Here is a 144,179-nt window from a genome sequence, read left to right as displayed (position 1 = left end):
TCGACTGTTTCCCCGCAGACAGCGTTGCCTTTTCATTCATAATGAGCAACAACTGCAAAACAACCTACAGAGGAATCGCACCGCAGAGGGAGCTTAATTAAGAAATAATTCACTCGCATTCTCAATTAATTGAACTGTTTGAAGTGGTGTGATAGTTTCACGCTGACAAGCTATACCTTAAGACAGCAGGCGCCTCACGCAGATCTGTTGAAATGTGGAAAAAGACACATTTATTTTCCAGGGGCTGGATGGAAAAAAAAACATAGAATAAATTGCTTGAAATTGGAAATCTAACGCGATTTGAGATGCTAAGAGAGAACATCTCTCTTCTGATGCTTGATAGACTGGATGAGCCTGGGAGGGGAAATGGCAAGTCAATTCTCTCTGTGCAAGTGTGTGTGTAAGTGTGTGTGTGTGTGTGTGTAGTGTGTGTGTGTGTGTGTGTGTGTGTGTGTGTGTGTGTGTGTGTGTTTTGAGCAAATTTCAAGTATAATTTGCAGAATTATGGCAAAGAACCAACATGAGGAAATGAGCCATTAATTTTCAAGTTTAGCATGTCAACGCCCACATACTGTACTTCAAACATCTCCCTCCTACACAGCCAGGGAAGAATGCAGGGAATCTACTGATGGCATAGATCTGTTGTGACAGCTAATGTGAGTGGTGTTTAGCTGCTACCGCTGAGCGTTCCTCAACCTCCACTCCAATAGAAGCTCCACTTAGCTTCCGCCTGCGAAGAGGAATATTTGAAATTCCAGAGTTGTACGCATGAAAGCGAATAGAAATGATGCCCCTAATGTATATGAATGGGAGCCGTGACGTTCAGGTATTTCACGCCGCATGCCCCGACAGAGGCTGAAGTGAATAAGTCGTCAGCTGGCATTGAAATTCATATTGTACCCCCGGCTGGAGCAGAGCCCATTTTCTCCACAGTGCGCTCGCCATGAGCCGTACAATAGTCAGGGAGACATCTAATGAGACGGGAGAGAAAAATATGAAGAGGAAAATCCTTAAACTCCAGGAGTTGGCATATTCAATGGCCGGTCTCTAAATTCAATGAGTAAAAAGTCTTTGTTGGAGCTTCAGGGCCGGCGGGGAGGAGAGAACAAAAGGCAGGAAGGAAGAAGAAGAGATTGAGCGAGTGACTGAGATGGGCTGTGACAATGTCAGCTTTGGTCTGGTCGGCCTGCACAGACGATGAGAGAATATGAGGGCAGTTATAGAAGCAGGGAGGGAGGAGGAGGAGGAGGAGGAGGAGGAGACAGACGGTCCCTGAAGGTTGCAGGTTCACATCTTGATCTGGGAAACTTCTCCGCTCTCCTTCACATTTAGGTGTTCGGACCTTCCCTCTTGACTCAGCAGGGCTCTCCGGCTCATGTACGGAGCAGCTTCCCAGACTTTGCCTTTGATCTACTGGCACTGCTGCATCTGCAGTTTGACCTTTGGGTCCCAACTCTCCATCTGGTTGGGGTTTTTTTTGTCCAACGTCAATCGGGGCTGCTAAAAAAGAAAAAACTTTGCAAAAAGTCTGTGAATGGCACAAGATTGTTTTTTTTTTTTTTTTTTTAATTTGATGTACTTCACTTAATGGCCTTCAATTTATTCCCTGTGTAAGTGCTATTGAAGCTCCGGGAGTGTTTTCATTTCAACTACACATTAAAGCAGCTGATTTTGGCCGATGAGCTTGTGTCTGGTGCTAATCAGGGAGTAATCAACCTGCAGTTTTTTTTAGCGTGAATAAATGAAAAACTTTTTTTGGGGGGGGTTTCAGAAGAACCTCTTCATAACCTTAATCCACTTAATATTTTAACTTTAACCTCAGAGTGGCCCCTTTCTCAAGGAGATGACAGTGCAGCCCTGTTAGTGCTTTCAGCAATTAAACTGAACAACTGTTCTGCACACATGTACACGTCCTTATTGATAATCCTGCCTACAAACCAGCTGTAACCGCTGTAATCAAAAAACTTACACACAAACATACAGAAAATCTGCAGCGGATAGCGTCATTTTAATCTCCACTTGACATTTACTTGTGCATTTTATCAAACAGCTGTTTGTAGGCAGAGATCAACTTCCTATGCCTGTGCATGGCTAATTAGTGGTAATTCGCACACATGAAAACAATCTGAGCGCTGTTTGTTTGATGTCTAGCTGCTGATATTTAAGTTGTTTCCAAGCAGCAGCAGCAGCAGCATCCCTGATTCTGTTGCCTGGTGGGTTTCTGCTCTGGTGTCACTGTTTGTCTCTCATCGTGTCCGGCGACACACTGCCCCCTAGTGGAGAAACCCTGCACCCGTCAGTCCTGATCACCAATTTGTTAAAGTGACGTTAATGAAGCCAAACAACTGGATGTGCTGAGCTAAAAGAGCCAATTTAAGAAAACTGAATGTGTTATTTTCAAGAGCTTATATGTACTGAAGGCATTTATACAAACTATATGAAGTACTTGAAGTAGACAAGTTGTCAAAGAGTTAAAGAGCTACTTTGAGTCAGCAGTATTAAAAAATCAAAGATCCCTTCCGGACGTGTTGTAAGACAAATAAAAACGCTCTGCTTTGAATAATAATTTGTGTCAGATACATTTGTTTTTTTTCCACTAAAATAAAGTTTGATAACATGGTCATGAATTTTCAGCTGCTTTTGTCAACATTTGCAAGTTTTTTGAAAAAACAAAAATCAGTAAACTTGTTTGTGTACTCACTTATTGATATTATTTACTCAATTAATTTGAGAAATATTTGATTGATTGAAATATTTATTCAAACGTAGTTAGGAATAAGCGAAAAACCTTCTTACCTTGATGTCATTATCATTGAAATGATGGCAATTTGTGTATTTGCTGGTCTGACTACACTATTAAATAGACTATTTATCTATAACTTTTATCTTTTGTTTTTCTGATGCAGATATGAAGCTTTATATGTAATGTGTTTTCTTTTGCTTAAATAATGGTTTACAGTTTTAGACAGATGTCTGGCATGATTTTTTTTATTGAATTGGTTTGGTTTTAAGTTGTGTTCGGGCTGGAAACTGTCAATCTGATCTGGCAGCCCCGGCCGCTTGTACATGGGGCGTCCCCTCTTCCAGATGAGCTTCACAAAACCATCTTGTGTGTCTAAACAAGTTAAGCTCAGATTTAAGAGGAGACTTTCTACCTTCAGCAGATGAATGTGGAAACAGCCTTCTAGTGTCAAACACTTCACATCCATCATTCTGCACAGTGAAGGTCAAACATCCGGCTGAAGTGACGATAAGAAAAACACATTTTCCATGGACAGCCACTTTGAGGGTAGAGGATTTATGTGTATTAGCCAAACCCTGCTCAGAAAAAATGTCATCTTTGGAAAGAACCAACTTATAAACAAGAAATAAAAGTATATTCTCAATATAAAGTGTGCTATTTAGAACCCTACATCCACATGAGAGTGTCTGATTCTAAACCCGAGGGCATTAATCTGCTGCTGTAATAACTACTTTCCCCGCAAAGGCGCAGTTGGACTCAGAGTCTACAGGTGGATGCTGGGTTGGAGGTTAGGATGATGAAAAGCTGAATGAAGAGCAGAAGCAGAACCAAGTGATGTCTTAGCTCTCAGGTGAGCGACGTCGGAGAACTGACAGTTTAAGTACACCACCTCCAAGGAAAGCGATGCGCTGGATATATCTCACGGTGGACCGGAGTAGACTGCATGAAGCAGATAGATGGTGAAGAACATATCCCACTTAAATCGGAAACCCTCTATTTGGGTGACCTGCCTTCAAAATATGTTACCTCTGGAGTCAAGATACTTATTCTAAGTGCTGCTGGCAGAAAGGCCATTACCAGTGGAGTTTTTAAGAGGAAGAAAAAATATTGGGGAAACAACTACTTTGCATAGACGCTAAACCAGAAATTTACATAATTTGACAATTTCACATAATGATCTATTTTACATTTCCCAGAGGAGTGATGGGCTGAAAACCAGAAACATCTTCAAGTGATGATTGACATTGACAAATGTTTGAAAGTACTGGAAAGATGGATCTTGTGCATCATGCCTGTAATACTGTCATTTGTTGAATGTAAATTCATAACAAATATCATCAAGCTACTCCCCAATGTTCTGGCTCTATTTGCCACGTTTTGCTTTGATGCTGTGTCATTTAATGTTCATAGCTGTATCTTTATCTTAATCTTATTCATGTTTGTATTGAAAGTTATTTGATTTTGTATTAACTATAATTCGTCCATTGATTATTTTTTGTTGCAACTCTTTGAAAAGAAGATATAAAACAAAAAATGTATACCATTATTCATACATCAACACACCCACCCCACACATATAAAAAGTAAAAGCAGGGTTGTCCAAGTACTTTTGGAAGTGCAATATAGAATAAAGTAATAAAGCCAGGCTTGTCTTTTGTCTAAAGTCTTTTTTAAAGGTGCTTAATTCCAAATTCTGACCATATTTATTGCCTCCACACGGCTCTCAACATGGCAGCGGCTGAGTCGGTGGCTAGCAGCTAACAGTGCTAACAACACTGATAGTGCAAACTACATCAAAAGTGCTGACAGAGCTAACAGTGCTAACCTAACATCTGGCTATTTCAACAACAAAACAACCTGAGCGCGTTAACGTCGCCCTCTGCTGGTCTAACGTTAGAACGCTCTGATTCAGTTGTTTTCTTCAGTTCGCAGGTGTTTTTTTATCCATCCGACGCCGAGTTTGTGTTTTACTTTTATTCCCCCATGAGACACACACACAACCTTTAAATCCTTCCCTTGTGTGTTCTATCATATTTAATGTGTGATCCCCGGGGCCTCGTTTTTTGGGGGAAACGCACCGCGTGTCCTTGATTGCAGAGTACACAAGTTTCAAAGAATACGCCTTGGGTGAAGCTAAAAATTTGTTTTATTTATTTTTTTTATACAGAAAAAAATAAAAAAGGAGAAGATCAAAGCAATTGATGTTGGCATCCAGACAGATTTTTTTTCAAACAGCTCTGGTTTATGGGATTTTGGCTGCCAGCAGGAAAAAAAATAAAAACGGGGAGGTGTTTACGTGGCCTGGAGGAGGAGCAGAAGAGTCTGTCTTCACGGGGGGCCACAGTCGGAGGTACAGATGTTCACAAGGTACAGGATTACATGTTGTTTGTTGAGTCTGGATGTTTCTGTTGTAGCTCCTCATATCTCCTACATATCTTCCATTTTGTTTTTTTTATAATATTTAATGTCACTTCCTGCCTTTTTTATTGTTCTAAATGTCTCAACAACGATGACATTTTTGGTTCAAAATGACATTAAAAAGGTCTGACTCTGATCTTTCTTCGCCGTTTGTTGCTAAGCGCTGAATCATACTTTGTACCGCGCAAAAACAAACGGCGGTTTCCTCCCACTCTTCGGGAACAAAAGGTGCATTAGAAGTCACGGTGAGAACACACAGCACTCTCAGATTCATTTACACGCTCAGATTTCAGAAAAAGAAGAGGTGAAGTCTGGTTCCTCAAGGTCACACTGTGACATTTAAAGTACGGTGAATCAGATAAATGGCCCGTCTCTGATGTTGACGTGTAGGTTTTTAACTAGCCTCTTCAGCTGCACTCTCTAATCTGCCACATTTTTTCCTTTTCCACTCTTCAATTTGACAAACAGGATTTGAACTGAAGCCTCCCACACAGTAAACAGTCAACAGTGAGCTGCAAGTGGCTGAGGGAGATATTTACCTCTCCATGTGTTTGCCACCTCATGCAATCACAAACCAGCAGCTGCCGGTGTCCGGAGAGACAGCAGTAACCGAGCTCAACCAGCTCTGCATCACTTGGCCATGTAAGCGGCCACTTCCTTCTCCAGACTCTGGGCGAAGCGGTGGTTGAGGAAGAGGAGCTGCCCGTGAGGAAGCAGGCGGCTGAGCAGAGCATCGATGCGGTTGCTCCTCAGAAGGACCTGGAGGGAAAGCGTTGTTAGTGACGACGCCATAAAGACTCTTTTTTTTAAAACGATAGTATTTAGTTACAGATGATATAAAAAAAAAAAAAAACTGTGCTGCTGTGTTTTTTACATTTCCATAGATTATAAAGAGCGTTTTGGTTAGCGATGCTCACCATGGCAACAGTTATGTGGAGGTAAAGGGTGCAGACACTCTGCTACACAAAGGTTTCATTTGAATACAATATCATTAAATCTGAACCTGTCAAATACATCACACAGTCCAGCAAATGTTACTCAAACAGGAGTGAATTGGGTTTTTTTTAGTGTGGGACTACTTTCAGCAGCGGATTAATACACATTTAGCGATGTTGGATTGAGTCAAAATGAACTACAGTGTCACCCGGAGCAACAATGCGGCTCATTGATGTGTTTTTGAGCTCCCAGAGGAAAACCATATATTAGGCTTTTGACTACTCTTCATTGCTGGTTTTGGTCTTTTCATGGGATGTGTTGAATATCACCAGACTTCACCTTTAAGAACAAACAGAAAGTCGCTTCATATTGTTGAATTGAAGTACAGTTAAGCTACGAATGAACTTGTTTGTAGCCACGATCATGTTTTTGTTTAATGTTGGCCATTTGAATGTGTCAGCAAGTCAAACCACTGCCTGAAGATCTCAACAACTAGTGCTGAAGATGGCTTCTACGTTTGAAAGTTAAAGGTAACTTCTGGGATAATTATATTTCTCAGCCGAAGCACACTGCTTGATGATACTACACATCGTTGCAACAACCTTCCCAACCCCCAGCTGGATTTTAGAAGCCTTTAGTTTTGTGAAAACAGAAATATAGTGATCTTCACAGTGTTTTCACCCGCAGAGGTTCTGCCAAATGGCTGGATTCCATTTAAAAAGAAAAAGTTGGTAACACACAAAGCTAGTTATTTTAATATCTAAATGTGCTCAAGAATTCACAAAAATGAAAAAACGACAAATGAAGAAAAGCATAATTTCAATGACATTTGAATATCACAATGCCAGTAACGACACATCGTCATGTCGAGACAAACGTGTTTTGCATCTGTTACCTGGCTAACATTCCCTCAAAATGAAAAAACATGCGCCGTGTTATGTTTTGATTCATAATTCAGGAAGTGATGGGTGAGGGTATGCAGGGTATTTATTTTGGCAATTACAGCTGTCAGAAGCAAAAAACATGTTTACAGCACAGCTTATTTTAGTACTTTGTCCTTTCGATTTTTTTTAACAATCAAACGTGGGTCTTCAGTAAAAAGGTAATTTACATAGAAAACGAATGTGAAAGGGAAATGATGGAAATGATGGATCCTGTGGACCAGTAGACTTTTCAAACTTGGACTTAATTGACATTGAGACTGTTAAAAAACCCTGAAACTGTATTTTATAAAACAGTAAAAGGAAAAATGTCCCTCTTGTTGATGATTTAGCAGATATAAGTACAGTGGTCTGAGTGCACACTCATTCAGCCTCATTACACCTTTTTTGGGTATTAAAAATGACTCAAAGGTTTTCTCCTTGAGGCCATTTGGAGCTGCCGTAACATAAAGCTGACATGTGCTCATTTATCAGTTTGATACCGAGTCTAAAAGTGTTCCTGAATGTGCAGCACACACTGGTTCCCCGTGTCTGTTTGGTGTTCGGTGCTCACCTCGCTGCCCTGCCCCAGCATGTGCAGGGTCTCCAGGCAGTGTCGGGTCAGGTTGCGCAGCGTTCCCTCGGCCAGCAGGAGGTTCTCGTGGGGCTCGCAGACCAGCGTGAAGCCCAGACTCTGGACGCCCATCCACAGAGCGCTCATCTCCTCAGAGAAGGGGTCTCCGGCCCTCAAACGCACCACGCCGCTGTCGGCCTCCTGCAGGGCGAGCGCCTCCTCGCCGGGGACCGCCTCCACCAGCAGCCGACCCGAAGCATCCCGGGACAGAGAGACGGCGCTCCGGACCTGCCTGAGTCACAGAGGAATAAGAAAATATAGAAAACAAGCTCTTAACTAGAATTATGAATCATCTTAATCACAATTAACATTAGAATTGATCCTTTTTGTGCATTTTTTAAACCATTTTCTTTGTGTTTAGAGTTTTAAATCAACACAATACCAATCCTAAATTATTAAAATCTAATATGATATAAAATTACGTCTGAAAATCTGCAAAAAAAACAGAGGTTTTTGATTTACAGTGATATGAAATAAAGGAAAACAAGAAAACACTATATTTGAGAACTTAATTCAGCCATATTGGATGAAGCTTCTCCGCCCAGTTGTCTACTTTTGATCTCACACAGAGCAGTATTTTATCATTAATAACTGAGTATACATGAATAACTCAGTACAACTGAGGTCTTTTATAGTATGCTTGTTTTTCCTTCATGCTTGAAAACGAGTATCAATAATACACAAGTAAAGTATGCCATTGTTGTCATTACTTGACACTGAGCAGTGTAACAGTACAGTCATTCCTCAACACCACACACAGAGTGAGCGTTTCTCTTCGTGACGGCAATAATCAGTAGTTACAGGCTGTCATGTGGGAGAGCAGACAACGACACAAACACTGTGTGAAATAAATCCTCATTTGCTGAAAACCAATTAGGCAAATGCAAAGGAAGATTGACAGCCTCCACTGGCACTCGTTGATGATTTTGACATTGTGTGCAATCAGGGAATCAGCAGGATGCAGAAAAGAAGTGGATGCAGTAAAAATGGAAAACAGGAAGAGGGTGCTGTTCTTCTTGGAGTCAAGGTATCTCAATATGAGACTATAATCACAGAAACACAGCCACAAATAAGTGAAATACCTGAACAGCAACATCAGGAAGAATAACGGATAATGTAAAAGACACAGGGAGCACATGGATTTATGGGAAATGTGGTTCTTAATTTAAAGAAACAAGAGCATTAAAACCAAATGGTCCCATCCAAATAACCAATAACCTGTCTGTGTGAGAAAGTGAAAGAGACTGGAAGTGATTTTAGGATCAGATCTCATTAGGAAACTTTACAATTGCATGAATTTGGTTAGTTTAAATAAGGCAATAAACACAGTTATGCATTGCACACATTGAAAGTTTGTATTTCCTGTCATCTTAATACATTTTGACTTCACATACAGTACCAGTCAAAAGTTTGGACACACCTTCTCATTCAATGGTTTTTCTTTATTTTTATATATATATTTTTTCTACATTGTAGATTAATATTGAAGACATCCAAACTATGAAGGAACACATATGAATTATGTGGTAAACAAACAAATGCTCAACAAACCAGAATATGTTTTATATTTTACATTCTTCAAAGTAGTTGAATGAGAAGGTGTGTCCAAACTTTTGACTGGTACTGAACATCTTGACTTCTTCTAAGTATTTGGCTGCTGATTGGTGAGTCAGTCTGTTAATGCATCAGTCCAACTACACTGTTGAATAATGCAGTAAACGCAGTGGTAGAATGTAACTAAGTACCTTTACTAAAGTACTGTATTAAAGAGGTTTATCAGGAAAAAAACACATTAACCCTTTCATGCATGAATTATGACAACCTCAGTCAGGATTAGTGTTTTTATTGCTCTTTAGGCATGAAAAACAAGATTTCGAACTTTAGTTTTTACATGTCCATTCAGGTGGACAGCATGCGTTTTTATTTTCAACTGAAGAAATATGTATTTAACAAACAAATGAATAAAATATATAAAGATGTGAAAACTACAAAATAATATATGTATATACAAAGAAAATGTGTAAAAATAAATAAATAAGCACCCAGGGCACAAAGCCACAAGACACTGCATGTCATGCAGCATCATGGCATCTGTTTGCATTATTTGCTTCAGTGGTTTCCAGAGCCAAACCTGATCTCAGGGGGAGCCTTGGATGTGCAACTATGCCATCAAAATCCATGCATATACAAGAAAACAACATTTGAATAGCTGTCTTCTGTAGTGACCTCTATGCATGAAAATCCTGAATGAGGTTATATTATATTTGTTATATTATATTATATTATTTTACATTATATATTATATTGTATTATATTATATATATTATATTGTATTATATTATATTATTTTACATTATATCATATTATATTATATTATATTTATGTTATGTTATATTATAATATTTTACATTATATTATATTATTTTATTATATTACTTATATTATATGATATTATATTATATTATATTATTATATTATATATATTATTTATATTATATTATATTATATATTATATTATATATTATATTATATTATTTTACATTATATTATATTATATTATATTATATTATATTATATATTATATTATTATATTATATTATATTATATTATATTATATTATATATTATTTTTACATTATATGATTATTTACATTATATTATATTGTATTATATTTATATTATATTAATATTTTACATTATATGATATTATATTATTTATACTATATTATATTATATTATGTTATATTATATTGTTATAGTATACTATATTATACTATATATTATATTATATTATATCCTATATATATATATTATATGATATTATATTATATTATATGATATTATATTATTTTACATTATATTATATTATATTATTTTACATTATATTATATTACATTATTATATTATATTATATTATATTTATATTATATTATATTATATATATACTTATATTATATTATATATTATATTATTTTACATTATATGACATTATATTATATTATTACATTATATTACATTATATTATATTTATATTATTATTATCATTATATTATATTATATTATGATATATATTATATTATATTATATTACATTATATTATATTATATATTATATTATATTGTATTATGTTATATTATACTATTATATTATATTATTTATATATATTATATTTATATTATATTTATATTACATTATATTATGTTATATTATATTATATTATATATTATATTATTATTAATATTATATTATTTTATTATATTATATTATACATATTATTTTACATTATATTATATTATATATATATTATATTATTTTACATTATATTATATTATATTATATTATATTATATTATATTATATTATATTATATATATATTATATTATATTATATTATATTATATTATATTATATTATATTATATTATATTATATTATATTATATTATATTATACCCACCTCGCCACCACAGCGACCTTCTCCTTCTGCAGCAGTCTCCTCTCCTCCGGGCTGAGTCCTCCGTCCTGGTCGGTCAACAGGCCCTCATCCGGACCGAAGACCCGGGAGTAGAGCACCCGAGCCTCCCCAGCACCGAGCGCACTGAGCGGACAGACGGTGTGGATGAGGAAGCATCGGACCATGCTGTCACATGTGGTCTCAAAGCACCAAAAACACTGTTACGTCTCAGGAACACTGTTTACTAAGCATTGTGATGACGCGACTGAGTCCTCACTTCCGCGTTGGTCAGCTGACCGCTCTTAGTAACTGTTGCTATGCGTTGTTTGAACCACCAGATGACGCGATGAGTCCTCACTTCCGCGTTGGTCAGCTGACCGCTCTTGGTAACCGTTGCTATGCGTTGTTTGAACCACCAGATGACGCTCGCAGTATATTATGTTATATTATATTATATTATATTATATTATATTATATATTATATTATATTATATTATATTATATTATATTATATTATATTATATTATATTATATTATATTATATTACATCACATTTCATTACATTATATTATATTAAATACTATTATGTTATGTTATATTATAATATTTTACATTATATTATATTACATTATATTATATTATATTATATTATATTATGTTATATTAAATACTATTATATTATGTTATATTATATTACATTATTATATTATATTATATTAAATACTATTATGTTATGTTATGTTATATTATAATAATTTACATTATATTATATTACATTACATTATATTATGTTATATATATTATATTTATATTATATTATATTATATTATATTATATTATATTATGTTATGTTATATATTATATTATATTATATTATGTTATGTTATATTTATATTATATTATATTATATTATATTATATTATATTATATTATATTATATTATATTATATTATATTATATTATATTTAAACCTAGACTAATACATTAAGGGTGAAGCAACATATTAAGTAATAGTAAGGAAAATAAGACCTCTACCAGATGTTTAGGAAGGTGAAGATAGGATTTAGGTCTGCAACTATCTGCTTGATTAATCGATTCCCTTTTTAGTCTAAAATGACCGAAAACGGTGAAAAAACAAACACAAAACATAAAGATATTCAATATATTATCATAGAATAAATGAAGAAAAATGTGTCTTTTGTCATTTTTTCTTTAAAAATGTCCCCCAAAGAAATCCCAAAGATCTGATCAAATCAGATCAACCTCAACTGAATTTGAGGAAACCGAAAGCCTGAAACTGATAAGACTTTGTTAAAGTGTAGAGTCGTGTAGTAGAAAGATAAAAACAGTTCTGAGAGGCAGAGGGAGGCTGCAGAGAGGTTGAGTGAGGGATCAGACCAAAGACTGTTTTTCGGGGGTCTCAGCAGACAAACAGAGGCAGCTGTTAATCCAACAGCTGCTGCTGGTCACGCTTCTTTACTCTGAGAGGCCCTGCTCAGCGTGTATATGTGTGTGTGTGTGTGTGTGTGTGTGTGTGTGTGTGTGTGTGTGTGTGTGTGTGTGTGTGTGTGTGTGTGTGTGTGTGTGTGTGTGTGTGTGTGTGTGTGTTTGAAGAGGTGACAGCGGGGTAAAGAAAAGAAAGAAAACACTCACTCTACTGTCCTGTTAACCTCCTCACCCTCTGCCCTGCACAGATCAGCTGCTGAGACTGAAACACGCTGTAACAAGACCTGAGGATGTGAGGGTTCTTGTTGTTTTATGGGATTTTTATATTTCTGAGGATTAAAATGTTCCTTTTCTGACATTCTGCTCTGCTTGTGTCATTTTTTACAGCTGTTAGATGAGAGCAGCACATGAGTGCATAAGGTTGAATGTCAATGTCTGTTTGTACACCACTTCACTTGAATATCTCAGAAACAAATGGATGAATTGCCATTTAATTAAAAACATTCATGGTCCCCAGCAGATCAACCTGAATTACTTTGTTCCTCTGACTTTCATCTCGTGCCACTAGCAGATCAAAACCTCTAAAACGAGTCCTCAGCATTGAATTAACAGATTTCCTGGAGGGCCATCAGAGCTTCTCCAAGACTAATGAAGGCTTAAATTGAACCTCCAAGGAGTCCGGTTTAATTGAAATTAATGTTGTCTGTCTTGTTCCAAGATTTCAATTTAGCGTTGAAATACTGTGCCTTCAAATCTACTAGATACGTTTTTTTAATCTTTTTACTCTTTAGCGCCACAATGAGGGTGACATTTTTTACATCTTTGCCTTGACACATGTTCCCGACTTCATCAGGGGTTTGATTTACAATCTGACCAGGAAGCCTACACTTAGTTCAGTCTTGCTGTGTGAAGCTTTTCATCAGAAAAGGTGTGGACGAGAAGCTTTTCTGCTACACCCACGCTGTGTGTAATAATTAACCCAGAGTGCTTTGTAGGTGAGTGAATGAGCGGGATCCCTGCAGGTAAATGATCAGCCACAATCAGTGTGAAAATGCAAAGTGAAAGTGAAGCCAGATTTACAGAACTTTAGATTTAAACTGCAGCATGGAGGACGTGCAGCTGCCACCGTGTGAAAAAAGTTTATGTAAGTTTCAATGTTTCTGAGTCACAGTTCCCTCTGCTGAAACAAACCAGCTGAATAAGAACAACAACAGGATGTGGGCGATGGGTGGGGGACCAATGACAGCAAGGCCCGCTGGTTTGAAATAAAAGAAGCCAAAGACAACAACATGCGAATACAATATCTTTTTTGCACTCTCAGCGGGGGGGGGTACAAACATCCTGAGCTTATGGTGAAATCATATCAGCCTGCAGAGGATGTGCAGAGAGCAGAAAAAAAATGCTTCTAATCCTTGATTCTAAAGATTAACCACCGTAAAAACCACGACCTCACCCTTCCTTTGAAACCACAGTGTTATGCTCCGTGTTTCACCGCCCTCGCCCAGGTTGTTAGGACCTTGTTTCACAGGTCTGTTTGTCAGTTTACTGTCAATGTCAATGGGTCACAGCAAACACAGGTTTAAAGGTGTGACACTCTTTGATTTGAGCCCTGTAGCCGCCTGCAGGACCCCGGGGTGGGGGCATGAAACAGGACAGGCCTAGGGGCAAAAGAGATGGAGCCACAAAGGAGACTTGTTGATGGGAAGGGTGGGGTAGTTTTTAGAGGCAACTCTGCAGGGGGTGTTGTAGCTGTAATGACGGATGGACAGATGGATTTGTATTTCACTACAGGGAGAACAGGCCCCTAATGCTAACCATCATCTACACCACATACAAACCCTTTATGCTACAAGTCAAAGCATGAAGCAAGCAGAATGACTCAACATTGGGGGAAGATTAGGTTTAGATGAATAACAGAAACTATTTCCATCTCTGTATGGAAGGTATGAACCAGCATGCAGAAAACCTAGCTTAGCATAGAGACTGGAAACAGGAAAACAACTAGCCTGGCTCTGCACAAAAGCAACAACATCAGCATCTCTAATTAACACATTATATCTTGTTTATTTAATCCAAAGAAAATCTAAATTGTCCTCCTGTTTCCCGACTTGAAGCTAAGCTAAGTTTATTGCAGCTAACTGTAGCTTTATATGAGATTGGCATCAATCTTCTCGTCTAACTCTCAGCAAGAAACATAGAAGTGTATTTCCCGAAATGTCAAACTGTTCCTTTAACTTAAATCACATTTATAAGACAGCTACAGATTTAATAAAGTCAAATGTAAGAGATTTTACAAGAATAAGAAGTCCTTTAACTAATAAACTGAACAAAGACTAAACAGTTTGTCTGTTTGGTTTAGGAGCTTAACCTCCATACAATCTTTGAGTTTTATTTTAAATATGATTTCAGATTAACTGACAAAATAAACATTCCCAAAACCAGCAAGTCAGGAAAAAGCACACATTAACAATCCTTTGTAATCTTTGTGGAGCCTCCAGCTCCTAATTGGATGGGTCCAGCTGTAAAATCTGGCTCCTTTTTCTTTTTAGAGACCTGCCAAGGACTCATTTACATTTTAAAAACCAACTGTTGAAGTGGAAAATGAAGCTAGTCTCTCAAGGGTCTTGCAAGTGTCGCATTATGTATGGCTCGTGTAAAGGTGCGAGGCCCCTTTAAACTTCAGCAACTGGCCGTTTAATTGTCTTGCTCAGACAAAGGCGGCTGCTTGATATGAATGGAAAAAAGGCCCGTTGACAAATACATGTTAAGATCACGGGGCTCTCTACCATCCTTCTATTCAGCCAGCACTTATTTAGAAGGTTAAGGGAAGAGTTAAAGCATCTTCAGTTGAGTTGCACAACACAACCAACAGACACTTGTTTCAGCTACAAACTGTTGGCTGTGGATTTGTCTTTAAATCTGTGGAATGCAAACAAAAGGCTCGCCCTCCCCTTCACATACTGCACGGCCGATGGGAAACGGCCTGATTTCAAACTTTGGTAAAGTGCCAGAAGGGAGGGAGTCGTGCTTTTACGAGCTCTCCGTCAGATCGGTCACGTGGTTACAGCATGTGGTGGCTTTGACTTTTTCCCTCTCTGTCAGGACACGTCCGAGGGAACGGCTGTCTGCCAGGCGCCGTCCCCACAAAGCCACCCCCCCCACCCTCCCTCCGCATACAGGAATGTGTGTATGTATGCATGGGCACGTGCTGCAGCAAAGAGGCCACTCCGAAGGTCGGCCAGAGAGGGAGAATTTGAAAAAACAGGAACTGCTGTGGCTTTGTGTGTGTGTGTGTGTGTGTCCTCGCCAAGCAGAGTTTGACGTCTAAACAAAACGGCAGATGTGCTATTCATAGAGTTCAAAAGTGGAAAGTCTAGTTTGTGTTGAGTGAATCCTGCTCTCTGAGGGCCTGTTAACAGGTTTACAACCTTGAATCAAACCCAGAGGTGCCTTAAATCTGGATCGTGGACTGATATGTAAAGATGGGCTACAACTAACAAGCACTTTCATCTCTGCAGTTTGTTTTATTTATTTACTGCATAAACAAGGAACTTTCTGTTCATCAACTTACCATTTTAACCCATTTAAAAAGGCCTGCTTCACTAGTCCTAGCAGAATAAACTTTCAAAGTAAGCAGTACATTGAGATTTCACTCAATCAGTTGCTACCAGACAGGTGTATTGATTCTTTATGTACATTTACACATACAGCAACTGTTAGGAATTGCATTTGCAGCATTTTTAGCAAAAAGCCAGCAAGCTTCAGACATTTTGTTCCATTGTGGAAAACTGAAAGCAATGTGCGACGATCATGTTTAGTTATTGTGACAAACTGTAGTGCATATTTAGCATCAAAAGGAGTAATATGAAAACACAGCCCTGGGTTTACGCTGCAGTTATCCAATTAACTCAATAAACTCATTTTGTGCCCCTGATATGAAGAAATGTGTTAGTAGCACAAATATGAAAAGCTTAAAAGGATTAAAAAAAAACCTGGTCAGATTTGCAACAGTCAAATTAGTGTGGGCTGCTTCTGTTAAGACACTTAACATTTGAGGAATCAAAGTAAGCTTTAGCACAAAAACACATTTGGATCCCTGAAGCAATGCATTGTATGAAATAGCCATTCATGTATCTGAATGGAGACTTTGCATCTTTGTTTCACGAGAGTGAACATTTCTAAAAGGATAGAAATCACAGCATAAGAACACATTTCTGACGATTAAAATGAAAAGATCCTCCACATCACATTTAAACACACACTGGGTCTTTATTTCAGCAGCTCCCCACAAGCCTGCACCAAAATATTCAAACCACCCCATTCATTATAAACTGACATCATTAGCTCTGCAGAGGGGAAGACATGTTGTCTCTGGGGGAAAAAAAAAGAAAGAAATCAAAAGCAAATACAAAGAAAGATCAAAACTCCTCTCACACTTGCTGACCTGCAGCATCAGAAAAATCTCACTGCAAAGTAAACAGGTAGAATGTTTTTGCTTTGGTATCTTCCGAGTGAAAAAAAAGGTTACCATGTATTGCAACTGATCAGGAAGGAGGGACAAAAAGCTCTGCATTCACTTTAGACTGTACAAGTTGTCATTAAAACAGCTAATTTGCATTTTGGGGACACCTAGAGAAAGGCATTCTTTCAACAAATCAATGTCTAAATGGGGGTAAACACAATTTATTAAAAAATATATATAAAAGCAGTATCAAAAAGAAAAAAAGCACCTCACCATTTCAAGGTATTTAAATTAAGTGCTTACATTAAAGGTGGGACATGACACAAAATAAAAGTAATCCAGTGAGGAGACTGAAGGACAAACTTCAGACTGGCAGTGTGGTTTTGTGTTATTGCATTCTGGCAGTGATTCGTGCGGCAAACGCCAGCATAATATCAAAGGTAAAACAGGCAGTAGGTCCAAGTGGTTTTTAAAAACGATCACATTGCGTCTCAATTAAATCTGTTCACTGCACCTCGGCGTCAAGCGTTCATCGGGTCTTTCCCCTCTTCAAATTTGCATAAATAACTAACTTTGCTATAGTTAAATGAAACTTTTAGGGACTTCATAAAATCCCAAAAGGTATTTCCTCGTTGGTGGGGTGAGGCCTCGGGCTCTGAGGGGAGTTCAGGGGGAGGCAGTGTGTTTTAGAGGCATTAAAGGAGGACCAGGAGGAGGCGCTCAGAGCTTCTTCAGTCGGCTGTACATGTCTCTCTTGCTGCGCTCCCCGGCCCAGGTGCGACTCTTCAGGCGAAACTTCCTCAGGTCCTCCTTGAAGTCCTCGTGGTGCATGGGTCGGTAGGACTGAGGTTCACACTGCGCCTGCACGGGAGAGAGAAAGAGACAAGTTCAAAGCACTGAATGCGGGAGAATTGCACATCAAATGTACGATGAGGAAGGGTGGCTGGAGGCCATTAAATAAAACACTTGACATGTGACCAAAGCATCTCAAGTCAAGGTCCCCTTCAAGCTTTCTCAGAACTTGAAAGAAGATAAAAAAAAATGCTAAGAAAAAGCTTGTAAGTTGACCTTGACATGATCTTATTTTGTTATATACACCAAACCCCTTTAAAAAACATCCCAAAACATTAAAATCCTCATCTGTCAATCACACATGATCGTGACAAAATCAAATACCAAACAGGAAGACGTGATTCTTGCCTTTGCTCTTGCTTATAATCTTTTGCTTCTTTAGCTGTTGCACATCATGTGTTGATGCATGAAGAAAATACGTCTTTATGATGAACTCAAACAGCTCTCAACTCAACCAGCAAAGGGTCGCCCTAATTTCATCGCCACCAATTGTTGATCCAAACCAATTCAATTCTGTGAAACATATAGAAATCTCCCGTACATCTAGCTGGTTGGTGAGAATGATTTGTCGACAACAAAGTTCAACGACTCCTGTCGAAGCTCGAGCGGCAGACAAAGCGTCCGTCTGCTTGAAGAGGAACCTGAAGCGGAACGTACCTGGAAGTGAGGGAAGAAGTCTTTGTATCCGCCCTTGAGGATGTAGAGCTCGGGGTAGTGGAGGTTTGGATACTCGTTGACGGCGCGATCTCGCTCCCTGACGAAGCGGCACATCCGAGGGCCGCGCTCCGACGAGAACTCGCAGTGGAAGATGATGACGACGCGTTTTTCCGGGCAGGACGGGACGATGGGCGTCTTCAGGAGGAAGTCCTCCACCTGGTCCTCCTGGTGCAGGTTCAGGGCGCCCTGAGGCGACAAAGACAAACACTCCATTAACTAAAAAGTACAGGAACTGACAGACATTCATGCAGAAACACATTTAACTTGACTGACTTGCAGTGAAAAAGCTTTTTAAAAACAAATATGTTGGAGATTCTCTCTCACCTTGATGTGTCCCCCGTCAAACTCGTAGGGGTAGCGGCAGTCCATGACGATGACTTGCTCGACTAGATTGTTAAAATGGCTGGAGAGAGCTGCCACCATCTGAAAACCACAAAAAAAAACCACACAATTTAATTTCAAAATATGGCAGCAACGAACGCTAACAAAACACTAGATATATTTGTTACGTTAGCTCTGAGTGCCTCTACTCACCGTGTGTGGTGTAATGTACTTGAGGTCTTGATGTTTGCCGTCCACGGTGGGTAGCACAAAAGGCTGAAAGACAAAAAAGGAAACTGGATTAGACGAGTCATTTCCCCCACAGTGAAGTTTCCCACAGTGAAACTGCTCCTCCGGGATGGGTTAAATGCAGTAGCTTCCTTAAAGGATTGACCTTGGTGAAATCTCCTATTAGCTCGGTGGAACCGTCCTCCCCGTCCAGCAGCTTCTCGATGTCGGTCTGGCAGAAGGACTTGGACCTCTGGAGCAGCGAGCAGCCCTGGAAGGAAGACGAGGGGGAGATTTAAGGAGGCGGTCAAGGAGAAAATTGGGAAATTTGAGAATGGTGTGCAAAAGGTTGTGACAAAAGCCATTCGGCAGATGTTTCAGAGGCCTTTTTCTCCACCTTCACTGAAGGAGGCAACAGATTGGTTTCTACCCTGCAGACTCAAGCTTGAGCTTTTGTCAAAAATGATCGCTTTGTGCATTTTAAAAAGGCGATCAAACGAGATCTAGCATCACACGCAAAAACTTTAGAACAGCACGGCTAAGATGTGAGTGCCTGGAGTCCTGATCAATACTGGATATTTGGCTACACTAATGTTTACAGGCAAGATAAACAAATACCTGAATGAAATGAGAAGCATGTGGAGTGGGACGGTGACACTTCCTCGAAAAATGAAGACCTCGCTTCCTGTTGCCAATATGATAACACAGGTGGAATAGATAAACTGATCCATCATGCCACCAGGCAGTGATGAGGACTCACCAGTCTTGGGGATTCAGGGTTTTGTTCCACAAGGGTGACATGTGTTCCCGCCACGCTGCGTCGCCTCTTCACCCGGACCGGCGTGTTTTCGTCTCCGGGGCAGTCGGGGCGCTTGATGGAGGGACGGGACGGGAGCGGGCTGGGCATGGAGGGGGAGCGGAACAGGTTGCGTGGCCGACAGCGAATCACCGGCTGAAGGGAGACAAAAAAAAATAATAATCAAAATCAAAAATCTGTACATATTTCGTCAGCTTAATAAATACAGTATGATCAACACTTTTAGCCCAATAAGACTTTGGCATTCTTTTTGAATTTTGCTTCTAGACTAATGCAATGAGAAACAGCATAAAGCAAGGAGTGTGTTGCTGCTGAAGTGTCACTAGTTATTCACGTTTAGATAAAGTGAGGAAAGAGCTTTCGATCCCGAGAAGAAGAACTTACCGAGTCTTCTCCTGAACTGTCGGTCACCAGCGGGGCAGTGAGCAAGCTGGCCATTCCCATCGGCATCCCAGAGTCGTTCTGCAGGCGACAAATAGTTAGTGAACTGTGTGGAATTCAGAACATCACACTTCTATTTCAGAGGAAAGGAGTCATTCAGATAATCAGATTTATTATTGGCAGACAATCTGTGCAGAAATCTATCCAACTAAAACATAATTTCCATGCATGCGTGCGTGCGCGACTGGTCCTCACCTCCATGTTGTCATCCAGAACCTCCAGGAAGCCGTCGTCCTCGTCGTCGTTTGGGAGGAGGTGGGGGAGGAACCCCTCAGGAACATGGGGCTGGAGTCGAAGAAGTCGAGCTGCTGGATTGGAGGAGGCGACGAAAACTGGACGACAGAAAAGATGAGGCGTGTTAGCATCTGGCTGGTCGCAGGAGTGGTGCACAAATTTGAACGCTCATTCATCACACGTTCAAGTACCATGAGGGCCGGAGCGGAGCTGGGACGGCGGGCGAACGCGTCCCTGGCCTGACTGCCGTTGAAGGAGCGCACCCGACTACGTGACACCGGCTTGGTTGGTTTCTTGAATTCAAAGCCCTCCTGAGAAAAAGAAAGAAAATGTTTTTTCAAGAGTGAATCCATGCTCAACTTCTTAAGAAGCATTCTCACAGCACAACAAACCCTTTAACAACATGACCAAATCAATGGCTAATAATCTGTGGATAAACTACAGATATTTATTATCTGTACGCACCATAAGCAAAAATATCTTCTCCTGCGTTTGGGTTAATCTCCCTTTAAAAACACCTAACATAGATATCAAAATGATTCTAATAATAACTTTGAGTGTCCAATCCCAAGGATTTGGCCAAAATTTTTAAGACAAATACAATGCCTTCACCATGGCAACAAATCAGTTTTCTGAGCTTTATTTAAATTCTATGGTTGCTTCTGTATCTATGACGTGTCACAGCAGAGACTTGCTCACTGACCTCCGGCATGTTCTCCTTGTTGTCGCGTTGAGAAGCGGAGAAGGAGGCCGTCATGTGGGAGGGTTGTTGGCCGAATATTCCGTAGCGGTGGGAATCTGTTTCCTGTCCCTTCTGAGACGGACTGTAACTCTGGAGCTGGAGCTGATGGGGGGGGAAGAGAAGAGGGATCCAAGTCAAGAGAGGCTCAGGAACTCTAAACAAGTAGTCCTGTAGTAGGTTTACACTGGACGATGTTTCAAACTTATTAAATAAATAAAACATGTGAGGCTTAAAGCCAGTTGGGATTCTTTTTAAACTCCCTTTTGTGTGTTTTATGATCTTACTAAAACTCCTCTAGAGGAATATTTTGAGACGGGAATATTAGTGCTTCATGGAAGATTGACGGCTAAATGAACACAACAAGAGGCCAAATTCTGACAGCATCTGTTAGCCAAAAGTTTTGACAAATTAAAATAAAACACATGACAAATCTACTTACTGGCAATGAGTTGATTCTTCTAATTGGCATCCTCCTATAATGATAGAAGACAGAGGAAGGAATTGTTGTGAATAAAAATACTCCTTAGAGAGCAATACTGTTCAAATAAGGAGAGGCAATAACTATACCAGTTAATTATTTATAAGGTAATAAAGCAACTTACTCGTTTATAACTCTGCTCGACTGTTGAATGGCCTTTTCAAATCTGTAACGACAACATGACAAATCATTCAACTTTTGTTCAAAAGGTGGATAATATAAAAGAAGTTTAAACTATTATTGTACAAGAAAGTAAAATTAGGCAACAACTAATGATTAATAATTTTGAAAATGGCATAACAATTTCTAGGAGCACAATTTAATGGCTTTAAAAATGCTTGTTTTGTAATCCTTACATTTTAAAAGTAAAAAAATGATGACAATTACTTTTCTGTCTACGATTTCAACCCCAACTAAAAAGTAACTTGTCTTTATAAAAAAAAACAGAGGAGGAAAGAGGCAGGAAGGCCTTCATGGCAGTTGAAGAACACTATGTGCTCTTAAACAACAAAAGATAAAAGAATCTGTTGGAACGGTTGGACGAGAGGAAGTTGGTTGAATGCATAGAGGCAAGAGGTGGTCTCTGCATTGGAGTAATGCCCACCTGTATGCAAAATGAGTCGAGAGCTCAGTGTGAGGGAGGGGGAGGGAGGGAGGGCAGGAGAAGTGATGCAGAGATCAGCTAATCTACCATATGCCTCCTGGAGCCAACGCCGCCAACCCCTTTTCTGCAAGAGCCTTTTGTTTGTTGATGAGAGAGCGTGTCCCATTCAATGCAGACCGGGAGATGGGGGGTAGTTGTTCTCTGGGGTGCCCTCATTTCTATGGCCCTGACGCAAAGAAAAAACTCCCCCCCCCTATTCCTATTGATATAACATTGCATAGGAAGAGTGTGCCAAAACCCAGAGGGGGTGGGCTGTCATTAAACCCAAGCGCGGGGCCATGTCCTCCCCCAACCTGGAGGAGAAAAAAACCTCCTAGCAACCGAGCAGCTGTAAGGTGAATGAGGTCTTGAGGACCAAAATGCTGCTGTAGAGGAAGTCTCACATCAGACAGCGGCAGATGTCTGCAGAGACTCACCCAGCTCAGAATCAAGATGATGGGGGGCCACCCAAGATTAGCAGACCGAGGATATGCTGACAAACTGGTCGAGATAACAAGGTGGACCTGCATGCTCCAAGCAAACGTAAAGCTTGTTGCTCCATCGTTTAAATAAATGTCTTTTAGGTCACGTTCTATTGTCAATAGGTGGTAATGTTGGTTGAGCCTTTGGCCCACTGATGAAAGTATTGTAATACTTATTATTTATACATTTGGAAAAGTAAAAAAAGTGCGTCTGTGGTGACATTCACAGGAAAAACAGAAACTACCATTAACCAGGACTTAAATCTGAAGGATTGCCATTTTAAAGAAAGTTAAGATCACATGTCTTTATCAGTTAATCTTCTTAGTAAGAAAAAAAAAAAAAAAAAATTGAGTGAAGCAGTCGTCTGAAAGCCAACGGTAGAAACAATAATCCTACAGACGAGCCATAGTGGTGGGTCAGCTGAGCCCCAAGCACAGGGTGGAGGTTGGTGGGGGAGGTGGTGTTTGGGTGAGCGGAGGGGCACCGCTCACAGGCTGATTGATTAGAACAGACATGACGAGGACAGTGAGACTTACGTGTCCTCCATTTCGACAGTATCCACGGGGCTGGGGGGATCCATGCCGAGGCCTGAAGGAAGAGATTTGTGTCACAGATCAATATATAAGCATCAGGTGGTTAAAGTGGCATCAAGACCAGATGAATACCGATGGATTAGAACCGCTCACTTAAACAGTTTAATAGCAACGTAACAGTAAAATTTGGATCTGATTAAACACTTAAGAACTGGTGCAACTGCCTCGTTAGCGCTGCAATTAACAGTTATTTTTATTAATGATAAATCTACCTTTAATGATAGTGGGAGAAAAAAAAGGGTCCTAAAGCTCATGGGGACATTTTTAAATAGCTTCACATAACAAAAGATGGATTTATTTAGTTAATCGTGTAGGACAAAGAAAAGGAGCAAATCCTCATAATTGAGAAGTCGCAAACAAGGTCATATTTTCATTTTTTTGCTTTCAACCATTGACAATAATCACATGCCAACAGCTACAGGACATGACTGATAGGAGATGCAATAGATTTGCATTAAGGCCTTGGGCATGAATTCTAACAGCATCAATTAGCACAGACAATAGGGTTTTGTTTTTTTAAGGAGGGCTCACCAGCATCAGATGAGACGTCAGAAGCAAAGGAGGGAATCTTCTCAAGGGGAGCAGGCTTTCTCCTTTTGGGGGTATCACATAGGCTGAGAGGAGGAAAAGACATTTAAACAATATACATGTTAGGAATAAATAAAGGTTTATCCATGTAAAAAAACATGGAAGTCAGTGATGTGGACATTAAAACAATACACATGTTAGGATTAAATAAAGGTTTATCCATGCAAAGAAACATGGTGATGTAGACATTAAAACAATACATGTTAGGAATAAATAAAGGTTTATCCATGCAAAAAAAACACATGTAAGTCAGTGATGTGTACAAAATAAAAATAAATATACAAAAAATAAAAACTCTTAAAAATAAATAAAAAAACAGCTGCATTTAAAGTATACAAATAGATATACCAAGTAAAATGCATTAATAATAATAATACCTTCCAAGTCCAGCCCAGTTGTTCAGGTCCAGGGCCAGGTTGGTGACCGGGGACAGCACGGTGGCGGGTCCGGGGGAGAAGAGGCCAAAGTCGGCCATAGAGAACTGGGAAAGCCCGGGGATCGCGTCGGGCCTCCGCTTCAAAACGCTACTTCCGGGACTGCTGCAGCCGGACACATCCCCCGACTCCATGGTTGGATTTAGTTTAAACTTCGGGGCTGGGATAATCAAAAGTGTTTAGTTTCTGCATGTAGCTAAAGCCTCATAGTTGTTGTTGCGTGTCAGAGAGCTGCAGCAACAGCGTCCTCCCTCCCTGACAGCCACAGGTTTCTGAGAAGAAGGAAGACAAAAGTCCGCAGCGGCTCGTATTTATGTTCAAAATAGAAGCGGCGGCGCGGCAATGCGTCAGCCAATCAGCGTCGTTGTTTCATCCGCTGGACCAATCAGAGCGCAGAACGAGGCTCCGCTGTTGTCCTTCTCACCGGATGTGGGAGAGGAAAGGCGGATGTGACGCAATCCTTTAAAAAGTTCATCTTTTTCTGCTCAGATGTCTTTTGTTCTCCACTTTTTTTTATTTATTTTTTATATATATTGATGAATGCATTTAAATTGCATATGTATATTTTTTTTTTTTTTTTTTTTTATTTTTTTTATTTTTTATTTTTTAAATTTTTTATTTTTTTAATTGATATATATACCTGCTTACATATATATATTTATTGGTAATTATTCTTAGTTTTTGGACATTAAAACACACATGAGAGCTGAAATCTATATTGTTGCTTATTATTGCCTAACTATTACAGTAGATAGATAGATAGATAGATAGATAGATAGATAGATAGATAGATAGATAGATAGATAGATAGATAGATAGATGATCCATTTTTTAAAATATCAATGAATGCATTTAAATTGCATATGTATATTTAGTCTTTTATTTATTTATTTAATTGATATATATAAAAACATATATATTTATTGGTAATTATTCTTACTTTTTGGACATTAAAACACACATGAGAGCTGAAATCTATATTGTTGCATAGATAGATAGATAGATAGATAGATAGATAGATAGATAGATAGATAGATAGATAGATTGATGTATAGATAGATGTATTGATAGATAGATAGATAGATAGATAGATAGATAGATAGATAGATAGATAGATAGATAGATAGATAGATAGATAGATAGATAGATAGATAGATAGATGTATAGATAGATAGATAGATATAGATGATAGATGTATAGATGTATAGATAGATAGATAGATAGATAGATAGATAGATAGATAGATAGATAGATAGATAGATAGATAGATAGATAGATAGATAGATAGATAGATAGATAGATAGATAGATTTATTTTCAACATTTTGGTAAAGCACATTGTCACTGACGTGCATGCATACCAGTAACAGCGGCCAAGCTCATACGCCTCCCACACAAAGTGACTCAGACAGATCGGTCTTCCACTGATGACTACTTCCTCTTTTGCAGTTTCTCTCCCTTTCTTGCGCACGTTCTTCTTCTTTCTTAAATCCTGTCAAAGCATGGAACATGTGTTTATATAAGGAAGCAAACTCAGCTGTTTAGTTTCAGTGTATTTGTGGTTATGTTTTTGTATTTTACTGCTTGTCTCTTCTGGATTAGACTCTGATGTATTGCTGTGTCACCACAGGTTTCCTCTTGAAAGGTTAAAGCACTGGTAACTCTGCAAACTGGGGCTCTGCAAACACATAATTGTTGACTAACAAACACACCGCTGCCTGTAACTAGTTCAACCAGACAGATATGACCAGTAAAAACACCTCAGTATTCTGCCTGAGGCTTATGCAGTGTTCGTGTTTGTGCTTCTGCAACTCTGCGTTTCATTGTTAAATTCTTCCACCAGAAGTCCAGGTTTCTCATGCACAGTTTTGGTCGTATTTACAATGCTAAATGTGCAGTTATATGTCACTCAGAATCTGATAGCTTATCAGGCAGGCAGCACCTATTTTACCACAACAACAGTGCTTTCGTATTCCAACGGGAAGGTCTTTCAGTATCAATTCTAGAAGACCTGGAGCTGTGATCACGGGGGTGTACCGACCTTTGGCTTGTGGAGGAACCACCTTTCTCTGCTACAGTCTTTGTTCGGATAAAGTATCTGTGTGATTTGCATCGCTGATGTAAATGAAGTTTAATGAACTTCCCTGGAGAGGTACGAGCACAGGGCCCGGGACTCCTGGGCTCCACACCCCACATCTGACAAGGAGAGACAAGAGGGGGGGAGAGAGAGACACAGTCTCATCCTGAATAAAACCTCCGTAAACCTCCCGACACCTTCTGTTCCCACCAAACCAGCACCTACTGACGCCCAACTGCCAACCGATTTCCTCTTTACACAACATCACACCAACAGACACAAATACCAAGGCGGCAAGAGTCACAATCTATTGATGCAACGACGCTACTGGAGCTACAATAAAATACTGAACTAATATCAAAGATTATTGACTCAGCGTTTGATCACTTAGACTCTCTTTCATGCATTTCAAAAATCACATTATTCTAAATCTTGTATTTCTTAATTCACAGTCTAATTATTATGCTTTATTATTTATAAAGGCAGTCATTTGATAACTCTGGCAGAGGTGGAACTAAGCTGATTAATAGTTGATCTACAGAAAATTAATCTGCAACAATTTCAATAATGGAATACTATTGTTTTTAAGCAAAAATGAAAGAAATTCTCTGACTCCAGTTTCTCCAATGTGCAGATTTGCTGATTTGCATTGTTTTATATAATAGAACCAGAATATCTTTGGACTGTTGGTCGGACAAAACCACATCTGAAGTTGTAGTTTGGACTAATTTCTCACCCTGTTGAAACGGCATCCCTAAATATCTACTACCACTAATGGTACTAATGATATCATTGCTTTAACTCTTGACTGATTTCTGAATTGTCGTGTCTGAAACTCTTTGCTTGGCCCTTGACTCCCTTGTAAAAAAATGTTTCCATCCTCAATGGCTGACTGGAACCAGAAACACATAAAAAAAAATCTAAAACTGCGTATAAATTGCTCAAAACTGTGTCAGCAAGAATATATATATATCTTTTTTAAGAGCTAGAACGTCCTTCCTTAAAAATAAGGGAGACCAATAGTTTAACCCAACAACCATCAAACAGAAAGCGAGTAGAATCAATATGACCTTTTAAACGTTTGTAAATGCTGCAATAAAAAGTGCTCTAAAGTTTATTACTGCAGTTCATTATTGTTAGAGATAATCTGTATTCTATCTGTATTCATCAGGCAGTTAAACACAGTGTGTGTGTGTGGATATCTGCAGGTAGATTGTTGTGTAAGAGGTAACCTGTAATTTGGAAACTTCTTCCCCACCGATGGCCTCAATACTCAACAATCTGAGCTGCTTTCAAACCCTCCATTTACAGTTGTGAGTAGCTTCAAGGGAGGGAGGGTTTTACACACACACACACACACACACACACACACACACACACACACACACACACACACACACACACACACACACACACACACACACACACACACACACACACACACACACGCACACACACACTAGCTTCCCACTATGGTTTTGTAGGTGTGGCTTTGTAGTCTCAAGGTGGCCTTTCTTCGAATGCAGAAGCTGCAAATGTTTTGCGCAAATTTTAAACTGAATTAGTCTACTTTCTCGCCAGAAATAACAAGAATCCAGGGTTTTGCATCAGATTTATTCTTGTTGTCAACATAGCTTTCTTCAGACCCTCATGTGACATCAACACTCCGCTAATGTTTCTGCAACCCCTAATGTGTAAGTAGTAACAATTTCCTTACTTTCTGTAAAGGAAGCAACACCAAAATGTAAAAATACTAGTGAAAGACCTACATTCAAATGATTGAATAAACATAAAGAAGTATTATCAGCTAAAAGTACTTAAATGCTCAAAAAAGTAAGTACTTGCTGCAGTGTAATCTACACAAATGAGGAATCAAACCATAATATTAAACAGTTTAAAACCTCCCAGGAGATAAATATAGAATATTTCAAATGCATAAAGTAAAACAAATTAAGTTTATATATATTTATATATTTAAATTGAGTAATTATTTAACAAGAAACCTGGGAGGGTGTTTAATCTCTTAAAATTTGTCATACTTTAGAAACTGATGGTACATTTTGGGATGTAAAATCTCTCAGAAACACAAGTACAAGTACCTCAAAGTTGTGCTTAAATACAGTATTTGAGTAAAAGTACTTTCCACCACTTGGTAAGGGAGGGACAACTCACAGACAACCTAAAACTCTCAGTGCAGGCCTCTGATGTGAGAACGGTCAACGAGCAGCTGAGTGGACATTTACTCTCTGGTTTGCATTTGTCTCATCTGTAAATGTGGTTCAGCAGCATTAACATTCACACTAGTTCAAACAGGCCGATGACTCAGACTCAGACTCGGCTCCATTATACGGAGCACCCAGACTGAAACAGACCTCCACCAGTTGATGATGACGCACCACGCTCTGGTTAATTAACATGGTGGGCTGCTCACGTGAAAAATGTCTCCCTACTTCATTCCACAGCAGCTTGTTATCATGTGTTCTCTCTCCCAGCTATCTGTGACCTTTTTGTCTACCACAAGAGGAAGTTACTGTGACCATTATATTTTATACCAACACAAATATTACATGATCAGTTTTACAATATTATGACAAAATCTTTCAAACGCACTCTCCAAAAAGTTGTCTTTTCTTTATTTTCCCGCCATAGTTCCATCATGTGTAACCCCTTAGGAGCTCTGGTTTCACTAAATTAAAGCGCAAACAAAACTACTGCTGTTTCTCACAACAATGAAAGTTTGTCCTTGAAGGTCAAGGGAGTAAATAAATACTAAGGAAGCCCAGATAAAAGACCAGCCAAAACATCAAAAGTTCTCCAACATAAATCAATATGGAGTCGAAACTAAGAAGTTTCAATATACAGTTAGATAGAGGTATTGCAGTAACTTTAGATTGAGCTAGTTTCAGTTCTTCATTTCAACTCAACCGCCTGTAAAACCACAACTTATTGTTTTTTTCTATTTCTGTTTGTTTACATTCAATCTGATAATTCATGCTAAATGTTTTCCCGCTGGTTCTGGTCTTTTTGCTAAGCTAAGCTAAGCTAAGCGCTGCATGCCGTAGCTCTACATTTAGCTTACAGACATGAGAGTGGTATCGATCTTCTCATCTAACTCTTGGCAAGAAGGAGAATAACTTCTACATAACTTCACCTGTTACTACAGTCCAAAGAATAAAACTACCTAAACATCCTGACCCAGCTGTTTTTTTGCCTTATCACAGGGTTTCTGGTTTCCTGCGGGCAGACTTTTCTGATAAGAGGCTTTTCAAGATAAGCACGTGAAAACTGAGCCGATGCAGATATGTTGCCAAAACATTGAGTTTCTTGTCAGTGAAGTATCTGGGTTTCATTTGGGTACTTAGACTCCGATTTAGACGGGAAATACACAATTTACCTGACCCATTTTAGGCATTTGGCTTGAGGAATCTTGTTGGAAATATTGCATTTTTGCTGTTGTTTAGCAGGTTTAATGTGTAACCACGCAGACTTTTCTTGCTCTATACCTCCTCACTCCTTTCACAGAGGAATGAAGGCCTGTTTGCATGGAGACGCTCAGTCAGTCAGCCACTGTTTCCCCCCCGACCACCTCCCTGGTGTCCATCCATACCATTGTTCCCTCTTATTGTCCCCACTAGTGTCAATGCAGACTCTCCCCTGACAAAGGTCACCCCTCCACCGGTCAACCACTGACCCTTCCCCACACACACACACACACACACACACACACACACACACACACACACACACACACACACACACACACACACACACACACACACACACACACACACACACACACACACACAGGCTCAGATCGAGGACGAAGGAGCAGACATCTGCCGGCGGAGGAGGCCCGGCCACCGACAGATGGACAACCGCACAGAGGGAGAAGGCTCGAGCCTCTGGCCAGGAATTCTGGAGGGAAAGGGAAGACAAAAGATGAGGAGGGGACGAAGACGGGAGGCTGTGCTGGATGTATGTGGGGGTCAAAGAAGGGGTCAGAAGGGAGGAGGAGGAGGAGGAGGAGGAGGAGGAGGAGGAGGAGGAGGAGATGTATAGAGTTCAGTGGCCCGTTCTGACAAGGCTTTGAGTTTATTTTTAATGTGATGAGGTGATAATTGAGAAGCATCAAAAAGTACTACAGCTGGATATAAAAAAAACTGTTCAGTACTAAAAGTTGGCTTTGAATGCATTTTCTTCTTTACATATTCATAAACAGATAATATCTAAATCAAAATGTCATTTTGCTAAATTGCTCTCTTTTGAGATATTTTTTGAGGCAAGTTTGACTTAAGTTGACTTACATTTGCTGAATCACAGAGATTGAAGCTCTACAGATAGTTTAATTGTCTCATTTCTGTTCAAATGTGTCTCCGCCCTGCTCGCTCACTCAGCGGTACATTTACAAATGTGAGACAGTTGTTTGGTGCATTTGTGTTGAGCGGCTTGTTAAGTGTCCGTCTGTTGATTCCTGCTGCAGCAAGCTGAAAAAAACAAAACAGGCTCATTGTGAGAATTTGTGAGTGAATACACTCGACTGTTTAGAGCCTTTAATTAGCTGATCTTAATCTATGCAGCTCTGTGTGTCGGGGGCTCAAACTCTGAGGGACGAAGGAACTATAAATACCACCGTCATCAGTCACAGTTTAAGTTACAGTTTTATGATCAGGAGCTCCTCGAACAGCCTTTATGTTTATTACTTAATATGATGAGATTTATGATGAATAACTGTGATATGAACTTTTCTTTTTACATTTAAACAATAGTACAAACTCTTGTATTTAGCATTTATAACAGCTTATAATGTAATCATGAGTGCATATGAGGCTATTATTAAGTGTTAATGTATCTAATGTATTTGTCAACCATCATAATTCCTCCTTTGTATAAACGGTGTATGAATAGTTAATGCAGTATAACAAAATTAATCATATTTAATAACGTATGAACAAACATGAAGAAAGTGTGTGTTATTAAATAGTCTGATTCAGGTTTAAAATTGTTCCACGCTCATGATTTGCTTCATTCTTGATCTTGAAATAATAAATTCTTAACTCAAGATCCACTTACAAGGTTTTCTTCCAGAGCTTTCAGCAGCATCTCATGGCAGTTGTTGTAGTTTTATCTGTTGTCTTGGAGAGAAAAGAAAAAGAAACCAAATAAATACTTTATCAATAAATGTAATAAACAAAAACAATATCGTACCTGCTTTACATTTTGTTTATATCTCAGTTAAAGCCCTTCCTTCTTTCACTATCCCGTCTTTAAACATCGTTATGCACTTTTGCATAATCTGTTTTGTTGTACTTGTATATAATGACAAAAATCAAATCATATATAATCTTTAAGAGGTTAAAGTTAAAATGTTTTGTTTAAGATAAGTTATTCTACAAGTTTGATAAATCATTTTGTCGTGACTTCACTTTATTGTACAAAAGCATTCTGGTGGAACAGTTTTTTTGGTCATTAAGTAAAAAAAACGTGCGCTTTAATTACATATTATTTATTAAATAATAACAATAATGTCCAGTGAGATTAGTTTTAAGATTTAATTGAAAGAAACTTCAAACTTTTCACGAAAATCAAATGCTCTATAACATGTTTTAAGTTGGCAACTAAGACTTGCTTCACATTTAGTTTGATGTTTGCAGTTTAACGTGTGATACACTGACTTTAAGTCATTCTCACTCTATTATATCCGCCTGCTCCTCATATGTTAATGATTTTTGTGATCGTTTTACTGATGAAATAATAGAAAAGATTGATATCCTGTCCAGAAAGACGCCCTTGTGGCAGTGACACTTCCCCCTTTGTCTGACTGCTAATAAGAGTGACGGGCACACGTGTCTGCGTGTCTGCGTGTGTGTGTGTGTGTGTGCATGTGTTACATACGTCTTGAATATTGTATGGAAAGCAGTTGGCAGCGGTTGGGCGGCCCATCTGCCAGAGGCTGAGCCGGGGCCTCATTTAAAAAAAGGATCAGACAGAGAGTTATTAATCATAGATGAGGTCAGGGATTAAAAGTTAAAAGGTTCAACAAGTATCAAAGGTAACGTTATTAAATGTTCATAAACTGAACAATTAGCAGCCCCTGAATATAATGTCCCCACTGATTGATTCTTTATTAATGCTGGATTAATTGGGGGGGAGGGGTCATTCTTCCCTGCAGGGGTTAAACATCCTGTTCAGAGGACAGTCAGCCATCATTTTATGCTTTACAGCCAATTTGTAAAAAAGGTCCATCAGCGGAGCATTTAAGGTCAGAGAACGTTTCCTCAGGGCATTTAGATGAAGATAATTAAATGAGTTAGCTACTATCAAACATGACCTCATCATCATATTTCACAGTGCATCCATCGCCTGAAACGCTGCACCACCTAGTTGTCCTTTTAGCATCTTTAGATGGGATGAACAACTTTGATAAAAATGTCTAAAGGTCATCAAACATCCCAAATGTTTAATGTGTTTTTTTTATCTCAGAGGTTGTCTGTGTCAAAGTGGAAAATCTGACAGTTTTCTCTTGTTCTATGATTCTGGTAATCTGTGTGCCTGGTTAATTAAAATCCTCCTTAAATTGATTTATGTCCTTAAAGAACAGACCAATGAATAAAATAACATTTTGCACAATTTCTTCACAGCCATCCATTCATAGTGCCCCACATGAAGGGCAGCAAAATATTATAAAATGTATAACTTTTTAGTATTTTTCACTAATACTGTTACTTCAAAACATTACAAAAAGGCCACAACAACCAAGCAACATAGCCAGAGATTGTGCCGTAATCTCTGGGTTGCCTGCAGTCACTCAGATGGAAGCCGATGTCAGTTACTTCCATCTTTAAAGAGCAATGTACGACATTTTGAGCATTAATATAGAAGCAAACAACTAGTAGCTATGTAAAGATAGTGATTGTTAGAGTTCATTTCATTTGAGACTCACAGTAATTATTTAAAGTGAAATTCATGTTTCACCCAAATCCATTCACAAAGTCCTAGATATTGTAACCTCGTCTGGCAAGTTTGTAAGACAAATACATTCACAACGCAAAGTAAATGCATTTTGATATTTGATCTTCTTTTGAGGGAATTCATCACTAATACATCAATATCACAGACGTTATTCAATCCACTCATGTATATATAGTGTGTGACACCAGAGAGAGCCTTGCTATTTTTTTAATTTGTAGCATGGTGTCACCTGCTGGTGTATTGTGGGACTGCAGGTTGGGTACAATTAAAAAAAATGGGACTACAATAAATTCTGGACTACAAATGTTTTTGGGGGTAAGAACCCCATCCAGAGGAGTCTTAAAGAATTACACAGATATTTAAAGATGATTATGTGGTCATGAATGACTAGCAAGAGGCTCATAGGTCCATTATAAAACCACATTATTTTACTTTATAAAAGCAACCAGTTACATTATATATTAAATAAAAATAAAACATTAAATATTATAAAATGATAAAAATCCATTTTAAGCAGTAATGTAAGTTTCCTTCACCAGGATAGACCTATAAATATAACGTAATGTGAAGTTATTAGTTCTATAGGAGCAAGGTGGTAAAGCATTTAAGATATACAGCAATATGCATCATCAAGAATGTAAGTGCTGAAATAAAAAACTTGGGATAAATATAGTTAATATAAAATAATAATAATAAAATCTGTATTAACATATAATCTGTAACTGTCAATATAAATCCTACCTGTGAAAATACAGTATAAAGGCATCTTCACATGTACATCCATTCAGTATTTATTTATTTATTTGCACTATTTTTATTATTTAAAACTAATGAAGCACTTGACTTGTATATGGACGTTTCATTTAAATTGTATTGTTGGCCACTGGTGCGTTTTATATATATTTATATACTACTTATATATACACCTATTGTTTCACTACTTGTAAACATGGCAGTCCTGTCTTTACCTTAATTTGTCCAGCTTTGTTGTCCTTGTTTCTAGCTGTTAATACATGTACATGGTACAGAAAACTAAGTTAAATGTCTTGTATGTCTGCACAGGCATGGCCAATAAAGCTGATTGATGTTGTTCTATATAGTGAACACATGAGGGCAGTGTTATCTTCTCCTTGTCCTTACATGACAAGGGATTTAAATCAAAAAAATCAAAAAAAAAAATCAGTGTTATTGAAATGTGTTGTGTGTCAGATTAATCAAATAATAGCAGTATAAAAGTATGTTAAAGTGAAAGTGATGAGATTTTGAACATTCATTTGTCCTTTTTGACAGCAGATTTTCAAACATGTCAAAGGAAGGAAAATTGTAACTAATGATGAATATCATCAATGTTAAAAATGTCTTTTCATCATGTTTACTCCAGACATTTCTGCTAATATCTTGATCTTGAACTCAAAAATATAGTGTTATCTGTGTATTTATATGTATATTTGTTGATATATAAATGGAAAAGGTTTTTTTTCTTCTGTTTACTTGTTTTATTTGAATCATTTTACGTTTGCTTTTTGCAAAGATCTTTGCAATTGTTGATTTTCATAAATTCTATATAAATAAACTTTATTATTATTATAATTTTGGTCAATTGGAAATGTGTAAGCATCTCTGGATAAAGCAATAACAATGTGACTTATTTCTTGTTCAGGTTTTACCTCCCTCGTCCACCAGATGTCCCCAGATGTTCATCAGATGTTCATCAGCTCTCTGGTCTACCTGTCAGTGTGTGTGGTCTTGTTTGAAGTGTTCAGTCAGCTCCTGTAAAAATCCACTAAATTAGCCACAGTGTCCCTCTCTTGTTGCATAAGTTAAAGGACGAGGAAGGGAGGTGTAATGTGCCTATAGGTGGGCTGACTCCCAACACTCAGAGTCCATCACGGCCCGGCATTGTGAGCGTATCTGTCTTTGTTTGGGGTTTCTCTATGGAGACCGCTGCTTTGATCTGCTGTTCAGCTCAGAGTTACGTGGACGGACACAATAGACAACAACCTGAGGTGTGATGACAGTAAACCTCCATCACTGCAGAGAGGAGTGAACGCTGAAACACAGGCCTCTCTATCTGCTGTCTATGCAAAGAAAACTCTTAAGATACTTAAAGAGAAGCAGCAGAAAATGAAAAACATACAGGACAAATAAAGTAACACTTTACAGCTACAATAGAAATGTAAAGAAATGTGTTGGACCACCAGTAAAATGAAAGCAGGAATAAGCGTGCATTAAAAGGTATTCTTATACATTTTGAACACCTAAAACTAAGTTGTGGTTTTCAAATGCCTTTGAACGCTGCTTTACATCCTATTGTTTAAAGGATACATCTTCTTTCCAAAAAATATATACCCAATACAGAACATTTTAGGGTAAGGCTGGAGATATTTCATAGTTTTATAGATGTTATCAAATCTAGAGAAAAGACCAAATCAGGACAGAATGTACCAACAAGTAGTTTCTGTTTGACTCAGCCCCACATACACTGTCCTTCTGTCCCAAATACTCACTAGACAGCTTAGTATCATTGCAGGACTTTTAATTGTCAGGAAATTTGATATATTGGTTTTGAGTGCATAGACACAAATGACCTGGTTGGGCTTCAAATAGCTAAGCACAGTTAGATTAAGGCAACAATACCACAACAACACTGCAACACCAGTCTCGAGGGTTGAAAGTCCTAAAGCCGTGTGTTGTTGGACTCATCCACCTGTCGTCATGCCAACCATAAGTGGTCTTTGTAAATATTTAATACCACGTCACTAGCTCTCGCCGTTGCACCGTCACATAGATGCCTTTAAAGGCCACTTAGTGCAGACAGCAGTTGGTCTAATTCCTGACCTGAGGTGCGACGTCACAACAAAACACAGACGATGAACACTTTCTGGGGACGCGTTCCAACAAGAAACGGCACCTTCAGGCCTCTGTTGTCAGACCAAACAGAAGCATTTAGATGATTTGCATACTAGGACATAAATAACTGACGACCCCAGAGGAATCATATACAGTGTATATATGTGTATATTATACTCCAGGAGTACATTATAACCGCTCTGTCCCTCTTGTTTATAATAACATAGAAACCGTTAAACTAAGACAGATTCAGTCTCCACCACCTGCAGCTGAGAACCATTACATATACTATTATAAATATCTCAGCCTAGGACATTTTTTCATTATTTTCATTTGTTTGATGGATTTCTGAGATAATTCAATGGGTTTTGAGTAGCCTAGGAAGTAAAAACATTTAGAGTATTTCATTATTTATCTGAAAAAGTAAATATAACTATATTGGAGACATGTGATTTCCCTTTGAGAAGTGCGACACGTTACAAGATAAATTGATGCCATTTCAAGTTATAACACGATATAACAAATATTCTGTTTTGTACTCATTATTTGTTGCTAAACATATGAAGATCTAAAGTAACTGTAGTCATATATTTCATAAGGTATTATCTATAACGGTAATATAATTATAGACACAAGCTAATCTATTGTGAATATCATATATTTCCATGGTCATTTATGATATCTACAGCTGGTTTGAGATAATTTAAATATGGTAGGGGTTCAACCACAGTGTCCAAACTCATTTACTACAAAAAAGTAAAACATTTTGAGACAATTTTCAGTATCAAAAAGGCGTCTCATCTGGAATATACTGCAAAGAAAAAGAGATGAAACGATAAGTCTATTGATCAATTAACAGAAAATGTGTCTAGCAAATCTCACAAGCTAGATTTGCAGCTTTGGTTTTGGACTGCTGGTTGGACAAAACAATCTGAAAGTATTTGAAGACGCCATTTTGGGCTCTCGGACACTGTGGTCCTTTTAGATTTATGACCTTTAATAGAGAGATTAATCACTATTTGCAGCCGTACAAAAACTAACGAGTCTCACAGAAACTACTCTCTCCATCTCTGAGTGAAAACATCCATTAAACCCCCGTTACAGAGCAGACTGAGGCTGAGAACCACGGTCAGGTTGAATATGCAGGTTTGTCATCATTTTCCTATAAAAGGCCTGAGGAGGTGGGTGTGTGTGTGGGGGGTCGAGGAAGTGTGGCAGTAATATAAGCAAACAGAGAATGTGAAGAGAGGAAATGGCCTGTCCTCATAATCACAGCCCAGGAGCAGCAGTGCATTCAGCTCGCAGCGCCGGGTGCTCGGCCGCTCTCTGTCTCCTTTCAATGCAGCAGAGTCCTGCGAGCAGCGCTTTATGGACAAGCCCTGACACCCACAGGAAGTGTAAACAGAGGTCAAGTGTTAAAGTCCAACCCGCCAATTCTCACCTCCATTAAAGGGGGTTGAAGGGGTGGAGGGGGTGGGGTCTCCACAGAGCCCTCAAAGCACCTGGGAAGAGGCCCCTTTAAAACACGACAATGATTGGTTTCATAAAGAAGCTCTACAAATCAGCAAACATGTGAAATGTCCACAGGACATTTACATTTTATGCATTTATCATGGAACTAGCGGCCATGTTTCCTTGACTACAGTGGTGAAAAAAAAAACTAAACATATCATTTAAGAATGAAATAACTACCATGTGAGAAAGTAGAAACTTTCTACAAAATCGACAAAATGGATTAATTAAATCCCTCTGAAGTCACCACCTGACCTTTGACTTCTTCTGACAGTTTTAGGTTTTACAGTGAACATATGTCCGTTTAAAAAAACTAAATGAACTCCTGCAAAAGGCTAAGAATCAAACCATAAACTGTCTCCTTCACATGTTATTGAATGTCCATATTAGAGAAATGCAAAAAAGACCAAGTTTATAAGAAAAGGTAACGTAAAGACAACATTTTTTTTTATTATTTTGAACTTTGTTAGACTTTACTGGCTTTCTTTATTCAGAGTTAAATGGAAATACTGAAACCAATACATCTGTAAGGTACATATAGAGCTACAAGTGCAAAACGGCTTTGTGAAAAAGAACGTCTCCCGTTTGTATCTTCCTCCCACCTGTGCACCTTGCTCTCTGCGCTCAGCACCAAAATACCACACAAATCCAATTTCAACGTCAGGGAAAATACCGCCCGGCTCTGTCACAAAGTCACAGAATCCACCTAAAGCTCATTCATTTACACAACATATCTGGTTTAATCCATACAAAGACCAAAGGGTAAAAACAACAGGTTGTGGTTAGGCTAACTGGCTGTAGCTTTATGTTCCTCATGCATGAGAGTGACATTGATCTTCTCACCTAAACTCAGCAGAAAAGTATATTCCACAAATTAATAAACAAGTTTAAATGTCAAGATTATGACCCTACTGGCTCTTCAACTGGCAAAAGGTTTGAAACGTTGCCTTTCATTCCAGTTTGTAGATACTTGACTGTTATTTCATCCCTGCACCTGACCTAAATATAAGATTTTATGTAGATCCTTCAGAATCTAAACTTCCAGCAATCCTCTCTGTTAGCTGAGAGACAGCAATATATCAGTCTGACATAATAGAACAAGCTGCGTTAGACGTTGGACAACTTTTGTCCACGGCTATGCTAGCAGCTCTGTGAGGCTGCTACAACATGCTAATATGCAGATGATTAGCTGGTATCATTTTCTCCATGTTCACCATTTTAGTTTAGCATGTTAGCATGCTAACAGTTTGCCAATTAGCAAACAATACAGCTGAGGATAATGGGAATGTCATTAGCTTTGCTGGTATTTGGTCATCAAGTTATTAAAAGGCTGTCATGTGTCTCCCTATCTGAACAAAACTGAAGATGATCTTTACCAAATTACATATACAACTTTCTTTATGAACCCTATTTAGAAAGTAAAGATATTCTGATGTCAAAAATGATCTATTTCAGTTCATTTTACTGCATAAAAATGGCCTTTACTTCAGGTATCTGTTTCTCATTAGCTCAGTTGTACTATAATGGCTGTATGGAGTGTCAGACAGGTCTAATACACACGTCCTCCATTCCCAGGATGAGACCGCCATGACAGTCAACAGATACCGTTCAGGGAGAAAGTTAATCCCTCATTAAATTGGTAATGACATGGATGGCCTTTTTCTGTGAGTGGATGGAGGACTCTCTGGCCTAAGTGGTCGCCATTAAGCCCCGAGGAGAGCAGCTCGTACAGTAGCACTTCACAGCGCTGGTGTCAATGCTAATGCTAATGGCCGCTTAGCTGGAGAGCCGAGCAGCGGTTGACTGGAGGTCCTCCCTTCTGCCACACGTGTAAATGAAAAACACACATAATCTGCATAGTGCCGCTGCATCAATGCTGGAATTAGTCAGTTCATTTCACATTTTAACCATTTAGCTGATGGTGTTAATGTAACCCATTTTAAGGAGAGAGAGAGAGAGAGAGAGAGAGAGAGAGAGAGAGAGAGAGAGAGAGAGAGAGAGAGAGGCCGAGAGGTTTAGGCCATGGACCTTTTCCATGACTGATAGGATACAAATTCCCACTTTTATCACTATTTCTATATCTGTATAGTGGAATTACTCATATTCAGCCACAGTACATGACACTTAGTGTTAACGAGGAGTGAATTATTAAATGGCAGCCTGCTTTAAAAAGAGCTCTATCAACATGGATTTTGAGTTAAAATGAGGACTTGATTGCTATGAGATTGGACTTTTATGAGGCTTGAAATTAAACGTATTAAAATCCCAAATTTTGGTTTGGTGTCATCCAGAATGTACTGTCAATTAACTAAGAGAGTACCAGCCAGGCTTTGTGCATGCCTCACATCTTGAATTGTCTTGAATTTAATTGTTGAACATATGCATTGAAATATTCTGGTCTCGGGTCTATAAAATATGCAATTTACACAGTTTGTTATCAGTGCAACGGTCAGCATTCAAAGACCATGGAGGAGAGTTTGACAAGATTTAAGACTTGACTTGGACTTGCCTCAAAAGATTAAAATCTCAATTTATATATTTGAATTAACATTGGGATTTTAAAATATAATCTAAAAACAAAATTACAGTCTTTTAACATCAATATGAACAGATATACCTTATATTATTATTATAAGTATGCTTTTTAAAGGATTCAGTTTAACTTTTGCAGACATGTGCGCATGTTCACACATGTTTTAGACCATTGGTGTACCATCAACAGTTACCCAGACAGAAGGGTCATTAGTGAGTAATCAATGTGAATTACAGTGAAAGTCGAGTGAACCCTGCACTTGTTTATTCTTAATTGGAAAAGTGCTCTATTGCTCTATTCTTATCTATATCGGAGAGAATAAATGTCAGTTTTTTTGTCATTTGTCATTTTTCTTTTGCCACATTTATTCACCTGCATCAAGTGTAACACCTTTAAAGAAAATCAAAAGTTGAATTAAATAAGACAGGTAGTTTGAGGAGCCTCAAGTTTCAGAGCAGGTGTTTCAGTTGCAACTTTACATCAAATCATGATGTAAATGTCATGATGAAGATGCGAGGATACTGGGACGGAGGATGTTGTTTGCTGCACAGATTGTAAAGCTCTCTGAGGCAAATTTGTGATTTCGGGCTATACAAAATAAATTGAATTAAACTGAACATGAGGCTCCTCATGCTTCTAAAAAACGACACAACCACACACATATGAGCCCACAGCAGAGCCTGAATGTGTATTGGAGCCAGACGGAGCATACCTGGCCTTTTTTTACTGGACTCCCATTCATAGTCAAGGTGAGGGCCGAGGCCCAGCAGGTCCCAGTAATGAGCCCTTCAGGACCGTCGTCCTGTGAACGGCTTCATAAACTCATTAGCGATGGATGTGCGTGGACAGGAAAGGCACAGATTACAGTGCCTGTTAAATGTGTCGTCCAGGTGAGAAAACGATCCCCTTTCACCTCAATAATAATAATGATGACAGTGTTTCTCCACGCTTTTGTCTCATTCAATCACGTGTGAGCTGAGCTGGAAGGTGAGACAGAACAGAGTTTCTCCTCTCTGATGTCACTTATCTGTCATATGTCATAACTCATATATTAATAACGTTTGCAGCATCCATTGTTAAGAGATCCAGACTTTGATCTTTAGAACACCTCACAACCGCTGCATTTGGAATTCTCTCTAGATACGAGCAGAAGGTTAAACCTCTTCCTTTATATATGCAGAAAAGAGTTTAGACACATATTTTTGGGGAAACATTTGGTATAGATAAAGTTCAACAACTGAAAGTAATACTAATATCAGCTGTTCCTAAATACAACTTTTAAGGGCCTCTTTCCATTTTATGCTCCTGTTGTCTTCTACTCCAACACATTTCAGAGGGAAATATTGTACTTTTGACTATATTTAAACACAGTTTTAGTAACTTGTTAAAATGTTCTTTGAAAAGTGAATAAAATATACTCTCCATTCCTACGTGAAGTAATGAGCTCAGAACCATACATCTACAACATGATAACTTGTTAACGCATCAGTACGATCCAATAAAATAATATACATAACAATCAAAACAATGCAAAGGCCATCCTGCACAAGGGGTACTTTTATTTTTTGAAACTTTGAGCCTGTTGTTCTTTTTTACATAAAATCTTGATGCAGGACATGTAACAAAGTATTTTATTGCTTTTACTGAAGCAAATGGAAACAAAATTGAAATATTTCCAACATTATGCAGGTGAAATAAGAATCTAAAACGATAACGTCATTTTTCTTCTAAAGGGAATGCTTGACATTAAACGACAACTACCAAATCAGGTATTAGTTGACCTTAAATATCATGAACAACTCGACTGTCATAGAGCTTTTAAGTTGTTTAATAAACATATATTTCTGTGTCATTAATATCCAACACATGCCAAACACCTTAATCTACAAAGGCAACATATTCTAGTATGCAAACGAGTATGTGACCTTTTAATATATAGAATTGGATGTTTTTGCATGGCTTTAAAACTGTAGTTTTGTTTGTATACCAAGATGCTTAAGGAGAATATTTGAATGTAACATCTATAACCTTTGGTCTTTCTGAGTTAAGCTCCCAGAAGTGACCACACATCCTAATAAGTGACCACTTTGCCTTTTGCAGCCAGCAGCAGATACTGAATGAAGTGCTGATGAGCAGTTTCAAGCTGTTGGCTGAAGGATGGCCCATAGAGCCATTAGAGAGCAGCTCCTGCAGCCTCTTTCTCCTCTCAGGCCATGACTATGAAAAGAGGACTCTCTGGGACAATGGTCCGTGTATTCCTTGTCTGGCTCCAATACACAAGGAGGACATGTTGCCTTCACTGCAGCATCATTAGAGGACACACGGGGTTCACTGCCGATATCATGAAAAAGACATGTCAGGATATGCAGGCCGAAGATTGGAGGAGCACCTAGCTGCAAATGGCCATAAGATTTTCCTCTTTAGTCTTTTTAACTTGACGCAGCAATTAGGGTTTCAATTAAATGATTATTCTCATTATGGATTAATCGTTTAGTATATAAAATGTTTTTAAAATTGTGACCATAACATGTTCCCAGAGCTCAAAATGAGGCATTCAAATGTCTTGTTTTATCCAACAAACAGTGAAAAGTCAAATATATTCTGTTTGCATTCACAGAAAAACAGGTGAATATTCAGTTAGCTTTTTGGCCTTTTTTTACTTAAATAATCGAAAAATCAACAGGACAGTTTAGCTTTATATTCAGTCTGAGGCTTAACTTTTTCTTTTTTGTTATTTCCACTTGTTAAGATTAGTTTCACTTATTTTCTAAACTTGCTTCACTGAATAAAAAAAAAAATTCTCTCTTCTCAAGCTGGTTTGACTCAGAAACATCTGAGAGCTTCATTTAACTCGTCATTTAACCTGAAGCTTTCATGTTAACTTGGCGTTTCAACACTAAATGTGAATTGAGTGATCTGTGAGGACAGAGGTTTTCTGCAGTGCACGCCAGCAAACACTGCTCATGGGGTGGGTGGTCCGGTCGGAGGGGCATCAGAAGAAGCATCCTTATTGTTCAGGGCCAGGTTGACAAAGTCTGTGTTTGCTCTCTTCATTAGACATTCTAGTGTCAGTGAAAGAGGATAAATAAAACGCTCCGAGGTCAAAGGGAAGGAGAGGTGCACCTCGGTGTTTAAATGTGTTTTAACAGTTACTTAAGGCTCTGCGGAGCCTCTCTGCCACCTCCAAATGATGGAAATGAGGCTGGGAGGTTTGCAGAGCTGCCAATAATCCCAGTTGAAAGAGGAGGATGTCTTTGTGCTGCGGTGGTGTAAGAAAGCAAATCACTTCCTTTAAAGAAGCAGCTTCATCTTCAAACCTTTAATGAGAAAACCGACCGGTTAAAATGCTTTTTCACAATAAAGGTCACTTGAGTTGCAATAATGAGACTGGCTTTCATTTCATTTCAGTTATGTTTACAGACAAAGTGAATCCACCCTCAGGTTTAAAGGCTTTACACCAACTTTATCTGCCTTCCCCTAAGGTCTTGGTAATTTAGATTTCTTGTGTTTTGGGTGGTTGTTCAGTTTTCTTAGATTTCATTATGATTAAATTAATTAATTAATTTAAATTCTTATTTTATTTTTTGTTTGTTTTTAGCGTTTTATTATTATATTTGATTATTGTGATTGTTCTACCCTGTGCAGCACCTTGAGGTTTCTTTGTATTTTAAAGTGTGCTATATAAATAAAATCCATTATTATTATTATTATTAACTTTCTTCAGCAGACACAGTAATTTCACCAAAAATAAGCTTAAAATACATTTTTTACACAAACGTGTTGGTAACATTTGTATTAATGATGTTTGACGTTGGATTCATAAGATTTTTATAAATAAATCTGATATTTTATAATATATATATATCACTTCAAACATATTAAAGTCTTGTGCACTAGAATAACATAAGCAGGCACGTGAATCAATACATATTTATTTATCTTCTAATGAACTATGTGGAACTTGTGTTTGGGTGGTTGTTCAGTTTTAATATAATATATTTTAATATATATTCTTAGATTTTATTATGATTAAATTAATCAATTTATTTAAATTCTTATTTTATTTTTTGTTTGTTTTTAGCGTTTTATTATTATATTTGATTATTGTGATTGTTCTACCCTGTGCAGCACCTTGAGGTTTCTTTGTATTTTAAAGTGTGCTATATAAATAAAATCCATTATTATTATTATTATTATATAATAATAATAATGAATTTTATTTGTAATTATATTGGGATTGTTTTTAGGAATGAACCATAAAGCAGGTAGGTTTTTAGGCCTTTTTTAAAAGTGTCCAGTCTGACATTGTTTTAGGAATGAACCATAGCAGAGGCCTTTCCCAGTCTGACATTCAAAGCATGGGATGGATGGATGGATCAACCTGTGGATTAACGATCTGCCTGAGATTAGTGCAGTTTGATAAGAAAAAAAAAAACCCCCAAAACCCAGCAGCACCACCCTGTCTCCACACCCGACCCGACACATCTGACGCCTCCATTACGCACTGCTGTCAGAAAACACACTCTGGAAAACAGAGCTCATTCATTTTTACACAGGAGAAAAGATTATGGGCTGTTTACATACAGGAGTGACTGGTTGAGACAAACTTAAGTCTTGATTATCCCTAAATTATGAGCGAGTTAAAAAAGTTTGGAAGATGTATAAAGAAGAGTCCAACACAGTGGATTCTCTGTAATTGTGCAGCTGGAAGTCGGCCTCCAATTGTGAAGCGACTTGTTAGGCTTCTTAAAGCATCTGTCGGAAGGCCAGAACTTAAAAGGCTCCAAAATAGGATGATTTGGTGACATCAAGGCTTTTCCCAGCGGTAATGATTACATTTGGACTTAAGATCCATGCAAGAATTTGTAGCCCAGTAAATCTCCAGAGCCCCCTGCTGCCCCCACCACTCTTCAAAAGCCTTGTCATTCAAAGGGTTAGGATGTTTGACAATCCCAGCTTGTACTACTCCACCAATTAATTGGATACGTTGTCGGGATGTTCGTTTCTCTCATCTGCTACTTAGAAAGACAAAGGGCCGGTGGGGGGGGCTGTTGACACCTCTGTGTCCGGCAGGAGTATAAAAGAGGAGCCTCTGCAGGAGGAGCAGCATCCACTCTCCTGCTGCACCCGGAGGAACTGTGTCTTCTGCAAAGACTCCAACATCTTACTTTCACTTATTTTTAAACATATATCATCTGTCAGAATGCAGGTGCCAAACAAACCAATGGGAGCTTATGGATACTCCGTGCGTAATTACGCACCGGCATCGCCATACCCGCAGTACCAGGGGAGCCACTGCGCCTCCATTATGAAGCCTCCCAGTGGGAAATCTTTCACCATCGATGCTTTGCTCGCCAAGCCGGAGGTACCAACCAGCTGCAGGGGGAGTCCCACTCCATGTGGAGAGAAATACCAACCAGGACTCCCACTTATGCCTCTCTCAGGCTTACCTATGTCTGCAGCACCTTATGTCTACTCTCCAAACATGATGCACTCTGGATACTCAGTCTACTGCTGCCCACCTTTCACCTACCAGACTTCATGTCGTGGAGCATTTTACGCACAAGGTAAATAGAGTTTTTCCTTCACAATAACTTGAACTATCAGAGTGGGATCTAAATGTGAACATGGAACTGTGTGTAAACGTGACAGTGTGATTGAATGCATCATCTTGTTTCTTTGCAGCTACCATGTCCAAGGTGAACGCAGGGCTGCACTCCTTCAAAACTAAAGGTGGGAAGTCCAAAAGGATGCGCACCAGCTTCACCAGCGAGCAGCTCTCCCGGCTGGAGAAGGAGTTTGCTCGGCAGCAGTACATGGTGGGGTCCGAGCGGTTCCTCCTGGCTTCAGCCCTGCAGCTCACTGAAGCTCAGGTAAGAAACGGAAACCAACTTGAATTTGAGTGTAGCCTCAGAAACATATTGTATTTAAACTCGTCTCTTTCTGCAATGTTTCTTAACATACATGTTTTCTTTCTCTCTCCAGGTCAAAGTCTGGTTCCAGAACCGACGCATCAAGTGGCGCAAACAGAGTCTGGAGCAGCAGCAGGCCAAGCTGGCCAAACTGGGCCTGGCCGCTCCACTAAAGAGTCCTGGATCTCAAGGCCACGGGGATGAAGGAGATGAGGATGAGGAGTTCTCTGACCTGGACGTGGACGTGTCTGATGACTCTGCTGAGCACTGTTGAGCCCTGTTGAACACCTGTGGACTGTTTGAGACTTTTTGTACATACTGCTGAGAAAGGAGGCCTGTGTCTCCAACTACGGATATTTAATAGATGTATAGTTATATATTTAAATGTTGTTGCTCTTTGATACGCTCACTTCACCTGTTCAGTTTTTGTACTTTTTAATGACAAATTCAGAAATATATTTTATGAAATTAACTCCGACGTTGTCTTGTTTGTTCATTCTTAAGTGTGAGAGGTCAAAGGTCACATTTTGTTTTGCAAGAAATCAGAAATCCTAATTTATTATTTGCACATGTGAAACAGCTGAGCTAAGGGGACATTTTAAAAACCCTGACATCCATTTTTTTCCCAATCAGCTTCTGCTGAGACGAGACATTTTATATTAAAACACAATATTCTACAGAAGTTGGAATAGTTTCACATATTTCACATAAGAGGTTTCTGTTTTTCTCTGTGCTCTTGTTACTGGTTTCACTGGTTTCACTGGGCTCAGCTGGGTAAATGAAACCATGCACTTCTGTCCACCAATCAGGATTGAGCAACAAAACAGTTCTGGGTTTGTTTAGCAACCATCAAAACAAATCAAATCCCTGGGGCAGATTAACTCAGTTTTTAAATGTTAAACTTTTAATTCATTAAATCTAAAAATGCGCTTTTTCAAATTTTAAATCTGACTGCGGCTCATTTAGTCTTATTTCACCTCAATTTAGTGCTTTAATGTTTAGGAAACATGCTCAAATAAGAAGATCTGAAACCTGGATTTGAGGGGCTTTGAAAAAAATATTAGAGACCAATGCTCATAGTTTCAATAGCTGATGATGTAAGGCTGATTTTAACCAACTATACATTTACATTCCAAGAGCACGTGAGCAATTTTATCAGGAGAGCAGTTTAATTGTTAAAGTAAACCAAAAGCATGAGCTGTGATAAGATTCTGCTCACTAAAGAATCGGAGGAGAACTTCATTTAAACGATAATAACTGTCATAGTTAACGTGACGGTTTATAAATCTGCACGTGCGTCAGAAACTGATTAACCCCGAGAGAGAAACCCGTTCTCCTCTCTAATGTATCCCAATCAAACCGTCATCCTGCCCTTTGACCTCCTCTTATTGCTCCTCTCGTCCCACTCTGCCCCCGGTTCGTAAAGACACGGTGAGGCATTTCCTCCCCGGTTTGATCTAAGTTGGAGTCTGGGACGGACTCGGGTTCCCCTCTGGTTTGAGCTAAGCAAATAAATAACCAGCTCGGGGATTATGTGAGGATATCTGTAACCCGGGGTGGTAGGGGTCAGTCTGTCTCGGGGCTGGAGAGCTGGCTCTCACTGGTTAATCTGTTTAAACGGTCACTACGCCTGTTCCCACTGCCTCTCAACAGACGGGGCTCACACATGCCCTCCCAAACCCCCGGCAGGTGTCCTGTCTCCGCTCCATTCAGACTCCTTGTCCTTTCCCTTCCAGGTGGAAAAGGGACTCAGGCTGTCTGCTGAGGCCGGCCTGGCAGACATGAGGGATGAAACACGAGGGAGGACAGCGTGCAGAAAGGATTGGGATGTAGCAAATGAGTCCATCAGAGCAGCTAATTGCGCTGGTCGACCTGAAAGTCCCGTCCTGTGGAGAACTCCGTCACATTAAACAAAGACATCTGAGCTCTGGGTCCATCTCTGTAATCCTCACAGCTGTTTCACAATAAGTTAGTACGTGAGTTACTTTGTGTTTAGAAATGAACCATCGCTGACTTTTGGCTTCCAGCAAACTACTTTACTAAGCGCGTAGATTTAAGATATAGATTTAGATATCCGTCTCATATCCACTGTCCTTTGACAATAGAGTGCTGCATGGATGACTTTAATTTGTAGGCCAACCCTGGCGGTTAGCATCGCCCTGGTTCTTTTGTCAAAAAAACAATGCATTATTTTAGAAAAACAATCTCTGACGTTTTGTTCAGAAAGTTCATTTTCACAGATGAACTCCACTTTTATGATTTTTGACAACCTCATCTCTCATCTTCACCATAACATTAGGCCAGTTAGCTAAAAGCTAAGTGTGAATATATTAATAACGAGGCTGTAAAGTCAGACAAGTCAGCGTGATGATGTCTCGTCGTCTCCTTTAGGCAATTGTTAACAACCGCCTTTTATAAAGACACGTTAAAGGTTCAAAATTAACAGGAATCTACCAAAAAAAACATTTAAAAAAAAAACCCTGACTTCAAGATGAATGCTGACTCATTCCTGGGTTTTAGGATTCATTCCTGCAGCACTCTATGCTAGACCAATTTAAAATAATTCACAGAAACTTAAAGTGCATAAACATTATTATAAATATCGACATTCTATAATCAACTAGCCTCAGTAACAGTTGGGTTTTGAACATATCCACCTATCAAATAAAGTAATAAGCTATAAGTGACTAGTGGAAATGGAGGACCAATCAATACTCCAGATGCCCGAAACACACAGGCCACTGTGTTGCTAGCTTTCACTTTGAATAAATCCTATAATTTGAGTTTCTGTCATGCTTATCATGTTTGTTTCTCAGGATTCAGCACTCATCTACATCAGTGGCTCACAACCCTGTGATGCCTTGGCTCAGATATAACGGCCTTTAGTGTGGACATGAGTTGTGAGCAGTTCAACCAAAACCAACAATGAAAGCATTCTTTCACCTTTGGTTTACACAAAGTTAGTTCTTTCTTTTGTCTTATTTAGTGACCTGTTAAGACACTTATCTTAGGACACCTTTACCATATCAAAATGACTATGCCATAGAAGTGTTTAACTTTGTATAAATAAAAAAAATTGAAAGCACTAACGATAGAATTGAAACGAATCGATTCCTGATTCCGGCCCTTTTAACAATCAGCCTATAAGCACATACACAATTACTTTTTTTACATATTTTATATATCTGTTACACAGTGTGGCAAAGAAACTCCATACGCTTCTTTTCTCTGTTTCACTGTTTCTGTATTTACTGCTCTCTCAGTATACTGTATATGACAGAGTGTAGCATGTTGTTGCTGAATCTACCTCCTCACCTTTCTTTTGCTCTATTTCATGAATGCAGTTATTTCCTGTGCAGAATGTGTTTCTCCTGTAACCAGCTGGGCACAAATCCCCTCTATCAAAAACCAAGTTACAAGAAAATCAGATCGGAAATTGAGCAGAAAGATGAAGTACTTTTCCAGTAATGCGTTACATTCTGAACTAATAGCGTCTTGTATCGTCGGTGTACATTGGACACGTTCGCAGGCCTCTTCTATGTAAACACATCAAAGACATGAGAGACAAATGTAACCCCAGCACGCCACAAACGCATGCAGCAGAGTAGCCGTGAGAGGGAGAAGGCGGCTGGTGACAGTATCAAAGAGAGAAGTTTAATAAACGCTAACAGAGCTGATCTCTTTCTCTGGTCCGCCCCCACCCCCACCCCCGCCCGGCTGAAGGAGCAGAATTTGTGTAAAAACCCCAGAGAGCCGTTTCTGATGTGATCAACTCCCCCTCCTCTCCGCCGTCTCCACAGCCCAACGTAATCCCATTGAGGGGAAGAAAGAAGCAGTCAGAGGCCTGGGAAAGCCTTGGGATGGGTGTGTGTGTGTGTGTGTGTGTGTGTGTGTGTGTGTGTGGGGGGGGGGGGGCGTCCCAATTAGCACAGGGCACCTTAACGGCTGGAAACAAGCCAACGCTGGCTGGGTTTCTTAAGACTCTCGACGCTGAAGCTGCTTATGAAAGGAAACTGTTACATCTTCATTGGCCTCTTGACTTGTTGCTTTTATTGCTTCGGCTACAGTTTGTCTTGGTGACGGAGACTAAAGGTATTTCATGTTCATCCGCACTATCAGAATACATTGTGTCTTTACTAGGTCATACTGCATTTTCTAGAGCTGAAGCAATTAGATGAGGGCCGAAAACATTGTGATGACTGGATTAATTGATTCTCTGAGAGAAAAGACGACACAAATGCCGGTTTCAGCCTCTTGAATGTGAGGATTTCAAGCTCTTCTTTGAACAATATGATGTTCATTTGAATACAATTCAGATCAGAAGTGTCGGTCGAACAAAACTATCCATTTGAAGACGTCACCTTGGCACCTTGGGACATTGTGAAAGGCCTTTTTCATAGTTTACTGGCTTTTTACAAATCATAGAATTTGCCAGATTCATTAATTATGGGAAATAATTCAGTTGCAGCCAAAGTATTTTCAATGATGTTGTTTCATAACTGTTGTATGAAGATACGTTGAGTACACTTAAACCATCCTGATAACCTCATAAACAGTGCAGAATACAAACAGCCTTAATAATGTACTATTGTAATGTAATGATAATGTTATTTTCATGATTGAATTGTCCAATTATAATGTCCCCAATATCATTTCCCAGAATCTACAGTGACACATTCAAACTGCTTCTCTTGTCTGACCAACAGTTGAAAACCCAAAGATGTTCAGTTTATTATTATATGATAAAGTAACTCAACAAATCCTCATATCTGAGAATGTTTGCCATTTGTTCTTGAAAAAATAACTAAATAGTTTCAGCTCTAAACAAATGAGAACGTTTTTAGTTTTTCTGAATGAAAGATATATTCCTTGAATACTAAAGATAGACGAGAACGTGTTTAGCTCTTTATCAGTAAGTCTTAATATCATTATTAGCATTAATTATTTCTTTCTGCCTTTCAAATACCTTTAAAAACATTTCTCCTCCCTAGATTTAAATGACCTTGGTCACATGACTCCTGTGAGAAGGTGTGAAAGTTCTCATGGAGAGCAATAACCTGCAGCTCCAATAGGAGAGTGCACTTCATTTGAATAAGGCGCGTTTTAGGGCAGGGGATTGTAAAAGAAAAACAGAAAAAAAATCCTTCTTTACATTTTATTTGCCCTCTACTCCATCTAATAGTCATTAGCTTTCATTACAAGCCTTTGAAGTGGAGGCCGTCCTTTGTGTGGAGGTGAAAGGGCCGCTGACCGCAGAGCTCCTCAGCATCATGTGGACTCGTTTTCTCCCAGGAAACAAGTTCCTGTTCACATCGACAGAGAACCCCATGAGGAGAACATAAAGGCCGGAGAGAACCAGGGGAACCAGGGGAACCAGGGAACCAGGAGAACCAGGAGAACCAGGGGAACCAGGGGAACCAGGGAACCAGGGGTCTCCAAACGCGTCATGGATCCACCGTGCGTCTTTTACGCACACCAACACATGGATACAATAGAAAAACGAAAGTGTTGCATAGGATCTCTATTATATTTCAGCACAAAAGTCTCTCTTTGATACTTATATCTGCTTATCAATGATAATAAATCCTAAAAAATCCTAAGAAATCGCTGCAATATTCATTCCAGGAGCCTGTTAATGTCTTAAAGCACATTTGTGATATTGTAATCATATTATTTGTGATATTGTAATCATATTATTTGTGATATTGTAATCATATTATTTGTGATATTGTAATCATATTATTTGTGATATTGGAATCATATTATTTGTGATATTGTAATCATATTATTTGTGATATTGTAATCATATTATTTGTGATATTGGAATCATATTATTTGTGATATTGTAATCATATTATTTGTGATATTGTAATCATATTATTTGTGATATTGGAATCATATTATTTGTGATATTGTAATCATATTATTTATCATATAGCAATGACACAATGTTCCTGTACTCATATGTTAGACTCTGGAGGTTATTTTGCTGCAGAAGTTCTAACATGTGCATTCTTTACTTTATCATAAAGGCTCAGGTTAATTAATAGTTCATTGTCATAAGTTTAAATAATCTTGCATCCAGATATAAAAGCCTTCTCTCCATATGAAGGCCGTGTTGAGGGGGTGTTTGTTCATGCTGAGCAGGCTGCAGGGTGGAGCAGCAGTGTGGAGCAGCAGTGTGGAGCAGCAGGCCCACTGGCCCAGGACAGGTGGCTGAACGACGCCACTTCTCGTACAGGTGGCACAAACGCAGCCACATGCTACTTCTCCCATCTCGTTATAACGGGGTGAAAATTTCCAAGTATTTAAGTGGGACAGATTAGCTGAACACACAAAGCTAATGCGAAACAAAATGGCCAATTAGTTTATTAATGAACGAGGGAGAGGTGAGAGGGAAACCCAGAGCCTCAGCTGGTTCCCTCTTCATCATGGAGGAGGAAGAGGAGGAAGAGGAGGAGGCCTGAAGATGATCTGAGGCCAGAGTTTAATAGTGTGATAATCATGCCAGCCATACATCAAATACAATAATGAAGGAGTTTATTTTATAATAAAGGAATGAGTAGAATTTAATCATGATTTAAATGATTATTTTTCAGCAGTTTTCTTCATTATTTCTATTTTCTGAAAAGCTTAATTTGTGTATTTGGTTCTGCTGAAGTCTTTCATTTTCTTCTGATCCTCTTCTGACTGAATAAAAACAGAGGTGATGATATTTGGTCTCTGTTTGACATTACTGACCACTGAAACGTCATTATCAGCATATTGTGATGTCCATTAAATCCAAATACTACTTTTGCAAACTACTTATTGTTGAATCTTACCAGCTACAGGTGAGCACACCTTTCTGTAACTTTGCAAGCTCAGTGTTCTGGCAGTTTTGGTTTATTTTTTTAGGGTTTAAGGTTGAGTTGTTCCCAAAAAGTTCACATGGGGCCTTTTACAATATACATAATGTTCATTAATGAGTCTTGTATTAACGTCTAAAGTTTTAAACTTAAGTCTAATCAGGGTAATATTCCTCATGTTCCACTGTAACAGCTGGGAGAGGAACCTCTGGGAACTGGAACTAAACTGAAAACCCACAGAGGTCAAAGTTGACCTCTGAAGGAAACCTTTAATCCTATAAACATGCTCTGACTTCCTTAAACCACTGGAGGGCAGCATCGGTCTAAAAACACCAACAACACCACCACCACCACCACCACCACCACCACTGTGAACTGGGTTTGGTAGACTGGTGAGTGATCTCCCAACTCTTTGGAACTAAAGTGACAGACAGTTAATGGAGCAAAATATATCAATTTTCTACAAAAAAAATGCCCTAATTGAAAGGTTTTATTTAGTCAAAGGCATCTAAGTTAGACTTTTAAGGTAAAAGTGTCAAGTTAAGTGTCAAGTGTCAGGTTTTAATGAACTTTATCACAGTTTATTACGAGTTTTCTATGAGATTATAAACATTTCTAAACATAATTATACGTATAACTCTGGTAACACAGATCTACAACTTACAGAGAGAACAGTACGGTTAAAATTCACTTTTACTATAACTATGTTACTGCAATTTTCTTGAGTGCATTAGCAAAAAACATATTTTTCTCAATCCTGAATAATCAGTTAAGACACCATAAGAAGAGCATCTTGTTTTGGCCACTAGAGGGCAGCACTTATATTACAATTGAGCCATCTGTCTGCATAGTGGCTCTTCCTCTTTGTCCCTCTATTTCCAATAAAAAACAACTTTGTGGATATTTGAAACAGATAATTAACCAGTAGAACGAATATATTATAAAATATATTAATATAAAGATATATAGTTTTATGTGCCATGTTTTGACAATGGTGTGATTGAAGAGTTATATTGATTAGAGGAAACTTTAATGACGTTTTAAGACTTTTTTTTTTACAATAGATGTTGGTTTATTGAGCTCAGGTCAAAGTCATTTGTAACTTTTGTATGTTACACTTTTTATATTTTTTTAAAGTTGTTGAAAGAGTCAGCAGAAATCTATTCTTGACACAGGGCAGTATCGACAGAGTGGATAATCCTGGTATAATAAAGGTCATTCAAATTTTAGAATTTGCATATAAATGTGTTTGTGTGTTTTTTTACATGCAAGTACCATAAATGTGTGTCTGTGTGCCAAAGTTCTCAGTCAGATTACTTTACATTAAGCTTTTAAATGATAGTTGTTGGATTAAAACCATATTTCTTTCTATTGTTCACCACATAATAGAAAGTGGTGGTTCAGTGTCTCTCCCTGACTACATCTCCCACAATGATAAGAAACAATCTTTGTGAATTTACAGTTTTAAACTCGTCTATCACATAACAATCGTGGCACTTTGCTTCACTGTTGAACACCTAAAACAAACTTAAAGCTCAAACCCAGCCCTTCTCTTCATGTCTTTGATGTTAATTATTCTCTCTCTCTGTTTACTTTATTGGCCAATGTGTAACATGCTACAACTTCTGTAGTAATCCCATAATTAATATATAATCTGAACACATTATGACAAAGGATATGAAATAAGGATGAAGGTCTCAGCACGACACTAGTAGTCACACATGCACTAAAATGTTAAACTAAACTGGAGGAATTTCCCTGTAAAACGTATTTCCTCTGAGGTTTCCCATCACAGGTAGACCGCCCTGCTTTGTTTCTGTTAATGCGGAGCGATCTGAGCATCTATTAACCAGCAGTGATCCGGCTCAGTGCTCACAAGGCCCTCAGGGGGTCTGCAACAAGTCCCTGCTGGAGCACTGTAAAGAAGCTTTAAGTATACAATAAATAGACATGTTTATTATATGAGAGTTGTTTTTAACAGTATTCATATATTCTTAATAATTATGGTCACTGAAGGATTTATAATGTGACCAATACAGTTATAATAGTTTCTGTCTGTATGTATAATATTTCAGTTACTGTGGATTCTTTACTGTTTTTTTATTGCTCATTTGCTTATTTATAATACTTTATAATACTATCCTCTATGCTGCTGCAATCCTGTAAATGTCCCTAATGGACTAATGAAGGATTATCTTCTTTTATAACAGGATTATCTTATTTTATAACAGTTATAATAGTTTCTGTCTGTATATATAATATTTCAGTTACTGTGGATTCTTTACTGGTTTTTTTTTATTGCTCATTTGTTTATTTATAATACTTATTTTGTCTCTTGTTTGCACTATCCTCTCTGCTGCTGTGATCCTAATAAATGATTATCTTATCTTATCTTATGACATGTAACCAAACACAATTATTTCAAATATAAAATGTAGATTAAATGAGTATATTTGCAAAATATCTACATGCAACAGTTATTTTTTTATGTGTAACATTTTCAATTCGGTATCATAATCGACATAAAGAAGCATTTTTTTTTTATTATGAATGATTCACAGGCCGGTTATATTCAACTAATAATAGAACATATTTCCAGTGAAAAGTATGGAGGAGTTCATGGCTTCACCCAGTAGATAAATACAGATTCATATCAGCCATACAAACACAAACTCTGGAGCTTTTCCCCAGAACAACCCGCCGTCTTTAGGAGCCTTTAGCTCTAAACACCTAATCAACAACTTGTTTAACTCATCATTTCCATCGGTAATGATTTTCTAATGCAACCTCCGAACAAACGAGCGTATTAAGAGGAGAATGATTAACCTGGTTAGTGCACCGTGGAGGAGGAGGAGGAGGAAGAGAGCCTCCTCCTCCTCCTCCTCCTCCTCCTCCTCCTCCTCCTCACTGCCGAGGTCTCTGCAACAACAGCAGAGATGTGATGTTCATGTGTAAAGCTGAAAACAACTGAAACTCATCTCAAAACAACACAAGTATGCCAACAATTATTATCTTTTCTTAAATGAATGCATTAGAAAAGCCTAAAAGGAAAGTTTTCTTTTCCTTCATTTTACTCCAAAAGTATAATCTGAATATCATATTTTAAATAATGTAGCAATTAAGTGGATAAAATGAACAATGGAGGCATATTATAGAACATTATTACTAATTTTAAGCATTGGTATTTTTATTATTATTATTATTTATATTATTTATTATTCTATCTTTATTTTGTTTCTATCTTTATTTTGTTGTATAGTATGTGTATTTATTGTCTGTGTAGTTGTATAGTATGTGTATTTATTGTCTGTGTAGTTGTATAGTATGTGTATTTATTGTCTGTGTAGTTGTATAGTATTTATTGTCTGTGTAGTTGTATAGTATGTATGTATTTATTGTCTGTGTAGTTGTATAGTATGTGTATTTATTGTCTGTGTAGTTGTATAGTATGTGTATTTATTGTCTGTGTAGTTGTATAGTATGTGTATTTATTGTCTGTGTAGTTGTATAGTATGTGTATTTATTGTCTGTGTAGTTGTATAGTATGTGTATTTATTGTCTGTGTAGTTGTATAGTATGTGTATTTATTGTCTGTGTAGTTGTATAGTATGTGTATTTATTGTCTGTGTAGTTGTATAGTATGTGTATTTATTGTCTGTGTAGTTGTATAGTATGTGTATTTATTGTCTGTGTAGTTGTATAGTATGTGTATTTATTGTCTGTGTAGTTGAGCTGCTGCAACACTTGAATTTCCCCCATGGGGATCAATAAAGGAATATAATAATTATTTTTTCATTATTATATTGAAGGTCATTCATAGCATCAGCTTCTTTATTAATTGAAATATTATTTTGTATTGTGTTCGTTGTTGTCTTTATTTTGAAACAGACCACGTTCAACATGTTGCATAATGCAAACACTGCAAGCAAAAAATAAAATGACAAATGAATCATTACAAAGGATTAAATAAAGGTGACCAAATATGCTCTATGATAAGAAAATATAAAGAAATTCTTTGCTTGTTGATGCATGAAGATTAAAGATATATTTCAGTTTGCACTTCTACCTGCATGTGAATGTGGTTGAGCAGACATGTTGTTCTGCACCATCATCAATGACTAATCCCGCTGAGTTAGGACTGTGAACTAGTGGAACAACGTGAAGTATCTGACCTTTGCGACCTGTCAACGCTTCTTCCACATAGAAAGGCCACGTTGAGCACAGATTTAACACTATGATGAGAGTTCAAACACGTCTAAACGTTATTATAACAACTAAAACCATTAAAAAACACCAGTCAGTGGTTTACATTTGGGAGCAGTTTGTTTGAGTGTATCATGAACCAATCAGTAACTGTTTATGAATTCTTTATGGACTGGAAGAGTCAAAAGCATTTCCATTCAGTGTTGTTTTTCCCATCCATCCAAAGATGCACTTTATGGTAAACATCTTGTAAACAAGCTTTGTAAAAGTGTTTCAATTCAAACCAGATTTCTTTTTAGTTTAGGAGGTATGATTTAAATGTTGTTTCATATTTATTCTCATTATTATCTACCCCAAGATCTTCCTTGTTGCCAGTGTTTAATGAAAAAACCACTAATGTAAAAAAAAAAAAAAAAAAAGAAGGAATTTGACAAATTGTATTTCTGGTAAATGTTATTATTATGGCAATATTATTATTATATTATCTTTATTATAAGGCTATTAACTGAGTTTATCTGAAACACAGGTAAACTCATGTTGATTATTTGTTAAATGAAACCAATACTGCAGGAATATTTCCAGTTCAGCCGAATTTTTCTGTGTTAATTTTTCTTTTTCTGTGTTAATGAAATCTTAAGTAAAGAGGTAAAAAATGAAACACCAAAGTATGGTTTACATTGTGTACTACCTTGTCATTTGCAAGTGCCTTCATCATTTCAAGTGTTGATTGTAGAAATAAATGTTATGTGCTGGAGAGAGACAACAAGTGGACCTTTCTCCTCTCCTCCATCTCCTCCATCATGTCCCTGAAGGAAAACCTGAGATATTAAGGTTCTGAACAGGACACACAATGAGCCATTAATTGGAGCCACACATGTTTTCTCAGCGTGTCTCTGTAACCAAGCTGCCCGGTGCTGTGTGATCTCTGAAGCAGGCACTTGAGGAGACCTATTGGCAGATGCTCTGGTCCAATCAGCTGCCTCCATTCACCGCATTGAAGTGAGCTGGAGGCGCGTTTGGTGCGCACTTGTGCACAGAAACCCTCTCTGAGACACAGACTGCATGGATCCGGGACATGTGCAGCATTGTTGAGTTTTGCAGCATGGTCATGGTGCATCTCTGAGAGGGAAGGTTGTTGGGTTTTTTTCCAAGAAAAGGAGGACAGGGAGGAGGTTTTTGGTTTTGGGTTCCCATTTCTGCAAAGAGAAGATGTTTTCTTCTGCAGGTAAGCGTTGCTTCACCATAGAGTCCCTGGTGGCCAAAGAGAACCCTCTGGTGGAGGATCCCATCAGGCCGACGGCTCTGAGTTACTCCAACCCGGCCACGGATGCCTTAATGAACACTTACCAGGCTCCTCAGGCCAGGAGCCTCTACCAGGGCCCGGACCTGGTGTTCCCGGAGACCCACCCGTCCCTCACGGTGGCTCCTCACCAGCACCACCTCCAGCACCAGCACTTCTTTGCACCGCAGCACCGAGACCCTCTCAACTTCTACCCCTGGGTCCTGCGGAACCGGTTTTTCGGGCACAGATTTCAAGGTAGGCCTCAGTGGAGTGGTGGCCATGCTCAGAAGATTTCTGTATTTACCTGTACATTATAATCCAATATAAACTGCCTGAATAATCAGAATAAATGCTGATTTAATTATTCATATAATGGTTGAAAAACAAAGGTTTGCATGATTCAAAAAGACATTTAGTGTGCTTAAATGTTGTGATGGAATGATATATATACTTGTACATTATAATCCAATATAAACTGTTTTCATGTTTGGAATAATGTATGCCTGAATAATCAGAATAAATGCTGATTTAATTATTAAATAATTAAATCAGTACTGGACCTGGTAGACGTAAATAATAATAATAATAATAATAATAATAATAATAATAATAATAATAACATAAATAATAATAATAATAATATAAATAATAATAACAATGGTTGAAAAACAAAGGTTTGCATGATTCAAAAATACATTTAGTGTGCTTAAATGTTGTGATGAATAAGAATAAATGCTGATTTAATTATTAAATAATTAAATCAGTACTGGACCTGGTAGACGTAATAATAATAATAATAATAATAACAATAACATAAATAATAATAATATAATAATAATATAATAATAATAATATAAATAATAATAATAACAATGGTTGAAAAACAAAGGTTTGCATGATTCAAAAAGACATTTAGTGTGCTTAAATGATATATATATATATATTGTACCTGGCTGTGGACAGTGGACGTATTTCTCAGTGTAACACTGGATGCAGCAGCATGTCGGTCTCCTCTCATTGCCTGCAGCTCTGCTCTCACAAAGCTTCAGCCGGGAGAAGATAAGCTCTGATGGAGATTTATTTATTATTTTATTTTTTTTCAATACAAGAAAACTCGCCTTAGGTTAGGCAGCCAGGCTGTAGAGACACAATTGATAAAACCCAGGATAATAATTTAAATATAATGAAAATTGAAAGGTAAAATCCTGCCAGGCCTGCAGTGATTCATGTACCAGACAAATCAATTATTACCCAATAAAAGCATCTTTATTAATATAATTTACCTTTATATTGTATGAGGCTATTTTTATTTCACATCGCTTTTTATGGCATACAGGTCGGGACAAAATATATATATTGTACAATGAAGAAAGAATGATGCAAATTCATAAAGTGCCCATAATTTATAACAATAACTTATATAGCCTTTTTCCACACTGGCAATATGATTTAAACACAACACAGGCTAAATTATTAGTATTTCTCATAATGACCTCTGTTTGGACATATTTGGGATACAAGAGCACACAAAAAAATATATATATAATAATTAGTATATAATGAAAACATTAAAATAAAAGTTAGATATCAACAGACAACAAAAACTCCTTTGTTATATTCCGAAATTAGTTTTTTTTACCTTAAAATTATTACACCTGCCTAACAAAATGGCTATCACGTTGAAAGCTAATTTAGTTGTCAGTTCATTAACCACAATAATCATAACAATTATCACAATGTAAAATGTTATCTAATTTGCAGTATTTTTTTGTCAAATTAATTAAATTAGTAGAATATAATTGTGTATCGTATATTATTTCTGTGATATTTTGTTTGTTATACAAGTATAAAAACTAGAACCGAGTTGTGAGTCATTTAAGTTCAGTCGTTTATAAAAACTACAACAAACAAAAACTGTAACTGTAGTTATTAGCTCTACATAATGTTTTTATTAGGCTTATTTAGCATTTGTAACTATTTTTCAAAGGTTCTCTGTCTCCATATGTCCAAGTGAGTTTATATGCATTTAAGAACTTATTTAAAATGCATTATTTAATACACAAAATAAAGAAGTAAAAAAGGAACTTTTGATGAAAACCATAATAGTCGCTTTGTTAAAACCACTAATGTAAAAAAAAGAAGAAAAGGAATTTGACAAATTGTATTTCTGGTAAATGTTATTATTATGGCAATATTATTATTATATTATCTTTATTATAAGGCTATTAACTACTACATCTACAACTAGGCTATATGTACTGGACCTGGTAGACATAATAATAATAATAATAATAATAATAATAATAATAATAATAATAATAATAATAATATAATAATATTAATAATAATAATATAAATAATAATAATAATAATAATAATAATAATAATAATAATAATATTAATAATACTAATGATGTATTTATAATTAGATTTAAAGGTTTTCTTGCCCTCTGACGACCACAGCACCAGTCACATGTTTCTGATGGTCTCAGGTGTCCACACACCTGTAGATAATAGATAATAGATAATAGATAATAGATAATAGATAATAGATAATAGATAATAGATCATAACTTACCTGTCAGACCTCAGCTCACGGCCCTGTTGTTCCAGGTGCCGACGTGTCCCAGGACAGCCTGCTCCTCCACGGGCCCTTCGCCAGGAAGCCCAAACGCATCCGGACGGCCTTCTCCCCGTCGCAGCTCCTCCGCCTGGAGAGGGCCTTCGAGAAGAACCACTACGTGGTGGGAGCCGAGAGGAAGCAGCTGGCCAACAGCCTGAGCTTATCCGAAACACAGGTAGACAACCATAAGAACTCATTTAATCTGTCTGATACACAGAATAAAGAAATGTTATTATTATGGCAATATTATTATTATATTATCTTTATTATAAGGCTATTAACTGAGTTTATCTGAAACACAGGTAGACAATCCTAAAGAACTTATTTAATCTGTCTAATACACAAAATAAAGAAATGTTATTATTATGGCAATATTATTATATTATCTTTATTATGAGGCTATTAACTTTTATCTGAAACACAGGTGAAAACTTTCTGGTAAATGTTATTATTATGGCAATATTATTATTATATTATTATAAGGCTATTAACTGAGTTTATCTGAAACACAGGTAAACAATACTTTAAGAACTTATTTAATCTGTCTAATACACAAAATAAAGAAGGAAAAAAGGAACTTTTGATGAAAAATTATAGTATTAAAACCACTAATGTAAAAAAAATGACAAATTGTATTTCTGGTAAATGTCATTATTATGGCAATGTTATTATTATATTATCTTTATTATAAGGCTATTAACTGAGTTTATCTGAAACACAGGTAAACAATCATTTAAGAACTTATTTAAAATGCATTATTTTGCAGTTTGTCTAATACACAAAATAAAGAAGTAAAAAAGGAACTTTTGATGAAAAGCATTATAGTTGCTTTGTTAAAACCACTAATGTAAATAATTTGACAAATTGTATTTCTGGTAAATGTCATTATTATGGCAATATTATTATTATATTATCTTTATTATAAGGCTATTAACTGAGTTTATCTGAAACACAGGTAAACTCATGTTGATTATTTGTTAAATGAAACCAATACTGCAGGAATATTTCCAGTTCAGCCGAATTTTCTGTGTTAATTTTTCTTTTTCTGTGTTAATGAAATCTTAAGTAAAGAGGTAAAAAATGAAACACCAAAGTATGGTTTACATTGTGTACTACCTTGTCATTTGCAAGTGCCTTCATCATTTCAAGTGTTGATTGTAGAAAGAAATGTTAAATGTAAAATAAACACACATTCAGACTGCTGTATTTATATGTCAAACATATGTTAAATAATTGGTGGGTTATTAAAAATGTATTTCGAATATTTTATGTTTAGGATAAATAAAGAAGAATTATACCCAAACAGTTAAATACAGTGGGAAACAGTGGGAAAGTGAAAATTAACATTTTTAAATAGCCTGTAGTTAATTCCTGATACTGCAAATTAAAACAGTTACAGCCTTATAATCATAACTTTACATTAATTGTATTTAAGTGAATGATTAGAACTGTTAATATCTAGTTTTTTAATAATTTTAAATAATTTTTCAGTGGAGGCACAGTGGTTATAATTATAGGTCAGTTGTTATTTACAAATAAGGAATTATCTAAATGTAGGTTATTAAGTTGCAAAATGTGAGAGTCGACTACAACGTTAATGGCAGAGGAAATGATAAATTAACAGTGTGAAATTATTTTTGCATTGGCTATGGCTGTATTGTATCTTTTTATTGAAATCAAAACTTTTCATTAAATCTGTGCAATCAAATTTAAATAAAAAAATAAATAACATGAAACATGGACGCAGCTTAGTCAGTTAAAGCGTCTCTTAAAAAGGTGTTTAATTCATGCATGCTGCAGGATAAAGGAGTGTAAATGTTATTGATGGTTATGTTTAATGGGTCCACATTATCTGGGTGTCAATTAGGCCTAATAGGCAATAAAAAGAGAGGTTTCCTGAGTCAGCGATATGGATAAATGCTGCTTGCAAGTTTTGTGTCAGTCAATAAGAGGTCTTCAATTAAGCACCAATTGCATTATGCAAATTATAATGACAGTGAACTGAATGTTAAGTATCTAGATCTGTTCTGAAAGTCGCTGCCTCCTCGATGACCACGATGAACAAATGAACAAAAACACTCCCAACCAGCTCTTGGGACCAGCACAGTGTACTGTGGCTCTTTTAGTGACAACAATTTCTCGATTTTGTAATTAGCCTGAAGCCGAGAAAGAGTCAAGAATGCTATTTAAAACAATGCATCCTGGTCTGGTATATGTTGCATAGCTCATATTCCAAGGTCATGCTATAGCAACACGTATGTGCATTGATGCCATGCTCAGTTATGAACGCAAAGATAAGATGTTGTTTTGTTTTTAACCCAGAATCATTTTCAGAGAGCATTCTGGGAGCAATTTGCAAACAGGGATGCTGGGGTGAGATGATGCAGGAGGGAACATTCAAAAGCATGGAGTATCAGTTAGGTTGGGAAAAAAAGGCAGATTGAGACTTTGGTTGATTAAATAAACAGAGTTTTAATGTAATGGTAGAAAGTGAAGATAACCAGTAAAGCCTACAGTGGTTTGCAGGGGGTTTATTTAATCACATTTTTTGGGGAAAAAAACACACCTGAAAATAATATTTACATTGTTTTAAACAGAATAAAATAAATGTAGCATGGATTTTTGTATTTTATTTTGATTTGGTGAGTGCCAAACCAACAGACAGACATTTGACTTTATCATAGTAGGAGAATAACAGGTAAAACTGAAATAATTAGTAGACATATGTTTAGGTTTTGAACGTTAAATCAGGAGAGAAAACTCAAAGCATTTGAAGATGTTCAAAGACATGTTTTAGACCAAGTGATTTATAAATGAATTAAGAAAATACTGAGCAGAGATAATGAAAATAATCTTAAATTGCTGTCTCTTTCTAAAAAAAAACCATGAATGCTGGCTCCCTTACATTTTGATTAAAACAACAATTTAGAACTAAAGTCAAAACGACCACCTTGAGAAAGGTCTGCTTCCTATTGTTTGTATTTAAATCAGTGCCTCTCTGAAATGACACTACAGTCTTCCTAACAAAGAGCATCATCATCATCATCATCATCATCATCATCATCATCATTAACCCTTGTTTATTTACCTGTCCAGGTGAAGGTGTGGTTCCAGAACAGGCGGACCAAGTACAAGCGACAGAAGCTGGAGGAGGAGGGACCAGACAGCCAGCAGAAGAAGAAGGGAAACCACCACATCAACAGATGGCGCATGGCCACCAAGCAGCCCAGCTCCGAGGACATAGACGTCACCTCAGAGGACTGAAACCCTCCGACAACGCTGCCCCGAAACCAAGCATCAGAGGACCAACACTATTTATTATGTAATATTATTAAGTATACCTAGAACACATTAGAGGAAGGACTTTAATATGTGATCGCCGCACTTCTCCTCACTGAGGTGCTACACTGGAAAGAAGAAAGAAAACAAGTTATTTAATGACATGCGGATGAGGAGAGATCCGACCAAACGTGAAGAGAAACAACGTCAACCTCCATCATAGTCTGTTTTTTTTTTTAAATATTGTACAGAGGCCATGTTTAAAAGGTTGTTTTCAACAGAAGCTATTTGTTTCATTAAATCTGTTTTTACCACCTGCTTAGGTCATTAACACCTCACCGCTCACTGCACCACCTGCGTACCATGTTAATCGAAATGTCTCCTCAAAGACGAGAAGATGTTGTCGCACCACTTTGACTCCACCCAGTGGGTCGGTTGAACAGGCGGGGGACTGGCCAGAGGAGCAAAAACAGGAAATGAACAATGTGTCAAAGTTTGCAGCATGATTTTTTTTTTTAATTTCCACTTATGACTTGACACCCATTCCGTCGCTCTGCTGTGCTTCCTAAAAGAAGATTTCGGCTCAAAGAAGGAGATTCGCGGCCAGATGTGCATGACTCTGGGACAGACGAGAAGCTGCAGGGACCTCTGGGCTCCGGGGTTAGGAGTTGTGCCACATAAATAAAAGCGAGTTCCCCAGCTTTGTGCTTCAGCGTGGGGTGATAAATGACCTCTCCACTCCTTGAATGTCTGCAGATTTCATGAAGAGCCGTGTGTAGTACAAAACCATATATGAGAACATACTTTTCAAGCCGAATGTGTAATTAAACAGAAGATGTTTTAGAAATAAATAAAAAAAACTATTTCTCTGATGAGAAATGTCAGACTTTTGTGTAGTTCAGGTGTCAATTTGTACATCGCGTCAACCAGTCTGCAGGGGTTTTTCATCACAACCAGCCATTACAGCTGCAGGGTTCACTCATTAGTTTCCTCCTCTGCGGCTGGAGGTGCATGTGCAAATCAGTGTGAAACATGCTGCTGCCGTGTTTGATTGGAAGGAAAAAAAACCTGCAGACGCTGAGGCCTCCATGGCACATTAAAGAGCTCAACCGTCCATGTTCAGGTGCTTTTATGCTTTGAACTACAGCTAAACGATATCCCTACATCCGAAAAGTATAAATATGTCTCATGACACCCCTCTCTTAGGTTGGGAACCCAGAGGTGTCAGGAATGTAGCAGGACAGTTGCACAGGTGTCAGGTGTGTTACCTTTTGGCTGGTATTTCCTCTGAATTCCAGCAGAAGAGGGACACAGCAAGAGATTCCCATCCAGAGGGTGAAACCTCCTCCTATTGTGCGGTGTCTCTTTCACCAAACCGCCTCAGTAATCACCTGTCAAAAGAAACGGAAGGAATCTCCTCCTAATGACCCCGAGGCTTTAGGCTTGAGCCCTGACGTCTGACCCTGACGTCTTGTTTTGTAAGCCAAGAAACAGAGAGACAGCGAGGAACAGGGGGGAGGTAAAATGTAGTCTCACCTTTTTTTTTTTTTTTTCAAACACCTGCAGTAGAAAAAGGGGCCGCTTTGTTTTGGGTTTCCAGGATATCCTATACTCACTGCAGGTGCAAATACACAGTAAAAGAGATTCCCTTTTGTCCAAATAAACAGCATCAAAAGGTAAGAGGTACAGTAGCTCACTCTTTCTTCTTGTCAAGCAGGTGTGCTTAAGGCCCATCACAGCCTCGGTTAGGTAAAAGGTCAGCACGATTAACCAGAGCTGCACCTCTCATTTGTCTGTTAGGAAAACAATTAAGGGGAAACTCACGGCCGTGTCCCTGAACGCTGCGTCTCCCGTCGCCTGAGTCAGCAGAGAGAGGAGAGTTCAGGGATCCACCGCGAAAAACAACAAGAGTCTCTCCTGAGGAGCAGAGTGCTGCGAGGCGGGGGGAGGAGGCGCCGCATCCCTGCTGCCGCTGCCGCAAAGGTGTCAGAGAGCTGAGCTGAAAGACAACCAGCGATTTGATCGTTACTGTTTGATTACCTGTTTTTCTGCGGGATGAGAAAGAAGCCTCCTTATTTTTTTTTTCCACTCAGCTAACTCTACAAATTGCACGTGTTTTTTTTTTATTGTTGGTTATACAAATTGCACGTCGAGCGATAAATCATGCAGCGTAGTCTGAGTTGACACACTGCATCGGTGGTTTCAGTCAGGCGGCACACTGAATTACAAATCACAACCTCATTAGAGAAAAAGAAAGACATTCTAAATCATCTTCAAAATGACTGACAAAACAGTTGGGTCCTGCTCTCTATGGACTGTGACTGAAATTACCTAATTTGGGGTATTTGCATACGATTCTGACACGTGCAATTAAACTGAAGTGTGCTAGAGATCAGATTTTTTTTTTTTTTAAATGTCCCCAAAAAATATAAAATAATATGAGTGTCTTTTTTGTCTGAGACATTTTTTTTAAGTTATGACAGAAATATAGGGACCCATACATCAAAACAATGAAAAAAAAAACATTAACAAAATTGGTATTTGTTGGTATCAGAGCTAAACTCACAATGGATTATTATCTGAAACGTAGTCTGTGAAAAAAGACATAACATAACATTCCATGAAATACTCAACATTAAAGACATTCTTCAGGCAGAAACAAATGCGATGCTGATTACAACAGAAGAAAACCCTGAAGGTTTTGTTTGTATTGGTCTCACCCGGGTTGTGTGCCACAGCTTACTCCCAGCATCCTCCACTGATCCTGCATGTGTCTTCTTGTCAAATCACCGCGCTGCGTTGCCTCGCAAACACACTAATCACACAAATCAGGACAAAAGATAACACTCGAAGACAGGAAGTTTATATAAACGAAGTGCAAATATGTACACAAAGCAGCATTTTCACAATGTCGCTTTAAGAAAACATGTCTAGGATAAAAGTTTTATTATTTTAGGTTAAGACTTCAAACTAAAATATTTGTGTGGATATGAAGTGTTCCCTTTGTTTGATTAAAAAAGAATGGAGTTTTTAAAAAAGAGGACATGTACTTCTAAAATCTGATGAATCCTTTAACATTGCAATCAAAGTAAAACCAACTGTCATCGTTTTATTGAATGACAGTGGCTGATTCCAGTGAGAGGGAGCCAAAGCAAATATTGGGATTAGTTACTTAATTATTAGGTTTTCAATACAAAACACAACATAGTGTCATTTGATGATTTCAAAGGAGACAGAGATTGGTTATGAAACGTTATAGAGTGCACAGTTCTGAGTTTAAAAGGAATGTTTTGGCCATAGAGGCACTATGACAAAATCAGACAGAGTATATTTCAAATGGGGGAGGTGACATTTCCATTTGGCTGAATTTCTGCATCCATTAAATCAGAGGTTCACAACCTGGAGACAGGTTTATCTAGTGTGTTGCAAGATGATTGTCCAGGTCAGAAAGAGGAGAAAAAAAAACTCTTTGATGAACAAAATCATGTTTATTTTTCAGATTTTTCTTTCTTGTGTAATATTGTAGCTTTACCCTTCAAGGCCTCATGTAGACATGCAGCATATGATATTAGGTTGTTGGTTTGGATGTTGCTTTATATTAAAAGGGTTCGCAAGAGAAGGTTGGGAACAAAAAAGCTTTACAAAAATACATTTCAGTCATTTATCCTGATTTCATTCACAGTATTTATTTACAGTTCAGACCACAACTACAATCATGCTCGGTTTAAGGGAAGACACCTCAGCTTTTATGCACTGATGAATTTTGAGAGTTTGGGCTATTTTGTTGTCTTTGAGACTAGTGAAGAGAAAATATCCCAAATATACATGTTGGTGTTTATTTTACTACTTTGTCTATTTGCGTCTGCAGATTTTTCCTAAATTCACCAAAAGTTACCATAAAATAATGGCTCATTTGCATATTTAAAAATACATTTCTGAAAGATTGTAATACAAAAAAACAATTGTCTTAATCAAAGTAATCAACTCTGGAAGTTCAATAGTGATATCTACTAGATATAAGGTTTTACCATATTCCCATGTAGTGAATTCATGTACTTTTACGATACATATAACCCATATCTTTTTTTTTCATATTCTGGTGCATGTAAGTGCTACTGAGGTGGAGATTTCTGGCTCAAACTTTTCCAGTTTCATTCCTATCTATAAGGTTTTCGTTCTTATTTCATTCATAGACTGATTCATACAGAATTTAATTCTTAAAATAATTGCGATAATGGATTTTTTTTAAGCTGAGAGAATTCTCTGATTTATCAAAAATAAAAATATCCCAAATTCCCTCTGTAAAAACCTTTGACTCTTATCTATGAACAACGTGAAACAGGAATTTTGAACCTGGCTTCATCCAATGTTCACATTTTTGGTCTGGAACTGTATAAAAATTTGCACATATTTTATAAGAAGATGCATTTTTTGCATATTTAAGACAAAGAAGAAAACATGTAATGTAATGTCAAAAAAGAATTGCATTAATGCAATAGTGTCTCCCCTTAATCCACTTCATGTTTGTTCATATTAAGCTTATTGCCTGTTCATTGTGAAACAGAAATTAATGACACCATTTTTCTTTTGAAATGTGGCTCAGTTATTGGTATTATCTTCTTGATAAGTGTCCATGTTATAACAGTGATAATACTTTCGGAGGTGTCAATATGATTTTTTTCCTATATTGCAATATGTCATCATGCGTATTTAACAAGCAATTTTTTCTTGGCGTAAACAACACGTATTCCGCCCTTCTCTGTAAACGTATGCTAACTGTTCACAGCCAAGTTTACCATGATTCAGTCTCTGGCAGCTTCATGGTGGTTTGAACCACGATGAGCGGCGGGTCCCGTCTTCGTGTGTCGGGGCTGCAGAGATCACTCACAGGCCTTTATTGTACGTCACAATCTTACAATCTGTTGCCATGGCGATCTCCGGCTCGAGCTCATTCACACTGATCTGTGGGAATCAAAGCAGAACAAAAAGGTCAACAGTGCAAATAGAAGCACTTGTCACAAGCTGTCAGATATAAAATGTTAACATACTGAATGCACACGCTGTAGATTCATCCGTAAACGTCTACAAAGACGCTGCTTAAAGATTTGAAACAGTTTCCATTTGTAGCTAAATAATTCTTAAAGGCTTTAAATGTTCTGTATTTACTACTAATGTGCAAAAAGAGCCAATTTGGCAGATGAAGGTCTAATTTGAGGATTGCGTCTCCTAATATTTGAACCAGAGACAGATGGCTGCTTGAGTTGGAGGCAGAATCCTAATCAGACATCTTGGTAGGTGTGAAATGGGGAAGTGGGACAAATTGAGTAGGCAGGGGGTCCAAGGGGAGCAGTGCATTCATGTTGCTTTTTAGGGATTTTTCATTTTTTTTTTCACCTGCTATCTTTTGCGAAAGTGCAAAAAGGACTTGTGAGAGAAAAACAGGCCTCTCTGCGGAGCGGGAGGCAGCTTTTCACAGGACTGTTGGCGACACATATGTCTGAAGTTTTCTGCCATATGGCTGTCTGAGCTATTTCCAGTGGTAATTAAATCCTAAACATTTTAAAGCCAGAGCTGGTTGGCGTGTGTCAGCGAGTCATTTGGCAGAGGGAAGACAAAGAGAGAGAAAGATGGAGTTGAAAAAACTAAAGCACTCCATAGTCATTTCACGAGTAGAATGACATTCTGAGGCGATAAAGGCCAAAGTAAGATCTCAGCCTGCGATCCTGGAGGCATCAATGAAGGAAGACTCTGGGCAGATCATGACAGAGCAGGTTAAGTCTCAGAGGACGACGCCTCATTAGGAGAGAGCCTCTGTGTGTCACCATCATACAAACAGAGCTAAATGTTTTGCTCTGATCATTAACAATTGATAAATCACAATCTATATACTATTATATTACATCTATACACAGTGAAGGAAAGCTTTCACATTTAAAATGATTGGCATTTATCTCAAATTAAATACCAAACTCTCTTCTCTGTTCATGCAAAGTTTGACTCAACAAACAACATTTGAATCAGCGGCAAAGGCTTTTGTAACTATATAAAACCATTTATGTTTACAGTTCAATCTCTGCTTTTGTAGCCAATAAATAGCAACAGCTTTTTTATTTGTAATGACTGAAAGAAGGGCTCAATAGTTGACATAATAGCCAAATAAAATGTATTTATTTATTTTTCGTAGATCAACTTCAGTCAAAGCCACGCTAGAAGGCCCACTATAATGTACTTTCACATAATCTTTTATGGTATCTTAGATGAAAGTCTTTTTTTGGGAGGACGTACCTGGGACATCTGTGGGAAGAGACTGATGGCGAGAGGCAGAGCCAGGCCGAAGGCGGCGAGGCACACCAGACTGTGGACGGGCAGCACGAGCCTGGGACGTCTCTGCAGGAGAGGAAGCCTGGAGGGAGACGGAGGAGGAGGAGGAGGTCTTAACCTTACGGGTAACGTACAGATGGGTGGTGTTGTTGTGGTGTCACTGGTGATAGAATGCATCTTACACAAAGATATTATGCAGATTTTTAATGCTTTTTTTTTTTTTAAATGCTAAAACACAGTTAACAGGAATACAACACCGGCAATTCTACCGATTTGTCAAAATCTATATCAGGCACTTCCTGGCAGAAAACATCCAACAACAGGAAGTGACAAATCAAGGCAACGTTTACCCTCCATTTAAGCCAAAATGAAGAAATATCAACCAAAATCAAAGTCAGGATTTCATTCATTTTGCAGATAAACAGATTTTTATGTCACAGCAACATGAAATCCTGCATAACAGACACAACCCCTGATATCTTCATTATTCATCAACCCGTGGTCAGAACGATGGAACATTATGAAGTGTGAATGGTTGTAAGAGAAAGAAAGTTTTGATCAGAAAAGACTTTGAGAACATTTAGAATTCTACAAGGCCATTTGTTGTTGTGTAAACTTAAATAATCCCTCACGAATGTATTGAAACGTTTTTTAAAAAAAACAAAAACGTATCACCATCAATTACAAAAGCTTTTTAAAGGACGTTTAAAAGACCCATCTCCAAAAATATATTTTCTCGTCTCAGCCCATATTCCTCCTCCCTCCTCGCTGCCCTCCGTTGGATAATCCCCTCTTCTGTGAGCGGGACAGTGAACTCAGCAGGAGCTTGAGAAAGAGCCGCTCCATCTCTCCTCCACCAGCACCGCCTCTCCGCCTAACGAGGAGAGCTACTGCCTAATGAGGGAGCTCATTAACACATATGGCTTCTATGGTTTAATTAGGCTACGCACACGCACACACACACACACACACGCACACGCACACGCACACGCACACACACTTAAGAGATACTTAAGGCTGGGTTACAAAGAGAAAAGTCAATGAGAGAAAAGTTGTGAGGTTTGAGAGTGATGATGGACTGTTTGGGACCAAGTTTGAAAACCTTCAAATCAGGTGAAAAACTTGATATTATCCAAAATTATTGACACAATTATGCACAATATTGACTGAGTTTTAATGCACTGAATAACCTGGCTGCTGGCCATATTCTGGCTGAGGTCTAACCCGGGTTTAACTGTTTACATGAACCTCTGACCCCCCCGTCGCCACGAGAAGATCAATTAATGGAATATTCCTGTTGACTTGAGTTTCTGCCAAAAACAGATACAACACTACGTTACCGTAGAGACCGTAACAAAACACTACATTTATACATATAAAAAGCACTAGCAGTCCTACGCTGCAATGTTTTTTCCTGACTAAAAAGGAATTATTAGTGATTATATACAGTTGCATTTGCATGAAGGCCACGAATTAATAAGAATCAAATATGGTGCTTTCTGAATATTATTCCCACCTTTTTTTAAGTTACTTTCTAGTCACGCAGAGCCAGCTGTACTGCGTATACAGAGGTTTGTTTAGAGGAAAAAACAAACAGTAAAGCACGTTTTCTGATTTCGACACTAAACAAACACCTCGTGAAGGAGGTGGGGGTGATGATGAACATGAGAATGCAGCGGAAATAAATAACAGACAGGAGGGCGTTTCTTTGTCAGCAGCGGAAGCGGCTACTGTTGAAAATCGTAATTCTTTTTTCAACAGTTAACAGTGCAAGAGTTCAGCACATTTTCACTTATGTGCTTATGAAACATTAAAGTTACCGTGTGCAATATCCGGCCACTTGCTTTCACGAGTTGGTACTGTTTTATTTGTATGTTGTGCACAGAGTCGCGGTCACACATGGCAAAGAGATACACTTTTCCTGAAGAAGGTTTCATGCTATTCCACTAAAGGGAAGTAAAACACAATGTGACGTATTAATGCGCCAGCTAAAAGCAAGGAAGAAGAAAACTGCAAGTTATCAAACAGTGTTCTAAACGATGCAGAATTAAAAATACTCAAATCTTTGCATATGATTCATGACGCATAATGCACATAACACATTACACAAAATTGAGGTCTACTTTTTTTTGGGTAATTGTGTTTTTGCATTTAAGTGATGAAGCGCCTTGATGTGCTTCAAAACAAACATTCCCAAGTTGTTGTTTTTATCTCTAAACAGTTTCTCTATCAAGTTTCCAGAAAACATACGATATCACATTATTTATTGTAATCCTGACATAAAACAACATCACATGTTCACCTTTATTTCCCTATTGTGTAAACCCCGGGAGGCTGAAACAGAGATATTTTTCCTTGCTCTCCTTCTGTAGCTTTTTCAGTATGATCTCATCCCCAAATCCTTCTACCTGGGTATTCACGCTGAACTGATTCTCAGTGAAGGAGGGCCTAAATGAAGCTTAAGACTCACAAAAACAAATAAAAGTTTTGAATGTACGTATCGGTCTGCACCCTCTAACAGCTAAAGAAGCACACGGAGGACAGAACCTGCTGTCACTGCCTTGAATCTGCTCTCAGCAGAGTAATCCATCATGGAGGGGCCTCGCAGGGAGCCGTCTCTGGCCCCTTGTTCTCGCTCTATTGAGAGCCAGTGAAGCCGACATAGAGGATAGCTGAGCACAACCAGCCTGCAACCACCAGTCCACCTCGCACTCCCCATGCTCGCTCTCTACACTCCCCCTCTGTCTCTCTCCGTCTCTCTCTCTCTCCCGTTCAGTCATGCAGCTGCCAGGAATCCCAAACACACCTGGGCAGCCGGCACCCCTGCCTGCTCGGAGCGGTCGGGACAAGTGCTGTCAAGTGACTTACAAAGATGGCCGCATTCCTCTGCACACCGCAGGAACATTCAGGGCCATCGATCACAGGACGTCCGTATAAACACATCGCATCATTAAGACATCATTACAGTCATATCACCAAACACCGGATCTCTGTGGTGAGGGGGGAGGAGGTTCATTTAATGCAATAGCAGTAAAATGAAGGAATCTGAGTCTCTGTTTTCTCTATTTAATTAGGGGTAATTATAATGTCTAATTAATCTAACTTGTATTATACCAGAACACCACTTACATTACAGTATTAATTAACATTTCTCACTAAGGCAATACTCCTCTCTAGAGAGTCTTTGTCTCTTTTTCCTGTGAACATATGCTTTAGCCCACATCAAGTGACGCATTTATTTGGAACAGGCAGAAGTCACAACAGCTGAATGGATAAAGAAAATGGCGCCACCTACAGAAACTCAATCAGCAGAAAGAAATAAACAAGTTACAGAAGACATCTATCTGAGGACAAAAAGTCTTTATGAATAGAAGCAGGAGAAGCTCATCTTTAAGTTTATTTTTCCTGTTGGTTTTAAGTTAAAGTCTAAATTGAGTGTCACTATTTTATGTTGTCTCTGTGGCAATAGAGGCTGCAAAACTCCACAGCAATGACCACTTTAAAGTGACACTATAACAACAAACTAATGATTATTACGCTGAAGTATAACTCTTGGGATATTCTATATTTTTTATTATTGTGAATACATCTCATTCAAAGACCAAATACCACCAACTTCAGTCTTTAAAATACAGCGGACAGGAGTATTGAAACCCAGGCTGCATATTAGAGTAAACCTTGTAGAGCGCATTTTTAAAACATAATTCAAATTTAATTAAAATGTGAAATTAAAAGTCTTAATCTGGTTGCCGCCTATCACGAATGCTTTGCTTCCCACAAACCGTCTTAATATATATATTTATTAATGGGAGCCAAACAAGCTCATTACTTTTGAAAGAACTGACCAGTTCATGAGAGATAAAAAATAAATAATGCATTCTCTTACTTTTCCAGCGCAGCCATGATGATGGGAGGGAGCATCAGTATCGGCATGGGTAACACCACTCTGGTCAGAGCTGTTTCTTGCAGTGCCTGTCACAAACAAAGAGACATTTTGTAAACGAACAAAGCTGCAGCTCAAGATTTCACATCAGATTAAAAAAATAAAAATAAATCAACGTACATGCCTGGCAGCCACTTTCGACGTTCCCACCACGTTCCCGTTGTCGTCGAGCACGCTGATGCCCTCCGACAGCTCAGAGTGTCTCATGAGCACCACGTTGCAGACGTTTGCACTCGCTGTAGGAAGGCGAGAGTGTTTTTTAAAAAATGTAAGTGAAGAGTCTCACCTCTAGGAATTTGACGTATTTTATTAGTTCACAAATGAGCAAATTGTCTGTCACGTTGCGGCTGGGGTTAAATCCTGTAAATTTCCCCCGCTGTGGGTCTAATGAAGGATTATCTCATTTTAAGATCAGGCAGCCTGTGCAGTGCCGTTGGAGCAGTAAGATGTTCAGTTCGTTGCTCAAAGGCACTGCGGTAGGCACTGCAAGAATGAGGGCTTAACAGTCGAATCATAAGACTGGTTGAACAGGAATTTTAGTATTTTTTCACCTGTAAATATTTTCTGAATTTCATAATCCAAACATCACACATTTGGATTCGCTGCATTGATTCAATAATTATTCGAAGATGAAGACAAAGTGTGCAATATTTTGAGTTGACAAAATACTTTATAATGTGAAAACGGGTTCGACAGTTTAAAGAGGTTGTGATGTTGAGATCACAAAGTAGGACACATTCGCAGCACACATTCATGTTTTCCTCAGGATATTTAATAACCTTTATGTATCACTATCTTCAGGTAAAATCTTATTTTTTTTGTCCAATATGTTGGTTTATGACCAAATACCTTTCAAACAAATGGGTTAAGTGTGAATTAGCAAATGTTAGCATGCGAACTAGCTGGTGATAATGGTCAACATCATAGCGCTAGGAATGTTACATATTTTCCTGATCAAATTGGCTTTGAAGCAAACAGGTGCGAGGTTCATTAACATCAGGCAGCGCAAAGTGAGGTGTTGGTATTTTGATGGAAAATGAGTCCCAGACTTTTCGCTGAGAAAAGACGTCTCAATGCGTTTTCACATCATTGCAGAAAATAAGCCCGACCAAACATTGTTTCAGTATTTAAATAAGTTATTTTACACCTATAAATGTCTTTGCGTGTCCTTCTGGAAGAACATTTCTCATTGTAAAACCTACATCACTGCCATGTCATGTCATGTTTGTCGTAATCCACAAAACTGAACGCTACCCCTCTGTGTGTGTGTGTGTGTGTGTGTGTGTGTGTGTGTGTGTGTGTGTGTGTGTGTGTGTGTGTGTGTGTGTGTGTGTCAGTCAAATCAGCAATAAACACCGTGACCAAGGTGACTGATGGGTCAACAAACAGCAGTTGTTAACAGCAGTGTTTGTCACCTTATGATTTATTCACGAAAGCCAAAGTGAACCCAAATGTATGTTAATATAGATGGACCTTTCTCCTTGACTCTAATAGGAATAAGAAAAACTCATTTTAGAGAGTTTAGTGGTGGCGCCGCGAGCCTTTTTAATTTAAGACAACAGCGTTCTGAGTTATCTTTACGGACGGCTGCAGGGCTCGCAGGTCGCTTTGTGAGGGGAATTCAATTGACTGAGCAAATAGCTCTTTTTACCTACAAGGGATTTTTTTTTTTTTTTTTTCTGCAGACCAATTAATAGAGGGACAGATAGTGGGATTTTAGCAAAGAATAACAAAAACTACAGCAAACAGATAACAAAAAAAAAAAGGATTGTCACTCAATTAATAAAGGCATCAAAGTAATTATAAATTTGAATAAATTATTGCAAAGTCTGTACAGTTCAATGCTTAAATATCTGGCTGTAATTTGTAATTATTTTAAATAATAACATTTATATACATTCTAATTGTCATTTAATTAACTTGTGGAATATCGTGAATGCATTTAAGAACTTTTCACATAATTACAGAAATATTAATAATAATTAAATCATTAGAAATATCTTCAAACAACAACAAATTATCCCCATAAATGTCTGGCGGCATGTCTTTCCCTGCAGTTAAGGTCTTCATAATCTAATTGAATGACAGGCCGCTGCTTGATTAGGTTATTACAAATAAATCTAGCCTTAAGTAAGCAAACAAAATGAAGCGGGTGAAAATTCAAACAGCACTTTACTTCCGCTCGCTTCAATTAGCCATTTTAATTACCTTATATATGGCCCTACCAAAACATCAACAGCAACAACAATGAACAAACATAAATCAGGTAAATGAGGCCTTGACATAGACGCCACTTTAGGGGTAATTATCCAATTTGTTTGCGGCAGCAGAGTTCTAACAAGCAGCCAATTACCAGGCAAAGGCTGCGCTGTAGAAACCTGTTGATTTAATTAAAAGAACCGCCATGGAAAGAGAGGGGGAGGGGGGGGGGGGGGCAGGCAAACAATTTAATTATGAGCCAGCAGCATTCTGGGACACGGGTCTATACCCTTGGGTGTGCGTTTGCGGGAGAGTGGCATGGAAATCAGCTTTGTGGCTTCACACACGTCTGACAAAGGGAGCTCACAACACGCCTCAAACCCTGCAGAGAGGACAACCGGAGCGGGAGGAACAGAGGAGGCATAGCGCTGGCTGTGGTCGGCTCATACGGCGAGTTAGGATGATCACGGAACAGGTTTAGAAAAGGTACACACTATGTTAATCAACAGTTCATTCTACATCTGAAGATTTATATTAGGTCTCTTGTTTTCTTTAATTTTGTACTTTATGAAAACAGAAAGAGCAGCAAGTTAACAGGAATGTTTTTTTTTTTTAATTACTTGTACAGCACTTGGTCCCATGACGTTTGGGGTCGATAGCAGTGGTCCCCAGAGAATGATCTCAAACAAAAAGGTGATGCCCTGACTTTGCATCAGGCCACTCCAACACCTTCTGAAAAATATGAATGACTAAATGATTTACTATAAACACAGCCTCTTAAACAACAGCCTGCTCCACAAACGGTGTGTTTGTTGGTATGCTGCTAACAAGCAAACACGACCATAATAAAGGTTTCATCTCCTTTGAGACAATCTTAACACAAGGGACACTTTTTAAGGGTTTTGCTCATTTTGCTGTTGAAGGTTCTGAGTTTGGCAAATAACTAGTAAATGGACCAAAATGTAAGATTAATTTTGTTACACACAATAGCTGTTTGTGTAATATCATGTTAACCCCAAGTTGTTAAAATAATAACATTGGGATTTTAACATACTGGCATGCTGAACAGTATATGATAAATGTTATTGTGCTCCCAAACGAATTATGCATATTAAGACTCTAAATACAGCAAGATAACTAAGCTTGTTACTGTACTGCCAACATTACCATGCTAAGTAAAACATGTCAAAATATCTGCATGCTGGCATCCAATAGCTCACATGCCAACCTACAGGAAAGGCTATAGCGAACTGAAGCATACTAATGCATTTTGAGCTTCAGGTATGAACTGATAACAACAATAAAAAAAAACTGACTTATTTTCAATTTTTTTATAATTGAAAAAAACAAATCATGTATTGACAGACAGCTTAAACCAGCCACCATTGAGTTGTTGTTTTTTTTTAAGCATTGAGAAACTCTCCTACGCCGGCCATTGAGTTTCACACTGTGAACTCAACTTATACTAATTTAGTTTAAAAGGCCGTCTTGGTAAAGAGCTGTGTTTAATCCCCGTCCGTCCCCTTAAGTGAGCTCTTTGAACTTACCCACTGCTGGGAAGGGGATGAACCTCTGCACCAAAAGCCTGGTAGTGGGGCTGAAGCCACTGGCTTTCTTGATTAACACGTTCAACCCGACCTGAAGGAAAACCAGACGCACATGATACATCACCCACTGGCTGTGTGTTATGAAGACAATCATCACACAAATGGATTTACTATTTGACTGAATGGTCTTTCAGCACAGAAAAACAAAAGAAACAAGCAAACTTTGTGTCAGAAATGGTACGATTGAGAAGATAAACAATTATACACAGTACTGTATTTTAACACACTGGAGAGCTGTAGTCAAAAAGCTATGCTCTCAGATAACACGCCACCATGCTCCCTCAGCCTCCAGCCCGGCGGGGGGTCGTCACCAGAGCGGACGTTTAATTGGAGAGCTCCAGCCCCACCCCACCTCCCCGCCCGTCGTTCCGCCCTCCAGGCACCCCGTGATTTTTTTTTTTCCCTGTGCTTGTTGACGTTGTCAAGCCTGAGGGCAGCAGCCGGATGAGCGCCCAGCGGGACCAGTAATTGGCTCGGTTTGAGCCCTGTGTCCACACTAAGGGCTGTGTCAGGCAGGTGTGTGAACGTGTGTTATAGTCTTTTGATATTTGAGTCTTTGATGACAAAAAAGGTAAGAAAAAAGGTTCCACTGATAAGGGTATTGTGATGGCTGGTATTCGAAGGTTTTGTGCTTGAATTTGGCCATTTTCCTGTCAAATAAATCAAAACTATTTGGCGTTTCACCTAAATATGTATTCCTGTCAGGGTAAACAACAATTAAATCATTAAACTCTGCACTGAAGCCCAGATTAATTACATGTTTATTAGGTAGGCGAGGTGATTGGGGGAACCTTTGGCACAGATCACAACTAAACAAACAAGTCTGCAAACACAACACAGTTTAATTGAAGGGCTGACAAGAAATCATATTGTCTTTACTCTGTTATCCTGGTAAAGGGAATTCATCTTTAACTAAGTGTAGTGTGCGTTTTGTCTCTTTTTTGGCAAATGAACTACACTCAAGATACGAGTGTCGGGAGATTGAGAGAAAGGGAGTCTGTAACCATAACCATAACCATATGTGTATCACTAACATTATATCAATATTTCATTTTTAAATATCACGATTATACCGGTATATCGAGACACCCCTAATTGCAGGTTTCACAGACTCTTAATGTGGTTCAACTTGCAGTCATCAGTCAATGTCAACTCAATATCAACATTATGCTGATGTATCGGCCTTTCCCTGGTTAAAAGATAATATGGATCAATAAATGACTCAGCTATTGTTGTGCGATGACAGAGGCATTATGGGAACTCACAGCAATGGAGACTGCGCTGGTCACTGCTCCGAGGTATCCTTGGAAGAATTTTGAAGCTGGAGCAGGCTAAAGTGAAAAGTAGGTAAAAATTACAATATGAACACATTTTTATGCAGCTCTGTTTATATACAGTATGTATGCGTCAACATGGGACCGTGTATCTTTACTAGTACGGTACCTTGGAGGCGTTACGGTTGCTGTAGTTCACACAGGCATTGTGACTCTGGTTTAACCACTGCAAAAGGAGAGGAAGTCAAAGAAAAGGATCTTGTTAGTAAATGTGATTATAGCTGCTACATTTAGCATTTCGAACATTGATATGTCGCTGTGGGATTAATTAGTTTACGCAAATGGGACTATGGAGGTTCTTGACCAAAAAAAACATATAAAGAATAAAACATTTAAAGTTTTTGCTCATAAAGCGGCACAAAAATCAATTTCATGCCCACCACCCCATTCCTCAGCTTTCCACTAAATATTCCAGTGAGTCCATATGTGGATCAAATATTTAAGCTTAAACTTAGTTTCCTAGCTTTTTCCCCTGAGTTCTCAACTGTATCTCGCTGCCGTCTTAAGTGTATAGAGCAGCCAAAAGTTCTGGAAAAAGCCAGAAGGTGATCCTTGAGTTGAATTATTTTGTTGCATTACTGTAGAAATAGGATGATGGTTTGGACAATGACAGTCTTTGTATCACACCGGCAGTATAACTATTAGTTTCTTTAAAAAGGGCCAGTGAGTAGCATTTCGGGGGATCTATTATCACACACAATATTTGTGAATTTGTTTTCATTGGCGTAGAATCCTAAACTTTTATTTAAATTGATAAACATCAAACACACTCAAGTGGATGAAAAGTGGATATTATTATCAACAATTATTATTATTATTATAATTGCATCAATGTTAATCCATTGCTTTCTCATGTGGCTTTAATTTCAGAATGCTCATTTTGTTGCCATTGTTGTCACTTTGGCATCTTACTTTTTCAACCTGTCACTTCACTGGTTTTACAACATCCTGCCAGAACTGCGCCACAAAGATTGTCTGGCTGGTGAATACTGGAACAGTTACAGAAATGTTTACTCATGTGTATTTTATTTTGTAATGTAATGAATTCATTACATGAAACTTAAAAGATGTATTGATAATATCATGTCACTTAGTTTTACAGGTCAAGAAGTAGGTATTTACCTGCCAGAAGATCGTTGACACCAATGTTTGATTTGGTAGAAGGAGGCCAACAACCTGCACAAAGATACAATTACAAAATCAGAGATAGACTGTTAATAACAAAAGATATGTTGGAGGGACTGTCTTAGTGTAAAACAATATATTCATGAAAGCGTACAGTAAATGTTTATATGTGGATAAAATTCTATGAAGCTTTCTACATTTTAGAGTAATAACAAAGAAATGTCGACTGGATTTGCATTACTGAAATGTTTGCAAAAAAAGTCTTACCACTGGTGTGCCAAACGGGATAAAACCTGTTAAAAAAAAGAGTCAGTATTCTCACTGTTCACCATCTTACATTCAGAACTGTTTGCTTTAAGTTTGACGTTTTCTTCCGCCAGATATAAGATCTTTAAAAACAGCTTAACTAGTGTAAGACATGTAAGTCGGAGCAATAAGACTCTGCAGCTAATTCCCATTTGTCTGACATATACAGAGCGTGGGTCCTGACATATTAGTCTCCATCTCCTCCCTCATTGGTTCTCTCTCCCACCCTCTCTGTGACACTTCAAAGTCGCCTTGCAGGAAAAAGGTGCTTTGAGAGCGGACCAAAATACACGTTTGCTTCCTCAAAAAAACCTTGAGAACTTCTCCGTCACCGTGGGAGAGAGGTTTTAATCAGCGCCCAGCTGAGTGTGACCTTTTTTCAGGCCTGAGACAACCTGAAGAGCCCCGTTGAGCCGTGACAGTTCCCAGAGTGAACGACGCCTCCATGTTGGACCGCATAACGAGCCCCTAGATCCCACTCCTCCCCGAGGCTTCCACACCAAGCTACTGTACCTGACATTCGAAAGGGCATGAGGATCTTCTCCCCCGTGTCAGGGTGGATGATGGCCTGTAATAAGAGCGTAATGATTAATATCAGACGATAATGAGCACTGATTTGGGTTAGATCAGTTCAAATTTATTACGATGGAAGTTTGAACTTACTTATTTGATCATTGTTCCCAGAATGTGAGGATTTGGACATTGGGCAACTTTCTAAAACAGTCTCCAGTTCTTTGAGTGTATTTGGTCATAAACCAAAGTATTAATGTGTATGATATTGTCCCTCTTGACCTATATAATTATTACAATATTTCAACAAGCTTTAAACATTTCTTAACACCAACAGAGGCCTTTTTAGTGTATCTAAACATTCAAAGAGTATACAAATATTTGTGCAATTACAGTTCCTTCTAATCGAGTGAATTTATTGTCAGGGCTTGAAAGGAACATTTGCCAGGTTGCTTTTCCGTTTTATTGACAACAGTGATGGAAATAATATCAAACTAATCTTTCAACGTCACAAACAAATGTGCAAATGGATTCAACTGACAAAGAACCCGATGAACCTGAACAAAAAAAATAGAAAATTTCATCCTTGAGCTGAACGGAAAAAAGCTTTTATTTTTTTAAGTTAAAAAAGCTAAAGCCATAAAGAGTACAGAACTCAATTTCGTACTCTGTTTAAAGACAGTTCAATTAAAAACATAATAAATTAAAATCATTAAGTTTTACGTAGATGAGTCATAAAAAACAACTTTATAGCTGTTGCTGGTTACATGTTACTCTAAATCATTTTCTGTTGGTTTGACCAACTGCACCTGCAGTTCAGTGACTGTCAGACTTCATGCAACTTGCTTCACCGTCTTTGTCATTTCTTTACATTGTAACTTCACCATTAAAGCTTTTAATGTTCAGTTTTTTTTGTCAAATCTGCTGTATGTTTGGTAAACTTTACTACAAATATACGTAAATATACAAATAATACAAATACTGTCTTGCATAAGCACACTTCAATACGCTGACAGTAGAAGCCAAGAATCAAGTCACCCCTCGTCATGTAAACAGCTACGTTTTCGGATCAAATTTAAAGAATGGTATTAGTTTTGTTGGCCAATCCACTGACACCATAACAACCAAGGATGAGAGGTGATTTTGCTCAAAGTTTTCCATGTGTATGTTAGTGATAGAGACAGAGACAAAAGTGAATGATTTAGAAAGAAACGTCTTACCTGCTTTATTTTTTGAGCTTGCCATAGCTGTAGAGACAAAAAAACAACAACACAATTTTAATTTGTAAGCACTTAACAGTACTGATATATCTCTAAAAGGTTAGCTCATGTCTGTTTTTTAACACAAGTAATGTAGAGACTTAAGCCTCATTCATTTATTGGTCTATGTAACAGGGACAGCGTACATGTAAACTGTTCTCATCATTTGGCAGCCTATAAAGGACATTTTGGCCTTTTTTTTAAAGCTACACCTCCCTTGCTATCCTTGCTTTTCTAATTTCTAAATACTTCACAAACACCTGGTTCTTTAACCCTTCTGTTAACCAATCAACACACCATTAACAATGTCAATGTCAACTCAAGCTTTGGTGTCTTTACCTGAGCATCTGTCACTCCTGGAGGCAGAGTTCCTCGTTTGAAGCGGTCGAGCAGCTCCACAGACTCCTGCAGCCGCTTCTGATTTGACCAAACAGATAAAAGTCAGTAAAATGTTAAGTTAAGATGAGTTAGGTTAGGTTAGGTTAGGTTAGGTTAGGTTAGGTTAGGTTAGGTTAGGTGAGGGAGATCTTTCCTTGAGGCTTAGAAGTGTTTTTTATATTCCACTATTTAAGCTACACGGCTCAATGCATGATAACCGTGTTATACTAAAACTTTCATGCTGATTTTCAGTTGACAAATGAGTTTCCTAAAGGGTAATGAGCAGCTTACTGTGGTGTGATCACTGTCTAATGCTGAGCAAAATACAAGATCATGTGGCCCAATTTGTTCTAATGAGCTTGCCAGCTTGCCTGCATTTGTGTGCGTTAGTGTTAGGTGTGCACTTTTGCCTGTGCGCACATGAGGTTGTGTGTGTGTGTGTGTGATAATATGCAAAATCATGGCCATCCTTGTTCCATTGTCATCATTAGGGGCAAGTTAGGGCTGTGCCTGGCCCAGCAGGGTGCAAGCTGTGCCTGTGTGTGTGTGTGTGTGTGTGTGTGTGTGTGTGTGTGTGTGTGTGTGTGTGTGTGTGTGTGTGTGTGTGTGTGTGTGTGTGTGTGTGTGTGTGTGTGTGTGTGTGTGTGTGTGTGTGAGAGTGTGTGTGAGCGTACACACTCTCCACCCCTCACAGCTGCCCCACATGTCCACACCTCATCACATCCCAGGAGCCGCTGCCGCTATTACTGTCACCAAAGAGCCCGCTAACAGCTTCATTACCCAGAGCACCAGAGCACTGATGACTCCATGAACAAAATAACCAAAACACAACAAAGACCTGAGAAGGTGGCGTCCGTGGATTTGTTCCCCGTTACAGAGAATGCCCAAGTATGTTAATAAATTAGTCATGTTAAAATTATTTTCAAAACAAAGTCAAGGGCATGTAAGAACAGTAATTACCAAGTCAGATTCAATGCCTTTTAGGTGCCCTCCCATTCATTTCTCAACAGTAAATATTGGCTCTGTTTTGTTTCATGAATCATTATTGTGCTGCAATTTTTGCACCGACTCTTAATTTTTTCTCACCTCAATGGACTTGGCAAGGTCTAGGTTAAATAAAGGTCTAATAGAAATGTTAAAACTAGACTGAATCTCTGCCTGTTACCTCACTATAACACAACAAATACTTATATGCGACATTACAGAACCCTATTTGGTTATTCAGTTGTTTCTAGTACTTTTCCTTTGTTCTATCACTGCTAATTCTGTCCAATCAGACAGACATCTACTGCATGTCTTACTGTCCTGGATGACAAACCCCTCCTCTATTCTGTGCTCCTATTTCTGTTTTTATATCTGAGGACAGAGGGGGCTGTATGATGTACAGATTGTTTAGTAATCTGAGACAAACTTGTGACAAAAAAAAAAAAAAACTTCACAAAATCAAGAGTCATACTCCCAAAGATTGCGGTTAGATTGAAGCTATTTCTTTACAATCTCTCAAATGCAAAACAAAAGATAGCTTTATATCAAAAAAGCAGTAGTCTGATAAAGTTAAAGTCCAGGGGACCAAAAACATTACTGTTATATTCTCATTACATCCTGACAGCAAAATCAAACGCTCTGAAAAGAAAAGGTAAACACTAACATTCATAATGATCGTTGGCCACTTTCTCGCTGGATTTCGTAACTTTTTGAGCTAATGCTGCTGGCTCCTTACATTGGAAAAGAGTTGACAACTCTTGGCTGGATTTTACTGATGAATCATTTTTTATTCTAGAGTTTACTTCTAGTTTCTCAACATTACCAACCTAGCTTTAAGACAGGCACATAGTCCTTCTCAGCTCGATAGGAACTTTCTCATTTAAACACGGATTAAAATATGGTTCAATTTAGCATTCATCAGAATTTGTAACAGTAGAATCTGTACCTCTGTCACGAAGAGTGTGCTGGGGTCAATCACATCCAGGAAGTGCCTGAACCGACCAAAAAATGTGTTCTAAGAGAAGGAGAAGAAAATACATCATACAAACAATATCTTACATGCCGCATTTATTTTAAAAAAGGTCCATTACCTAAACATCATTACCAGCAAGACATAACCAAAAGATATTTGTTACAAATTGTGCAAAAAGTTTACGTTTTCAAAGTGTAAACATTGGAATACCTGAGTCGGGATGAGGAAATTTGGAAAATCTTTCTATCTACTATACAATTAAAATAAAATTCTCAAATATAGGCAGCCGTATCTGATTCTGGATTGAGTCTTCAAGCAGAGAGAGGTAAACAGATTCCAGCTGTCACCCAGTAAACAGTGATATCACAGCGTGCCAGCTGTTTTAACACACCAGGTGGAGCACCCTCATTAATACTTCAGACAAACTGTTTCCTATCTGCATCTTTTCGGGGACCCAAATCCACTCACACCATTTGCAATTAACTTCTATAATGAATGTGCCAGAAATACCTTTCGATCATTTATTCATAACTGAGCATAAGGAATAATTTCGGAGATGCAAAAAAAACACCACGCAACACTGAGAGGCACCCAGCGTCCCTCCCTAACTTGAGTTTAATTACACTTACTGCTAATTTGGACGAAAATCTGGTATCTGACTCACTGCTGTGCCTTGTGACATCCTGAACATATGGATGGTTGGTAAAAACACGGCATGGGGGAATAGATTTTTTTTTAAATCTGTTAAATTGAATTATTTACCAGTGCCAGTCCCAACTTGACCAGTTTGAGCAAACACTGGTGAACAGTGGAAAAGAAGGGGCGCCTTTTATCTGTGCTCCAGGGCTCACAGCAGCCTCATTGTTGTTACACTGTGACCTGTCAGATTATGTAACCTGATAAAGACCTCATCTTGATGTTATTAATATTCATTGGTCATCCTACATCCTAAATAAATACAACATTTGAAAGTGATATTGATCACTCTCATGTACATTATTTTTGGTCTGATATTTGTGCTTTAATTTTAAATCATATCCTTGAAGAAAGTGTTTTATGTTTGAACATGTGTTTCATTTAAAAGTCTATGCCATGAATATAACCAAGCACAATTTCATATTTTTCATATTTCAAGAAGAAACATATAATATATATAGTAACAATTCTCACTTTAAACAATGCAAATACTGTTTAACCTGCAAAGGTATGTAGCTCCAACATTCTATCATTATCTATCATTAGCTAGATTAATGATTATTAAGTATTTAAAGTATTTAAAATCAAAGGGTTATTTAAAAATTGGACTTTCATGAAGTTAATTCAAAGGGTTAGAAATAATTTTCTAAGCAAACATTTCAACATTTCATAACAGGAAAAGCACAGAGACACTTAATGGTACCGACACATTGTTTGTGTTGACAATTTCACTTTTGCTTTTCCTACTATTACATGACAAAATGTCTGCCCTGAATAACATGAATTTGAAAAAGTTCTCATAAACTGATGGAATAAATCATTAAGTTTAACATAGAGATGAACATTAGACAATCACCAAATTTGGAGAAATGTAGTGGAATAAAAAGCACAAGATTTGGATTTTGAGATATAGTGGAGCAGAAGGATAAAGTACAGTACAAATACTTCACATTTGCACTTAAGTACAGTAAAAGTTACTGAAGTAGTTGCATGTTATGTGTAGCTGCTCACATAACATACTGTATGTTTGTTGAATCCTCCATTTTGACAGCCTTTAGTCACCTAAAACCCCGTTCACTGCTGAACCTCCACCTAACAGCTGACCAAGATGCTAAAATACAGAACAAAGTGCACTTTTAAAGAGTTACACTACTAGTTTAATCTAAATAAAATGAACATACTCTCTTTTCTCAGGCAGGAATTCCTCAAACTTTCTAGTAAACACTGTTAATGATAATGTTGACATGTTGAAAAAGACAAACTAGGGCTTTAAAGTCGAATACAGTCTGTTAATGAAGAGACAAACTATTAAATATCCCCAATATGAACTGTAACAGGTAACATATGTACTGCTGCCTGGTGCTTGAAGTGCACATAGGAAGTAAACACAGTGTTCCTGTGACAAACTTTAATATAAAATGTATAAAAGTACCTGATTGAAACGAGACTTGCCATGCTGGAAGGCCACATACTCAGACATGCTGCTGCAAAAACACACCAGGAAGAACCAACACTTTAGGAAGCTGCCAGCTGTTCAGTGACCGCGTTGCATCAAGGGTAATGTAGTTCTTCCAGGGCTGTGTTGCTCGTTTGAACCTTGAACCTTTGTTTAGAGGACTACACTTCCCAGGAGAGCACGCTTTGTTTACAGTGCTTTAACAGAAGGAAGTGAAGGGGTGGAAGTGTATGATGTTGTTGGTGGAAGCACTGGAGGAAGATGTTTGGGTTTAAAGAGAATAACATAGCCCTCTAGTGGTGGTTTATTAATAAAGTCAGGAGTTAAATGATCTGCAGCATGGAAAATCATGATAGAGTTATAGTATGGTGGACTGCCTGTGATCATTTAAGTTCATTTATTTGGAAATTATGTATTTCTCCTTGGAATAAGGGGGCTAACATACTTTGACTTCACAACAGATACAGTACCAGTCAAAAGTTTAAACACACCTTCTCATTCAATGGTTTTTCTACATTGTAGATTAATATTGAAGACATCCAAACTATGAAGGAACACATATGGAATTATGTGGTAAACAAACAAATGCTCAACAAACCAGAATATGTTTTATATTTTAGATTCTTCAAAGTAGTTGAATGAGAAGGTGTGAACAAACTTTTGACTGGTACTGTATGTTTGGAAGTATATTCTAGTTCCCTTACTTTCAGAATTAACAGTGTATTTAGCCTTACATAAAGCACACATGCATTAACCCTATTCTTTGTGGGAATCACAGTATTTCTCACATAGTCAGTATTGTGACAGTTCAGCCTGTGAGAGCTTCAGATTCATTCAATAAATAGTTCAACTTTACTGCAGTTACATCACTTAAAAAATGAGAAAAGTTTTCAGTATTAATTACAGTCTTCATAAGTTATATTAGATGATAGAAAACCAGCTACAAAACTGGTTAAAGGTTGCAGCTTCCATTACATTAAAGTGTTCCGTTTGGTTATCATTTTATCAAATTAGTTTTTGTTAAGATGTAGAATACAAATGTAAGTAACAGAAGTCTGTACATCTGTCTTTTGCTAATACTAATAATGAAAAAAAAAGCTGAATAAAACTAGGTATTTTACCACCTTGGAAGCAGATATAAAACTGTATTATCAGAAAACACACCCTAAATGCAAACATCAAAATCCACTGTAAACAAAGAAATACTACAATCAGCCCTGTGAATAGAAACACACACAAAGAAAGATTTACAACCAAACATACGGTGAGCAAGAAACACAAAATATTCTTTATTAAATATACAAAATTTGTGAAACAGAATTGCATCACGGATTGTAAACTTTCCAATCTCACATACTACCTTAAGCACATTCCACCGGCTACATACTCAAGGACAAAATACAAACAGTTTTAAACCAAATGAAAATGGAAGACATGGAAGACGACGCTTATTCTTGCGCTTCATCGGTGCTGAGTCACATTTATTATGTCTCTACAGTCATCTATGCACTTGATATTGCGATCGCACTGCCGAACAGAGATGACAAGACGGTTTTGTATGCTTCAAGCTCACTGGCAAATCATCAATGTGGCGTCGAAGTAGGCCAAGTGCTTAAATCACAGAGCGATTAGAAAGTGCAGTATGGTGTAAAGTAGATCTAACTATACCAATATCAACAGACAGGTACAGTAAAGTTATGTTCTGACGATTAAGTAGTGCAAGAACATCCACAAACGCTGTTAAAGGTGGCATCATATCAGAATACTTTATGGTGTATCGATCTGCTCCATAGATTAAGTATCAAGGCTTTTTTTTTTTGGCATTTCACAGGAAATCACTGTTACTGCTCATGTTCGATTGGTATGCATAAAATTCAGTTTTGTGCAGTGATCTAAACAATATCAAAACAAAGCAGAAGTAAAAAAAAAAAGAAGAAAAAAGTGAGCTCTCAGTGAACAGATGGCTTTTCTTCTTCATAACCTGCCTCCAGCCCCGACAAGTAAAATGAAGTGCTAGATTCTTGACAAACGTCAAAACAAAACAAAAATAAGGCAGCATTTGGCATTTCAACACGGCATATATATGCTGTAAAATGCGGTATATATCCCTTTGTAACACCTGAAAGCAGCAGCGATATGCGGATGTGACACAAGGACACGGAGGGAGGGGGAGGGAGGGGGGAGTCAAGAAGCGGCATGTTAGCAGGCATTTTCTCAGCAGTGGTGCTGTGTTGATAACACACACGTAGGAAGGCAGAAGCATGTTATCAGTGGAGCTGTGACGGCTGATCTCGATACTGAGTGATACTGTCTTCACCTGATAACACATACCCATACATACAAGAATCAGTTAGCTTATGTGGCTGAGCATTGTGGGTAATTTCAAGACATGCCCAAAGAACAGAAAGAAGGAAGAAAAAAAAAAAGGGACGGAGCAAGCAAAAGATAAACAGCACTTATCGTGCGTTTGAAATAAAACCATTCACTTGCTGGCTAAGAACACTTTTGAACATTCAGAAGCTACGATCAGTTCCCAGTGATGTGAACTCTCGCACCGCTCATTTGGATTGCAGTTTCAAAAACGAGTCAGAGCACTTGATATTCATTTGGGAACATTTGTGGAGTGTCAATCCAAAACAAGATAAACACCACGAGGAAGAAGTGAAACCAATCACTGAGGTGTGAGTCATTAAAGTACATTACTGTACTAGAAACATCCTGGTGGCTTGACATGAATTTGTTTCATTAACCAAATATTGTTTATGCTATAAAATAATGAGACTATTACTAGTACTTGAAGATTATCAATTTATTTCCTTCCTTCTAAAGCAGCCACTGGTTTCAGTTCATATTAGGAATATCTTTACAGTTATTTGCTTTCTTGCTGAGAGTTAGACAAGATGATCGATATGCCCCTCAAATCTATAATCCAAGGATGGATCAATGAGCCAGGAGGCAATTCGCTTAGCTTAGCATTCAAACTGAAAACAGGAGGGGGAACAGTTAGCCTGGCTCTGTCCAAAGTTAAAATACTTTGATGATAGACATGCACTCAGTTGTTCCTGGAGTTCTTTGACTTCCATGTCTTACTGTCACCATGAGGTTGCAACTCAAACCAGCGGAGACTCCAGGAAGCCACTGTGCTAGGCCAGAAAACGACGACTTGTCCTTTTTACTTTTCTGTTGGTGCATTCAATTATTGTTCTGCCTTCTTTTGAACTTTGCAGAGAGCCAGGCTAGCTGTTTTCCCTCTATATTTACAGTGCAGACACAATACTGGTGTTGATCTTCTCATCTAACTCTTGGAACAAACAAGCATACTTCCCAAAATGTGGAACTGTTCCTTTAAGCATGAAAAACAACTTGCAGAAACTTGAAACTTACTCAAGATCAACTGCAGTGGACATTTTGTAACCTTTATTTACTATATATTGTCAGTGATGTGTCACTATTGTGAAATACAGTAGTTTTGAGCAGGGCCTGTTTCGAAATCTTATAGTAGAGCTGAAATAATTACTCAATAGATCAAGTAGTCAATTGAGGGTTTTGATAATCTATTAATTGTTTAAACCAGTTTTTCAAAATGCAAACATTTGATAATTCCATCGATTTTCTTGACCAAATGATCGAATAATCAAGAAAATAATCTGCAGATTAATTGAAAATGAAAATAACAAAAGTTTCAGACCGACAAGCTTGTGACAGCAATGTCTTCTGGTAACTAAACCCCTTCGACTGCTCTCTGCATGACTACCTTCATAACACAACTATGAAATAGAAGCAAATGTTTCAAGTCTCTGCAAGTTGAGTTTCATGCTGCATTGAAATTAAGATGAACCAATGGCTGCCTCAAAGGTATAAAATCAATCTAAACCTGATGGTATGCTACAGAAATGGCCAGCATTGATTTAAAGTATGCAATTTGTAGTTAATGGTCCAAAACATGCAAAACCACCAGTCGTTCCCTCTCCTTCCCCTACAGAACCGCATCACTTGAAAAACGGTGCGAGGAGTTAGTTTGATGTTCAGTGTTGTGGACTGAAACTCTACCATTTCTCTCTTTTTCGTGATAAAAGGTGATAGAAGTGAGGTGAGGTGAAGAGGAGGAAATCACTGTTTCTACAATCAGGATCCGTAAATGGAAGCAATCTCAAAACCCAACCGGCTGTGTGAACCTGAAAACAACCTGAGGACCCGCTACATTCAGAACCGCCCCGAAACCAAAGCCTTCAACGTGGCCGCGCTCCAGCACAGTTAAGCATGCCGGCTGGAAAAAAACATCTCCTCGACATCTCTCTCAGTGCCAACGTATTTGTATCAAAAAGGACAGCATAGCAGTGAAAAGACTAAAGAGCTGTTGTGGAGGACGGAGTGGACGGAGGCTCGAAACCCCCTTTTCCCCTTCTCTCTCTCCGTCACTTTAACTTGGAGCGCACTTGCAGGAGAGTGGGCTTCTGCTCCATGATGCGCACCAGCAGCGTGTCAATGTAGTCCTCCAGGTCTTTGACCTGCGGCTTCAGCTTCCTCAGCTCCACCTCCCGCTTAGCCAGCACAAGTTTCTGACGCTCAAACTCCACCTTCTGCCTCTCCAGCTCCGCCTCCCGCTTCACCAGCAGGGCCACCAGTTCACGGTGGTTCAGGTGGTAGTACGAGCCGGCTCCCTCCGTCACAGACTGAAGACAGACAGGAAGAGGAAACAATGTGTAACAAAGATAAGAACAGTGTCTTGTTTCTTCATTTGATTTCCTGTTGTTAAGATTTAGTTTGTCTCTTTCAGCCATGGTGAAGTTTGCCGCTCATGCTAATTTATTCCAAAGAATTCAGAAATTGAATCCCATGTAACTCTCTGTGCTCTAAAGGATGTATACCAAGAAAGAGGGTTCCAACAGTAAATGCAAAATCACTTTTCCTTAATTTATTCAGGGAAGAGAAACAGGGCCATTGGCTTCTTTAACCTTTAGACCATCTTTGTCTTGTTTTTAGCACCTGAAACAGATCTGTTTTATCTATAATTGCAAATAAAATAACAGTATTTAGATCATGTAAGTACATTTAGTAAAATAATAATATAATTCCAACCAAGATGCAGGACTTCAAAACACTATTTTTCCCCTTTTTTTCCCAAATCACCTGCTAGCCAGCTGCTGGATTCTAACAAATTCTCATCCCTTTTATTTAATGTGGTGATTTACTGCATCCTCACTGAGGGAAATAATGATATTATCAAACTGAAATCAAACTTTTAATCTGCATAAAATATCTAGAACTTAAATTAAGAGTACACATTTTGAAGATAGGGTTATGTTCATGATTATTAAATATCCAGACACAAACACATAGTTCCTGTTGTTTGCCTCCATCAGGCAGTATTTTTCTTATTATACTACAATAACAAACTGTACCTTCTTCCTCTCCGTCTCCTGCTCGCTGAGCTGGCTGCTCCTCCCCGGGTGGATGGTGGACTTGAGCTTCTCCAGCACTGACCGGCCCTCCGTCCGCTTCTCCTCAGCCAGTATGGCAGTATTCAGGGGCTTCACAGGGTGGGGGCTGGAGGGGACAAATAGCAAATAGTATACCGTCAGACATCCCTCCTCTGTGGCCTTCAGGTTTTACATACTAGACTCATACTGGAGGTCCAAAGCTCTCTGAGATTTATGGTGAAAAAAGCAAACTATCTTTCAGCCCAAGTGCCTCAAATTATCTTCTAAAATGAAGAGGACTTGAATTTACATTTTTTCCCTTCCTTCCATGTTTTAATTTTGAAAAATACCATAGAGGAAGTATGTGATTTTCAGAGTAAAATCTTTTAAATGGCTGTTACACAGTTTTAGCTAAAAATAAAACTCATCATGCGTGTGGCTCTGGGTGACAGAATGCTTGTTTTGATAAATGCACAAAATAATACTTTTAATGTTACTTACAATCAGTGCTTCTTAGCATTTAAATGTATTAAAATACCACCAAACTACAAGCATGTTTTGTCATTAATTAGGTCCAAACTCAGGTGTTATTCTTTTAGAGATAGATTCCCAACCTCGGGAAGTTTCAGGGGACCCCGAGATAAATCTGAGGGGTCTCAAGATGATTAAACTGGATAGAAATACATATATTTTTGCTACAAAAAATAGATGTTAACCTTTTCTGACTTTTCTCACGTTTTTTCTTTGTGAAACACTGGTTTCGTTCACTTCATCAGGCCAAAAAAAATAATCTTTCAATTGACACACAACCCATCCCCTAGTTTCCAGGCAGACAAAATAAATAGTAAAACAACATTCCCTTATAGGCAATTTAAGTTTTTTCATTACACAGAATCATCTTACCCACTGTCTCACTATTAAAATGATTAAATAAAATTGAATCAGTTTGTCTCCTGGACAGTTTCACTGACAAACAACCAGAAACCAGCTCTTTGTTCAGGTCAACTTGAAGGATTTTCTCAAACTACATCATTACAATAACACAGGAAAGACAGTTTCCTGTGTCAGTGACCTACATTTTTTACAAAGAAATCAATCATCTATCAGACCACTTAATTACTTACTGCAGTGACTTGCACTCACTGAACCCCAATCTTTGTGACATATATCTATCTTTAGCCCAGGTAATGTAGATATAGCAATTAATGGAGCACAAATAATTGCCCTCTGGACCTCCAGGCAGACAATCAACCCTTTTGAAATCCCCAGAAAGAGTCAGAGGAGGTTAGGCATGTGTAAGAGCCCTCATTAAAAGGAAATACTGGTGAAAATTGAAAGACTTAATTGCATGCATTGGTGCAATCAAACATGTAGAATAGTGTTAAATGTGTTATTACCCCGAGGTGAAAAGGAAATGCTATCAGTGACACAACAACACCTTCTTTGCCTGCTTTCTGGTCGAGATTTTGGCAAACGGTGTGGCTGTGTGAGAACACTAGTTGGCCCTGTTGGGAGGGTTTGTTAGTGAGTGTGTGTGTGGGTGTGGGTGTGTATGTAAGTGTATATGTGTGTGTGTGTTGGGAGGGAGGGGCTGTGTGGTAGGATTCAGGGCAAAATAATAACTGCTAATTGGCCCGAGGCTCTGTTTCCCTTCCCGATACCACAGAGCCAGGATACACACAAGACACCTGCAGTCCTGTTAACACCAGTATATACTGTTTGTGTGTGTGTGTGTGTGTGTGTGTGTGTGTGTGTGTGTGTGTGTGTGTGTGTGTGTGTGTGTGTGTGTGTGTGTGTCTTAACAAAGTGATAAAAAAGAGAAGGTCACACCACAAAGGAGAATCCCCTCGAGAGTCTGCGGCACAGAAGAAAAAGCAGGCGGAAGCAGAGCGGCAGACCAAAGAGACCACAGGATAGAAATTTCTGGAAGTGCGGGAAAAAGTGCTTCCTCTCCACCTTTTTTTTTTGTCACCGAAGCACTGAGCATGTGCAACCTCACCTGGTCTGCTGATTGGCTGCCTGCTGCTGCTGTTGAGGCGGCGGTGGCGGCGTCTCCTGAAGCATTGGCTTTGGCGCACCAGCTATCGCCGCGCTGGGTGGCGAACTCGCTGTAGCGTTGGCAAAAGGAGGGGGGGAACAGAGCGCTAGAGGGGAGCTACTGCTTTGAGGAGTTAGACAGGGAGCAAAGGAGGTCAGAGAGGGGAGGTGAGGGCCAGGAGGAGCCGAGGAGGACTCCTGTATCGCACCGGGGTCGCTCCCAAAGGAGGGCATGAGGAGGAGTTCCTCAAAGGCTGGTGCCAGTGTGCCTTCAGACTGGGAGCGCTGGAGCGTAGCACTTTGTGCCTGAGGGCTTTCCGACGGGACGTCACCTGAGACGACATGCTGACTTTCCACACCTCTTTCAGTGAGATTTATCAGATCACAGATCATGAAAGAGTCCGCCGACGCCGCAGGGAGTAAACCGAAGCCATCCGCTATCATGAAACTCGACTCAAGAGCTGCTGTCTTCTGCCCAGCTCCACAGTCGGATCCTCCAGATTGGTCGGTCTGGTTCATTTCTTCGTCACGTGGCTTGCATGCATTGCTGGGATCTTCTTGGCCCGAAGCATCCTCAGCAGGTGTCCGAATGTCGCTTGGCTCGTTGCAGATCGTCGAATTTGCAGAGTGAAGCGTCGAGTTTGTCTCCGAGCCGCTGAAGCACGTCTGAGACTCGCACGTTTGGTAATCCTGCGAGTCGGTGCTGACATAAAGGCTCTGGAAGAAGCTACTGCTAGAGCTCTGATCGGACGCCCGGGCGTTCAACAGCGTGTCGTCAAACTCTTGGCTGGGACCGTTGGCGATGTGACTGGTGTTGAGGAAGTCGCCAAAGAGCCCGAATGGTATCGGAGAACGCTGGCTGGCATCCTGCTCTCCTAAACCAGTGCTCTCAATGGGCGAGTCAGACGAACTCCACCTCACGTCAGGGGAGGAGGTTATGATGTGTAGGGATGGGTGTGTGGAGTAGAGTTTATCATCTGGAGTCGTAGAAGTCGTCCCATCCGTAGTGTTGATTACAGATACAGAGGAATCATTTAACACTGTTGAGAAATCTTCACCATTTCTGTTGTCAGACTGTAAAGATTCTTTGGCGTTTGGCTGTAGTTCTGATAACAAGTCAGTGCTTGAAAAGTTTGGTGGCTGAGTAACAGCGTCCTCACTTGCATTGATGACAGGCTGCTGATGTGTAAGCAATGGGGACTGCTGTGCAGATGACCCCTCTAAAGCGTTTAAACCTGCCTCTTCGTCACCATCATTGTGCTGAATTACAGTGTGCTGAGCTTCACCGACTAAAGACAGATCAGTGGACCTGTCGGTGATGTCATCTTCGGATTTTGAGGGCTCTAACTGCTTTACGACAGATGAATCAAAGGATTCCTGAAAGCCGAGGATGTTGCTTTCAAGGTTCTGTGCCTCGGCTTCCTCAGAGGAGGATGCAGAGAGTTTGTCTGAATGAGACGAGAGGCAGGAGAGGAAATCGTCTTCTGCTTCTGAACTTCCGATACCCGAGGAACCGGGATCTGGGGAGCTGCTGTTGAGCTTTACAAACGGGGAGTGACAGGGGGCTGGATGCACGTTAGTGTCGGTTAAATCATTAGCGTTAGTAGCACTGTTAGCTTGATTAGTTTCAGCTAGAGTATCTAGATTTGGTGAGTTACTCAAAGCGATGTTGTCGCTCTCAAAGCTTGCGTGCTCCGGGATTGTCTCGAGGAATTGTGCAAAAGTGTCGAGATGATATGTGCTGGTCGCCTGGCCGATGGCTTTTTGTGCATCCAATGCGGATCCTGTGCAAGGTTGACGATGTAGTGCGTCGTTCGCTTTAGTGTTTGGATCTGTGATGGGTAGTGTTTCTCCTTTATTATTGCAGTGTTCCAGTGGATGGTCACCGACAGTGTTTTGCTGTGTTTTGCAGTCTGCGGTCAGATCCTCAGGAGACTGCAGCCTGCCAGCTGCAAACGCTTCAAAGGATTCATCCCACTCTGAATCCGGGTCCAGCTCTCCGGCACACATAAAAGGGCTCGGCGACGTCATGCTTAAAGGTTTCTCCCCTTCAACGGGAGCCAGAGATAGGGGTCGTTCTCCAGCTTTGGCCATCGCTTCGCTTTTTGCTACTGTACCGGTGATGGCGTCCTCTAAGGGAGGTGTGTCGTGAGTCAGGGAGGGGTTACCGGCCTGTGGAAAGAGTTGAGCTATAGGGGGCCGGGAACTGGAGAGATAGGGCAAAGGAGGCAGCGAAGGATTTAGGGGTTTAGCGGTTAGCATGTCGTCATAGAAAGGGTTGTGCTGGAGGAGAGAGAAGAAAGGGTTGCAGGAGGATATGGGAGGGGGTGTGGTCTGTGAGTGGGAGAAAGGGTTAGAGTGATGCAGCGGGGACACCAGAGGGTCGGGATCTACGGGGGGACCCGGGTGGTGGTGACTGGGTGGTGGGTGGGGGTCAGTGCTGAGCTCTAGTTTAGGTGACACCACCAGGCTGTGAAAGGAAGGGCACACAGTCCTCTTGATTAGTGTGGATGGTTCGCACAGCTCAACCTCAGACCTGCAGGAGGATTTCTGTCTCAAGTCACATCTTAATCATACATTTTTTTACAGACTCACTTGTGTTAAACCCTTTAAACCCTGTTTTAATTCATGATCTGGCACTTTTGTTGCTTCATTGTCTGGAAAACACCTTCAAACCTGCAGTAATTTTGGCCACTTGAGGGCAGTGCAATAAGCTGTGAACTATCTTTTCATCACCTTTTATAGCGAACATTCACCCTTCTTTCTGATCTGTTTCTTTTTGTCTCTACCAACTAATGAGGGTAATATCAGCAGTTAAATGCTCCACTATCTTCACCAGCTAGTCTCTATTGGTGTCTGTCTGCTGTTTGGTGTTTTACCACTGAAAACAGATGCCTTTGATGAGCGCAGAGAGACTGAACTACATAGTAAGGTTGCAGGCTGGAAAACCAAAACAATGAGCTGAAAGACACTAAAGCGAGTGTGAAGGAGTCAATAACAAGCTGTGGGTTCATCACTACTAGTGACCGCTTCACATTACAAGTAGTCATTTAATCTGTCGTTACTATAAAATATTTTTTTTTTTTGTGCAACTTTAAAGCCTCTATGTATGAAACATTTTTTTATTTTGTCAGACAACGATGTTGCTGAGATGAACGGGCTGAAATCAACACCTAAACTAAATTCATTTTCACCAGGATTTTCTATTTAAACTAAATCTTGCTGTCAGAATAACTGGAAAGATCTTAAAATCCTATGAAAACTTCACATAGTGGTTTAACAGAAACTGTTGTGCAAACTTTAATAATAAAAAATTGCATTCTAATTGTTTCAACTAACCAAACCAAACAATTAAAACAGAAACTGGCACCAATCCACATTCAAAACACCCATCTCTGTGCCTCTCTTGTGTGTTTTCATTGGCCCATGACGTAAAATGTGCAGGAAAAGTTGATGCAGCTGTGTGTAATGATTACTTAGTGCTGCTGGTGCCAACTTGGCAATTCTCCCCAAGGATACAAAGGCATGTGGGTGTGTAGGCAGAAAGGTATCGAGTGTACTACGCTCCAGAATAGCTGACCTCGCCTCCATCAGCAGCCGCTTATCAGGCCAATACTTTATTTACGCTCAGTGTTGTTGTTTTTTAACATTACGATACCTCCTGTTCTTTGGTCATGGTCAGGTAAATTGATAAAAAAAATTAAAAGAAGCCGTTATAGGGTTCTTATAGACCTGAATTAAAGATGACTTTTATATAAGACAGACTGCAGGAGCGATGCACTCAACACGGCAGTGAGCAGCACATAGGAGACAGTACAGCACAGCAGATAAATTACACACTAAAGAATGTGCTTGTGTTAGAAGTGGAAATCAAATTAAATGGGGGTTTTCTTTCCTCCCTTCTCTCTGCCCCCCCACACACACACACACACACACACACATTACAAGCTCATTGACAAAAACACACACACATAAAAATCTGTAAGAGAACAAATATTGTTCCAGCTCGCATCGTCATCTTTTTTCCGATGAAATTGACAACATCACTGAACCGTGCAGCGAGGCTTCAGCCTGATGGAGTTAGTTCCACCAGAGCGGCTCCCCTCCTCCATCTGCATTGCAGATACCTGCTGTAACCAGAGACTGAGACCAGGAGCTGAGGAGGGCAGCGTGCAGAGCCGGAGGCGACTCCCAGCACAACCATGCCGGTGCACAGGAAGTTCAACGTAAACAACTACTCTGATGTAGCTGCTGATGATATTGAAATTTAACCCTCTTCTGTTTACTACAATTTAACATTTTGTTAGTTTTATTATAGATTATTTACTTGAACCTTTAAACACTTTGATATCATATAGTAAATACTACCCTTTAAAGTAATATCGCAACATTTTGTGGAGCAGGCTTATCTTTGGAGAGAGAAAAGAGAAGATCGATACCATCCTCATGTCTGTGTGTTAAATATCTGGAGCAAGGACGCCGTTAGCTTAGCATAAAGACTGGAACCGGGCACATATTCAGCACATAACTCCCTCTAAGACTACAAATTATTACATTTCTGTTAGTGTTGGGGATTCTTTATGTAATTAACCAAATCCATGCTAAGTAATTGGTGTTGGTGGGCACTTAGTGACTCTGTACTTCAACATGAGTGGTATCGATCTTTTCATCTAACCCTCAGAAAGACAGCAAACAAGCATCAGTGAGTGGTGATTCAATTGTATGGACATTTTTGAGGAGCTTTGTCATTTGTTGTTGTATTGTTCTGCAATATATCATTATGGTTCTTGTAACAAATACAGATTTCTGTTTTTAATTGTGAGCATCAAAGATTTATTTACTCTTATTATTGTTTAATTTTCATAAATGTAGTTTAGTTTACTGCTGCTAATATATTTGCCTACATTGGAAACATTATTTTTAATGCTCCTGTTTTTGCCGAATAAAACCAAAGAGTCACCTGCAATCAAACTCCTCAGTTTTTGACTTGTGATGCAAAGAAATCTAAACGGTGCAGCCACTTGTCTCCTGATTCAATCCAAATTCATCATCTGTTTGATGTTGTAACATATCAGTGTGTGTTAAGTCTTCTCTAACACAGTGTGTAGCTCACCTGGGTTTGCTGTGCGAGTCCTTTGATCCGAACCATCCCTTGTGTTTCTCCTCGGCGGCGGCGGAGGCCTGTTCAGACTCATCCTTGGACTGACTCTGCCGTTTCCCCGCAGACTCGCTCCTCCCCTGGGAAGACAAGTTCCTCCTCTGCTTCTTCCCCTGGCTTTCCGACTCCACCGTGGAGGAGGAGGAGGAGGCTGATTTGGGCGGAGCCGCCTGTCCCGACTGCTCCTCCTCGTCGCCCAGCATGGGGCCGCTCTTCTCCAGGGCCGCCGCTATGGCTGCCTTCTCCTCCTCGCAGGGCTTGTCAAAGGACCAGCGACGCCCGTCTCCCACAGAGCCTATGAGGAGGTCATTGTCAGGCCTGAGGTTCTGCAGAGACACGGAGAGAGGCAAAGACTTCTGCCGAGGTGCCAGGCCTGAAGAATCTGCAGGTTTTCCTGAGCCCGCGTCCAAGGGCTGGACGTTGTAAGCATGGCTTCCGTTAACGCACACAGTGAGCTGAGGCACTGCGATGCTGATCTCACCGTCATCATCATCACCAAACTCGCATATGAGGGAGGACGACTTGTGCTCTGCAGAAACAAGATCAGAGGGAGAAATAAGACGTTAATACTTTCATTTGTAGGTAACTTAATGGGGGATAAAACCTTGTAACAGCTTAGACTGACATATGTTTGACAGCTAGATGGATTAGAATCACCAGCAGACATACAATAGAATAATAAATGGTCTCCAGTTTAATGCAAACTGTTGCTCTGGGCTTCACAGTGCAACATCTCTCCATTTAACGTAGACGGCACTCAAGGGAGCACCTGCCTCCATAAAGTCTACGCAAAATACATGTGGGATTTTCACTTGAAGTTAATTAATCATTTGCAAACACATTATTAACTAGTTTCAAAAGAGGAGATGCACATATATTTTAGTATGTTAGCCTAATATAGCAACACTGTGGCGTGAATAATACAGACAATCACAGCATTTCCTCCATTTTAATAAGTCATTATATTCACTTAAGGTGAAATTATTGTTTTTTTTACATCTATACTTTTTAGAAATAAAATATATTCTTAAGTGTCTAAGGTCTCAAACTATAATTTATTCTAAACTAAATATGTTAAAATATGCTAATTAACAGAGACAGGTGGCCACACAACCTCTCCATAAACCTTTAATAAGATAAGATAATAAAAGGAGAAAGTATTTGTAGCATCTTCCTGTTTTGTTATCACCTCTCCTGTAGCAAGTACAGACTAGAAAAATTCAGTTTCACAGTCCTTCCTTTTTAGACATACTACAAGTGACAAGCAACTTTATAAAAGAGAACAAAACCAATGTCTCTGAAACTACTTAGACAGTTCTCACACACCCAGTGAGCTAGAGGGGAAGAGTTTTAAAGGAAGTGGTTTATTTTGCAAAATTTGACATCACTTTTACATAAATTACACTTAAACTATTTATCGATTACACAATTTATAGAAAAATCATCTTTTTAAATCATTTTCATCAAGATTAGTGGAATAAATGCCAAATATCTTCTGATTCCAGGCTCTAAAATGCTTTTCCTCATCATACATCATCATAACCTGAATATTTTGGTGGTTTATACATTTGTCAAACAAGACAAACCCTTTTAGATGTCTCATTGGACTGTAGAAAGTAAAGATGGGCTTTTTTTTGACATTTTATTGACTAACGATTACTTGATTAATAAAAATACCGGTTGTTTTTGTAGTTAAAGATTGCATGAGGGGAACCTGAATTGTGAATATGAAGATAATTTGAATTTCTAATGAGTATAATGGTCACATGTTCTTCATTAAATGTAAAGGTGCATCTCTACCGGTGAGTCTCACCTGGGCTGTTGTCCACCGTCAGGTTGCTGCTGTTGCTGGGTGAGTTGGAGAGGTCGGACACCACCACGCTGATGCCGGCGGTGGGGCTCAGGCTCCCTCCCCGTGACGACGACTCGCTGCTCTCGGAGCCCAGTGACGTGCTGGAACGAGTGTCCGACGACTTCCTCAGCTTCCCCCTCAGGAAGAAGGTCCTCATCTTGCTCCGCCGGGCCTCCCCTCCCTCGTCGTCCTCGTAGTCCTCCTCCCCGCCTCCATCACTCGGCAGCCGCTGCCTAATCCGTTGGAGAGACCCGTAACCCGTTGGCAGGCCGGCCGACGCCGAGTCCTCCTCGCTGGACCTCGTCTTGCTCTTGATGCGCTCCTTGAGCTTGCCGAAGGTTGAGGCGCCCTTCTCCTTCATGACGAGGTCGTGCATGCTGGCTGTCAGGTTGTTTCTGGTGAACTGGACGGTGACCTGGATGTCTCCTCGTTCCTTCTCCTTTTTCCCCGTCTTGGAGTTGAGCTTGTACCACCTGCAACAGAGAGGAGAATACTCATGATTAACAGGAAAACACTATGTTTGTATCATTTAGCAGTAAAACAATTAGTCATTTAATCAATTAGTTGGACAAGAGAAAATCAATTAATTGTGGAGGTCATTTATCAAGCACAGAAATGCAGAAGAGTTGGCGGTTCCAGCTTCTGAAATATGATATATATATCTTCTGCTTTATTCTATTTAATATCATTGTACTTTACTAATGTCAACCGTTGGTCGGATCATACCATTTTAAACCACCCCTTACGGCTCTGTGATGGACATTTTTCATTCTTTTCAGACATTTTTTACAGCTTAAATGATCAATGAATTCATCAAAAACAGTCATAAATTGATCACTTGTACATATAGTTGTTAGAGGAGCTTGTGCCTCGTGTAGGCAGAGTCCTTGGTGGCGACCTGGGTTAAAAATCGACCAGCGGCCCTTTACTGGGTGTCTTCCTGTTTCTCGCCACCATTTCCTCTCATTCTACAGCTGCTCTATTATAGGAAATAAAAGCCCTAAACAATAATCTAAAAAGGAAATATTCTGCAGTGTCAGCCCCAGGTTCTTCCTTTCAAAATCAATCTGGTTTCTGTACACGTTTCTTGCACATGATGGAGTTAGATTAGATACTTTGGGTACCTAGTTCCAGAGGTTAAAGGTCACAGTTGGAGCACTTGTACAGTTTGGATCAACTTAAAACTCTCCCGACTAAATCATCAGTAAAAAAGATTAACAGCTGCGTTAGAAAATATTTGGTTCTTTGATAAAAGAAAAAAGCCTGTGTACAAAAAAACATTGAGTCTCAAGGTTGCATTTCAGCAAAAGACATTCCATCACCAAGCTCAAATTAGTGTTACATGAGGCGCTAACGGCGGGAGAAAGCTTAAGGTTACAGTGTTAGAAAGAACTCTGCATCAGGAATCAAATCAGTTTTAAATTCTGGGTGAATTTTGGAGCAAATTCTGTCGTGTTTTGTTCCACAACGAGGGACAAAACATCTCAGAAACAAAGTTTGTGACCACCAGGATCATTGTATTACTGAAAGAGAGTCCTGTGTTCACCACTTCACAGCTCTATAATGACTAAATGGACTAGCACATTAGATTCCTCAGTGCAATAATCGTTAAATTATAATAAAAAAGCAAGTGTTAATTAGGATTCAGTGTGGAAAATAGCATTACAATACAAAAAGTACACATATTTCTACATTTTGCACACTAATTGTAAAGTGTAGCCGACAAAAACACTTCACTGAGTCATTAGTTAGTTCAGCGTTGAGTGAGGGCATGAAATAATGTGAATGAGTGTATTGTTATGATGAAATGGGGTTAAACTGTCCTCACACAGAATGAGAGTGTGTCTGTGTGTCCTATTAACACCACAAGGCTGCGTGTGGCCAGACATCCCACTATACCTCGGCGGTTATAAGCAAGAACAATGAAGAAGAAACAAAGCTCGTTTCTGATTTAACTGTCAGTGTCCTATATAAATAGGACAACAAAAACAGATTGCTCCAACTGTGAACCTCCTTTACTGGACGGACACAGAGGAGCAGTTCTTAGAAACGCTGGTGGGTGTGAGTGCGCCAACGTGTTCACCACGCCGTGACTCATGGGAAAGTCTCATCTGCTCTGTTGTGACCGGTTCGAAAAAAGATAATATGACTGAGAAGAATTCCCCTAGTTGACACGTGTTTTTGACTCTTGGCTGCTGCCAGAGGGGAGTTATCAGAGAAGGGAGCAAGACCGAAAACTGGGCCTGAAACCAAGACCTGGTTTTATTTTCTTTTCACTTCCTGTGCTGCTGGGCTATTTTCACCTCACACCACGACCACAGTGTCTTTCTCTATTGTTCAGAAATATGCTCTATGAGGTTGAGTGACATACCTGCCCACATTTCACAATACTTTTCTGCATAGTTCCGTATGTAGGTTAAACAGAATATCTGGACTCCAAACTGAAGGATTAGTTTACTGTACAGTCATTTTATCTGATTGTAGAAGTGAAAAACTATTTAATATATAAAAAGACAAAAATGCATGCTTTAGCGTACAAATGCCAACATCTTTACCAAACACAAATTGTGGCTGAAAAACAGTTTCAAATAAAACATTTAACAACTGTGTCTTAAATGCAATTAAATGTAGCTCACTTTGTAATCACTTTAAGTGGAGGTGAAATACTGACAAGCAAGTGATTTCTGCCTAAATGCACAAACATAAAACAGGATGTCAGAGGATTTAGAAGAGTTAAAGTAACCTAAATTCTGCTTCTTAAACAACTACAATTCTCACGCCCTGTTGAGTCAACAAGAAAATCTAAATGTCATGAAATGGAAAGTCAAATGTACAAAATCTGAAGAAATTAGGTTTAAACTTCAAAGACGAGACATAAAAGCAGCTACATGAAAGAAAACTAGAGACTGAAGCAAACCCACTGATGTAAGTAGCATCTGAGAAAGGAACCTAACACATTTTACTGCACAGACAGAAAACCAGAGAGCTTTTAATTTCCCCCCACAAAAAACAAGATTTCCTCTTTTTCTTTTCTGTAAACCTTCAGTGTGACTCTGCAGAAACTCAGCGAGGCCTTAAATTAACACAAGACACAACCCAAACTCTTCTGAATAAAAGCGGTAGACGGTTGTACCGAACTCAGTGGCCCGTTCAGGCAAAAATGTGGTTTTAAAAAAGGATGCTGTGAATTAATTTGTTTTTGGCTGCTAATATTTGTTTTGATCACTGTCATACTAAAAGTTTTCCATTTATCCTCCACAGTTTAACTATGAAAGTGTAAAAAAAACAGCAGTGAAAGAAAAAAACGACATTAAAACAAACAAAAAAACTACAAAACTTGCAAAAAAAACTAAAATGAATGAAATCCTTTCACTCTACACTGCAAATACTGTGCCAAACAAGACTGTTAACAACTGTTCTTATTCAGCATTTCAGCATGTTAGCATGCCAACTTTAGGATGTTGTCATAATCACAGTTAGCATGTTAGCATTTAATATTTAGCAGTAGAGTGGGGCTGGGCAATGAGGAATAATTATCAAGATATTAATGATTTATTTTGTTTGATATCAAAATGATGTAGATGTGGGAAACATTTTTAAATATTAAACTGATGTTGAAAGTATGAGCTGTATTCAAAACAATGATAATAATGTGTCAATAAAAACTTTACAGCTTGCTCAGAATCATTATTTAAAGAAATGTGCGATAACATGATATTAAAATATGAACACTGAATGTATGCCTAGCCTGTTAGCAAATATTAGCATGTAAACATAGGGGTCAAACTTTTAGCTGAACACTACATGCTAATATACATGGTTAGCATATTGTTATCATAAGCATGCTGCACCATGTTTGGCATTAAAATTAAATTACAGCCTGAAAAGAATTAAATTTAAATAAAATGGACTACTGGATAAAAAAGTCATTAAGATTCATCCTGTGGGGATCATGAATGTCTGTACCTGTCCTCTAATGACTTATAAACAAATGTTAATTCACCCATCACAAAAACATTACGTAGAATTTAAAATGAATGAAAAACATATAAGCGAAATAACCAAAACGTTAAATATTCTTAAGTAAATGTGGTCTGAGAAAGCGATCTGACCACCTGATATTTATTAAAAGCCCATTAGCATCACATTCTTCCAAACACATTGCCTCTATTTCAAGATCCTGTTCGATTCTAACACGTATGTAGGGAAAGAGATCTCTTCTCTAGCAAAAAAACATTGGTGTAATTGTAGGCTGCCTGACAAAAACACACACAAGTCCTATAATCACCATCATCATCACCTTGACCTCAAGTTCAGCCCTGAAAACACAGTAACACCCAAGACGACTGCCAGTGAAAACAATTAGCAGACAAAACACTCAGAGACACAAATAGCAAATAGGTGGAGTTCTGACCACAGAGCAGAGAGAGGAATGCAGATGCTTTTTAAAGCCCAACAGGAAAAACAAACATTACATCTCACATAAATAGACAACAATGGAGGAGAAATGTTAAGTATGTTAACTAGTCCACATTTCATTCATAGGCTTTAAAAATGCTACGTAATAAGTGGCACTCCCATGAAGCTGTGGTGTTTGTTGTTGCATAAAAATCTATTTAACAGAGGCTCAATTCTTCTAATGTACTTTAATTTGGAGCATTTCATCAAATCCGATCCTGTTGTAAACAAAGTGTCCTCTTTTTTTTTTTAGGTTTGCAGGGATCAAAACAACCCAAAGAGTTTTCCAGCAGGCTCTCTGCTCTAATAAACCAGTGCTTCTACCTCACATGCCTTTTAAGTGTGGACTCCAGTTTCACATCCAACAATAGTATCCGTCCTCCTCCTGACTCTGCAGCCAACTCCCTGCAGCCAAGGTGGGGTTCAAATTCCAACTACAGGACCAGAACGCTTTAGGTTTTTCTTTTGCAGACTTACAGTTACTACTACTACTACAACATCCAACATGCAGGGATTGTAATTTAAGGCACTGTTCATGAGGAAAGTCTCTCTTTGCATCTACGTTTCTTTTCCTCATGGAGCACATTTTTGATTTATGTGCACTTGCATAGATTAGATATGGTATTTATCTTACTTAGGCTGACTGACTTACATTAAAAGAGCAGCAGAGAAAAACATTTGCATGCTGACTTTGCATTTTCATTACACAAACTATATATAGATTTTTTTTTTTTTCCGAAGACGATGCAAATTACAAGTGGGCTATTTATGTACATGCACCTGTGCCTGTGGGTCATGTGACTCGTGAGAAAGCCTGACAACAACAGATGTAAAGTAAGTAACATGAGGCCTAAATACAGAAACTGCAACACAGACAAAAAAAAACAGCAGCCTACATTTTGAAGCCCACGTACTCAGGCAGAGAACAATCTGTTACTGAAGAGGACCTGGTTTCCACACAGTATAGTTCAACAATGCCGCTGTGCTGATATTGGAAATATTTTTGGGTTAAAAACTGTCCACTAAAGGAGCGTTTGAGAATCCCAGTGCCAAAAAAAGCTTCATGTACAAATGTTCTGCCTGTGTTTTGGAATTTCAGCACAGATTTTCATTTTTTCATAAACATTCCAGAGCTGCAGAGCATGACTGCGTATCTGCTTCCCCATCTTCCAAAACAGGAAATCAAAACACTCCACCCCATCCCAGCATGACACCATCTCCTCATCGGATAAGAGCATTTCTCCCTAAGTTTCCGTCTTATTCCAGGCCTTCGTCTGTGGAACAAGTCGATCCCCAGAAAACCGCCCTTCAAGGCAGGACAGGGCTGGAATTACAAGACAAGTAGGCTATCAACCTATTTTATCCAGCGTGTCCTCGGTCTCTGTGGGACTCTGTGAGCTTGGGTGGTATCAGAGCCAAGCAGAACAGACTCTCTGAAATAAAACTGGTGCCAAGGGGCACAGGATCTGTGTCAACTGTTGGATTTAGAGGCGCACATTACTCACCAAACATATTGTTATTTAAGGTTATTTCCCCCTCAGATACTTTCCTCTCAGAGGAGTCAGAGTGGCTTTTACAAGAACAGAGAGAGCTTGATGCTGCACCACACTGCAACTCAAGAAAACACAAGCAAATGTAGGAAACATCTTCACCACTGTGAAACATACTTCACATTTAGAAATCAAAATGATTGTGGCTCAGTTAGCTTTTTCTCAGTCAGGTTGGTCTCATCCAGCATTCGTAGCTATGACTATGAAAAATGAATGTGCTGTAATTCGTAGATATCCCACAAAATCCATTCGCACGTAATCCATGTAATCATGAACAAGGAACTACAGAAATTGCAAAAACCACACGCAGAGGAGGTGGGTTGTGTTCGTATCCTGTGTGAAATGCGAAGTCAGCGTTGGTTTATCATCAAACATAACTTCTGTAAATGCCCTCCCATAGTTATTTAACCCAAACAACAATCTTTTCATAAACCTAACTGAGGAGTTTCCTGTGAAGACGCAAGTTTATTTTGTGAAAAACGGTATGCATGTAGCGAAAATTGATGCGTTGCCGTCTTTCGTAGGAAAACGCACAAAATGCTAACATCTGCAGGCTTATAAATGTTTACTTTTACAATTTTCAACATTTTGTTTAGCGTTGGCATCCAAACATTTAGTGCTAAACACAAAGTACAACTGAGGCTGATGGGAGAAGTCAATTGTTTTTGTGATATTTTTGCTCAAATATTGGACAAATTGAGATTTTGACCCAATGAGGGCGCTCAGGGGATCACAAAAGTTAATTCTCTGGATTCATTCGGGTTCATTCTCTCTACATGGATATGTGGACCAAATTTCAATAGTAGTTAAGATATTTCAGTATGGACCAACAGACATTCCTATTGATTGAACTGTTGATCTTTCAGTGGATTAAACCACCAGAGCCCTACTGCTATACCAATTAAAAGGTAAGGCATCAGATAAGGTTTTATATGAACCTAAATTAATAGCATTCCATCACAGCAAACCCCTAAAAACACAACAGCAAAAATACTAAATATATTCGAAACAGAAGAAGCTAGGATTATTGTCCAAATAAATTTTAGACTCACAAACATTAGATCTTCGATAAACATAAATGTTAAATATCAGATTCATTGGGATAAACAGCCATGTCCAGAGTCTAGAGTCAACAGCGCACACTACAAAAACTACAATCCACGCTCAGCTGCAGACGCTCAACCACGCCTAAAGAATGACCCGATGCTGGCAGATTATTGGCTTAGTGAGTCAAGCTACTTATGGAGGGCTGGAGGTAGGTTAGTGGTTCTACTTCATTTGAATTATCAAGTTTGACGCTTCTCATTGCATCTCAATCAATGATAAAAGCCAACAAACCCTCCAGGAGCATTGTGGGTAATGCTGGTAATGTGGCCTGCGATTCCTGCCTCATCAGCAGAAGGAGGAGGAGACGGGCCGAGAGACCCAGACCAAATTCCACATCTGGATGTGATGAGCTCTAACCTCACCACCAACTTCCCTCTTTCAATACTTTCACAGAAACGAGCATTGTGTTATAAAACCACACCATATGATAGAAAACTATAAAAATAGATGTGACGACAGTTACCAACCGTTTGCAGACTAAAGGGGCAGGTCAGCTAAAAAGAAATAAACCTTTAGAGATAAATATTTTAGTACTCAGTTGAAAGGCTCTTAAACACCAAATGACCACGTTTGTATGTATCTTTAAGCAAAAACAGACAGTAGATAAACTTAGTGGATTACAGTTGAGCTGAACATTTGACCATTTTTTGTAACTTAATCTTTGCATCTCATCAAACAAGCTGGAATCCCTTGAGAACACATTTTAGATTATTATCAAATAATTATGTCGTGAATTTAATAAAAGTGATCACAGGATGATTATTTCGTCAACTCAAGAGAATGACCCTGATCACAGAACAAATATTTAATGATCACAATGAAAAAAGCTTCTGATAAACATATAAATTGTGGTGGAATGAAAACAACACAAAAGAAACAAATACTTGCATATCCTCGTTTAAAATGACGAAGTATTAACCCAAAGTAAAATTAGTCAATGAGCAAAAGTAGACGATCACAACCTGCAGCTGCATCCTGATAATACGGCTTCTGTCTGTTTGGTTACTTACAAAAGCAGCAATAAATAATAGAACTTTCCTTCTATTGGAGTGTGCTGTTATTATACAAGACCATCTTATTAGAAGTTCAAGGCCAATAACTGCATTACAAAAGGCCGATTCCTGTTAACTTTGTGTCCAAATGCTTCTGTCGGCAAAGCAGCGAGAATGTAGAGCGCTGTGAGATGTGGCTTTAAGCAAACATAACTCCTTTAACTACTGTATTCATTTTACTTATTTATGTAAAACAACCAGACCTAAATCTCTTTAATAACAACAAACATTTAAAAAATAAAAACCTTTAATGTGAAAACAGCCTAAAATGTTATTAAAACTGCAAATGTATAGAGGTTTAAGCTATTGCAATCGGGCTGACATTTTATAAACACAATTAAGAGCTAAATGAAGACAACAAATGAAGACAACAAGCCTCTTTTATACAATGACACATGAGTCATTTGTATTTTGTAAGTAATTATATATTTTCGAATTTAGACTAAACATTAAAAATGAAAGGGTTATGGGCTACTACATAAAAAGTATGCTCAACTAATAATATAACTTTAAGTGCATTTAGAATCAACTCAGGAGAAACTAATTGTTATTTTATTATTGTTAGTTTAGTTTAAAGTCAGATAAAACTTACATCTGGTCGGCTAAAACTCACAACAAGATTTACAAAATTGCTAACTCCTGAAGAAGCTAGTGGAGGCTAGCATCCCTTGGCATTTATCTGCTTTGCTTAGAGTACTAGCTTGATACCTAGCAACCAGAACAGTCATTTCCATGTGTCTTCTTCCTATATTTGCTTCACTGTATCATGATGAATACACAGCCTCTACATGACTCAGGAATATGAGTTGTCAATATGAGTAAAATGCAGGCTTCTATACATCCTGCTATTATATAATATATCAGTTAATCTGATAAATCTCCTTTTTTTCCAACAAGCTGAGGTACATTTGTGTTGTATAGGATTGTCTGGTCACACTGTTATGTAACTTCTAGTGTCCACTAGACCATATTCTCTCTCTGCAGTACAGCTACTGAAAGTCTGTCTGCACTTAACAGAGGATTTGGCTGGATGAACGTCACACACACACACACACACACACACACACACACACACACACACACACACACACACACACAGACACACACACACACACACACACACACACACACACACACACACACACACACACACACACACACACACACACACACACAGACAGACAGACAGACAGACAGAGACACACAGACACACACAGTCTCTCAGCAGATGGAGGTTCAGCTCTCAGGCCTGCCTCAGTAATGCTCACTTGCCTGAAACTACATCAGAGCGTTGCTTCCTTCAGATAAACAACATTGCAGTGGATGTAAAACTGAGACAGTAATGGCATAAAAAGCAGTGGTTATAAAATATCATAATATATAATAAGATCTAAATCATAATATCAGCGCTTCAAGAACCAGCCGACCGACAAGGTGAAGAATACCTGGACTGCAGAAAAAAAGAGCTGAAACTTAAAAAATGACTCTCTCTGGACAAAACTTGATTATATATATGAAAAGAAGTTCAATACTCAGCAAAAGTGTCGCAAATGATGTATTGTTTGTTGATAATGTAGGTTGCTTGCTTGTTTGTGCCCACTGTGTGTAGATCTGGCAGTGTTTCTGTAGTTTCCTACTGACAGACCCTGCAGGGGAATTCACCCAAACGCCCACCCTTCCGGGAATCTGTTCTACACCGATAGTTCAACATGCAAATGCATCACTCCTACTGAATCCTCCTATGCCACCCATTCAGTGACAGCTGCTCTGCCTCCATTCAATGAAGAAATTGCTGAATAAAGATGAAATGTTAGGACAATAAAGCATTCATGGGGTTGTTTTGCTGCTTAGTTACTTATAGCTAGTTTGAGAACTGTGTCCTAATTCATGCCAACACTGGTCATTTAGAGTGTTTCTCTCTTTTAACAAAGAAGTAGACAAAAGAAGTAGATAAAAGGGGAAATTCCCTTCTCAATATCCCATGTGATTTCTTGAAATAGCCTTTTTGGTTTGACAAACAGTCCAAAACCCAAATACATTCAATTTAGGGGTATATACAAAGCCATAGGAGCAGCAAATCCATCACATTTGAGAAGATGGACCAGAGAATGTTTGGTATTTTTGCTTGATAAATTCCTTAAATGATAGAGCGATTATCAAAATTGTTTGTAATTTCATATCGATCAACTTGGTGGTGGGACAAAGTAGGTCTCAAGGGCTAAAACCTTGTGTTTCAACAACTAAACCATTCACTATGCAGCCCCAAGTCAAATTTTGATCGTAAATCTACAGCCAGCGACCGTTGCAAATTTCCCCGCTGCGGGACTAATAAAGGATTATCTTATCTTGATTTTGCCGACTGAAATGACAATTGTCGCTAGCACAATTTCATAACTGTAGCTATATATATTTATATATATATATATTTGGGGTTTTGGAAAGTCTACCAGAGTCAAGACTCGAATCTTCACCTCTGGCACTACCTCACTAGATTCATCATCCCTTTTTTCTTCATCCCATCACCTGCAGAATAAAAAAACTCATCTTCTCCAACATAACCACACCTAAATTTAAACCTCATCCCTCATTTCCACTGACTGTGACTGGAACACGCTGATTCAGAAGTACACTATGTGGAAACTGATGAATCCTAGAGAGAATAAAACAAGTCAGAGGCTCAGAAGAAAAAGAGCCATTTGGAACCTGACGCATCTCCTCCATTTGCTGAATATACAACGAATATACGACCCAGAGCACTACATCACTGTGACAGCCCCAACCTCCTCTAAAGGGCTTTATAAATATTAGAAACTGTAAAGTGAAGGAGTCTTGGCACAGTCCTCAACCATTGCAATACCAAATGTCACACTACTGTCACTGAAAACCACATACTTGGAATGAAAAATCATGTGTTCATCTTTATGTTAAATTACTTTTGTTGTTGTTTGGTTTGTGTTGAGTTGAGCTGGTTTTAAAAAACATTTTTTGTCCCTCCATCTCCACTTGAGTGGCTAATTTACTGCACTTTTTATATCAGATTTTACTGCCACCATTCACCCCTCCGTCCTGGGTTTTATCAGCATGCAAATAAAGCTCACCTTTAACAATAGAACAGCCTCAAAGAACCTATTATCACTCTGTCACGAGAGCTCAACGATAACACAAATCAAATCACTACTGGGAACAACCCAAAATCACAAGTCATCATGAAATGAAAAAATACAGTTTTATATCCCGAGTCAGTTGACAATTTTTGAGATGTAAAAAGATAAAGACAATGTTCCATTTCTACTCGGGAGCAATTTTATGATCCAAAAGTGTTTTCAGCTATGAAAAAGTGAAATAACTGCTGTGTCACCACTTTCACTGGGTTTCGAACCTCAATGCTTAACTCCATTATGTCTGTAGCTAAGGCTAGTCAATGTAGCTGCAGCCAATATTACTATGTTATTGCCATCGTGACATCTTAATATCTACTTTCGTAATAATATAAAAGATATTGCCAATCTCTATTAAAAATGGTTCAATTATTACTAAAGTTCTCTTCTTGTTTACTGGCTTATATCCCTCGATATAAATCAGAATTTTACACTGTATTTCAGGAGGGAGTTATATTTATTTTTAGCTGTCCTATATAAAGACAAGTTTGAACATTGGTGCATTTAAGAAGTTTGTCTTTTAAAAAACACATGAAGATGCCAAGAATGTTGAAAGATGAAGTGCCAAACATTAATTCTCTTACAAAATGAAAAGTTACGCTCAAAAGCAAGAGTTTGAAAATAATGAGTGGGTTTGGGTTTGGTTCCCAAACTCAGACATATTGGTAGTGGTGTCCAAACGTTTTGAACGAAGAAAACTGTGGTTGCTCCTTAAATGCTGCTTATGTTTTGGTGGACGTTCTCTGTCAAACCCAAAAATATTTCAAGTGTTTTTTTAAAGGGTTGACCTTTGTGAGCAGTGTTGACTGTTGGGAAGTGTTGCAGTTGACCAGCCCAGATTCACTGAATACCACATGGAGACAGTGAATGTACCATGAAACCAAACTGCTGACACTTCAACATCACAGGCTGACTCTAACCTTCAAGTGACCAGCTCCAACAGAGAGAGCCTGGTTCCCCTATCAGCTCATATTCACAGGTCTATTCTAGTGAAACCACAGTCAAGTTGGCCGCTAGTTGTTTTTTTTATCAGTCTGCCATATAAGTAAAAGAAACTAAAGAAGGCTAAGAGGAACATTTGTGTTTGTCATTGAGGCTGAAATATTGAATCTGTGCTCAGGGATGGAGGATGTCCTGGATCAAGTACCAATTCTGATTCATGCTGGACCGCTGGAGCGAAAAATACTCTGGCTCTTGTACAAAATACACCCACCAGGTGATGCACTTTTTATTGCTAGGACACAAGATGATGATGCTGGTGACATTGTGCCTTGAAAAAGACCAACTGTTCTTTTCAAGTTGAATAAAAAAGGTTTTGCTCTGCCTGGGAGAATGTAAACAAAGTCTCATTATGATCTAATTGCAGGAAATGTTTTCAGCTGTCCTAAACATCAGCAGTCCTTTCTACATAAAAAACAGGAAGAAATCCATTACTAAAGAAGCAGAAGGTCCAATTACTGGACTAAATTGACAATAATGCATTGCTGCCATGCAAAATGCTTGAGTTAAGAGTACAAATCTCACTTTCTTTTGTGGTAATTTAGATGCATACAATATCACCCCTACATCTGAAAAGCAACAAGTTCACGCTTGTTGTCTGGGAGGTGTTGAAAGGGATTATGGGTAGTGTTGAAGCTCACAGATAGAATTATACAACGTTAAGTTTTACGGGTAGTTGGTGCACCGAAACATTTCTGTTCTTCACCTCTAAACAACTGCCAAAAACAAAATGACATATTGGTCATTAATTATAGTTACACGAGGGTGGAAACTTACTTTAACTTAATTATTTTTGCAATTTTAGCTTAAAATGATGCAACATCAAACTTTGCATCGGCCTCTTTGCATCCTGTGCTCCAGTGTTGGTGGGTTGGACTATTGTAAAACAACATGTTATGCTTAAAATACCTTGGAGCTCTGGGATCATGAATCTGTTAGATAATCCCTGGAATTGGGACAGGCTTTAATCCCCCCCCTTCCTGCCCTACGTCATGCATGGGCTATTTGGGAAACAACACTTTAAGAGCCCACACACACACACACACACACACACACACACACACACACACACACACACACACACACACACACACACACACACACACACACACACACACACACACACACACACACACACAAAACATACATTCCTGTTCTATCTTTATTTTGTTGTATAGTATGTGTATTTATTGTCTGTGTAGTTGTATAGTATGTGTATTTATTGTCTGTGTCTGTGTAGTTGTATAGTATGTGTATTTATTGTCTGTGTAGTTGTATAGTATGTGTATTTATTGTCTGTGTCTGTGTAGTTGTATAGTATGTGTATTTATTGTCTGTGTAGTTGTATAGTATGTGTATTTATTGTCTGTGTAGTTGTATAGTATGTGTATTTATTGTCTGTGTAGTTGTATAGTATGTGTATTTATTGTCTGTGTAGTTGTATAGTATGTGTATTTATTGTCTGTGTAGTTGTATAGTATGTGTATTTATTGTCTGTGTAGTTGTATAGTATGTTATTTATTGTCTGTGTAGTTGTATAGTATGTGTATTTATTGTCTGTGTAGTTGTATAGTATGTGTATTTATTGTCTGTGTAGTTGTATAGTATGTGTATTTATTGTCTGTCTGTGTAGTTGAGCTGCTGCAACACTTGAATTTCCCCCATGGGGATCAATAAAGGAATATAATAATAATAATAATAATAATAATAACTTAATGTGGTCAGCCTGGTGGAGGTGAGAGTGAAGTTTCTAGAAGGACTGGTTTTTTTTGGGGGGGGTGAATAGTGGTCAGATGTTCTCAGAAGAGTTGTGTGTCTGTGGGAGGAGGGAGGGTGTGTCTGCAGGGCCCTGATGCAGCACCAGAGACCTGCCAGCTGTGTTTATATGAGAACAAACCCCCAAAAAAGGAACAAGAAACACCCTGATGAGTTCAAAGAACATAGGAAATAGCAGAAACACAAATGCACTTACTCATTTCTCACACATCTAGTCTCATGGAAGACCTTATCCAGCTGGATCACAGCCTGCCCGAGGAACACATCCATGACCGCCCGGTGCATCACGATGAGGACCAGCTCGGTGCTCGCAGCCGGACAGCTGCTGTCCAGCACCAGCACCCCGGGGTGCAGCTCAAAGGAGCACTCCTCCCTCCACTGCGGCTCCGTGGTCTTCTCCTGCACCCCGGTGGAGTACTTCTCCTTCCCCAGCTGGATGATGGTGTACACATCACTGGTGCCTTGCTTGCTCTTGCCCCGCACACCCCTGGCTCTCAGCACCGTCACCTGGACGTGCGTCGGTAACCATTTCTGGTCCTCCTCCACGGTTAGAGAGGACATGTCCTCCCGAGACGAGGCAAGGTGGTGGTGGTGGGTGTTGGTGTTGCACCGTCACATCAGCTCCGGGCTCGGTGCCGCATTATGTGCGTTAAGTTGCGGTGCGGTGCGGTGCGGTGCGTTTTTCTCGGTGCGTCGTTTCTCTCCGCAGCGTCCCGTCGCTGCCTCTCTCCCGCAGCCGGTCGGGCCTCTCTCTCTGCGGGCAGCGACGTCACGCCTCCTCCTCCTCCTCCTCCTCCTCCTTCTGCAGGACGAGGAAGTTCAACTCAAGACACGCAAACACGCAACCACGCACTGCACGCACAGAGAGACTACAACACACGCTGGGATGTGCGGGGGGGGGGGGGGGGGGTTATGTTTCAACCAGATGAAGTCCACTCCTCTCTGAGAATGGAAAACACGCCTCTACCTGGCTGCAGACACTACAAGATGCAATAATATTCATTTAAATTACACATGAAAGCCAAGAGAGATTCCATAAAGCCAATATATTGTGACATATAGGCTTACATAAGTCCTACAGGCTTATACGACAAGTTACATCTTATGAAGTTTCATTGGTAATCAATAAAACATCAAAAAAGCATTAATTTAACCAACAGCAGACATTACATTACATTACATTACAGTCATTTAGCAGACGCTTTTATCCAAAGCGACTTACAATCAGTAGTATATTAATATCATTCACCCATTCACACACTGATGACACCATCAGACTCTAACTAACATCCAGACACTAAAAGCTGCAATAATATTCATTTAAATTACACATGAAAGCCAAGAGAGATTGGCTGAAGCCCATATATTGTGACATATGTTGGCTTAAATAAGTGATGAAGTTATGAAGTGCAGTACATAATGATTTATTTCATTGGTAATCAATAAAACATCAAAAAAAGCATTAATTTAACCAACAGCAGACACTAAAAGCTGCAATAATATTCATTTAAATTACACATGAAAGCCAAGAGAGATTCCATATTTGACATATGGTAATAAGTCCTACAGGCTTAAAACATCTTATGAAGTTTCATTGGTAATCAATAAAACATCAAAAAAGCATTAATTTAACCAACAACAGAAATCCACAACCAAGGCGATAGATATCAAGGGTATATTAAGACAAGAAAAGCCTGAAATTCTCATTAAATTACACATGAAAGCCAAGTTAGATTCCATAAAGCCAATATATTGTGATATATGTTGGCTTAAATAAGTGATGAAGTTATGAAGTGCAGTACATAATGATTTATTTCATTGGTAATCAATAAAACATCAAAAAAACATTAATTTAACCAACAACAGAAATCCACAGCAGACACTATAAGCTGCAATAATATTCATTTAAATTATACATGAAAGCCAAGAGATTCCATAAAGCCAATATGTTGGCTTACATAAGTCCTACAGGCTTACACAACAATTTACATCTTATGAAGTTTCATTTAATATTCATTTAAATTATACATGAAAGCCAAGAGAGATTGGCTGAAGCCCATATATAGTGACATATGTTGGCTTACATAAGTCATACAGGCTTACACGACAAGTTAAAAAGTATTGAACATCTTATGAAGTGCGGTACATAATGATTTATTTCATTGGTAATCAATAAAACATCAAAAAAACATTAATTTAACCAACAGCAGACACTAAAAGCTGCAATAATATTCATTTAAATTACACATGAAAGCCAAGTTAGATTGGCTGAAGCCCATATATTGTGACATATGTAGGCTTACATAAGTCATACAGGCTTACACAACATTTTACATCTTATGAAGTTTCATTGGTAATCAATAAAACATAAAAAGGACATTAATTTAACCAACAATAGAAATCCACATCTACAGCAGACACTACAAGCTGCAATAATATTCATTTAAATTACACATGAAAGCCAAGAGAGATTCCATAAAGCCAATATATTGTGACATATGTTGGCTTACATAAGTCCTACAGGCTTACACGACAAGTTAAAAAGTATTGAACATCTTATGAAGTGCAGTACATAATGATTTATTTCATTGGTAATCAATAAAACATCAAAAAAACATTAATTTAACCAACAACAGAAATCCACAGCAGACACTATAAGCTGCAATAATATTACACATGAAAGCCAAGTTAGATTCCATAAAGCCAATATGTTGGCTTACATAAGTCCTACAGGCTTACACGACAATTTACATCTTATGAAGTGCAGTACATAATGATTTATTTCATTGGTAATCAATAAAACATAAAAAAAACATTAATTTAACCAACAACAGAAATCCACAACCAAGGCAATAGATATCAAGGGTATATTAAGACAAGAAAAGCCTGAAATTCTCCACTTTAATAAGAATAAGAATATTGAACATTATTGTGTGAAAACTGATTTACATGATTAATTGATTGATTAAACTAGTTGCTGATTCATATTATAGTAATAAAAATGGATCATGTGGTTGAAAGCTGACAGTGTGAAACCTGTACCTTTAATTGTACTTTTTTAAGTTTACATACTTTGCAAAGGAGACATATTTATACTGTGGCCTATATATATATATATATATATATATATATATATATACATATATATATATATATATATAAAGCTAGACAGTAAGGAGGAAATGGCTTGAAAATTCATATGTAGGCTTACATAAGTCATACAGGCTTACACAACATTTTAAAAAGTATTGAATATCTTATGAAGTGCGGTGCATAATGATTTATTTAATTGGTAATCAATAAAACACCAGAAAACTATGAATTATACCCACTACAGAACCCCACAAACAAGGCGATAGATATCAAGGGTCTTGTTTAGTCAAAACACCAAAGATATTCAATTTCCTATATTATTAAGACAAGAAAAGCATGAAATTCTCCTCTTTAATAAGTTGAAACCCGAGAATATTTGACACACACGCACAGAGAGAGACTACAACACACGCTGGAATGTGCGGGGGGGGTTATATTTCAACCAAATGAAGTCCACTCCTCTCTGAGAATGGAAAACTCGCCTCTACCTGGCTGCAGACACTACAAGCTGCAATAATACTCATTTAAATTACACATGAAAGCCAAGTTAGATTCCATAAAGCCAATATAGAGTGACATATGTAGGCTTACATAAGTCCTACAGGCTTACACGACAAGTTACATCTTATGAAGTTTCATTGGTAATCAATAAAACATCAAAAAAACATTAATTTAACCAACAACAGAAATCCACAGCAGACACTACAAGCTGCAATAATATTCATTTAAATTACACATGAAAGCCAAGAGAGATTCCATAAAGCCAATATGTTGGCTAACATAAGTCATACAGGCTTACACAACATTTTAAAAAGTATTGAATATCTTATGAAGTGCGGTGCATAATGATTTATTTAATTGGTAATCAATAAAACACCAGAAAACTATGAATTATACCCACTACAGAACCCCACAAACAAGGCGATAGATATCAAGGGTCTTGTTTAGTCAAAACACCAAAGATATTCAATTTCCTTTATTATTAATATTTGACACACACGCACTGCATGCACAGAGAGAGATTGCAACACACGCTGGAATGTGTGGGGGGGGGGGTTATATTTCAACCAAATGAAGTCCACTACTACCACTAAGAATGTAAAACCATCTCTACCTGGCAGCAGACACTCTGATGAAGACCTGTGTACTACAAGCTGCAATAATATTCATTTAAATTACACATGAAAGCCAAGTTAGATTCCATAAAGCCAATATGTTGTGACATATGTAGGCTTAAATAAGTCCTACAGGCTTATACGACAAGTTAAAAAGTATTGAACATCTTATGAAGTGCGGTACATAATGATTTATTTAATTGGTAATCAATAAAACATCAAAAAACTTAATTTAACCAACAACAGAATTATACCAAGGGTCATTGATTGATTAAACTAGTTGCTGATTCATAATCATATTCATATAAAGATACAAAAGATAAGATAAAGAGGTCTTTATTGTCATTGTAGTGATACAACGAAATTCCGTTTGGTAGCCCTCAGCCAGCCAGCAGCAGCGAACAACAAACACAATAATATAACATATAATATATCATGTGATTGGAAGCTGACAGAGTGTGAAACCTGTATCTATATTTTTAGCTAAAGTTTACATACTTTGCAAAGGAGACATGTGTATACTGTGGCCTATATATTTAAAAAAAGAAAAACCTAGACTGTAAGGAGGAAATGGGTCGAAAATTGGGAGTTTCATTTGACAAAACAATTGCAACTCTGGGTCCACTTTCTCGCTTTTCCCAGAGCTTTCAACCACATGATCTATTATTGTCAGTGAATGTCGACATATCTGTTGACACACTGAGTAGCTGCACTTTAAAGACTTCTTTTTTCCATGCGGGCTTCAGAGTGAAGCATAAATGTTCATCCTCGACAAAGCAAGCTCAACTCAAGGTCCACTTGCTTGCTTTCGACTGTATCACATGGTCTTCATCAGCAGTTGCATTGCCTCTGCAGGAAAACTTTTTTTCTGAGTGACCACTGATGACAGATGAGGATGAATTGTGATCCAAATGAAGCTTTCTTTATTTGGATAGCCGAAGAAGAAACAGAGACTATTACAACTTTTTAAAGCCATGCAATGTTTTATATTCACACAGTTTTATCTGAAATCTGTGCAGTAATCTATTTGAATTTGTCTGATCAGTCTATTTATCAGTTTTTGTCTAATGAAAAGTTATAAATCCATATCTCGGATCTTTTAATATGCTCGTAGATATTATCTATAGTTTGAACAACACTTCCATTAGCGCCAGTTGTAGTGTTTATAGTGCTAATGAACAAACGTTAACATGCTAACAAAGTCAACTATTAGCATGCTGATATTAGCTCCGCTGTGATAACATATAGCCTCTAACTCTTGTCATTCTTTGTGAAGCTCTGTAGAAAGTGCTCTACACATAGTATTTTAATATTATTATATCATGATTATGGGCGATATGGTTCAGCGGGGGTTAAGGGGAATCTGTGAAGCCTGCTATGATAATCATTGGTACCATTTTCTACGTCAGCACCGCAGAAAGGATTTTCCAAACCAAAGCACCTAAGGTCGTGACATTAAGTCACCCACACCTGACATATACCAGGCTGATATCCTGTCAGTGTTTTTTCCTTCTGGTTTTACTATATTAGAAAAATATTGTAGCGTTTTCTCAACAAAAAAATCCCTTATGTGTGGAGTTAAGTCAACGTTGCCTTTCATGGAAAAGAACAGATGCAACTGTTTCTCTCTGCCTTGTGTTTTAAATGCTTATCCTTGTGCTTGTGTCATTTATAAAGCTATTTTAAATTCTGGTTTCATCTATATTTTGCACGCTAGCAGTCTTTCCCCCTGCCCTTGTTTTATTTTTGTCCCGTTTGCCTCCTTCTAGCTGTCATTGTGAAGAGGAATTTGTTCCCAGTCGACTTGCCTCCTTCAGTCTGCCTGAACTTACTTGACATGCTGCTGTGAAAGGCCTCATACGACCCCGGGGCGTGTGAGGTAACATCTGCGCTGAGAGTGACTGATGGGAGGACTGGGCCTGTTAATGTCGCCTGCTAGTGCTGGGGATGTAGTGCAGGACTGTGCATGGCCAACATGTGAAAAAAATCAATAAGAATTTGCTGCTGCTTGACCCCAGGAAAGTGGACGGCCCTCACTGAGCGTCATATTGACTGACATGTTAAAGGGGTCATTAATCTAGGTTAGAACTGCTTAACTGGTTAATTTACACACACACTTATGAGATTTGTATCCTTCCTGCAGAAGATGTGAATGTGCAAAGCCTACAGCACAAGAGCAGTTTGAGGTCTACCATTTTGCCCAAAGGCACTTCAGCAGTGTTGTGGAGCGCTAAATACAATGCTACATTCATTAAGCATCTGTATTTAAGTATGCAAAAATAAAATAGCGTAACATACGTCACAGTAAAATAAGATTTAAAATAAGACTGAAATAAAGATTAAGATAAGACATTGGAACTGAAAACCCAAAACTTTAACATTAATTAAAAAGCTTGATTGATTGTATTTTGAGACGTGATCTATTGTTAAGTTTATGCTAAAATCAAATTAGGCCTAAATGTAAGGTACATGTTTATTCACAGATCGCTAAACCAAAAAGTTGCACCACATAAATTAGTTATTTAGACATTAGGCCGGTTGTTGGTTAACTATTAATACCTACTAACTTCCAACTGTATTGTATAATGAAGCTAACTGAACAAGCTAGCTTAAGTGACAACACGGATGTTAGCTTGCTCATGTATGAAGAGTGAAATATGGTCAACACATCTGACGTATGTTTATGTATGTATGTATGTTGTGTTGACGTAAACTGGGAAGATGACGTTAGCTTAGCTTTATATGTATCAGACTAATATGATAGTGGTATTGATCCTCTCAGCTATTTCTCCACCAGACAGCAAATATTTAACTAAATGCTGAACTTTAAGCTTTTTTAAAAGTTCTTCCTACCAAACTGATTTCCAGTAGCTAAATAAATGGTGGACAGTAAGTGGGAAAATGTGTACTCAATTACAAGTAAATACTTTAAAGCAATTTTGAAGTATACTTTACTTGATTATTTCAGTGTTATGCTACTTTATGCTTATACTCTGCCACATTTCAGAGACTGTTTACTTTACTACATCTATATGATAGCTGTAGTTATATCTGGACAGCTGTTAGAGGTCAAACACAGCAATGCAGGGGTCACACAAGTGTGTGTTATCTATACTTTTTTACAATGACTGCAAGAATGTATCCCTGCATAACCGTTTATCAAAAACTAAACTAAATAAAATAGATAAGAGATCAAGCCCAATATTTTTATTTTTATTTGGAAATAATGTCTTAATTTAGTGTTTAGCATTAGAGCCACATCCTATTTTCCAGTATGGGTGAAAACCAGTAAGAACCTTTGAAATTATTCAATTTTATTTTATTTAGCCCAATATCACAAACCCCCAAATTTGCCTCAGAGGGCTTTTCAATCTGGACAGCATACGTCATCCTCTGTCCGTGGTTCCTCGCATCAGACATGACAATTCATCACAGATTTGTTTATTTTGGATACACCAGTTTAAATCAAGTTTTCCTCATAATAAATATTCCCCTATGATGATGTTATCATGTTGGCAAAAGTTCAAAATAATGTTACATTGTGACTCGACGTCCATAGGACTTGTTAAAATACTTCATTATCTAAAACACAAGTGCTGTGCTTGTTAAAGGTTTGGTGTTTGTGCCAATGTCCAACTTTATGTAGGCAGCAGTGGAAACTGCACTAAAATCTGCAAATTGGATCAAACTACAAGGCGACTGTGACATTTTGCTTAACAGAATTTGTTTCATGAGTATGTGTATAAAAAAGTAGATAGTTATGTAAAAAAAAAATGTTGTAACTAGGCTTAAATACAGGTTAACTGTATTTAGGCTTTGACCACAATGTTGTGCCCATATAAGGATTTTACTTGATTTTTAATGGTTCATCATGGGCTGTTTATGTAGTTGTAACTACATCAAACAGTTCACACATAGTCATAAAAGCCTTCTCCTCCAGTAAAGCAGGTGAAGACAGTCCCATGCTCAAAGAAGCATGTGGACTACTGGCGCCCACCTATGAATTATAAGTTATGGACCAGTTTGTGCTGCAGGAATTTACTTTCTTTGAGGGTATTTTGACAGAAGCACTTGAGATTTTCCACTCAGGTAAAGACCAAGTAAACAGACTGTTCTCTGAAGTGGCAACCAAAGAAAAGGAGGCACTTCACAATCCTTTTTATCCTCAAAATCTGAAGTGCAGGGAGAGTTAAACTCCTCCTCCCCATTCCCTCATTTTTTCTTTCTTTCTACAAACCTTCACAAATACTGAAGCTTTTCTGTCCTCTCACAGGTATTTAATATCTGCAGCACAAAGAGAGAGAAAACACCAATATAAGAGTTTTTACGAGAGAACTTTATGATCATAGTATAAAATGCTGATCTGAATCACACATGTCCAGTTTATCGTCTCTTTAAAGTTTTATTTGTCCCCTGTGGTCAAACAATATTTCAAATACCAGGAATCTGACCATGATGTTTCATTGGAAGTTAATTTCAGTGAAGCTCTAATGAAGTTTGAGAGTCGAAGCTGGTGTCAAAGCAAAGGTTGTGATTTCTCTAAATAAAAAAATAAACAAAACAAAAAAGTAATCAAATGTCGAGGGAGAATCTCTCTGATAAATGGTCTAAACTGAGTTTCTGTGACTTGGAAGAGTCAACCGAAATATTTGAGCGCTGCCAAGATGGAGTTTTCTCTGTGGAAAGGTGATTTTGGCAGAGAGATGAAGCAGGTTTGGTTGGTAGAAGTCCAGATATCTGAGCGCAGCATGCAGCCGTCATGATTTTTAAGTCCATTTTTGCATCAAACAGCTTTAGCAAATATATCTTAATGTGGTGTTTTTACCTTATACTCCGACTGACTGCCAGTTGGGTTGGAAGGAAAATGTGGTAGATTCTAAACAGTGTATTTAGTGTAGTTTTCAGTGCGTCAAAACTGTAATATCTTGAAAAATCCTGGTTGTGACCTTGATTACCTCCTACAAATCCCTGTGCTGTATCCATGCAAATCAAAATTCTGACCCTATTCTTTAACTTTTACTTTCAATACTTAAGTACATTTAATATCAGAAAATTACTTTTGATACTTAAGTACAGCAAATACGCTGTGAATGTGCAAGAATGGTTGACACGCTTTGCATGAATCGAGGGCTTGCTCAGGTTTTTCCCACACAGTTGAGAGACTTGATGGACATTTGAAAGTGTTATGCCCAGATTATATCAAGTTTGTTGTTTTTTAAAATCTTCTTCATCTTTATTAACCTGCTGCATTCCCAATTTCTGTTAAGACAAGCTTTCCAGTTTGCAGTCAGAAACAGTGAACTTGAGTAGCACAGATACCAGATGAGGCAAACAGCGCCCTCTGTTGGGCGTCAAAGGCAACAACAGTTATAAGTTTGACTTCTATGTGGACATTATTCTCTTCAGGGCTGCAAATAACCAGTTCTCATGATCAATTAATGTCTGCATGCAATTTAGGACGTATAACAATTAAATTAAAAAGTTATAAAGTTAAAAATGATGTCAAATTTGGTAAAACAGCCCAGTCTAACTGCAACGGACCAGATGAAACACAGAATCCAGTTTCCTGTCAAAGTTATGAAGCTAATGTGCTAGTTTAATCACCATGATCATAATTTGACAGAAAGTTGTGAAAAGAAGCATCTTAACAAGTTTCATTAATGTTAAAAGTTTTAATTATGTTTTACAGCAGTTGAAATGACCTAAGATGTAACTGCAGACGTTATGTCTTATTAGAAAGTGAAATCAAATCATTAAAAGATAAAAACATTGTGAATGTCCTGGTTTGTAAATAATACAATTTAGTTTCATTTCTTATAATATAATCATATAATATGTTTACTTATGTGTGTCAGCTTCTTAAGCCGTGTGTTGTGAAAAGTTGTTGTGTTTTGTGATATTTTGTGAAATGTTTTTGTGTTGGGGAAAAGTTTTGTGAAAACTAGTGTTTAGTGAAATGTTGTGTTTTGGGAAATTTTGTGTTTTGGGAAATTTTGTGTTTTGGGAAAGTTTTGTCTTGTGAGATGTTGGATTTTGTGATAGTTTTCGACAATGTTGTGTTTTGTGAAATGTTGTTGTGTTTTGTGAAATGTTGTTGTGTTTTGTGAAATGATAAAGTGTCAAACCGCCCTTTATTTCCTAATGCAGACCAACGTGAGGTTTTAAAGCCGCTGAACATCCCTCGACGTCCTCTAATCACTGGAGAGACAGAACCTGAGAGCCATAAAGGCATCTAACAGGCTCCAAATGAGGGGCTGAAATGTTTAGCAATATTTTTTTTCACAAACTAATCTGTCTATTTAAGATATTATCCCCGCCAATCATGAAGACGACACAGAGATGCCGTTAGAAAGCCTCGCGAAGAGCTCGGGGGCCTCATCAAAGGCAGATTCCTCGTCTATTCTGGGAGCCGAGCTGCCAATCATCCCCTCATCAGGCTCGCAGATTCATATCAGAACAGCTGATACATAACCACAGCTAATCCACATGTAATACGGATACACACACACACATAAACACACACACTTTAGCAGACAATAAGGGCCAGCAGCTGCCGCACACACACACATACACACACACACACACACACACACTCACTCAATGAGCAACAGATATAGACGAGGCCCTGAGATGGATCCAGTTCAAGCACCGCAGTGCAAATGGCCTACTTAGAGTTTAAACTGGGCAATTAGAAACCAAATCAGGGCTCACTTTCTCACCCCAGATGAACGTAATGAAACGCTCCTGTACTCGTATACGTGACCCTGATTCTCGGGGCCTAAAAACAGCTGCGGATGCCTGTAAACATCTAACATCACAATATGTCAACACGTGTTGACGTGTTTAAACTCTGCAATAAGTGATTAAAAGACAGGAAGACTTACGTATTCATGGTCTTTTTGCATCAGGTGGTTTATTATCGGTGTCAACATTGATATTAACTGATACTAATCATGAAAAAGAATTTAGTATTTTAGAATAGAACAAAACTTTATTGTCTACCAGAGGGGACAATTGGGTGAAAGCAAACTAAATTGCTACACTTCATCATTGGTGGTCCTAATTTGGATATTATTTATTTATCTGTCAGTTTCTAATACACAGAACAAAATCCACAGCAACACAGCATGGATGACAAGTATTAAAATGATACTAGAAAAAGTTGGGGGCACTTCTCTCTTTTTATAATCTTTGATTCTTACTTTTCAGACCTGCTGAAAAAACACTACTCATCTTTTTTCTTATAATCAGTCCATTTTCCCTCAGTGTTGTTCATGGGTTCTTGCTTTAGTCCTAAAATAAAGAGTCAGTTTTTTCCATGAAGTATATTTCCTCTTCAATGTCCTGCCACTGGCCTGATCCTGGAGGGTCACATTTCAACATCTCCTTGTGATGGCCTTTTTAATTTATTTATTAATTCACGGGGTATCGATCCCAGGTTCAGAATCCATGGGTCTCTGGGGATCTTGTAGCATAAGATCTCCTGAAGAGTCTGAACAACCCTGTACCAGAATATTTGTATTTTAATACATGACCAGAAAATATATGAGGGGTGGGCTTTAATTTGCCCACACTGTGTCCAGCATTGCTGCTGTTTACCCAATTCTTTATTTTTTATGTGGGGTGTGATTAAAAAGCGGATTAAATTATTCCCATTCCCTCCATCTTTTAGAGCTAGCGGATGTTTTTTATGTTCTACACATGGAATGACAACCACTCTTTGACAGTTCAGTGTTCAATTCTAGTTCCCATTTCAATCTTACACAACAAATGTCTTTGTCTCCTTTCTGTAAACTGCTGTACATCTTTGAAGGGGTTCCTATTTTTATGCACCTGTTGGTCCCAAATTGAATTCACAGTCCTGCAGACACGAATGTTCACATTTTCCCTCATTGGTATGAAACCAACAGACGCCACTGTCAGTAAAACGCAGTGTGATTGCAGATCCTCCTGTCTGTCATGTCACTCTGCTGGTGAGCAGCAGCTGTTACCGGGCATTGAGTACTGGTGATACTGGTGTTACTGGGCTTTATGTAAATCCAAATGTTTAGACTGTGTGGAAGAGATCAGGTATCTGCAGGACTGTAATGAGTTTTTATCCGGACTGAACAGGAGATCATGGAGAGAAAGTGTGTGTTTTTTTTCACACGGCCAACTCAATGACATATCAGCAGCCCAAGCTCGGATTTATTAATTTCACGTGTTTAAGGTTTTTTTGGAGAGTTTTTCCTTTTCAAAACCGTGGGTCTAAGGACAGAGTGTATCTCGTGCTGTACAGATTGTATAGCACCTTCAGGCAAATTTGTGTTATTGGGCTGTATGTATAAAGTTGACTTGCAGCTGATTTTGCAGCTGTACATTCAAGTTTAAAACTCTGCATAAACATTATTCTTACCTTTAGTAAAAATACAGATTTGTGAATAACCCAAACACTTGACCATCCTCACCTTCAAGCTTCATGTTGTCTATATTTTGTCCTCTGGGATGATAATGCTGTTCATCTGCCGATTGATTATTTCAACCTCCAGTCTGAAGACTACTTGATCAATCAGGGACACAGGAAGAGCTTTTGGCTGTCAAAATAAAGGCAGCTGAGTGTTGAATGTGTAAATGTTTGTCAGTTGGTGAACAGCAAACACAGTTTTCTTTGATCTTTGGCATAACATCATTTTTAATACATTTTAAGGAGTGTTATAATGCATGTTTATGTGATTACAGGTATTTTTATCCAGGACAATCATGAGGTTTTTTATTCAGTATGAAATGTCAGAATAGAAGGTTTGAGGATTATTTAAATATTAAACTGTATTTAAATTTGTGAACAGATCTGTGACATTCAGATCAGCTCTGTGTGTTTCGTTGTGTGAAGGTAGAGGAGTGTTATCCTTTATAAACAGAACAGGAGATTAATTCACTGCCAAAAGCCATGTAGTACCACAGAGCAGCAGAGAAATGCTGCGTTCAGGTGCACTCAGTCAATTTTTAAAGCTGCAACTTCCAAGATGATTTTGGATGCAATGAGAGGAAACTTTGGATGTTAAGTTTGTAGTAACTTTCAGAAGCAGCAGAGAGTACAAGGAGAATAAATGTGCATGAGTTGCAGGTTGTAAAAAATGTTATTTTCCAAATATCACTGTATTGCATACTAACCACATTTTAACCTTTACAGGAATACCTTAGAGATGCATGCACACGAGTGACTACAAATATATTTGACTGGCAAACGTCACCTGTAAGGAGACACTGCATCACATTAGTGAGCTGCCTGTATTACAATTCAACTATTTTATCAACATATCATCTAAACATTATATAAAACATATCTGCTCAATGTTTCACCGACAACTTTTTAGTTGACGTTTATTGCTCTTGTATGGTTTCTATTTTAATTTCTATTAATTTTCCTTTTTTCTATTCCATTTATCTATTGATTTGTTTATTTGTACTTATTTTTGTTGTTGCGTTGCCAAAACAATTTAATATAGCCTCTGGCTAAATCTTATCTTATCGTGTCATTTAGATTTATAGATAAAGTAAGAATTAAATTAATCAGATAAAACCGAGAACAAGAAATCTCATCATCCTCAGGGTTCATTTTTCCAAAGTAATGTAAACATGATTCATTATTGATCATACATATCATCCATCTATAGATCCTGAACACTGTTTATAGACATAAAGGCAATACAAGCGGTCCCTGACCACCCATTACTTGTGTATAAAGTTAAATAAAAGGCTATTTTCACCGTTCAATTTTTATAAATCTGCACTTTTTATATTTGTGTACACCTAAAGAACACTAGACCTTTATATTAGACATTGTGTTGCTGTTCATTGTTATTTTCTTTTATATATTTAAACACCTATTTTTGGTTGCCTAGCTTCCTGTGAATAAATCTGTATAGTTTAGTTTAGTTTAGTTTAGTTTATTTGCACAATTGAAAAATATAAAAAACATACATTGATAAATGATATTACAGTGCAGGAAGAGGCAGAAAGCCCACTGGGCTTATTTGAAGCCTCCACCTATATGATATTAAAAAAAAATCACAATACTATAACGAATACAAAAAGAAAATACATACGGTATGAAATACTGTTGAAAAAGCATTTTTCCAAGATATGATTACATTACATTACATTACAGTCATTTAGCAGACGCTTTTATCCAAAGCGACTTACAATAAGTGTATTCAACATAGGTATTCAAGAGAACTACTAGTCACCAGAAGTCATAAGTGCATCTCCTTTCTTAAACAAGCATCTAAAAGCATAAACCAGAGCAAAAGTACAGAAACAAACAATAAGTGCAACAAACTAATACAAATACAATAAGTGCAACAAACTAATACGAATGCAATAAGTGCAACAGACTAATACAATATGTGCAACAGACTAATACAAATACAATAATTGAAACAAACTAATACAAATACAATAAGTGCAACAAACTAATATGAATACAATAAGTGCAACAAACTAATATGAATACAATAAGTGCTAAGTGGAAGGCTCAGGGTAGTACTTCTTGAAGAGGTGAGTTTTCAGCCTGCGATTTATAATATATATATATATATATATATATATATATATATATATGTTTATATATGTTTACTTAAAGAACAGATAGGGCGTTTTGGAAGATTTCTATATATATATATATGTAAATCTCATATATGTTTACTTAAAGAACAGATTTGCTAAGTGGAAGGCTCAGGGTTTTGGAAGATACTTCTATTTGCACTTTCTCCTGTTTTTTTTGGTATAAAGCACTTTTCACTTTTTGTATGTTGATATTTATTAAAAGAGCAGTATAATGTAAATCTCATACTTCACTAATGTGCCAGTCTTACAAATGGAAAGGGGTTTCACTTTTATATATATATATATATAACTAATATGAATAACTAATATGAATACAATAAGTGCAACAAACTAATATGATACAATAAGTGCTATGTGGAAGGCTCAGGGAAAGTACTTCTTAAAGAAGAGGTGAGTTTATCAGCCTATATAGTATAAAGTATAAATATTATATAATATATATATAAATATATTATAAAGTATATATATATATATATATATATATATATATAGTATGTAAGTACATTGATCCGGAGTCAAATCCCTTTTTGTGTTCACATACTTGTGATTGTGATTGTGAGGGACTCTCTGGTTTCCGACAGCCCCTGAACGCGGTTTGTGTCCCGCAGACTGTGCGGTGAACAGCTGCGGGGATCTGCGTGTGTTTCTGCGGGCTGCATAATGCGGTGTCGGTTTTCCGGCTCTGGGGATGCGGGCTCTGCCTTTGTACCGCTTAACCACAGACTTAGAGGTCTTTGTCCGGTTTATATTTTAATTATCTGCTAAACTGCGGCTGAGGGGCCACGTGGGAAAGAGCCGAGCACTGACCCCACAGCTGTCAATCACCCATCAACGAGGGGCCTTCACAGTCATACACACGAAAAATACTATATGTAATCATTTTCTACTATAATATCAAAGGTAGAGGTATTCAGATGTTTTTAAAGTAGCAATACTGTGAAGAAAAAGCACAATATTTACCCCTGAGATGGAATATAGTGGAAGTATAAAGTATAAATGGAAATACTCAAGTAAAGTTTTTCAAAATTATACTTAAGTGAAAAATTTCATTAGTTAATTTCCCATAATAATAATACAGTTTCACTATAGTCAGTATCTAAAGTGATGATCTAATAAAATGTGAGGAAGAAACAATCAGTTCAATCTCAATAAGTTTGTATTTGACGCCATCTGTTGGTCATGAAGTCCACCTCTTTAGATCTTTATTTTCTCAACTTTCATTTTAATAAAGTAAAGTGATAAAATACCTTTTGATGAATTCAAAAATATGCATTTTATTGCTTTTTTTTTTTACTTTTCTGAATATTGAACAAGTCGCTTTTCTTGTTCCAAATTTACTTTCCTTTAAAAAAAATTAAAAAAACATCAAATATCCAATAAATCCTTGACTTTTCCATTTTGGTTATTTTACAGGAAGTTGGATGTATATTAAGATTGTTTTCATGATAAAGTTTTTCTGAAAATAAAATACTGGCAATTACTTTTGAACAAAAAATGATGAACTCAAAGTAATAGAAACAAGTGGGACCTTTCCCTTCCTGAATATGGGAATGTGTTTTAGACATCCTGGGTCAGAGGCGGTGGATGTTTAGGTTCAGCTCGTCTCTTTGACTCCTGGTTTGTGGTTCTTTTGTGTATAATCCAAACATATCAAAATGTGCCCTTTATGTTAATATTCTCAGATTTAAGTCTCCGGATACATTCTGAGGCATTTTGAAAATAATAAAAGCTCTAGATTTGAAAGATGTGACGATAAAGATAACATCCATTATGACGTTTATAAAAGCTTATTTGGATATAGTATTTATTTTATCTTATTGGGGACTGGGTCTCTCACTTCTGTATGTACTTGATTTTTTATTTATTCAATTTATTTATTCAATTTATTTATTATTGCACAAATACTGTACTTTTTTCATTTATTGTAGGTTTCTATTTTCTATTTATGATTCTTGACTTTTGTTAATATGTGTTTTTTTCTCATCTCTTACTGTGTTTATTGTGACTATTAAGCACCAAAATCCAAAGTCAAATTCCTCGTGTGTGAAAACCTACTAGATATTTTACGTCCTGTTATAGTTTCTACTCCTGTAACCATGAAATAATACAAAGATGTCCCTTTGTGCTATATAAACCCCGTCTTTATTTTCATTCCCTTCCCCTCCTTTGCTGTGACTAAAAACATGTCTGCCTCCACAGACGACCATCGATCACCTCAGCAGCAGCAAATAGAGATCAAAATGTGGGGGAAACAAAGAAAGAGAAGATATTGAAATCTCCGTCTCCAGCTCAGAGGAAGCCCTCTCCTGCTGTCTGCTCGTCTGTTGTGAATATTAAGTGACGGCCCGATGGTTTGTCCTTGTGTTTGTCCTCCTCTGATACTTCCTCTCTGGGCGTCACATCCCCCATGAAGAGGCTAATCTGCTCCCAGCGGGGCTCCTCCCAGTGAAGAGCTGAGGAAAACACACTCAGACGTTCCAGCTATTGTCCCACGAGTCGACACAAACCATCCGGCCTTTTCACGTCAGCAGTGAGCAGCCAAATATCTCACTGTATTTAAGATATAAGCTCATGTCTTATATCTGATGTTGAGTGCTTGTTGACAGAACTGTACCTTCGTCTGTGTTGTTTCATGGAACATAAACAGGTTGTATGTACTCAAGCAGACAGGAAAATAACATAAATGGGAATATGTTTGACCTTTTCATACCTAAAAGACGTTTAAATACGTACATATTCACATTTTGTACATTGTGGAGAAACAACATATGCTTTTAATCATACGTAAAGTGTACCGAGACATAAGAAGTAATAATAAACTGCAATTGGTATGATGGAAACACCCAAAACATGTCCAAAAAAAGTGTCATTTGAAGATGTATTTTGTTGTGTTTGTTGGTGCGATGTTTTTGTTACAAAACACCTAAAAACACCACAAAAATGAAATTATAAATATTTACATTCTGTGCAGGCTGGAGGAACAAAATTGACCCTAAAACCTTTGTGCACATAAAGAAAAATGTCGGTTGATGATTTACTTTTAAGGTGTTTTTTGTTTTCCTAATAGCCTGGAAAACATGAACATAAGTTCAAATTTAGAAATGTTCAGCTAAAGACATTTTCCTAGACTTCCTTTTTGGCACTAGTTTTGAGGAGGAAGTCAATTTCAGACCAACAACAGCCTAAATAGGTAAAAATGCAGTTAAGTTACAAAAAATATAATCTTATTAGAAAAGGAAGCAACATTTTCTGGACTAGCAAAGTTCTCAGCTTTCTCTCAAACACTGAGAACTAAATGCAACACGTTCACATTTGTTCCGTGGGCAAATTGTAATTTAGTAAGTGGGAAATAGAAACTGCAGTAGAAGTAGATGTGGTCAACAAGTTTGCACACTTCATCATGAATCTTACATCTTAGCAACAACAACACACATTAATAAAGCCTTGGATCTGCATCTATTCTTGATTTAATCCGAATTGTCCTTTACCCTTTAAAATGTATGTTTTTTTGAGCCACATGAGCCACAAACCAACCAAAACCTTTATTCCATCAGGTGAGTCTGTGGTCACCAACAAACCCAAAGAAGATGTCATTCTTTTAAAACAGCTTAATGAACAAAACGAGAAAGAAAGCGTGTGGAGAGCGAGCAGCCTCCCCGCGGTCTTTCAGGGATTGAACTAATACAGTGGAACAAAAGAGAGAAGCAGATCTAAAGTGGAGCGAGCGGGGTGAGTTTAACAGAGCCCGTCTGACCGTCTGATGTCCCCGGGGAACGCAGGAATCATGTAAGCTCCCTGTAATTTACTGTTTGGGGTTGCCTGGGTAGGGTTAATTCCCACGAGGACCTTCTCCCCGGTGCTTTTATAGAGTCAGGATTTGTAGAGCTGCTCTCGTTGACCCCCTGCAGGTCATGAGGGCAGAAGAGCAGCGTGACCGTCCTCAGGACTGAGTGTGTGGAGAGAGAGACACTTTGCATACAGGGAACAATATTTATTTACGACTTAAGCAACAGTTTAAAGGTCCTATATTGTAAAAAGTGAGATTTTTGTGTCTTTTTTAAATCATAAAGTGCTTTATTAATACCATAAAAGTATGAAAACTCTCAATACATGAAGAAATACTCTCAGCTAGTATTAAAAACGGTGTCTTTAAAGAGGTTGTAAGGATTTCTGCTCGTTGTGATGTCAAAAACAGGTTGTTCTCATACAGAGTTCGTAGCTAAAATGAATGCAGATATCCCACAAAATCAATTTGTATGTAATCCAAGTAATCATGAGCCAGGAAGTGTAAACCCAGGAGTTCAACGTTTGTAAGTCAAGAATATTTATTTGCCACGGTACTTCAGTATCACCACTTCTGTAGCTGATTTAACTCAAATGAAGCTCTTTTACTAAACCTAACTAAGTCGTTTTGTAGCCTGAACCTAAATGAGTTGTTTCCTGTGAAGATGGAAGTTTATTTTGAAAAGACTGTGTGCACTGAACGTTGCACAACCATACTATATATCGATCATTTCACAGCTTTTAAACTAAACATTTTTACATTTTATGTCCAGTTGCAGTGTATATACCACATTATCTGACAGGAAGTAAACATGGATCCAACGCAATCCTGTTGAAACGCTCTAAAAAGGAGCGTTTCAACAGAATTACGTTGCTAGGCAACAGCTTGGGTGAATACAGGTAAATTCATACAGACAGTATGAGAAACAACAAAGAGTTTTTGGAGCATTAAATAATGTTAATATGTTCGAGTAGAAACTAATAGTAAAAGAATGAAGATGGAAATGAGCATCTGTCTTCTATAATAAACAATCTGTCACATCTTTTTTTAACCCATTGAAAGAAGATGATGACTCATTTCCATGTTTTAGGACTCATTCCTACAGCAGTTTATAGGCAAAGCATAGAGCGCCACCTACAGAGCCTTTAAGTTTATTAAGAGGAAAATCAAAGGGAAAGATGTCAGTTCTGTCACGACTGTTTAGATTGACAGATGACCTCTGCATGCCAAAAACACCACAACAAGATGCACTTAGTACCAAAGTATGGAGACAAATTGAATCCAACTGTTTCTGTAAAAACAATTTAATCAACCCAGATCTGTGCCTCACAGTCCTGTCACTGTTTTTCTGCTCTGATGTGCATTTTGAGCTCTGAGGCATCATACAGACAGGTGCGTGTGTCCAAATCATGACCAATCAGTTGAATTGATCACAGGTGGACTCCAGTGCAGAGACTTCTTGAACTTATCAAGAAGAATGAGAGGCACCTGAGCTTAACTTCAAGTATTAAACAAAGGGTCTAAATACTTATGTTATTGTGACATTTCAGTTAAATGTAACAGAGGTGTATTTATTGTTCATCTGATGTAGAATCATTGCAAAAATGTAGCTTTAAACAAAGTGTGAATATGTTTCTTGTCCCTGAGACAGAGCCAGAGAAACAACAACTGATGACTTTTCGGAGACACATCAATGGAGCTGCTATATATTTTTCTGGGCCTTTAGCTTAGTGGAGACCTAAAACAATAAATATTTAAACATGACCTGATCTGTGAAGCTCTGGGATCCCTGAATGCTTCCAGCTGTCCATTCACTGTTCAGCTAGATTTTACACATATAACACAAATATGCACAAACCCTGCATGTGTGTCGCTTCCTCTTGTTCTGATCCCCGTCATGATGCGCATTTCCCATGATCCTTCACGGCCGGCCCGTCTGTCTCCCTCCCCTCGACTTTGAGGGTCCAGACGTGCCCGAGGAGTCACAGCGGTTCTTAACTGTCACGGTCAACTCCTGGCTGGGGGAGAAAGGGGAAGGTCAGGATTACGAGGGACTGTTTGCTCTCCGTAACCTTCAACCTGCCCTCCAAACCGACACAGTGACCGCTGCTGTTGATGTCAATCCCCCCACCCTTTATACCCGCTGTGAGACTACTATGATCTCACTCTTTTTATCCCTGCAGAAAAAGAGACGTTTATTTAAAACATTAGCATCTGCAAATAGCAGCATTTGTTCGAATTAATCCTCATCTGTTGCACTTTTTCACGACAAAAACATGCCGTTTCTTGTCTGTTTGCAGATTCATGACCCTGTGGCTGCATCTGATGTTGATATGCATTTCATGAATACTATGAAGCAACATGTCCCATTTGGTCCACACTTACTAAAGTTGTTGTATATATAAAATAATCAGAATTAAGAACAGCAGCTTTATTTAACGTTTCTTAGAATTATCAGATTTTTACACCACTCTGACCTTTAATTACTGTGTTTTATTATCTTGTAATTTGATGTTTTTTGTGGTTCAATTATTTGTCTTTCAGTACATTTTTGTTAAAAGCTAAGTGATTTAATAAAAATCCTTTTTTTTGTTCCCTTAGAGTTAAAGAACCCAGAAATCCTGCACCACGTTGATCACCTGAACTCACTATATTTACAAAATGTGTGTCCTCAGACCTTATAAAAAACATACTGTGTTTCGACATTCGAGTAAAAGGGATAAAAATAAGTTTGTTTTGCAGAAAAACCTACAGTCGTGGTGAAATAGATGCAGAAGGAAGTTTGAATTTTTTATTTCTCTTCTTTATTTCTCACTTTCTCATTCATGAAATAACAACAAAGACAAGAGAACATTTAAGCTAAATTACATAGCAAATGTCATTGATAACAACTGCCATGTCTCTTCTTCTATAACTTATCCTCTTAAAACACAACAATCTTAATATTACAGTTAGTAAGATTGATGAAACTTCTGTTCAGCCACCTGATGAAACAACAAAATATAAGAGATATACCTAAAGTCTTGTTGGTTCATAAACATAAATTGGAAAGAGGTTCTGTCTACCTGCGTATGAAGACTGATTTAAGGCTAATTATTTATTTTTTCTACCAGTTTTGGATTAATAACAGCATCCAAAATAATCCTTCAATAGCTAAGTCATTCATTAAAAGCTTATTCACTCGTATTATCTTATTTCTTTTTTAATTGACTCCAGATGATTCATAACTCCTGCCACACGGAGCATGTTCATTGTCTTTGTAAAGCTGCAGCTGTAGATCATTAAGTGTTCATTATGTGTGTCTCGTTTAAGAAAACACACATTTTCTCAACATTTGATACATGTTTTCTAAATGAGATTGTTTTCCTCGTGCTCGTGCAATTATGACATTATTAGAAAATGCACAAAGAGGGCGTGCGTGGAAATATATTTTCCAAAAAGATATGATTTGTTGACAAAGTGAATGTAACCTGTAAGCTTACAAGGACATAATTGACCAGCAGGAGCCTGTGAGGAGCTTAATGCAGCTGAAATGACAACAGAAATGATTGAGCAGACATAAACATCGCTAATCTTCCGATGAGATGGACTTCTAATCTGAATTTCAGCAGTGGCCAGTGTCAAAGCCAAAGGCGTTTGTCCGTGTGCATTCATTGACAGGATCTATGAGGACATTTGTCAACACGACTTGTATAGCTTTGGTAATCTCCCCCCCGCTCGCCTATAGACTGATTGATAATTGATCCCTGTTCAAACAGGCTCTCTTTGGGCCACAGTTGCCTTTGAATGCCAAACGAGTCATTCCGCCTCGTCCTCTCACAGCGGCCTAATCCGATAAACGAATGGGAATGAGTGTCGTCCTCTGCTGATGTCAACCTTTCACTCCGCCATTTATCTCATATTGTTTACTGATGAGGCCCTCAGAATGGACGGGGGTCACTCGCTGAGGCCGGCCTGCTTCTGTCCGAAGAAGAAAGTCTTACTTTAAAAAGGATTCTGTTTTTATCACTAACAAGTATCATTGTTACAAGTAGAAGTATTTCAATGCTGTAGTTCTTTACATACTTGTGAGTAGATTAGTACTGTATTTATTAGTTTGGATTGGAGAGAGAGACAGGAAAGACAGGGGTGAAAGTTTCAAATCAATGTAGTTGATCAAAATACAATATTTCCCTCAAAATAATTATGGTTTATAGCCAACTGCAAAACTTAGTGCTAATTAGTGAACGTTAGCATGCTAACACGCTGAACTAAGAGGGTGAACATTGTTAACATAGCACCTGCTAAACATCAGCGTGTTAGTACTAGTATTTTTTTAGCACGTTAGCATGTTTCATTTGCTGTTGTTGCTTTTTTTCTTCATTCGTATGACTAGACGTATAAAAACCCAACTTGACCAGGAACTTGTGTGTTGTTATGGACCGTTTAAATGGTGTTGCTAAGAAACAGCTTGGTTCCATGTTTACTTCCTGTCATTTGTTTAGCTAACGTTAACCGGCAAACATTAAGTAAGAATTAATTATCTTAATAGTTATAATTAATAATTAAAGTAAGAAAGAAAAAGTCACGGAGCTGCGGTGCGTAATATGAATGTAAAACTGCAGGCATTGTAGCATACGGTCAACTCCTATTTACCTAACTCTGACAGTCCGACCAGTTATAATCAGAGCCACTAATAAATTGATCCAGTTATAGCTGTATTCTGGTCATTGATTATAGTTTTGTATCGTATGTAGCTATCTTGAGTTGAGTTAAATGCAGCTGCTGGACCAAGCCATAAGCTGTTTGGAAAACAAACTCACATATTAAGATGAAAAAACATCAGTCAACATCACATAATGTGTTGGTTTTTTTATTCTGTGGAAACATTTTTTTAATTAGGAAGTGAAACAACACAGATATGAAGGGTTATTATGGGACTTGCCATGCCCGACCCATTAACTTCTATCAAACTGGCACCAAAGTCTGGGACACATTCAGAATGTTCACATTGAGTGGATTTTAAAGAAAATGCACAAAAATAACGTAGACATGATGCTCACTGAGATCTTTAGCAATGAGTCTCTATAATTTAATGTCATTACTGTGTAGAAGTTCAGTGAGAAAACAGTCAGTTAAGTAGCTTTTTTGGATCTTCAGATCATAACACATATAGAAAATTAATTGGATTCAAAAAGCCAAAGTGCTGCAGGTGAAGTAGAATATAAATTCATGTTGTTATAACTCATATTACATGTATATTTACGTTTATTGCATTCTGGTTCAACCTGCATTCACCCTGCTGTGTTAAATTTCTCCTCTACCTCCACGGTGAAGAGGATAGGTCAGTCAGTGATCAGCTGAAGCCTTGAGCAACACAATTTCTTTTTCTTTTTTTTTTGTAATGCGCGACACGGGGAATGACATTTAACTTGTTATTATTTCCCGGAGAAGATTAATGATAAATTGTCCATTATTTTTCCTTAAAAGTGAAAGATAAGACCACAGTCATTTGCCCTAAAGCCAGAGTGCCACCACTATGCAAAATGACAGCCAATTATGGGAGCCTAGTTTGGGATAATGACTTTACAATGAATCTTTTGATTGAAATGTAACTCGGTTGGCCCTGGGCAAAGAGCAAAAAAAAAAAGAAAAAAGAATGAATACAAAAGTTACAGAAACAATGAGGGCTATATAACTGTGTTCATCTCTTTCTCTAGGTCGCTCGCCCCCTCTCTACCTCTCTCTCTCTCTCTCTCCACTCCTCTTTAGAAATAGCTATAGGAGAAAGCAGATATGCATACATTGATGGAAAAATTAAGTCGCAGAGGGCTTGCAGCAAACATAAATTAGCATATTCAGGGTAAATATGCAGACTATTTACGATAATAAGACCGGATTATTCAATTCAATGAATGTTAAATAGATGAGGAAATGGTATGTGTCTTATCTAGTCAAAGCTTCTATTCATTTTAATCGCCTCCCAATTGAACTCTTCATTTTATTCTCCCTGAGTTATTGTTCCCCATTCCAGCCGGCGATGGCACCTATGGGTCCTGGGAGATTTCCCGCCGGTCACGTGGTTTAAAGTGGCGTTCACCTTATTCTCGGCGGAAATAGAGAAAGTCGACGTCACCCCGAGGCCAGCGTGGCGATAAGCCCCTTTTCATTATGCACAGGAGGCCGATGGAGAACAAGATAAGCGGGGCCTTTGTATGCAGAAAGGCGGGAACATACAAGTCATCTAGATTAAATGAAAAAAAACAGCACAGGTCCATAAACAAAACACATTTGCTTTCTTATTGTGTGCGTTAAAACTTTAACTTTAATCAGTTCGACTGTGTGTATGTGTGTGTTTGTGTGTTTGTTAATATAAAACAGTCCCTTCTGACACACAGACCCCTTCTGCTGCAGGCTTTTCTTCTCTTTCAGCAATTTCATAAAAACATCATGACAGAAACATTTTGAACTAATTATTAATCCGCCTGCATGTGGAACTGATTGAGTGTAATGTTCGGGTCTCAGAGGGGTTTTCACGAAGTCCTTTTGTGCCAAAATGAAGTGTAATTTGGTGGATATTTCACACTCGCTGCACAAACAAGTGATTCAAGATACACACAGAGGCTCAATGAGCGTGTGTCGTCAACAAATCCAATGAAAAGACCAAAACTAACAATGTGTTCATTCATTTCTCAACACTTTAAACTCTGTCTGTCATTTCTACTCAAGGACTAACAGGTCACAAACATATAGTTTAATATTAAAGAAATCTCTGCTTTTTCAATAAAACAGCTGGGCACTGAAGTTTTGGGCAAACATAACTTAAACTTAAACCAAAAGAAAACAAGCATTTGTTGGGGATTATTTTCAACAGCGGATGAATCCACATCTGGTGCTCTAGTGAGTATTTGTTAGCGTATGTGGGTATAAATCAAAATAAACTACAGTGAGTGTGTTCACGGTGATGGAGGCTCATGAATCAGAGCAACATTGAGGCTCATTGATGTGTTTTTTTTAATGAAACAAGCGAGTTGATTTCCATCTATTTGACTACAAGGAAATCAACTTCAGAGGCTTGGAGAGAGTTACATAACGATGCCAGTCTGGGTGCAGATTGATTTTGAAGATGAACCGACCACCACAAAACAATAATTAAACGCTACAATAAATGTAGAAGAAGAAATGATGCTGTCTATGATGGATTATGTAACTGTGACGAATAGTAACAGTTTGAAGTCTCAGTGTGCTGATTTTCAACTCCACGTATGAACAAAACAACACTTTATTTTGTGACTTTTTTCATTTATTTTCATTCTTGTATGTTCATGTTTCTTGTAGCTGAAGGTTTTTAGTGTAAAATATCCTAACTTTAAGTTTGAATAAAACCTTATACCTTATTGTATTATGAAAGAGGTCATGTGAAAGTAAAAAACATGTGTTGTGGTAGTGACCACAACCTCAACACGAAAAAATACATGACCAAGGATCTTTTTTTAGCACTGATATGATCAACATGTTTCACCCATAGTCTGATCTTCAGATCATTATCGAGTACAATAAAATCAGTCACTGCCAGAAATATGTATTATGTAGTTCTGAAAAATCAGAATAATTATTAATTAAATAATCTATCTTAAACAGCCATTCTACTTTTGATCAATGAAATATTACACTTGTTTTTCAAGCCATTTCATAGAACGTATAAATACAAGTTGGTATAGTATGAGTAGTGTAAATAAAGGTATTTTAGAACAAAGTCCCTTTTTTTAAATATGAATTCCAACCATACGCCTGCTACAGAAATTGTCTGTACTACTTTCATTGTTTGATTTGTTAAATAGCGTATTCTAATACCAGATATTTATTAGGAGCGACAGTTTCTTTGTGAATGTTTACTATTTTAATAATTTAGATAAGAAACCTTTGCTGTACACTGCAGCACATATTGGTTTAAATCAAATTAAACATGTGATGGTGCAACTGATCTATTTGGTGACTATTTCATCCAATAGACAGACGAATTCAAATACAAAAGATTTGTACATATTGAGATTCACTCCATCCATCAACTGTTTTCACAACTCACACATCAAAGTCTCCATCTAGTGGCTGAGAGGCTGAACGACTCTGTTGTTGTTTAAACTAACTATCATCTGCTGCCACCTACTGTTGATATCAGGTTACTGCTATTTTCATGAGAGAAAAAAATGTAAAAACATAAAAAGATTAATGTAGTCTAACATTATGTCAAACTGAAGTGGGTAAGTGGAAATACCTTCATCTTAAATGGTAAATTATTATTATTACTACCTCCAGGACAATAACATACATTTACTCATCCCTGCACACCTGTATACTTTAAATAAACACTTAACACTCTAATAACAGACATATTTTAATGTACTCTAATATTGTTTGTTTGTTTATCATATTTAATTGTAATTTCATATTTTAGGTTGAATAATGTCTTTATAGGTTCATTGTTCTGCACCAATCAAGTCTAATTATTTTATGTGCAAACATGCTTGGCAATAAATCGCCTCTGATTCTGATTCTTACAATATTATACAATAATGTAGATGTAAATGTGTTGCCTGTGATAAAAAACAACAACATAACTCTTCCTTGTTTTTGTATTTATATTCTGCTGCCTGTTGTCATTGCTCCTGGATACCAAATATTAAAATAATAGTGAAGAACCTCAGGTTGTGGTGTAGGTTTTGTGTTTCCTCCCTTCTGTCACATGGTGGCACTCTCCTATAAGTATTTCTGCAGGTCACACTTTGTCATCGTTGTTGACATGAAGCCCAGAAAACATGACAGTATTCTGACTGCAGACTGTAATGATTCACGACCCCCTCATACTAAAATAAAGATGTTTTTTTAACACCCTAGAACTCTGATGAAATGAGCTTTTATTTTGGAAATCACATTTGGCCTCCAGTAGTGTTTTGAACAGAAAGGTTCCTTTCACAATGTTAGATATGGTTTAAATAACTATATTTTTTTACTGCAATATAAAAGTACTGTTAAATATTCAACTTCTGCATATTTAGGTAAAAGTACAGAAGTATTGTCAACAAAAGTATGTCTAAATGGAAAAATACTCAATGTGCACTATGTCATATTATTATAAAGTTTATTATACCAGAGTTCAATATTTTATTTTACAGTTTGTCCTACAACTGGGACAAAAAACATTTCCAATTTTACACTGAATATATGCATAGCCCGGCCAATATACATCTTTGCATTTTAATACTTATATTCAGCCCTTT

General features: G+C 38.1%; 6 protein-coding genes across 7 annotated transcripts; 2 read left to right on the top strand and 4 right to left on the bottom strand.

Annotated features, from left to right (window-relative positions):
* Positions 1–4,916: 4,916 nt before the first annotated feature.
* On the bottom strand, positions 4,917–11,382 carry ap5s1 (adaptor related protein complex 5 subunit sigma 1). Its single transcript, XM_054614444.1, has 3 exons — positions 11,105–11,382; positions 7,592–7,883; positions 4,917–5,920 (listed from the first exon to the last, which is right to left on the bottom strand). Exons 1-3 carry the CDS (start codon positions 11,284–11,286, stop codon positions 5,792–5,794), a joined length of 603 nt encoding a protein of 200 aa, XP_054470419.1. The 5' UTR covers positions 11,287–11,382; the 3' UTR covers positions 4,917–5,791.
* A 5,857-nt stretch (positions 11,383–17,239) lies between these two features.
* Positions 17,240–24,886, bottom strand: cdc25b (cell division cycle 25B). Its single transcript, XM_054613710.1, is given in 16 exon segments — positions 17,240–17,870; positions 18,519–18,764; positions 18,903–19,001; positions 19,113–19,175; positions 19,294–19,398; positions 19,888–20,079; positions 20,329–20,406; positions 20,581–20,645; positions 20,648–20,717; positions 20,811–20,930; positions 21,323–21,463; positions 21,801–21,834; positions 21,964–22,005; positions 23,502–23,553; positions 24,090–24,172; positions 24,524–24,886. Coding segments are annotated over 16 exon segments (1,722 nt in total). The 5' UTR covers positions 24,715–24,886; the 3' UTR covers positions 17,240–17,729.
* Positions 24,887–45,723: 20,837 nt separating this feature from the next.
* On the top strand, positions 45,724–46,706 carry noto (notochord homeobox). Its single transcript, XM_054614652.1, has 3 exons — positions 45,724–46,087; positions 46,206–46,393; positions 46,506–46,706. Exons 1-3 carry the CDS (start codon positions 45,724–45,726, stop codon positions 46,704–46,706), a joined length of 753 nt encoding a protein of 250 aa, XP_054470627.1.
* An 11,986-nt stretch (positions 46,707–58,692) lies between these two features.
* emx1 (empty spiracles homeobox 1) lies at positions 58,693–65,477 on the top strand. Its single transcript, XM_054614456.1, has 3 exons — positions 58,693–59,020; positions 61,379–61,563; positions 64,485–65,477. Exons 1-3 carry the CDS (start codon positions 58,693–58,695, stop codon positions 64,650–64,652), a joined length of 681 nt encoding a protein of 226 aa, XP_054470431.1. The 3' UTR covers positions 64,653–65,477.
* Positions 65,478–68,135: 2,658 nt separating this feature from the next.
* sfxn5a (sideroflexin 5a) lies at positions 68,136–87,794 on the bottom strand. The gene is made up of 14 exons (XM_054613659.1): positions 87,735–87,794; positions 85,580–85,648; positions 83,611–83,688; positions 83,233–83,259; positions 82,016–82,070; positions 81,464–81,489; positions 81,194–81,247; positions 80,181–80,237; positions 80,003–80,068; positions 78,678–78,768; positions 75,052–75,167; positions 74,875–74,960; positions 70,953–71,070; positions 68,136–69,629 (listed from the first exon to the last, which is right to left on the bottom strand). The coding sequence occupies exons 1-14, from the start codon at positions 87,780–87,782 to the stop codon at positions 69,552–69,554; spliced, it is 969 nt and encodes a 322-aa protein (XP_054469634.1). The 5' UTR covers positions 87,783–87,794; the 3' UTR covers positions 68,136–69,551.
* A 1,230-nt stretch (positions 87,795–89,024) lies between these two features.
* On the bottom strand, positions 89,025–117,068 carry rab11fip5a (RAB11 family interacting protein 5a (class I)). 2 transcript variants are annotated; one of them, XM_054614131.1, is made up of 6 exons: positions 116,522–117,068; positions 102,187–102,698; positions 100,329–100,902; positions 95,178–97,685; positions 93,161–93,305; positions 89,025–92,431 (listed from the first exon to the last, which is right to left on the bottom strand). In XM_054614131.1, exons 1-6 carry the CDS (start codon positions 116,884–116,886, stop codon positions 92,174–92,176), a joined length of 4,362 nt encoding a protein of 1,453 aa, XP_054470106.1. In that variant the 5' UTR covers positions 116,887–117,068; the 3' UTR covers positions 89,025–92,173. The 2 variants fall into 2 exon arrangements, with proteins under 2 accessions (XP_054470106.1, XP_054470107.1); XM_054614132.1 differs by having other exon boundaries at positions 95,178–97,421.
* Positions 117,069–144,179: the final 27,111 nt, after the last annotated feature.

The sequence above is a fragment of the Anoplopoma fimbria genome, chromosome 15 (assembly GCF_027596085.1).
Source record: "Anoplopoma fimbria isolate UVic2021 breed Golden Eagle Sablefish chromosome 15, Afim_UVic_2022, whole genome shotgun sequence".
Classification (NCBI taxonomy): Eukaryota; Metazoa; Chordata; class Actinopteri; order Perciformes; family Anoplopomatidae; genus Anoplopoma; species Anoplopoma fimbria.
Note: the sequence above shows the minus strand (reverse complement) of the source record. Positions and strands in the feature narration are given on the sequence as shown.

Bases quoted from the DNA above. Each gene is read 5' to 3' on its own strand.
- rab11fip5a (XM_054614131.1), bottom strand. From the start codon at position 116,886: ATGTCCTCTCTAACCGTGGAGGAGGACCAGAAATGGTTACCGACGCAC. The intron at 100,903-102,186 runs GTGAGACTCACC...TTGTTTCTGCAG, and splicing joins GACGGTGGACAACAGCCCAG to AGCACAAGTCGTCCTCCCTC. The intron at 97,686-100,328 runs GTGAGCTACACA...TTCCTTTCACAG, and splicing joins GACTCGCACAGCAAACCCAG to CCTGGTGGTGTCACCTAAAC.
- ap5s1 (XM_054614444.1), bottom strand. From the start codon at position 11,286: ATGGTCCGATGCTTCCTCATCCACACCGTCTGTCCGCTCAGTGCGCTC. The intron at 7,884-11,104 runs GTGGGTATAATA...TCTGTGACTCAG, and splicing joins AAGGTCGCTGTGGTGGCGAG to GCAGGTCCGGAGCGCCGTCT. The intron at 5,921-7,591 runs GTGAGCACCGAA...CTTTCCCTCCAG, and splicing joins TGCTGGGGCAGGGCAGCGAG to GTCCTTCTGAGGAGCAACCG.
- sfxn5a (XM_054613659.1), bottom strand. From the start codon at position 87,782: ATGTCTGAGTATGTGGCCTTCCAGCATGGCAAGTCTCGTTTCAATCAG. The intron at 83,689-85,579 runs GTACAGATTCTA...TGGTCAAATCAG, and splicing joins GCACACTCTTCGTGACAGAG to AAGCGGCTGCAGGAGTCTGT. The intron at 81,490-82,015 runs GTACAGTAGCTT...TTTTTTTAACAG, and splicing joins CATGCCCTTTCGAATGTCAG to GTTTTATCCCGTTTGGCACA.
- emx1 (XM_054614456.1), top strand. From the start codon at position 58,693: ATGTTTTCTTCTGCAGGTAAGCGTTGCTTCACCATAGAGTCCCTGGTG. The intron at 59,021-61,378 runs GTAGGCCTCAGT...CTGTTGTTCCAG, and splicing joins TTTCGGGCACAGATTTCAAG to GTGCCGACGTGTCCCAGGAC. The intron at 61,564-64,484 runs GTAGACAACCAT...TTACCTGTCCAG, and splicing joins TGAGCTTATCCGAAACACAG to GTGAAGGTGTGGTTCCAGAA.
- noto (XM_054614652.1), top strand. From the start codon at position 45,724: ATGCAGGTGCCAAACAAACCAATGGGAGCTTATGGATACTCCGTGCGT. The intron at 46,088-46,205 runs GTAAATAGAGTT...GTTTCTTTGCAG, and splicing joins TGGAGCATTTTACGCACAAG to CTACCATGTCCAAGGTGAAC. The intron at 46,394-46,505 runs GTAAGAAACGGA...TTCTCTCTCCAG, and splicing joins TGCAGCTCACTGAAGCTCAG to GTCAAAGTCTGGTTCCAGAA.